General features: G+C 44.7%; 2 protein-coding genes and 1 long non-coding RNA gene across 4 annotated transcripts; all 3 read left to right on the top strand.

Moving 5' to 3' along the window:
* The first annotated feature begins 20,960 nt into the window (after positions 1-20,960).
* LOC143768740 (uncharacterized) lies at positions 20,961-21,963 on the top strand. Its single transcript, XR_013214004.1, has 3 exons — positions 20,961-21,016; positions 21,270-21,403; positions 21,914-21,963. It is a non-coding gene; the product is annotated as an uncharacterized LOC143768740 (long non-coding RNA).
* Positions 21,964-43,550: 21,587 nt separating this feature from the next.
* On the top strand, positions 43,551-66,966 carry LOC143767805 (uncharacterized). Its single transcript, XM_077256326.1, has 13 exons — positions 43,551-43,571; positions 46,159-46,331; positions 50,668-50,721; positions 54,334-54,384; positions 55,233-55,450; positions 55,921-55,974; positions 56,443-56,496; positions 57,912-58,154; positions 58,419-58,502; positions 59,115-59,177; positions 62,345-62,602; positions 64,299-64,379; positions 66,732-66,966. The coding sequence occupies exons 1-13, from the start codon at positions 43,551-43,553 to the stop codon at positions 66,812-66,814; spliced, it is 1,437 nt and encodes a 478-aa protein (XP_077112441.1). The 3' UTR covers positions 66,815-66,966.
* Positions 66,967-78,229: 11,263 nt separating this feature from the next.
* Positions 78,230-120,356, top strand: LOC143770508 (uncharacterized). Of its 2 annotated transcripts, XM_077260184.1 has the most exons (14): positions 78,231-78,300; positions 81,431-81,470; positions 81,984-82,201; positions 82,535-82,574; positions 82,660-82,751; positions 82,867-82,906; positions 83,001-83,104; positions 83,306-83,345; positions 83,895-84,118; positions 90,494-90,532; positions 94,298-94,423; positions 117,030-117,155; positions 118,347-118,422; positions 119,537-120,356. In XM_077260184.1, the coding sequence occupies exons 1-14, from the start codon at positions 78,297-78,299 to the stop codon at positions 119,613-119,615; spliced, it is 1,248 nt and encodes a 415-aa protein (XP_077116299.1). In that variant the 5' UTR covers positions 78,231-78,296; the 3' UTR covers positions 119,616-120,356. The 2 variants fall into 2 exon arrangements, with proteins under 2 accessions (XP_077116300.1, XP_077116299.1); XM_077260185.1 differs by lacking the exon at positions 94,298-94,423 and having other exon boundaries at positions 78,230-78,300.
* The last annotated feature ends 23,823 nt before the right edge of the window (positions 120,357-144,179 follow it).

The following is a 144,179-nucleotide window of genomic DNA, read 5'->3' as shown; positions in this document are numbered from 1 at the left end:
ATCCGCCTTAACATTCTTAGAACCCGGCAGGTAGGACACCACAAAATTAAACCGAGAGAAAAACAACGACCAGCGCGCCTGTCTAGGATTCAGGCGTCTGGCGGATTCAAGATAAATTAGATTTTTGTGGTCAGTCAATACCACCACCTGATGTCTAGCCCCCTCAAGCCAATGACGCCACTCCTCAAAAGCCCACTTCATGGCCAAAAGCTCCCGATTCCCAACATCATAATTCCGCTCGGCGGGCGAAAATTTACGCGAGAAAAAAGCACAAGGTCTCATCACGGAGCAATCGGAACTTCTCTGCGACAAAACCGCCCCAGCTCCGATTTCAGAAGCGTCGACCTCAACCTGAAAAGGAAGAGCAACATCAGGCTGACGCAACACAGGGGCGGAAGAAAAGCGGCGCTTAAGCTCCCGAAAGGCCTCCACAGCAGCAGGGGACCAATCAGCAACATCAGCACCCTTCTTAGTCAAATCAGTCAATGGCTTAACAACATCAGAAAAACCAGCAATAAATCGACGATAAAAGTTAGCAAAGCCCAAAAATTTCTGAAGACTCTTAAGAGAAGAGGGTTGCGTCCAATCACAAATAGCCTGAACCTTGACAGGATCCATCTCGATGGAAGAGGGGGAAAAAATATATCCCAAAAAGGAAATCTTTTGAACCCCAAAAACACACTTAGAACCCTTCACACACAAGGAATTAGACCGCAAAACCTGAAAAACCCTCCTGACCTGCTGGACATGAGAGTCCCAGTCATCCGAAAAAATCAAAATATCATCCAGATACACAATCATAAATTTATCCAAATAATCACGGAAAATGTCATGCATAAAGGACTGAAAGACTGAAGGGGCATTTGAAAGACCAAAAGGCATCACCAAATACTCAAAGTGGCCCTCGGGCGTATTAAATGCGGTTTTCCACTCATCCCCCTGCTTAATTCGCACCAAATTATACGCCCCACGGAGATCTATCTTAGAGAACCACTTGGCCCCCTTTATGCGAGCAAACAAATCAGTCAGCAGTGGCAACGGATATTGATATTTAACCGTGATTTTATTCAAAAGCCGATAATCAATGTACGGCCTCAAAGAGCCATCTTTCTTAGCCACAAAGAAAAAACCGGCTCCTAAGGGAGATGACGAAGGACGAATATGTCCCTTTTCCAAGGACTCCTTTATATATTCTCGCATAGCAGCATGCTCAGGCACAGACAGATTAAATAAACGACCCTTAGGGTATTTACTACCCGGAATCAAATCTATGGCACAATCGCACTCCCGGTGCGGAGGTAATGAACCAAGCTTAGGTTCTTCAAAAACGTCACAATATTCAGTCAAGAATTCAGGAATCTCAGAGGGAATAGATGATGAAATGGAAACCACAGGTACGTCCCCATGCGTCCCCTTACATCCCCAGCTTAACACAGACATAGCTTTCCAATCAAGGACTGGGTTATGAGATTGCAGCCATGGCAATCCAAGCACCAACACATCATGTAGGTTATACAGCACAAGAAAGCGAATAATCTCCTGGTGATCCGGATTAATCCGCATAGTTACTTGTGTCCAGTATTGTGGTTTATTGCTAGCCAATGGGGTGGAGTCAATCCCCTTCAGGGGTATAGGAGTTTCAAGAGGCTCCAAATCATACCCACAGCGTTTGGCAAAGGACCAATCCATAAGACTCAAAGCGGCGCCAGAGTCGACATAGGCGCCCGCGGTAATAGATGATAAAGAACAAATCAGGGTCACAGAAAGAATAAACTTAGACTGTAAAGTGCCAATTGAAACAGACTTATCAAGCTTCTTAGTACGCTTAGAGCATGCTGATATAACATGAGTTGAATCACCGCAATAGAAGCACAACCCATTTTTTCGTCTGAAATTCTGCCGTTCACTTCTGGACAGAATTCTATCACATTGCATATTCTCTGGCGTCTTCTCAGTAGATACCGCCAAATGGTGCACAGGTTTGCGCTCCCGCAGACGCCTATCGATCTGGATAGCCATTGTCATGGACTCATTCAGACCCGCAGGCACAGGGAACCCCACCATAACATCCTTAATGGCATCAGAGAGACCCTCTCTGAAATTCGCCGCCAGGGCGCACTCATTCCACTGAGTAAGCACAGCCCATTTACGGAATTTCTGGCAGTATACTTCAGCTTCGTCTTGCCCCTGAGATAGGGACATCAAGGCCTTTTCCGCCTGAAGTTCTAACTGAGGTTCCTCATAAAGCAACCCCAAGGCCAGAAAAAACGCATCCACATTGAGCAACGCAGGATCCCCTGGAGCCAATGCAAAAGCCCAATCCTGAGGGTCGCCCCGGAGCAAGGAAATCACAATCCTGACCTGCTGAGCAGGATCTCCAGCAGAGCGAGATTTCAGGGACAAAAACAACTTGCAATTATTTTTGAAATTTTGAAAGCAAGATCTATTCCCCGAGAAAAATTCAGGCAAAGGAATTCTAGGTTCAGATATAGGAACATGAACAACAAAATCTTGTAAGTTTTGAACTTTCGTGGTGAGATTATTCAAACCTGCAGCTAAACTCTGAATATCCATTTTAAACAGGTGAACACAGAGCCATTCCAGGATTAGAAGGAGAGAGAGAGAGAAAGGCTGCAATATAGGCAGACTTGCAAGAGATTCAATTACAAGCACACTCAGAACTGAGGAAAAAAAAAAAAAAATCTTCAGCAGACTTCTCTTTTCTCTCCTTTCTCTGTTAATTAATTTAACCCTTTTTTTTGGCCGGTCAAACTGTTATGGTTCTCAATGGCAAGAGAACATAGCCCCAGCAAACATAAGAACTAGCTCTTGGAAGGATGGAAACTAAACTGACCATGAACTAAACCTGCCGCACAACTAACAGCAGCCGGGTAGCGTAGCCTGCGTTTTATCCCTAGACGCCCAGCGCCGGCCGGAGGACTAACTAATCCTGGCAGAGGGAAATATAGTCCTGGCTCACCTCTAGAGAAATTTCCCCGAAAGGCAGACAGAGGCCCCCACAAATATTGGCGGTGATTTTAGATGAAATGACAAACGCAGTATGAAAATAGGTTTAGCAAAATTGAGGTCCGCTTACTAGATAGCAGGAAGACAGAAAGGGCACTTTCATGGTCAGCTTAAAACCCTAACAAAACACCATCCTGAAATTACTTTAAGACTCTAGTATTAACTCATAACATCAGAGTGGCAATTTCAGATCACAAGAGCTTTCCAGACACAGAAACAAAACTACAGCTGTGAACTGGAACAAAATGCAAAAACAAACAAGGACTAAAGTCCAACTTAGCTGGGAGTTGTCTAGCAGCAGGAACATGCACAGAAAGGCTTCTGATTACAATGTTGACCGGCATGGAAGTGACAGAGGAGCAAGGCTAAATAGCGACTCCCACATCCTGATGGAAACAGGTGAACAGAGAGGATGATGCACACCAGTTCAATTCCACCAGTGGCCACAGGGGGAGCCCAAAATCCAATTTCACAACACTTGTCTAAGTTTTTTGTGAGATTGTTATGCCAAGGTTGCCTATTGGTTCGTCGCACTTTGCCATGCATGAGAGGGGCGACTGAGTCTATGGCTGATGTGAGAGTGGAGTTATAGAACACGGTGGCGCTGTCCATGTCGTGGAGTGAAGATATGGAGGACAGGGGTAGGAGAGAGTCTGAGAGTCTGTGAATGTCTAGATGTGCGAGGTTTCTGCGTGGATGTAGTAATGGCTGGACATGGGGGGCAGGTGAGGAGGACAAGAATGAGAAGGAGAGTAGATGGTGGTCAGATAGGGGGAAGGGAGAGGTTGCGAGATTAGATAAGGAAGCGAGGCGGGTGAAGAGGAGGTCTAGTGTATGTCCGTCTGTGTGGGTGGCTGTGGGGGACCACTGGGTGAGTCCAAAGGATGAAGCAAGGGCCAGGAGCTTGGAGGCTGCTGGCTGGCGGGTGTCAGTAGGGATATTAAAGTCACCCATGATGATGGTGGGGATGTCAGCGGAGAGAAAGTGAAGGAGCCAGGTGGAGAATTGGTCGATGAAGGCAGTGGCTGAGCCTGTCTGTGCAGAGAAGAGAAAATCTATTCGATGTTGAGTTTGTCTTGCATCACATCACGCGGTATAGCAAAGCCAATCAGAAGTCGAGGCAGCGATTGCACCCACCACTTTGTGATGAATCTGGATCAGTAGAGGACGTCACAGTTGAGGCATAGAGAAAAGCAGAATCTCTCAAAAAAGTCAAAAGACACTGAAGAAACGGTACAGACAGTGTGACAGCACAACAGTGAAGATTAGTATGTGAGGAACAGGATGTTGATTATTTGCCACCAACTACAAGATACCAATAGCCATGTATGTGAAAGTTGCTTTGACATTATTAAGGCTGTGTTCGCAGCACAGTACTACATCTGTATACAGTCCTATGTGACCTCAGAGTGTTACACACGTCTTTACAAGGCAAATAAAGATTTTTATTACATTCGATTTGCCGCCATTGACATTTTTGGGAAAGAGTGGAGACTTTGAAATTCAAAAGTTTTGTTTCATCTCTAAATATATGCACTTATATTTATATTTATTCACGTTTTCAGCAGTTAGGAAAATCTGTAAAAACGCACAAATATATTGGGATCAGCCAATCAAGTATAAAAGGAAAAAATTTTTTTAATGAGATTATTGCATTGCTTAGTCAATTGCTTTCAGATTGATTTACACTGAGTCTATTAAGATCATCATAGACTGGAACATAATAAATCAACTCATATCGAGCGATACAAGATTTCATAAGAGTGTTGGTGCGAATATCGTTGAGGTTTTCAGTGAACTCCACTTGTTCAGTTGCAGTTGTTCTGTGATCTCCACTTACTGACTGGAAATCAGACTTTGTGGCTTTTTGCATTTACACGTCATCATCAATCCAGAATTACAGAAAAATGATCACACGGAGATAAGTGATAAGTGTGACCACGGAGATAAGTGTGACCACAGAACAACAATGAGGCTGCCATAAACCATAGCAATAACCACTAACCACTGGAAATGAATCTGACTCATTTTCTTATTTCTTATTTGCCCTGAGTGAGTTTGGTCTTAGAGTTGCCAAACGTCTCTAAGATTCCACTTGGAACATGTTCGTTTCTTTGTATAAAACAGATACTTCCCCCTCTGAGATCAGACATGTCAGTTTCAGCATTGTGTCATGTAAATGTGACTATGATACATTGCAAAAGAAAATCAAGAGTAGTTTATATCCATATAAAAATATAAAATCTTAAGCTAAAAAGATCAAAAGTATAAAGAAAAAACATTAAAGTGAATCCAGATGATAGAAACAATGGAAGGATATTTGATAAACAGTAACATAAATACCAACCTGAACAATGATAGTAAGGTTATGTTCACATGCATTTTTGCAGTGTTTTTTTCCGCAGGCAAAACATGTTCTTTTTGGCAGTAAAGAAGCTGCTTACAAAAAGTTTTTTTTCGTGTGTGGATTATGTGTGTCATTTGAATAAAGTTAGTTTTATATTCCAAAAATGCTGCAAAAAATGTTGCAATTTTGGCAGGGTTTTGGCACTCTTTCATTGCTTTCTTTTAGTGAAAAAAAGCTGAAAAACGCAGAAAGAAAGAAGTGACACGCTGCTTATTTAAAAAACATTGCAGTTTTCCAGTTCAGTCAGAAAAAAACAAGCATGTGTATGAGATTTCTGAGCTCTCAGAGCTTATCCCGGTACTGTAAAAATCAGCTTTTAATTTGCATTAAAAAATGCTGAAAAAAAATGCTAAAATACCATAAACTTGTGAATACGGCCTAATACAAAAGAACCGGACAAGATGATAAAAGTAACGTTCTTAGATAGAATAAACAATTAATGTACAATCCATGAAACAGGAAAGTAACCCTACGGGCAAAGAATAGGTGCCAAGTGTAATACAGGGGGTGAATCCACTGTGACCTACGCACGTTTCACAAGATTAGCTTCATCAGGGGCTCTCTGAGAGTTCATCTGTATGCTCTCAATCAACTTCCACTTTTCATTCTCTTGGGTTTTTGTTTTTTTGCAGAGACTTAGCGAAAACAAACAGCAGTTTTACATTTTAAATATTTTTATAAGATCATAATAAAATGATAATAATTTTATTTCTATAGAAATAAATAGATAAATTATAATAATATTAATTTTAATATTAATTAATAATAATAAGTAATATTAATTTTGATATTAATATTATAATAATATTATAGTTTGGGCTCTAACGGATGCACAATTCTGATGATGTATCCAAATTTTAATATTTTTAACATAAGTTGGTGTTTTTAATGGAAAAATAATTGCGTTGAGGCACCAGGTGGTATCTGATTGGATATTAGATAACTATTAGAAGCTGAACTGTTCGAACCATGTGCGATATTGTGGTACTACTGCACTTAGGAAGAGCCGTGGGGTCCGTTACTAATGAGAGAGGATGGTGATTGTGTTATATGCATATTTAGAGGGTACTTGGGAGCAGTTCCATAGCAGGTAGTTACTTTGTGGTCATGGGGACCTCAGGGGGCACTGGAACCAGTAGAAGAGAGCAGCTGGTACAACCCCAAGTTCCTCAGGGGCGGGACATACTAAAAGAAGTGGGAGCTTCATTGGAGACTCAAAGTAGCACTGGGTGCAACTCATTGTATAGGGAGAAAGATGACAATGTGTGATGTTAGGAGCCGCAGCTCATGAATATTGAGGACTCGGCAAGTGCGGAATGAGGAGAAGTCCTAAGTTAATGAGCGCAGGAGGCAAAAAAAATAGCAGCTTTATCAAAACGGCATGAAATCCAGTAAGTATCAGAGATGAGATGGAAATATACTGGAAATCACATGAGCAGGAGAAGGAATTGGGGATTCTGGTTACAAGAAAGCTGCACTCAATGTCAGGCAGCAGCTGCAAAAGCAAGTAAGATTTTTAGGTGCAAAAATGTATTATTTATTACCCCTCTATAAATGTATTGTAATCCAATCTATAAATCACTTGTAAGGCCACATCTTGAGTACAGGATCCAGTTTTGGGCTCCAGATTTTATAGTGGAGTCTGTCTGTGATTTCTTGATAAGATGTCGAAAAATGTGAAAAGTCAAGTTGTCAAGCGTGTTTGTATCTTATGGCCAGGGGGCGGAGCTTGAAGCACAATGCTCAAGTAAAACAGATCTTCTTAGACAATAATACTTAAGGTCATCAGCCGCAGGTTGGGAGCACTGGTACATGCAAAGTGTCACTTCCTCAGACACTCACCCACTGACGGCTGGAGAAGCAGCTCTGCGGTGCGGCTCATGATCATACCCTGACCACCCTGTATTAAAGGGACCAGGTTATAACAACTGTGCTGATCACATTAAAGGAGACGTCTTACATAAAGAAGAGATTGTGATTGGCCAAGAAGGCGGCAGCCGGATAAGGAGCCCTCCATTACAGGTGGCACAGGCGGGGTCTCCATCCTCCCAGGGGGATGAATCAGGCAGGTAAGGGCTTTGATTTCTTATGTCTTTCTTTAATTACTCATTATTTCATTTCTTTCTATTTCACTATTAATGTTGCAGTAAGGACGTGATACATTGTTGCTTTTCAGTCACATGTTGCAATTTTGCCTGAAATAAAGGTTTTGTTTACTTTCCTGTAACCAAGACAAGTTTGATTTGGCCCAAGTTTTAGTGATCTCTGTGTTTAGAAGTCGCTGTTGTGGTGGCTGCGGGGAGCTGTAGTCCAGACACCTTCCCCTCCACGCTCACTATGTCTAGCAATGACAAGGAAGGACTATAGATCCCAGCATTCATGTGTCCAGTCAGTTGTGTAGAGCAGGTGGTAGAATATGGACAGGACACCGAGACCGGTCGGTCACTGTATCATGAATAAGCCGGGGTTTGGTGGCCACGGTTGATGGACAACCTCAGAGGCAAATGAGCTATTGGTTTCAGCATGTCCTGATGCCCTTTTAGATCTAGTTAGGGCACATAGTTTGGGAGTAGAGGTTTGGAGGGCCATCTTATGCTGCGTTACCACCGTGACTCATTGGGTGGACTTCCTGGGGGCCATCATGAAGCGTAACTATAGTGGGAGCATGAGATTAAAGGGCTGTGATCAGATGATTTTGCATTGAGGTTCCTAAGCTTCACATTTCGCTCCTGTTGTCAGCATAAGCACAGGACAGAAAGTGCTAGAGCATGTATATGCAGGGCCGGACTGGCCAACAGGAGAGCAGGAGAATCCTCCGTTGGGCCGCCATGCAGAAATGCACTCTCTATCCATATGAGAAGCACTGTATGTGTGTAATGGTCAGTCCTGCATTCTCAGCCTCAACCCTGCCCATCGAAAAGATCACATGGACCCAATTGTGCCCCTGAAACTCCAAATGTTTCTCCATTTTCAATAACGGCACTGCCACCAGCATGAAAATTAGATCTTTGCAGGTCATCCTTGTCCTGTTCTGGCACCTGCTGGACACACATGAAAAATCAGGGTCCGACCTCTCATGATGAGTCTGGTTCTGTGACTCATCCTACTGGGGAAAGTTAGGACGACGCCATTAGAGACCTGCATGCATCTTCCATTTTAGGAATCTCATCACTTTTTATGTATCTATTTTTGGTTATTATTGCATTATTTTATAATAATTATTATATCATTATTATGGTAGAACTTTTTTGATATTTTACTTTATCAGTCCTGGAGGCTTCAGTCATCACATACAGTACAGTGAGCGGAGGCTGTGAGCACACCCGGCCTTGCACTGTTGTACTGCACAGCCGGCTGTCAATCAGCGTGCCGGGGCTCCTAGTATTGTTTATGGCATGATTGTGGATTTGTCCCTAATTCTATCTGCAGAGAATCTGCAGGTATCCACAGGGAAACTTGAGGATCTTGATGGAGGCTTTCCTTCTCATGTACAGCACCATGGAATTAATGGTGCTATATAAATAAATAATAATAATAAATAATAATAATGTGGAAACAAATTCAAAACTCTCTTTATTTTTGTCTTTAGATCAAAAGTTTCAAAACTTTTAAAAAGTTTCAAAGACGCTTTTTTTTTTTTTTTTTTTTTTACAAAAATTTGGACCCAAATTTTTGTAGCAATTTAATTTGCACAAATCAATTCATTCTTTTTAGGTCCAAGAATTAATTTAAAAAAATAATAACAAAAAAAAAGTCAAATTGGAGTCAATCTGGCAAATTGGATTTTGTCAGATTCTCTTATTTCTTGAGAGAAAGTCACCACAGAAGGAAAGAAAGCACTGAGACCGGCACGGTAACCCTGCTAGGGACCTAAGAAACTGGCAGCCGAAATCAGTATTCCTGTTATTTAATTTTTTTTTTTTTTTAATTTTCACTTTTTTACAATTGCAAATTTTGATGCAGACCTGCAGATAATCTGCAGCAAAATCTGCAAATATTGTGTTTTATTATGGATTTAATTGCTTTATATATTCACATGCTGGGGACGGGTCCCAGTTCTCCCAGTGCTGGTTCTGCTCTGCTGCGGTGTGTGATATAAGGCAGCGTATAGCACCATATGCAGTAGTAATGTACAGATACATGGAGTATTATGTGATCTGTCATTCTGTTCTTTATGGCAGACGTCTTTGTGACCAGTTTGGCTGTGATCACTATCTGGTTTTCACGCTTCACTATCAGAAGGTAAATACAGAAATCATCCATATATGTGTTATTATGTATCAACTTTCAGAGTGAAATGATTAGCTATAAATTTATAGTTTTCATATAAGAAGAGTTTCAGTGGTTCTGTTTCTATGACAACACTTCCTTCAACTGTATTTCTGCTCCTATTTATCCCCAGGGCTTCTAGAGCCTCATAACAAGAATTTAGAATCTTTTAGTACTGATACATTGTTGCAATCTCCTATGCATTCTGTTTATTTACTGATTTTCCAACTATCAATATTTGCAGTTCTCGCGAAGACGACGTCGTGGCAGAAGTGTTCAATGTATAAGGAGGATGAAGACTTCTCAAATCAACGTCTTATCATTAGAAACGTGGCTGACAGAATAGAGTGTCCTATAAATAATATCACAACATTTCCATTCCTCAAAAATTGCTCGGAATATTTCTTTTATGCAAAAAATAAAACCTATCTTGAAGTGTTAACTAAGGACCTGGGACAGATAAGGTTCCTGCTGGCGTATGGAAAAGGCAAGATAGGAGATGACCTGGAAGCAACTTGTGGAGGTGGGACAACCAAATCTGATGCGAGCAGCACAGAGTATTTTAGGAGAAAAATATTATGATTGAGAAGAACGTCACATACTGATAGTTACAACATGGAAAATCCATGATCTCAGCAGCGCAGAGTATTTCAGATGAAGAGTGTGCTGAACCAGTAAAATGTCTTGTAATGGAAAGTGTTACCAGCAGTACAGAGTATTTCAGATGAAGAGTGTGCCGATCTAGTGAGATGTCTTGTAATGGAAAGAGCGTTACCAGCAGTACAGAGTATTTCAGATGAGGAGTGTGCTGATCTAGTGAGATGTCTTGTAATGGAAAGAGTGTTACCAGCAGTACAGAGTATTTCAGATGAGGAGTGTGCTGATCCAGTGAGATGTCTTGTAATGGAAAGAGCGTTACCAGCAGTGCAAAGTATTTCAGATGAGGAGTGTGCTGATCTAGTGAGATGTCTTGTAATGGAAAGAGCGTTACCAGCAGTACAGAGTATTTCAGATGAGGAGTGTGCTGATCTAGTGAGATGTATTGTAATTGAAAGAGTGTTACCAGCAGTACAGAGTATTTCAGATGAGGAGTGTGCTGATCCAGTGAGATGTCTTGTAATGGAAAGAGCGTTACCAGCAGTGCAAAGTATTTCAGATGAGGAGTGTGCTGATCTAGTGAGATGTCTTGTAATGGAAAGAGTGTTACCAGCAGTGCAGAGTATTTCAGATGAGGGGTGTGCTGATCTAGTGAGATGTTTTGTAATAGAAAGAGCGTTACCAGCAGTACAGAGTATTTCAGGAGAGGAGATTGCTAATCTAGTGTAAGGTCAAAAAGTTAGACCCCAATTCAATTTGTATTTTCCTCATTTTTCTGTAGTAATTACGTTACTTTAGTATTTGCACTTTATTCTCTCTCTATGTTTTGCACCACTTTTTAAGATGTTTTTCTTTTTTAAGTCTTTCATTTAGTTTTCCATATCCAGATGTTTTAAAGAGATTCACAAAATGCGACTTTTACAAAATGTCGCTTTTCTTTTTCGTCTCACTCCAGTCCCTGCCTAGAGTACGGTTTCTGGAGGAAACTTCAATTTGGCGCATTTTTGAGACTTTTTAAAAGTTTTGAAAACTTTTAATCTAAAAGTTGTAAAACTGGTCAAAGAAAAAAATAAAAAGGGTTTTGAATTTTGTGTCAAATTGAGGACCCATGTGCGCCATTTTCACATGCACACAAAAAAAAGTAAATGGATATTGTAAGACAAAATAAAATAAAAGTGACTTCAATAAATCACAAATGATGAATTGGGCCCTGAGAGTTAAGGGTCCTTTCCCAGTATATAGTAGGTGTAATAATAATATCAGCAAGTACCTCCAATTAGAAACATAGTATAGTTCTTCTAATTAGCTATGTGGCTTAGCCCATTTGTAGGGCATTACAGTAGCTTATGTACTTATGGTTATGACTAGAGATGGGTGGACATCTGGATGTTTGGGTCCGGCGGGTTCGGCAGAACAGTTGCAAAAAGTTCACGTAAGGGTACCAGAACAGTACCCAGACCCGAACCCGGACCCCATTCACTTGAATGAGCATCTCGAACATCCAGTGTTTGCCACGCTGTCATGTGCATGACAGTACAGCAAATACTGCTTCTGATCGGCGATGAAATCATCGCTGCCGGTCAGAGAGCTGTGGTTTCCACGATGTCAAAAGACAGCATAAGCGCTCAGCTGTGATCGGAGGTATAAAGTTTACATCCGGTCACTGGTGTAAGTGAATGGGACATCATCCGACACCTGCTGCCGCTAACAACAGCAAGAGCAGGAGAGGCTGATGGGTGAGAAAAACTCTCAAGCTGCTAGCGAGGATCTCACCGAGGTCACTGCAGTTCAGCCCGGCTGGAAACGCAGCCTCAGTGACCGGAGGTAACCTCTATGACGTTACTGCCGATCACTGGCGCTGCACTCACAGCTGCTCATTCACCAGTGGTTGTCAGCCTGGACGGTCGCATCTTGGCACCGTCCAAGTTGACCACGGTTTTCCCCCAAACATGGATTACGGCGTGGGACAGAACGACGGACAGGTGAGGTATACTGTTGTTTTTTTTATTTTAGTTCTATTACAGAAGAACGAGGGCTTCGGTGGAATTAGGCGTTAGGTGAGTATAATTGTGTTTGTAATTTTTAAATAAAAATAGAAAAGTGTTTTTTGTTTTATTTCTAATAAAAGACTTTATTCTGGCTGTGTCTTTATTTACCATATAACTATAGGATTAGTAATGGATAGGTGTCTTATAGACGCTTCTCCATTACTAAGCCGTGGGCATGATGTCACCTGACAATAGAAAGGTGACATCAACCCCAGAAATATGAACCCCACTTGCCACCGCTACAGGGCAAGTGGGAAGATCCGGGCAAAGCATCAGAACTGGCACATCTAAAACAAGTTCCTTTTCTGGGTGGCTGCGGGCTGCTATTTTTAGGCTGGGGGGCCAAAATCTATGGCCTCTTACTAGCCTGAGAATACCAGCCCCCACCTATCTGCTTTAACAAGGCTGGTTGTCAAAAATGGGGGGACCCCACGTCGTTTTTTTAAAATTATTTATTTAAATAATTAAAAAATGCAGCGGGATCCCTCTATTCTTGATAACCAGCCTTGCTGAAGCTGACAGCTGAGGGTTGCAGCCCCCCAGCTATAAGTTTTGCCTGGCTGGTTATTAAAAATACAGGAGAAATCACGCCGTTTTTTTAAATTATTAATTTACAGTGCAAGAGCGGCTGATGAATACTCCTATCGGCCACTCCTGCCCTCACGGCAGAAGGTGTTGGATGATGGGATCAGTAGTCCCATGCGCTGATACCAGTGATCGGAGGTAAACTTTATACCTCTGATCACAGCTGAGTGCTCAAGCTGTCTTTTGACAGCGTGGGATGTTATGATCCGGTGACTTTGGAGCCGCATGAAACTTTCTCTGGAGTAGGTGGAAACTGTACTGACCGCAAACCCTGAACTAACACCGCAGCTAGAAGTAGCCGTGGGGTGTGCCTAACAAACCCTAGACACCTCGACACAGCCGGAGGACTAAATACCCCTGTAAATAGAAATAGGAATACTACCTTTCCTCAGAGCAGAACCCCAAAGGATAGGCAGCCCCCCACAAATATTGACTGTGAGTAGGAGAGGAAAGACACACGCAGGCAGAAAACAGAATTCAGCAAAAGAGGCCACTCTAGCTAAATAGGGAAAGATAGGCCAGAATACTAAGCGGTAAGTATTAAAACCCCTCCAAAAATATCCACAGCAGATAATACAAAAAGTTCCACAATCTAACTAAAGACATGGAATGTATATCTGCAACTCCTGAGAATCCAACAAGACTGAAAAAATACTGACACAATCTAAGCTGGACAAAAAAACAATGAATAGAACTGAATTATTAAGCACACAGCATGTGTGCCACAAAAACAAACTAGACACTTATCTTTGCTGATTTGGCAGCAAGGCAGAAGGAACCAACAAGGACCAATTCCTCCCAAAACCATGGACAACTGGCAAGGACTAATGAATCCAGCATGCCTAAATACCCCAGTCAGAACTGCAATCAGCAGATACACCTGACCAGGGCTGCAACCCAGGGACAACTGAATTACCACCTACAACCACCGGAGGGAGCCCAAAAGCAGAATTCACAACAGTACCCCCCCCTTGAGGAGGGGTCACCGAACCCTCACCAGAGCCCCCAGGCCAATCAGGACGAGCCAGATGAAAAGCATGAACCAAATCAGCAGCATGGACATCAGAGGCAAAAACCCAAGAATTATCCTCCTGGCCATAACCCTTCCATTTGACAAGATACTGAAGCCTCCGCCTCGAAAAACGAGAATCCAAAATCTTCTCAACCACATACTCCAACTCCCCATCAACCAACACAGGGGCCGGAGGATCAACAGGGAACAACGGGTACCAGATATTTCCGCAATAAAGATCTATGGAAGACATTATGGATAGCAAAAGAGGCCGGAAGCGCCAATCGAAAAGACACCGGATTAATAATCCCAGAAATCCTATAAGGACCAAAAAACCGAGGCTTAAACTTAGGAGAAGAAACGTTCATAGGAACATGACGGGAAGACAACCAGACCAGATCCCCAACCCAAAGCCGTGAACCAACACACCGACTACGGTTAGCAAAACGTTGAGCCTCCTCCTGAGACAACACCAAATTGTCTACCACATGAGCCCAAATCTGCTGCAACCTGTCAACCACAGAATCCACACCAGGACAGTCAGAAGGCTCAACCTGCCCAGAAGAAAAACGAGGATGAAAACCAAAATTACAAAAAGAAGGCGAAACCAAAGTAGCCGAACTAGCCCGATTATTAAGGGCAAACTCGGCCAATGGCAAAAAGGCCAACAAATCATCCTGATCAGCAGACACAGAGCATCTCAAATAAGTCTCCAAGGTCTGATTAGTTCGCTCGGTTTGGCCATTTGTCTGAGGATGAAATGCAGAGGAAAAAGATAAATCAATGCCCAGCCTAGCACAAAAGGCCCGCCAAAACTTAGAAACAAACTGGGAACCTCTGTCAGACACAATATTCTCCGGAATACCATGCAAACAAACCACATGCTGAAAAAACAACGAAACCAAATCTGAAGAGGAAGGCAATTTAGGCAAAGGCACCAACTGAACCATCTTAGAGAACCGGTCACAAACAACCCAGATTACCGACATCCTCTGGGAAACCGGAAGATCAGAAATAAAATCCATAGAAATATGCGTCCAGGGCCTCTCAGGGACCGGCAATGGCAAAAGCAAGCCACTAGCACGGGAACAACAAGGCTTGGCCCGCGCACAAGTCCCACAGGACTGCACAAAAGAACGCACATCACGTAATAATGAAGGCCACCAAAAGGACCTACCAACCAAGTCTCTGGTACCAAAAATACCAGGATGACCAGCCAACACAGAACTGTGAATCTCAGAAATCACTCTACTAGTCCATCTGTCAGGAACAAACAGTTTCCCCACTGGACAGCGGTCAGGTCTGTCAGCCTGAAATTCCTGATGAACCCGTCGTAAATCAGGGGAAATGGCAGAAAGAACCACCCCTTCTTTCAGAATGCCGACCGGTTCAAGAACCTCAGGAGAATCAGGCAAAAAACTCCTAGAAAGGGCATCAGCCTTAATATTCTTAGAACCCAGAAGATACGAGACCACAAAATCAAAACGGGAAAAAAACAAGGACCATCGAGCCTGTCTAGGATTCAGCCGTTTGGCAGACTCGAGGTAAATCAGACTCTTATGATCGGTCAAGACCACAATACGGTGCTTAGCTCCCTCAAGCCAATGTCACCACTCCTCAAACGCCCACTTCATAGCCAACAACTCCCGATTGCCGACATCATAATTGCGTTCAGCAGGCGAAAATTTACGGGAAAAGAAGGCACACGGTTTCATCAAGGAACCACCAGGATCCCTCTGAGACAAAACGGCCCTTGCCCCAATCTCAGAAGCATCAATCTCAACCTGAAACGGAAGAGAAACATCCGGTTGACGCAACACCGGAGCAGAAGTAAATCGACGTTTAAGCTCCTGAAAGGCAGAAACAGCCGCAGAGGACCAATTCACCACATCAGCGCCTTTCTTCGTCAAATCGGTCAAGGGTTTAACCATGCTGGAAAAGTTAGCAATGAAACGGCGATAAAAATTTGCAAAACCCCAAAATTTCTGAAGGCTCTTTACGGACGTGGGTTGAATCCAATCATGAATGGCCTGAACCTTAACTGGATCCATCTCAATAGATGAAGGAGAAAAAATAAAACCCAAAAAAGAAACCTTCTGCACCCCAAGAGACACTTTGCCCTTTCTCCAAAGACTCCTTAACATAACTCCGCATAATGGTATGTTCAGGCACAGACAGGTTGAAGAGTCGGCCCTTAGGAAACTTACAGCCTGGAATCAAATCAATCGCACAATCACAGTCCCTGTGCGGTGGAAGAGAACTGGACTTGGGCTCATCGAATACATCCTGAAAATCAGACAAAAACTCTGGAATTTCGGAAGAAGAAGAAGAGGAGATGGACATTAAAGGAACATCATTATGAACACTGTTATGACCCCAATGGCAGAGGATCTCAGAGGTTACAACAAAGTCTGCAAACACAAAATACCAGCTCATAGGGAAGTGGTAACTAGGCTGACTAGGCTATACCTGATCCTAGCACAACAACTAGCAGTAGCCGGGGAACGTACCTACGTTGATTCTAGACGTCTCGCGCCAGCCGGAGAACTAACTAACCCTATAAGGGAAAATAAGACCTTTCTTGCCTCCAGAGAAAAGACCCCAAAGATGGATACAAGCCCCCAACAAATAATAATGGTGAGGTAAGAAGAAAAGACAAACGTAAGAATGAACTAGGTTTTAGCAAAGAGAGGCCCACTGACTAATAGCAGAATATAGGAAGATGACTTATACGGTCAGCAAAAAACCCTATCAAAATATCCACGCTGAATACTCAAGAACCCCCAAACCGACTAACGGTATGGGGGGAGAATATCAGCCCCCTAGAGCTTCCAGCAATATCAGGAATCACATTTTGTACAAGCTGGACAATAATAAGAACAATGCAAATAACCAAAAATAAGGAAGCAGGACTTAGCTTATCTTGCAAAGAACCAGGACCAGCAGACAACAGCAAACAGAAATGAACTGATTACAACGATGCCAGGCACCAGACTGAGAATCCAGGAAGTTTAAATAGCAACACCCCTGGCCTAACGAACCAGGTGGGTACCAAGCTGGGGAAAGACAATCCCAGTGCCATACCACTAGTGACCACAAGAGGGAGCCAAGAAGTATAGTTCACAACAGAACCCCCTGACAACCCCAACTAGTCACAGATATAGACTTACAATCCAACACAGGATTATGTACGTGCAACCATGGAAAACCCAGCACGATGGCATCATGTAAATTATGCAACACCAGAAATCGACAATCTTCCTGATGGGCTGGCGCCATGCGCATGGTCACCTGTGTCCAAAACTGGGGCTTATTTTTAGCCAAAGGTGTAGCATCAATGCCCCTTAAAGGAATAAGGTTCTGCAAAGGCTGCAAGGGAAAACCACAACTCCTGGCAAACTCAAAGTCCATTAAGTTCAAAGCGGCTCCTGAATCCACAAACGCCATGACAGAAAATGATGACAATGAGCAGATCAAGGACACAGATAACAGAAATTTAGGTTGTACAGTACTGATGGTAAATGAACTAGCGATCCTCTTTGTCCGCTTAGGGCAGACTGAAATAACATGAGAAGCATCGCCACAATAATAACACAACCTATTCTGACGTCTGAATCCCTGTCGTTCTGTTCTAGACAGAATCCTATCACACTGCATTGGCTCAGGACTCTGCTCTGAGGACAACGCCACAGCGCGCACAGTTCTGTGCTCCCGCAAACGCTGATCAATCTGAATGGCCAGAGACATAGAATCACTCAGACCGACAGGCGTGGGAAACCCCACCATAACATCTTTAACGGATTCAGAAAGACCCTTTCTGAAAATTGCCGCCAAAGCATCATCATTCCATTTAGTCAACACAGACCATTTTCTAAATTTCTGACAATACAATTCTGCCGCCTCTTGACCCTGAGACAGGGCCAACAAGGTCTTCTCTGCTTGATCCACAGAATTAGGTTCATCATATAATAGTCCTAAAGCCTTAAAAAAGGAATCTACATTAAGCAAAGCCGGATTCCCAGATTCCAGGGAAAATGCCCAATCCTGTGGATCGCCACGCAGCAGGGAAATAACGATTTTAACCTGCTGAATGGAATCACCAGAGGATCGAGGTCTCAAAGCAAAAAACAGTTTACAGTTGTTTTTAAAACTCAAAAATTTGGACCTGTCACCAAAAAACAAATCAGGAGTAGAAATCTTCGGCTCTAAAACAGGAGTCTGAACAATATAATCAGAAATTCCCTGTACCATAGCAGCAAGCTGGTCTACTCGAGAAGCTAATTCCTGAACATCCATGCTAAACCAAGACTCCTCAGCCACCCAGAGAAAAAGAGGGAAGAAAAGGCAAAGCAAACTGCAGAAAAAAAATGACTCAACACCTTTCTTCCCTTCTTCTGAGATGCATTTAACTCATTGTTGGCCAGTTGTACTGTTATGATCCGGTGACTTTGGAGCCGCATGAAACTTTCTCTGGAGTAGGTGGAAACTGTACTGACCGCAAACCCTGAACTAACACCGCAACTAGAAGTAGCCGTGGGGTGTGCCTAACAAACCCTAGATACCTCGACACAGCCGGAGGACTAAATACCCCTATAGATAGAAATAGGAATACTACCTTGCCTCAGAGCAGAACCCCAAAGGATAGGCAGCCCCCCACAAATATTGACTGTGAGTAGGAGAGGAAAGACACACGCAGGCAGAAAACAGAATTCAGCAAAAGAGGCCACTCTAGCTAAATAGGGAAAGATAGGACAGAATACTAAGCGGTCAGTATTAAAACCCTTCCAAAAATATCCACAGCAGATAATACAAAAAGTTCCACAATCAAATTAAAGACATGGAATGTATATCTGCAACTCCTGAGAATCCAACAAGACTGAGAAAATACTGACACAATCTAAGCTGGACAAAAAAACAATGAATAGAACTGAATTATTAAGCACACAACATGTGTGCCACAAAAACAAACCAGACACTTATCTTTGCTGATTTGGCAGCAAGGCAGAAGGAACCAACAAGTACAAATTCCTCCAAACACCATGGACAACTGGCAAGGACTAATGAATCCTGCACGCCTAAATACCCCAGTCAGAACTGCAATCAGCAGATACACCTGACCAGGGCTGCAACCCAGGGACAACTGCATTACCACCTACAACCACCGGAGGGAGCCCAAAAGCAGAATTCACAACAGTGGGAGCCGCGGCTCTCTGACCGGCTGGGATGATTTCACCGTTGATCAGAAGCTGTGTTTGCCATGCTGCCATGCACATGACAGCGCGACAATCACCTGGTGTTCGGGCAGCTGAACCCGAACAGTAACACAGACTTTCTGATGAAGTCCGTGTTCAGTGTCCGTGCCCGCAAAGTAGGTGTTCGGTACGGACGCCAAACTTTACTGTTCGGGTTCATCCATCTCTAGTTATGACCAGTGACACCAACAACTAACTGTCACTATATGATTGGATGATTGGTTGTAACCATGGATATCTAAGCTACTGCAATGCCCTGCACATGGGCTAAACGACATAGCAAATCAGAAAAACTATACTACATATTTAATTGGAGTTAATTGCTAATATTATAATTATTATACTCATTACATATTTGGATAGGATCCAGCAGATGTGACTACCCCTTTACGAAGTGAAAGAAGTATTTCAGTATAGGATTGTTCTGATCCTGTGGGAGGTAGGGATGTTACTGAGGACGAGACTTTTTGGATACCTTTACTGTAATATGTTGCTCTCAAAACTGCATCTATTAACACTATTTGTTCTTCAGAGCGGGTGACTGACAAATCAGTGATGGAAAAGATATCTGAATGCAAAAAGTCTTCTGACAGCTCAGTGGACATGAAAGAGACTGAGAACAAGAGTAATTCCATGGCTGAAAACAAGAAGACTCAGATCGTGAAGATTACAGTCGAAATTTTACTTTGGAGTCGCTCTTCCAATATTATTCTAGTTGCTGTACAGATTCCATCAAAAAATTAAGAGGTAATTTACACATTTTACATAAAGTCGAATTCCTAATCAAAGCCGCACAACCTAATGTCAACTTGTTACTAAGTATCCACAATAAAGATTCAAGGGAAGGAAGAAGGATTACACTGAAAATAGACCAAAGCCGAGTGTCAAGAAAAGAGTAAGTGTGCACTCTCACATCTGGTGGATCATGCGGGCAAAACAAAACACAATGTTAATTTTCACAATTTTGCCGCAGTTTTGATAAAAAAAAGCCTCTCAACTGTTACCCTAACTACAAATGGCTACCAGTTGAATGAGTAGGAAGTAACAGTATCAAAAAGTTGTTTGGAAGATTAAAGTTCTATTTGCAATGATGAGGATGTCATCCTGGCAGAGGGTAAGGTCATTTCAATCTCTGCTCCTGCCATCTGCCCCTTCCCTTCTAGACCTCTCAAAAAACACCAGGGCAAAGTGACCAATTAGAGCTTAGCTTTACCTGGTTAAAAAGTATCAAAAAGTTACATAACCCCAGAATCATGTTCCCCAAAATCTTCCCTACTTTTACAGCCAAATTACAGTATCGTAGCATCCTTTAAATTTTTTATTGAGGCGCCTCTGAAAGTCACCAACTCTACTGCTGATATGAAAAGCAGGAGGGCTGCGTACGTTGGCAGTGACGAGGACATTCGTCAGCACTGGTGCATACATGTTATGTTATATCATGTAGTGCAGAAGGTGGTGGACTTGCATAATAGAAGCAAAAGTGTTTCAGTTTTTTATCAGCCACAAACTATTTTTGCAGCACGAGATTATCAAAGCTTTCAAACCAACAGATTTATATTTGTATTTCTAGTCACTGTTCAAAAGTCGTTCTGACCATTTCTGGCCATTATTGGACCTGTATTCTGCATTTTTTCACTAGTTTTCTCCTCTGTATACTGTGTCTCTAATTTTCAGCTGTCTCTAAGCTAGTGAGAATAGACTGGTTGATCTGATGTTGATTCTTGATCTCCTTTCTCTATGTAGAACATATTCAGAAGCAGCAACATGGAGGACATTATACTGCAGCACTGAGCAGAGTAGCTGTGAATCCATCATCAGAGTAAGATAACACACTTAGTTCCCTCTCCATAGATTTTAATAGGCAGCTGTAATCTGACAGATGGAGTGTTAAATTAGGAATGCCTGGAGGGTGAGGCAGTCTTTTATTTATATGGAGAAGTCCATAGTGTCCTGGGCACAATAGTGAATGGTAATTTCCAAAGGTAATAAATTGAGAACAGGAAGACTCACAGGGGCAGTTTTTTTTCTTTTCATAAGCATTGATCATTAAACTTTTTTCATTGCTTTGACAGATCGGTTTACTTGTCTGGGAAGAAAAGATAACAACAATGGCTGTGAATCAATCCCTCCCTTTAGAAGATCCTCCCAATAATCCCATCAGGAACACCATCTACTGATCGGATGGATATTCTTCTCAGCTAATGAAGTAGAACACTGTCTTTAATTACCACCATATTTATTATGAGTTTTAGAAACTTTTTGCACCTTGTCATACAAAAGAGCATGACTTCGCTGAAAATAGACAGAGACAGCTGGAGAGATTCATCTAGAGGTTCACGCGTTTTAATGAATTCAAAAGAAAAACAAAAGGAAACATGGCACCCCTGGCTTGTAGGTGCCCAAATAGGCATCTACTGACTCTCCAGTCACCCCTTTCAATTTTCTTAGTAAAGATCCTAACACCGTAAGTGAATGATACAAGATTTTTCCTATTAGATATTAAATCCTTTTTAAAACTTATTTCAGAACTAGGATATATCAATAATGAGACCCTCTTAGGTTTGTTTGATATCAGCAGTCTGTATTCTTGTATTCTGCACACCAAGGTGTTGGCATCTGTCAAGAATCTATTCACAACATCTCAACATGACTCTGCAGTTATTTATGAATGTATTTATATACCTTGGTTTTTACTGAAAACTTTTTCCTCTTTCAGGACACATTTTATCTTCATATAGAAGGAACCGCAATGGGCTCAAATTTAACCCCTCATTTGAAAAATGTGAATAAATGCTAATGGTGCACTGGGTGGTCATCTCTGAGACCACTATATAACAGCATAATGAGGTTCCCTTGTCCTGATCTCTATGCTGCACTCCAGTAAGAAGTATACGTGTACATCTATTACACATCTATCATTATTCCTCTGAACAAATCCTTCACATCAGCTGTCTAGTCCAAGCACTGTGATATGATCATCGTCCAAGTTATACGGCAATCTGACTGCGCACCTCAGGATAAGGTCCGGTAATGAGTATTTTGTTATATGCGCTTTTATTGTGTTTTTGCTGTAGAAAAGCACAAAAGCATTTTCCACTTGCATTCAATCTGCAAATAAAATCTGCAAATAAAATAAATATTTACTGCAAGAAAAACTGATGTGTTTAAATTTCGGCAAAGTAAAAAAAAGAAGACCGTTAAGGATAAAAGAGAAAATGCACGATTTCCTCTCAAGGTACCCCCAAAATGGGCCTCCAACCCATATGTATCCCCCACATTTAGCCTGCACCCACATATGTACCACTTCATGTGGTCTATACCCCCACATATAGCTTACCCATATGTACCACTTCATACAGCCTGCAAACCCCATATGTTCCCCCACATATAGCCAGCATTCCCTATATGTACCGCTTTATATAGCCTAGTCCCCTATCAAGAACAGCCTACTCTCCATGTTCACAGGCTCTACCAATGAGCCACAGCTTATAATAGTATACATAAGAGTATTTGGTAATCTTGACCTCTACTGCTGTCAACCAGACCCAGAAACAGAATATACATATCCATAGAGATACATTGGGTACATAACAATATATTTCTATTGTCCCTGTATACTGAAGTGAAGAAAATGATTTTTTTTGTTCCTATAAAAGTAGTAAAAATAGTAATGACCAATTGTAAAATATCATTGCTTTTCCTGAGTCTCCCCAGCATTTGAACCCACAATTTCAACATTACAGGTAAGAACCTAAGATATTGAGCAACCATCTCTGATGATGTCACTAGTAGGCGGATTACATAGAGATACATTGTACAGGGCAAAGTATTGCTATGTATTTGTATCCTAGACATGAATAAGATTTTTTCATCCTATAAAATCGCTAAAAAATACTAATGAAAAACACTTGATAATGAAAAAAATAATGTCATATTTATTATTTAAAAAGAAAATGCATTAAAAATCACAAATCTGCAAATAACACTGACATATTTGTGTCCCTGTAATGTTTCTTTTAGGCATTTTCCCCCCTATTTGATGCAATTTTGGTGCAGATATAAAGCAGAGTTTTTAACACTTTTTGAATATTACAGAAAAACATTGATTCTGTGTTAAAACATGCAAGTGTTTTTTTCAGAAGAAGCTTATAGGGAAAAATTGCACCAAAACCGCAGAGTTCAGCAGCGTCTTTGGACGCACAAAGAGAGGAGATTCATGGAATCTCATCTACTTTGCTTGGAAATTTAACCCTTGTTCACATGTTGTGTAAATATTTTCTGCTGCTTTTTTTTTTGCACAAAAATTCTGCTGTTTAATTACCAAGAAAAATGGATGTAATTTCCTGAGAACTGCGCTCACTGCGGTCTAAAGACGCCGCTGAACTCTGCGGTTTTTGTGAATTTTTTTCTCTTTGGAGGCTTCTATGTGGAGCCTAAAAAAAATGCATGTAAAAAACTGTAGAGAGTTTATTAAGTGCAGAATCAAAGCTTTTCTGTACTATAAAAAACACATTGAAAACACAGCTTCATATCTGCACCAAAAATGCATCAAATAAGGGGGAGAAGATTGTTATTGTGTAGTTTAGTGCGGATCCTGCAGAAAACAAAAAACACAGTATTTCTGCAGTGTGTGAACACGGCCTTACAGACAAAAGAAGCTGGAGGTCGTATAGTGACGCTACATAAAGATGAGAAAGTTCTGGCGGCTTTGGCTATGAATGAAGGAATGAAAAATAATCCCCAGGTCCCAACTAGAGATGAGCAGGACACAGAGGACGTCGCTGCAGGCCTGGGGAATCAAAAGCCGCACTGGGGAGGCTGGAGGGTTAGAGATCCGCAGCCTCCCGTCAAGCTGCCAGGTACCACTGACCTGGACAATGGACCATAGACCAGAGGATCGTCTCTAGTCCCAACCATCACGGATACAATGGACAGTCCCGGTTTGGGTTCTACGCCCTGCAGTTTCATGTGGACAACTCCTCCTGTCAGAGGAGAAAGAAATAGTAAATGAGCGTGGATTGGGGTGTGGCCAGGGACATGGCCAAAATTTGCCAGGGTGCGCTACACATAATCTGTCGATCTTTCCATTCTTCAAAAGTTGTGAGGTGTGTACCTTGCACCTCCCATATACCTTGCACCCACCATATAGCGTGCACCCCCATGTACCTCCATATATAGCCTGCACTCCCATATGGACCCTGCACCCCTCACGTTCCTTGCACCCCCATATGTACCCCCACATACTGTATATCCTGCACCACTATATGTACCCCCACATATAGCCTGCACCCCATATGTATCCTGCACCTCCATTTGTACCCTGCAGCCCTATATCTATCCTGCTCCCCAAATATACCCCACATATAGCCTGCACCCCATATGTATCCTGCACCTCCATTTGCACCCTGCGGCCCTATATCTATCCTGCACCCCCAAATATACCCCACATATATCCTGCACCCCCATATGTATCCTGCAGCCCCATATGTATCCAACACCTCCATTTGTACCCTGCCGCCCCATATACCCCACATATAGCCTGCACACCATATGTACCCTGCAGCCCCACATATAGCCTGCACCACTCTATGTGCTCTGCGCCTTACGTACCATGACTCACAGCCTGCGATCCCATGATGTACCCCTGTTCCCTAATTACCAGTCACCAGCGCCTCTTCCTGCCTGGAATCACTTGTAATCTGAAGCATGGCTCCACCCATAAGTCACATGACAGCACCACAGGTCCTTCACCTCTATGATTTTTCTTCTTCAATCAAGGCACTGAGATGATCGGTGCTCCTCTGCCCACACACCCACCCCAAAACAAAAAATACAATTTTCCTCCCCAGTCCAACAGAGGTAAGAAAAAGATGGCGATTTAAAAAATATATTTTTTATAATCCTCCGTCATGGTGGTGGCGCCGCCATAGGCAAGCTGCCGCCCTAGGCACCTGTCCTCGAGTGCTTGTGGCAAATACGGCCCTGATGATAGGGTTTCACACGTGGTCAAAATTGTTGGCACCCCTCGTTTAATGACAGAAAAAAAACACAATGGGCACAGAAATAACTTGAATCTCACAAAAGTAATAATAGATAAAAGATCTAAGTAAATGAACAAATGAAAGTCAGACATTGCTTGTCAACCATGCTTCCACAGAATGAAAAAATAAAAAATAAACCTCATGAAATCGGCCTGAACAGAAATGATGGTACCCCCCGTAACTTAATATTTTGTTGCACAACCTTTTGAGGCGATCACTGCAATCAAACGATTCCTGTAGCTATCAATGAGACTTCTGCTCCTCTCGACAGGTATTTTGGCCGCTGATCAAGAGCAAACTGCTCCTGTTGTCTCATGTGTGAAGGTTGCCTTCTCCAGAAGGAATGTTCCAGCTTTTTCCAAAGATGCTCAAAAGGATTTTGGTCAGGGCTCCTAGAAGGCCACTTCAGAAAAGTCCAATGTATTCCTCTTAGCCATTCTTGGGTGTTTTTAGCTGTGTGTTTTGGGTCATTATCCTGTTGCAAGACCCATGACCTGCGACTGAGGCCAAGCTTTCTGACACTGGGAAGCACATTTCTCTCTAGAATCCTTTGATAGGCTTGAGATTTGATTGTACCCTGCACAGATTCTAGACACCCTGTGCCAGATGCAGCAAAGCAGCCCCAGAACATAACAGAGCCTCCTCCATGTTTCACAGTAGGGACAGTGGTCCTTTCTTGATATGCTTCTTGTTTCTGTCTGTGAACATAGAGCTGATGTGCCTTGCCAAAAAGTTCAATTTTTGTCTCAAGTGTCCATAGGACATTCTCTCAGAAGCTTTGTGGCTTGTCAATATGTAATTTGGCGAATTCCAGTCTGGCTTTTTTATGATTTTCTTTTTCAACAATGGTGTCCTCCTTGGTCTTCTCCCATGAAGTCCACTTTGGCTCAGACAATGAAGGATGGTTGGATCTGACACGGAAGTTCCTTGAGCTTGAAGTTCACCTTTAATCTGTTTAGAAGTTTTTCTGGCCTCTCTTGTTACCATTTGTATTATCCGTCTCTTTGATTTGTCATCAATGTTCCTCCTGCGGCCACGTCCAGGGAGGTTGGCTACAGTCGAATGGGTCTTACATTTCTGAATAATATGTGCAGCTGTAATCACAGGAACATCAAGCTGCTTGGAGAAGGTCTTATAACTTTTACCTTTAACATCTTTGTCTATAATTTTCTTTCTAATCTCCTGAGACTACTCTTTCCTTCGCTTCCTCTGGTCCATGCTGAGTGTGATGCACACCATGTCACCAAACAGCACAGTGAGGATCTGTAGCCCTATATATAGGCCACTCACTGATTCCAGGATTGTAGACACCTGTGATACGGTTAGTGGACACACCGTGATTTAACATGTCCCTTTTGTCACATTATTTTCAGAGGTCCCATCATTTCTGTCCAGACCTATTTCATGAGTTTTATTTTATTTTTTTAAATTCTGTGGAAGCATGGCTGAAAAGCAATATCTGACTTTCATTTGTTTATTTTCATAGATCTTTTATTGATTATTACTTTTGACCACGTGCATAGTTATCAACCAGCACAAAAAATGGCCACTGCACAGTGATAACACAATATTTCCATACTTTTATTAAACAAAACGAACTATACAAAGACCAATATTACCAAAAATATTAGCGATGGCCAAATTTCCTGAAATTAGTATTGGGAAAAAATGTTCAAAATCGAATAGCAGCTTTGGTTAATTCGAAAAAAATATTGATTATGCACTGCGTTCTCACCAGACCACAAAGCATAATAAACAAAAAAGACAGGAAAGATTATAAAAATGTAAAAAGATTGGAGTTGCCTCTCCTAGGCCTGCCATACACTTTTCCTGCCACCACAACTTCCCCTAGGCCTGCACCACGCCTCTCCTGCCACTACAACTCCCCCAAGGCCTGTATCATTCCTATCCTACCACCACAACTTCCTCTAGGCCTGCACCATGAATATCCTGCCACTACAACTTCCTGTAGGCCTGCACCATGCCTATCCTGCCACCACAACTTCCTCTAGGCCTGCGCCACGCCTATCCTGTCATCACAACTTCCCCTAGGACTGCACCACACCTATCCTGCCACAACTCCCCCTAGGCCTGTATCATTCCTATCCTGCCACTACAACTCCCCCTAGGCCTGCACCACACCTATCCTGCCACCACAAGTCCCCCTAGGCCTGCACCACACCTATCCTGCCACCACAAGTCCCCCTAGGCCTGCACCACACCTATCCTGCCACCACAAGTCCCCCTAGGCCTGCACCACACCTATCCTGCCACCACAATTCCCCCTAGGCCTGCACCACACCTATCCTGCAACCACAAGTCCCCCTAGGCCTGCACCACACCTATCCTGCCACCACAAGTCCCCCTAGGCCTGCACCACACCTATCCTGCCACCACAAGTCCCCCTAGGCCTGCATCACGCCTATCCTGCCACCACAACTCCCCTTAGGCCTGCATAATGCCTATGCTGCCACTACAACTCACCTAGGCGTGCACAACACCTATCCTGGCACCACAATTTCCTCTAGGCCTGCACCACACCTATCCTGCCACCATAACTTCCTCTAGGTCTGCACCACGCCTATCCTGCCACCACAATTTCCTCTAGGCCTGCACCATGCCTATCCTGCCACTACAACTCCCCCTAGGCCTGCACGCCTATCCTGCCACCACAATTTCCTCTAGGCCTGCACCATGCCTATCCTGCCACTACAACTCCCCCTAGGCCTGCACGCCTATCCTGCCACCACAATTTTCTCTAGGCCTGCACCATGCCTATCCTGCCACTACAACTCCCTCTAGGCCTGCCCTACACTTATCCTGCCACTGAAGCTCCCTTTAGGCTGCCCTGCACCATTATAATAAATTCCATCTAGCTAACTGTTGAAAATAAATATCAAATATATATAAAATGTAACAATTAAAATGTAAACATTATAAGAAAAGAGTGGCTGTTCTAGAGCTATGGAAGCCTGGAGGAGTTAGGTCATGTAAAGTATAGGGGTATTTTCTTAATGCAGTTTATATTAAGTGATCACTAGGAGTCACTGTGTTGACTTCTCCCATACCCTAACCAATGTTCAAACTGTTATGAAGTGTTTTTGCCCCTAGATGACATCAGATGGCAGATAAAAGAGATTATTCCAATGAAAAATACTTGGCATTGTACTAAATTTGGAAGATATGGATAGGGGATAATTTACAGTTTACTGGGGCTCTCACCACTGGGACCCCCACTGATCCCAAGAAGAGGGGCTCTGAAGAGCCCTGGTCTTTGGTATCAGTGATGTCACAGCAGTCAGACGCCAAGTGATCAGAAACTTGTCACCCCTTCTATGGATAGCGGATAACTTCCAAAACTCGGTTCTATCCTATTAGGCCATACAGACTTACTAATTATAATTTGAGCATCCAGTAGATTTTTTTGAGAATTTTGAACATATTGTATTCATGTTCAGAGACAATATCAGTGGATCCTAATAGTTATTTTCAATTCTTCAGCTTCCATGACCGAAAATATCAAAACAATTTACCATATAGTAATTTCAAACTGTAACAATGGTGGGTGTGGACCCACAGGGCCACTGGCCAGGCTTCCCCTGGAGGAACACAATGTGACTACCTGGTCTTCACTAGAACCTCCATTGGTGAGGTGTTGTGAGTTCCGTTCTCGAATTCCCTCCTGTGGTCATGAATGGTACTTCGGCGAGTTCTGTCTGTGAACTCCCTCTGGTGGCTGTGAGTGGAGCTACTAGCCATTGAGGTGCTTTCCTCACCTGCTCCTCATTTGTTGCTAGACTGGCTTCTCTATTTAACTCCACTCAGATCGTTAGTGTATGCCAGCTGTCGATGTCTTAGCATTGGTTCAGATCTCTCTGGGACCTTTCTGAGGACCTGTCTATTCCAGCAGAAGCTAAGTTCCTGCTAGTTTATTTGTTGCTTATTGTTTTCTTGTTAAGTTTTGGTCCAGCTTGTTACCATGATATTGCCTTGCTAGCTGGAAGCTCTGGGGGTGCAGAGTGGCACCACCGCACCGTGAGTCGGTGCGGGGGTCTTTTTGCACACTCTGTGTGGTTATTTGTAGTTTTTTGTGTTGACCGCAAAGATCCCTTTTCTATCCTCAATCTGTTTAGTTAGACTGGCCTCCTTTGCTGAAACCTATTTCATTCCTGCGTTTGTGTATTCCTCTTAACTCACAGTCAATACTTGTGGGGGGCTGCCTATACCTTTGGGGAATTTCTCTGAGGCAAGGTGAGGCTTTGTTTCCCTCTTTAGGGGTAGTTAGCTCTTAGGCTGTGAAGAGGCATCTAGGCAGAGTCAGGCACGCTCCACGGCTATTTCTAGTGGTTGTGATAGGAGTAGGGTTTGCGGTAAGCAGAGTTTCCACTCCCCCAGAGCTAGTCCCGATTCTGTGTATAACTATCAGGTGCACCTAACCACCAGGTCCATAACAGTACAGCTGGCCCACAAAGTGTTAATGCATCTCAATAGAGGGAAAAGAGAAGTTCTGAGACCATTTTTTTTTTTTCTGCAGTGTGTTTTGTCTCTCTTTTCCCCTTAACCTCTGGGTGGTTCAGAACTCAGGTGCAGATATGGACATTCAAGGTCTGTCCTCTAGTGTGGATCAACTCACTGCAAGGGTACAAAGCATTCAAAATTATGTAGTTCAGAATCCGATGTTAGAGCCTAGAATACCAATTCCTGATTTGTTTTCTGGGGATAGATCTAAGTTTCTGAATTTCAAAAATAATTGTAAACTGTTTCTTGCTGTGAAACCCCACTCTTCTGGTGACCCCATTCAGCAAGTAAAAATCATTATTTCTTTGTTGCGTGGCGACCCTCAAGACTGGGAATTCTCCCTGGCGCCAGGAGATCCTGCATTGTGTAATGTAGATGCGTTTTTTCTGGCGCTGGGATTACTTTATGATGAACCGAATTCTGTGGACCAGGCAGAGAAAATTTTGCTGGCATTGTGTCAGGGTCAGGATGAAGCGGAGGTTTATTGCCAGAAGTTCAGAAAGTGGTCTGTGCTTACTCAATGGAATGAGTGTGCCCTGGCAGCAATTTTCAGAAAGGGTCTTTCTGAAGCCCTTAAGGATGTTATGGTGGGGTTCCCCACGCCTGCTGGTCTGAATGAATCAATGTCCTTGGCCATACAGATCGATCGGCGCTTACGTGAGCGCAAAACTGTGCATCATTTGGCGGTATCCTCTGAGCAGAGGCCTGAGCCTATGCAATGTGATAGGACTTTGACGAGAGCTGAACGGCAAGAACACAGACGTCAGAATGGGCTGTGTTTTTACTGTGGTGAATCCACTCATGCTATCTCTGATTGTCCTAAGCGCACTAAGCGGTTCGCTAGGTCGGTCACCATTGGTACTGTACAGCCTAAATTTCTTTTGTCCGTTACTCTGATTTGCTCTTTGTCGTCCTACTCTGTTATGGCATTTGTGGATTCAGGCGCTGCCCTGAATTTGATGGACTTGGAGTTTGCCAGGCGCTGTGGTTTTTTCTTGGAGCCATTGCAGTATCCTATTCCTTTGAGGGGAATTGATGCTACGCCTTTGGCCAGGAATAAGCCTCAGTACTGGACCCAGTTGACCATGTGCATGGCTCCTGCACATCAGGAGGATATTCGCTTTTTGGTGTTGCATAATCTGCATGATGTGGTCGTGTTGGGTTTGCCATGGCTACAGGTCCATAATCCAGTATTGGATTGGAAATCATGTCTGTGTCCAGTTGGGGTTGTCAAGGGGTACATGGGGATGTTCCACCGCTGTCAATTTCTTCTTCCACTCCTTCTGAAGTCCCTGAATTTTTGTCGGATTACCGGGATGTATTTGATGAGCCCAAGTCCAGTGCCCTACCTCCTCATAGGGATTGTGATTGTGCTATTAATTTGATTCCTGGTAGCAAATTCCCTAAGGGACGACTTTTCAATTTGTCTGTGCCAGAACACGCCGCTATGCGGAGTTATATAAAGGAGTCCTTGGAGAAAGGGCATATTCGCCCGTCGTCGTCACCATTGGGGGCAGGGTTCTTTTTTGTGGCCAAGAAGGATGGTTCTCTGAGACCTTGTATAGATTACCGCCTTCTCAATAAAATCACGGTCAAATTTCAGTACCCTTTGCCTCTACTGTCTGATTTGTTTGCTCGGATTAAGGGGGCTAGTTGGTTCACCAAGATAGATCTTCGAGGGGCGTATAATCTGGTGCGTATTAAACAGGGCGATGAATGGAAGACAGCATTTAATACGCCCGAGGGCCATTTTGAGTACTTGGTAATGCCATTCGGGCTTTCTAATGCCCCCTCTGTGTTTCAGTCCTTTATGCATGACATCTTCCGAAAGTATCTGGATAGATTCATGATTGTGTATTTGGATGATATTTTGGTCTTTTCGGATGATTGGGAGTCTCATGTGAAGCAGGTCAGAATGGTGTTCCAGGTCCTTCGTGCTAATGCCTTGTTCGTGAAGGGATCTAAATGTCTTTTTGGAGTTCAGAAGGTTTCCTTTTTGGGCTTCATTTTTTCCCCTTCTACTATCGAGATGGACCCTGTTAAAGTTCAGGCCATTTTTGATTGGACTCAGCCTACATCTGTGAAGAGTCTTCAGAAATTCCTGGGCTTTGCTAATTTTTACCGTCGCTTCATCGCTAATTTTTCTAGTGTTGTTAAACCGTTGACTGATTTGACCAAGAAGGGTGCTGATGTGGTGAAATGGTCCTCTGCGGCCGTTGAAGCTTTTCAGGAGTTGAAACGTCGTTTCTCTTCGGCTCCTGTGTTGTGTCAGCCAGATGTTTCGCTCCCTTTTCAGGTCGAGGTTGATGCTTCTGAGATTGGAGCAGGGGCTGTTCTGTCTCAGAGAAGTTCTGATGGCTCTGTAATGAAGCCATGAGCTTTCTTTTCTAGAAAGTTTTCGCCTGCTGAGCGTAATTATGATGTTGGCAATCGGGAGTTGTTGGCTATGAAGTGGGCATTCGAGGAGTGGCAACATTGGCTGGAAGGAGCCAAGCATCGCGTGGTGGTCTTGACGGATCACAAGAATCTGACTTATCTCGAGTCTGCCCAGCGGTTGAATCCTAGACAGGCTCGTTGGTCGCTGTTTTTCTCCCGTTTCGATTTTGTGGTTTCGTACCTTCCGGGTTCTAAGAATGTGAAGGCTGATGCCCTTTCAAGGAGTTTTGTGCCTGATTCTCCTGGAGTTCCTGAGCCGGCTGGTATTCTTAGAGAAGGGGTACTTCTGTCTGTCATCTCTCCTGATTTGCGGCGAGTGCTGCAGGAGTTCCAGGCTGATAGACCTGACCGTTGTCCAGCGGAGAAACTGTTTGTCCCTGATAAATGGACTAGTAGAGTTATCTCTGAGGTTCATTGTTCGGTGTTGGCTGGTCATCCTGGGATTTTTGGTACCAGAGATTTGGTGGCTAGGTCCTTTTGGTGGCCTTCTTTGTCGCGGGATGTGCGTTCTTTTGTGAAGTCTTGTGGGACTTGTGCTCGGGCTAAGCCCTGCTGTTCTCGTGCCAGTGGGTTACTTTTGCCCTTGCCGGTCCCGAAAAGGCCCTGGACACATGTTTCCATGGATTTTATTTCAGATCTCCCTGTTTCTCAAAGGATGTCGGTCATCTGGGTGGTTTGTGATCGTTTCTCTAAAATGGTCCATTTGGTACCCTTGCCTAAGTTGCCTTCCTCCTCTGATTTGGTTCCATTATTTTTCCAGCATGTGGTTCGTTTGCATGGCATTCCGGAGAACATCGTGTCAGACAGAGGTTCCCAGTTTGTTTCAAGGTTTTGGCGGTCATTTTGTGCTAAGATGGGCATTGATTTGTCTTTTTCTTCGGCCTTCCATCCTCAGACAAATGGCCAAACCGAACGAACCAATCAGACTTTGGAAACATATCTGAGATGCTTTGTTTCTGCGGATCAGGATGATTGGGTGACCTTCTTGCCATTGGCTGAGTTCACCCTTAATAATCGGGCCAGTTCGGCTACTTTGGTTTCGCCTTATTTTTGTAATTCTGGTTTTCATCTTCGTTTTTCTTCAGGGCAGGTTGAGCCTTCGGACTGTCCTGGTGTGGATTCTGTGGTGGACAGGTTGCAACAGATTTGGACTCATGTGGTGGACAATTTGACTTTGTCCCAGGAGAAGGCTCAACGTTTCGCTAACCGCCGTCGCCGGGTTGGTCCCCGACTTCGTGTTCGGGACTTGGTTTGGTTGTCGTCTCGTCATGTTCCTATGAAGGTTTCTTCTCCTAAGTTTAAGCCTCGTTTCATTGGTCCTTATAAGATTTCTGAAATTCTCAATCCTGTGTCATTTCGTTTGGCCCTTCCTGCTTCTTTTGCCATCCATAATGTGTTCCATAGGTCATTGCTGCGGAGATATATGGCGCCTATGGTTCCCTCCGTTGATCCTCCTGCTCCGGTGCTGGTCGAGGGGGAGTTGGAGTATGTGGTGGAGAAGATTTTGGATTCTCGTATTTCGAGACGGAAACTTCAGTACTTGGTCAAATGGAAGGACTATGGTCAGGAGGATAATTCCTGGGTTGTTGCCTCTGATGTCCATGCTGCCGATTTAGTTTGTGCCTTTCATTTGGCTCGTCCTGATCGGCCTGGGGGCTCTGGTGAGGGTTCGGTGACCCCTCCTCAAGGGGGGGTACTGTTGTGAGTTCCGTTCTCGAACTCCCTCCTGTGGTCATGAATGGTAGTTTGGCGAGTTCTGTCTGTGAACTCCCTCTGGTGGCTGTGAGTGGAGCTACTAGCCATTGAGGTGCTTTCCTCACCTGCTCCTCATTTGTTGCTAGACTGGCTTCTCTATTTAACTCCACTCAGATCGTTAGTGTATGCCAGCTGTCGATGTCTTAGCATTGGTTCAGATCTCTCTGGGACCTTTCTGAGGACCTGTCTATTCCAGCAGAAGCTAAGTTCCTGCTAGTTTATTTGTTGCTCATTGTTTTCTTGTTAAGTTTTGGTCCAGCTTGTTACCATGATATTGCCTTGCTAGCTGGAAGCTCTGGGGGTGCAGAGTGGCACCACCGCACCGTGAGTCGGTGCGGGGGTCTTTTTGCACACTCTGTGTGGTTATTTGTAGTTTTTTGTGTTGACCGCAAAGATCCCTTTTCTATCCTCAATCTGTTTAGTTAGACTGGCCTCCTTTGCTGAAACCTATTTCATTCCTGCGTTTGTGTATTCCTCTTAACTCACAGTCAATACTTGTGGGGGGCTGCCTATACCTTTGGGGAATTTCTCTGAGGCAAGGTGAGGCTTTGTTTCCCTCTTTAGGGGTAGTTAGCTCTTAGGCTGTAAAGAGGCATCTAGGCAGAGTCAGGCACGCTCCACGGCTATTTCTAGTGGTTGTGATAGGAGTAGGGTTTGCGGTCAGCAGAGTTTCCACTTCCCCAGAGCTAGTCCCAATTCTGTGTATAACTATCAGGTCATTCCGGGTGCACCTAACCACCAGGTCCATAACAGTGAGGATAGTCTTGGCCCGTTGGGTAGTCACCAGGTGTCACTCTAAGGCAGTCCTGGGACCTGCAACGGCTTACGAGAGGGTCAAAGGCACAAATACGAAGAACAGATGGCAAAGGCAGAGACATGGTCAGACATTCAGAGGCCAAGGTTGAGTAGCCCAGGTTCAAAATACAAATCCAGGGTCAGGAGCAGAGAGCACAGACTAATTGAGTAAACAAGCCGGGTCGAAAACAGGAGAGTAAACAATAAGGCACCTTGACAGAGAATTAAGGACCTAAGTTAAGGCAAGGTGTGGAGAGAGCAGCTGCCTAATATACCATCTGCTGTAAGGGGATAGGTCAGGGAAGCAAAGCTCTGAAGGACAAGTAGTTTTAAATTCCTGCAGAGTCTGGCCATGCCTCTCTATAGCTGGGTGGAGACTGCCCAGCAACAGGAGAATATGGAAGTGTTGCAGTAGGCAGTTCAGAGAGGACTGACACTGGGAGTTGCAGAGCGGTGCACACAGTGAGTAGGATGGCACTTACAAACCATGTGAATCACCGCTATGACACAAACATATTAGAAAGAACTGTAAAAAAAAAACCTGCATTCTGAAAATGTCCTATACTTCTACATGACCTGACCCCTCCTGGCTTCCATAGCTCTGAAGCAGCCATTCTTTTCTTATAATGGTTACATTTTAATTGTTACATTTTAACTATGTTTAATGTTTATATTCATTTTTTCTGTAGAAGACATTTTTTACAAAGCTCGGAGAGATTCTATAGCAACATTAGACTGAACCTAATCTCTGCATTTCAAAGGCGGATTTAAATGTATCCATTCATATACGGTACTTTATGCATTTTATATAATATATTAATTTTACTTTTTTTATCATTTATACATTAATTTTGTAATATATTTGTTCTTATTTCAGCTTTTTTATGCACCTATTAGCCCACGCCGTCATACCGGTAGCGATACCAACAAATTCATTTTTTTAACCAAGTCTTGTCTTTTTTGCATGGGGTTGTGACGCCCGGAAGACCGAGATACCCAGCACCAGATCAATGAGGTCTGTCTCTTAAGGGGGATGTCACTAGTGGCTTGACCCGGTGCTGTGGCCTCAGGCGATGCACAGTGTAAGGGATATCATGAAGGAACAGACACTTACTTGGTCAGCAGCAGGTCTTCTCAGCCGGAGATGGTAGTGCAGTCTTGCTATTTTAACATTTGTATTTTGTGTCAATAACTATTTTTGTGGCAAATACCCCTAGGGGCGCCACATTTCCCCTTAGTTAAGAACAGTACTCCGGGACTGTGGGACGATAACATTTTGAAATAACAATTGATATATACAGAGTCTTAAAAATGTTACAAAAACCACTCAAAGAAACAAAAAAAAAATGGAATTCTGTAAAAAGTCACTTCAAATAGCGTCCATTAATACAGTTCTATCCTTGAAGGCACTAGGAAGCAAAATTCACAAAGCAGTCTTTCCGGAGCTTTGATTTAGTGTTTCCAGGCTGATAAAAAGTTCAAGAATATGCAAGAAGTTCATACAGGTAAGTCTCTGTAGGTACTGGGCTTAAACGTTACAGAACAATAACAATGACTATAGTCTTATAGTTGGTAATCTGCATACCTGGCCGGTAATTGACCCCAGGTACTACGCTGGGATCTACGTAATAGCGGTGTCTCTTTATGTGGTGTACTACTGTCTACTGCGGATATAGTATCTGCCCTCTCTGCTAAAGATAATTCCCCCACTATGGGGTTGGCAAGTCCACCGTGAATGGGATCACTCTGATCAGGAATCTGTTCTTCCTGACCTGGAACCTCTTGTAGTACGGGGTCAGCCTCTTCCTGTCTTGGGACTTCTAATATTGGATTCGGTGTTGGATAAAAGGCCACCATGGGAACCACTACTGCACCATGGTATGTTAGTAGAGTTTGGGGAAAGTCTCCTATACAGGTGTGATACATTTCCTCCTCTTTTTCCTTTACTGGTTGAACCTGTATAGGTTGAATAACTTCTGATTCTGGCTGGACAACTTCTGGCTCTTTCAACGTTTCCGGACATAATTTAAGATTGTCTCTTGACACTAGTACAGATGTTAAACCTCCGTTTTTGCTAATGAGACACATTTTAGGATTATCCATTCTTGTTGGTAAAACTGTGTAGGGTACGGCTTCCCATTGATTATCCAGTTTATTGGTTTGACGATTCCTCTTGAGTACTTGGTCACCCGGTGTTAATGGAGTTGCTAGAGCATTTTGGTTGAAAGTTCGCTCTTGTCTATCTCTGGTTTGCTGGAGGCTTCTTTCCACACTCTCTTGCACTTGGCGATACTGCTTTTGCCGTATGACATCCCAATTGGAGTCTTGAACTTCTGCGTCTGGTTTCAGTATTCCCATTTCTAGATCGATTGGTAATTGGCCGGGTCTTGCACGCATAAGATAAGCTGGGGTACAGTTGGTAGAGCTCACCGGGACATGATTATACAGATCCACCAAGTCAGGCAATTTCTCTGGCCATTGATTCCTTTCCGTTTCAGGTAAAGTCTTTAGTAGGTCTATCACAATATGGTTCATCTTCTCACATAAGCCGTTTGTTTGCGGATGATAGGCCGTCGTCCGGATCTTTTTGCAACCATACATATTACAGAATTCTCTGAAGATCTCTGATTCAAAGGCTGTACCCTGGTCAGTGAGAACCTGTTCCGGATATCCATGGGGTCTACAAAAGTACGTTTGGAATGCTTTGGCTGCTGTTTTTGCAGTCAGATCTTTTACAGGTACTACTACCAAGAAGCGCGAATAATGGTCCACGATGGTCAAGGCATAGACGTAACCGGACCGGCTCGGTGTCAACTTCACGTGGTCCATGGCTACCAGTTCGAGTGGTTGTTTGGTGATTATGGGCTGCAGTGGTGCTCTTTGGCTCTTTTGATCGTTCCTTCTGAGGTTGCACGGGCCACAGTTTCTACACCACTGTTCGATTGATTTTCTCATCCCGACCCAATAAAATCTCTCTCTCAGAAGTACTTCTAGCTTTTTCCAACCAAAGTGACCAGCACCATTGTGGTAAGCCTCGAGGATCATCCTCACATCTTGTTTAGGCACGATAATCTGCCAGACCAATTCATGTGTTTTCGGATTGGTGTATCTTCTACAGAGTTTCCCTTGATACAGGAACATTTTGCCTCTCTCTTTCCAGAGTTGATGCGTCTCTTCTGGGGCATCCTCATCGGGATATGCACTTTGCTCCATCAATAGTTCCTTCACTATCTTCACAGCCGGATTGCTATCTTGGGTGTCAGCCCATCTATGGTGTGCTAACGGATTAAAATTAACTTCTTGTTGTTTCTGATAGGTCTTTGACTGATGAGGTTTTACCTTGGGCTGATGAAAGGCTGGTAGTTCAATTTCTTCAAGCTCCCCTGTTTCTTCTTCTACATCTCTCAAGTGTGGCATTCGGGATAGGGCATCGGCATTTCCATTCTTGCGACCTGCTCGATACTTGATCACGAAGTTGTAATTAGATAACCAGGCTATCCATCGCTGTTCTAACGCACCTAATTTAGCCGTGTCTAGGTGAGTCAATGGATTGTTGTCAGTATAGACAATAAATTCTGCACCGGTCAAATAGTGTTTGAAACGTTCAGTCACAGCCCAAACTACTGCCAGTAGCTCCAATTTGAAGGAACTATAATTTTCAAAATTTCTTTCAGTAGGCCGGAGTTTTCTACTTGCAAAGGCGATGACTTTCTCCCGACCTTCTTGCTTTTGTGACAGCACCGCTCCCAATCCCACATTACTGGCATCGGTGTAGAGGATGAAAGGTTGATGGTAATCCGGGTACGCCAGAACTTCTTCTCCGGTTAGTGCCTTCTTTAGTTGTTAAAAGGAGTCTTCTCTTTCGTCGTTCCACTGAAAAGGAGGGTTTCGGTTTGAAGGTTTCTTCGTCTGCCCTATCAAAGTATCTTGCAAGGGCGCTGCCAATTTGGTAAATCCTTTTATAAATCTACGATAGTAATCCACTAATCCCAAGAATTGCCTCACTTCTTTTGCGTTGGTAGGTCTTGGCCAATCCCTTATGGCAGTTATTTTCTCGGGATCCGGTGCTACTCCCTCCGAACTCACGATGTGCCCTAAGTATTGTACCTTTGGCTTGAGAAGGTGACATTTGGATGGTTTGATTTTCATACCATACTTGGATAAGGCTTCGAACACCTCTGCCAGGTCTGTTAAGTGCTGTTCGTAAGTCTTTGAGTAGACGATCACATCATCTAGGTACAGGAGGACGGTCTCGAAGTTCTTGTGTCCGAGGCAAAATTCCATCAGTCGCTGGAAAGTACCGGATGCGTTGCAGAGTCCGAACGGCATGCGATTAAATTCGCTTAAACCCATTGGTGTGGTGAATGCCGTTTTTTCTTTATCTCTCTCAGCCACAGGGACTTGCCAATACCCGCTTGTTAAGTCTAAGGTGGAAAAATAATTAGCAGATTTCAAAGCAGTCAAGGACTCTTCTATCCTAGGCAAGGGATAGGCGTCTTTATGGGTGATGTTATTAATCCGCCGGTAGTCTACGCACATTCTCATGGTTCCGTCCTTTTTTTTGACAATCACCAGAGGGGCCGCCCAAGGGCTACAACTATCTCTTATTACCCCGGCCTGTTTCATCTCTCTCAGCATGTCCTTCGCGCATTGATAGTGAGCGGGCGGTATGGGCCTATATCTTTCTTTTATCGGGGGATGGTCACCGGTGGGGATTGTATGTTCCACCCCTTCTATCCGTCCGAAGTCCAATGGGTGTTTACTGAAGACCTGTTCATATTCCGTCACTAATCTATATACCCCTTGTCTTTGATGGGTAGGTGTTGAATCTACACCCACGTCTAGCTGTTGGCACCAATCCTCCGATTCTCCATCTGAGCCGTTATTTTCCACCTGACAGGTCGATTCTAAAGGCTCAATGGTTGTGATGGCATTGTTGTCAACAGTATATAACTTTGCCACTGTAGCGTACCTTGGCAAAGTGACCTCTTCCTCTCCACAGTTCAAAAGTCGTACCGGCACCCGTCCCCGGTGTACCTCGACCACCCCTCGTGCCGTGAGTATAGTGGGTCTGCTGTCGGTGTATGATGGTTCTATTAAGGCTTGATAGTCTCGTCCTTTAGTACCAATAGCCACTCTACACCATACCAGCATTTCTGTTTTTGGTGGGATTACAATAGACGTTGGATCACTCACCCTCACACTGCCGATTTCTCCACCTGCATCTTCTATCTGTTGCCTTAACATTAATACTTTTATTTCCCTCCGGAGAACTCTCTGCTGGCAGGATCGGGCGGTTTCAGCAATTTGTTGTAAGACAGAAATAACTTCGGAAAAGCAGTTCTCTAACACATTCATTCCTATCAATACAGTTGGTTCACAGTTCTGTCGGTCAACATCAACGACAATTATACCCTGTTTCTTCAATTCTGCTTTACCAATCTTTATGGTCATCTCCCTGAATCCTAGTTTCGGTACCAACTTACCATTACTGGCCCATATATTTAGTTCAACATCAGAGGGTCCTTTATCAATATCTACCTCAGCCCAGTACCTCTTATAAAGGATATATGGTATAGATGAAATCTGGGAGCCTGTATCCAGCAAAGCGTTGAGGGGAATTCCGTCCAGCACGATAGGGATGATAGGTCGTCCTCCGATGTACCTGTCGTGCCAGGGTGTTGGGCCTTGAAAATTCATTCCTGCGAAGCGGCCCGCATTCCCAGGGGATTCTCGTTTAAATCACAATTTCGTGCGAAGTGGCCTGGCTGCTGGCAACGGCGGCAAATGGGCTGTCCATCCGGTTGGTAGTGGTCACGGGGTCGTCCTCTCCATGTCGGGTATCTCCGGGACCTCATCCATGGAACATCCTCTCTACGGTTTGCCAACTCCATCTTGGGTTCTCTCATCTCCTGCATGGTTTTAGCCATTGAAGCAACAACATCAGTTAAAGAGTCAAGCTTTTGCTGAAGAGCCTCATTATTAATGGGCCCCAGGGACTTCGCACTGACACCGGACGTAGCTGATGTCACTGGCATTCCCCGTTGCTGAAGTGCATCTGCCATGGGTTGTGTGAGATCCTGATCCCGAGGTGCCTCTGCCAGCTGGAGACGTATAGCACTCTCCTTTAATTGGGCAAATGTCAATTCAGGGTTCTTAAAAACAAGCATACTCACATGCCCCCGGTGAGAAGGCGTGTAGAGTCCCTCAATAAATTGATCTCTTAGCAGTTTATCGGCTCCTGTGTTAAAAATGGGTTCAGCCAGTGTAAGTGATTTAAGGGCTTCCTGCAGGTTTAAGGCAAAATCTCTCACGCCCTCATTAGCTTTTTGTTTGCAATTAAAGAATCGTACTTTAGCTTTGCTGCTGGCAGTGGTTTCAAATGTAGCTTTTAATCCAGCAAATATGCGTTCAACAGTACCTTTTAGATCAGTTGCCCATGCCGTGACCTCTCGCTTAGCATGGCCACTTAACTGCATCATCAGGAGACTAACACGCTGAGCTTCACCCACGGGGAACATATCAAAATGAGCCAGCATCTTTTCCCTGAAACCGTCAAGGGTATTAGGTTCACCTTCATACATTGGAAGCCACAGGCCACCCGGGGTAAATGGCATTAACACCGGCATGATGGGCACCACTCCTTGCACTGCTGCGCTGCCAGGCTCTCTATCGATGCTCTGTCTTTCAGTTGCATTAGCGTCGCCGGATGCTGCGGCATCTCCGTGCTGCGACATACTGTACCCCCTTAGTTAATCCAGACCCCTCCGGTCCCAGCTTCCGTCTAGATAATGTAGATTCGTTCCTCTGTGCAGCAGGATGACAATGACACTCCCCCTGCTGCCTCTAACTGCCGCACGCTCTGTGATGGTGGATTTTGAAGTTTTTCAGTTAGACTGGGGCTTGGGTAATGATGTAGCTCGATTAACAGTTTTGTGCCTAACGGTTATGAGATGATTACTTCAGGGGATGGCAGCCATTTTTACCCCATTATAACCAATGGAGAAAAGTCACTTTCAATAGTTTTCAATGGGGAACGGGATTTTCTTTAACAAAGTCAATTTCCAAGATTTTTCATCCAAATTTTCACAGTTTCAGACTCCAATTACGGCACACAATACCCGGTGTACGGGCTGGCTCAATCCTGTTCGTGACGCCAGTTGTGACGCCTGGAAGACCGAGGTACCCAGCACCAGATCAATGAGGTCTGTCTCTTAAGGGGGATGTCACTAGTGGCTTGACCCGGTGCTGTAGCCTCAGGCGATGCACAGTGTAAGGGATATCATGAAGGAACAGACACTTACTTGGTCAGCAGCAGGTCTTCTCAGCTGTGATGGCCCCGATCCTGGATCGATGGCTATTGTCCAAATGAAAGACTGAGGCGTTGAAACGTTTAACCAATTTACTTCAACAAAAAGGGATTTGCCACCAATACTGTCACCGGAGTCTGTATAAGAACCCTGAATTACTTTGACCCTGTCAGGATTTCCACCTCTTATTATGCGCAGTTTCTGTATGGTCCTGCTGCTGTTTGTGAACTGGCTGCCGACCCAATCTGTCTCTTCTGTGCTCTGGTTCGACGGGCAACCCGAGTCCCTTTTTGTCGGCTTACCCCCTCTGGGAATACTGCTGAACTCTGTGTCTGTTGCTGCGTCTTACCCTGGTGAAGCTGATATCACCTCCCTTCCGGTTGCTGTATTATATATAATGAATATAGCCACGGATCCGGTATCCGTCTCTGCGCCTATTCTGGGTAGAGGTTATTACTACCCGGTTCTCACAATGTCCTTTTTCTCTATTCCTCTTTTCCTACTATGGGTATTACAGACCTATAATCCGTCATAGGGCTGTTAGGAGCTCAGTTATACGACCTCACACTTTCAGCTCCTCAACCCAACTGCCAATCTTTTTCTCAAACCAGAATAGATCAAGGGGAGTCTCTGGAGCTCCCCCTTCTGGCCGGAGATGGTAGTGCAGTCTTGCTATTTTAACATTTGTATTTTGTGTCAATAACTATTTTTGTGGCAAATACCCCTAGGGGCGCCACAGGTTCATTGCTCAATGAAGGTTCCTGTTCATAAATTGGTTTCTATTGTGATCGCTGATGTGTACAAATTAAAGTATCACTTTATCAACATTACGACTGCAATAGAGCATCATTTATCCACCAGGTGACAGCGCTTTCTAAAACTCCAACTTTTACTCACCTCTAGATTAGCTATTACATGGTAGCTGGTGTACACAGTTCTTCTTCACGAAAGTATCACCATCCCTTGTACCGTATGCCAATCCAGTGCTTCCAGTCATGGACTGATGCTGTAGAGTCACATCAAGCTGTCCACATCTTATACCCCTTTTGTGACTTGACTGACACAGTGAGAGCAAGGATCATCATCACAAGGCCTGTCCTTCAGGGACGTCAGTCATACCAAACAAGAGGTGGACAGGTACTTGATCCGTCAGCGTTTCCACCTCCTCGAATGGAAAGACTGATTTAGCACAATTACACTTATAAAGAGACATATTTCAGGTAATGGTGGCAATTTTGGGACAATTTTCTTTTTGCCAGATTCCTTTTAAGCCCCGTCCCTTTGGTTATTGTTGACTTTGGCCATTTTCCACCCAAAAAATGGAAACAATTCACAAATAATGTAACCTCTGTGCTCTCTACTGAATCTCTACAAAATTGTTTATTTAGGGAAAACTCTGAAAATCCCGCAGACTGAAAACGTTTGTCATTCATTTCCAGGGTTAGAGTTTGTTACTTTGTGGTAGGAGAAGACTAATTTTCATTACATTTTTGCAAACATGACAATCTCTCCATCTGTGGTAAGTAAATCTACCAGGACAGACTCTCAGTATCAGAATATTTCACCTTTCAGTAGTTGTTCGGTGAACACATTTAGTGTTTTGTTTCAGTATCTTTTTCCACCCATGAGAATTTGGCGTCATATCATGCATGAAAAGCATTTTTTCACTTTTCTTGGAATCAGAAATACAATGATTCAATACATTTTTGTGCATAGATTACAACTACCACCACAATTTGCATACACAGATGTTGCCATTCTTATAGAAAGATATCACCATGCAGAAAGTCAACAAAAACTAGGAAATCTGTATAGTTACATCTCAAGATCCACATTATGGAATATCTTTCTGCATCATGATACCTTTGTCTTTGACCAGACCACTTCATCACCTCTCTTTTGTACCTGACTACTTCCTCACCATCTCTCCTATGGACTAGACCACTCCTTCACTAACTCTCCCATGGCCAAGACCACTTCTTCACCAAATTTCCTATGGACCAGACCGCTTCTTCATCAACTCTCATATGGACCTGACCACTTCCTCACCACTTTTCCTTTCGTCAAGACCACTTCTTCACCAGCTTTCCTATGGAACAGGCCAACTCTCCCATGGACCAGACCATTTCTTCACCAGCTCTCCTATGGACTAGACTTCTTTTTCACCACCTTTTCTTTGCTCCAGACCACTTCTTCCCCAGCTTTCCTATGGACCAGACCACTCCTTCACCAGCTCTCTCATAAAACAGATCATGTCTTCATCAGCTCCCCTATGGAGAAGACCACTTCTTCACCAACTCTCCCATGGACCAGACCACTTCTTCACCAAATTTCCTATGGACCAGACCTTTTCTTCATCAGCTCTCCTATGGACCTGACCACTTCCTTACCACCTTTCCTTTTGTCAAGACCACTTCTTCATCAGCTTTAGTATGGAACAGGCCAACTCTCCCATGGACCAGAGCACTTCTTCATCAGCTCTCCTATGGACTAGAAGTCTTTTTCACCTCTTCTTTGCTCCAGACGACTTCACCAGCTCTCCTATGGAATAGACCTCTTTTTCACAACCTTTTCTTTGCTCCAGACCACTCCTTCACCAGCTTTCCAATGGACCAGACTAACTCTCCAAAGGACCAGAGCACTTCTTCACCAGCTCTCCTATGGACTAGACCTCTTTTTCCCCACCAATTTACTTGGACCAGACCACTCCTTCACCAGATCTCACATGAACCAGACCAAGTCTTCATCAGCTCTCCTATGGACCAGACCACCTTTCATCAGTATTCCCCTAAGCTGTGCAATCTTCAAAGAAAAAAAGATCAAACAACTAACTATTGAGGTCAACACCCCACTAGAAATTAATTCACTGCCTATTTTGAGGCCTGATGGCACATAGCAAGGTGAGATACTAGAGTTATGGACCATCCTGATTGGGTCACCTTGTCGCGGTTGGATGGCTTCAGGCTCTTTTGATCAAAATTATGTCAACTAAAGCCCCCGTCTCACATAGCGAGATCGCTAGCGATATCGCTGCTGAGTCACAAGTTTTGTGACGCAACAGCGACCTCAGTAGCGATCTCGCTATGTGTGACACGTACCAGCGATCAGGCCCCTGCTGTGAGATCGCTGGTCGTGTCGGAATGGCCTGGACCTTTTTTTGGTCGTTGAGGTCCCGCTGACATCGCTGAATCGGTGTGTGTGACACCGATCCAGCGATGTCTTCACTGGTAACCAGGGTAAACATCGGGTTACTAAGCGCAGGGCCGCGCTTAGTAACCCGATGTTTACCCTGGTTACCAGCGTAAATGTAAAAAAAAACAAACAGTACATACTCGCCATCTGATGTCCGTCAGGTCCCTTGCCGTCCGCTTCCTGCTCTGACTGAGATCCGGCCGTACAGCGAGAGCGCAGCACAGCAGTGACGTCACCGCTGCGCTCTCGCTGTACGGCGGCTCAGTCAGAGCAGGAAGCAGACGGCAAGGGACCTGACGGACATCAGAAGGCGAGTATGTACTGTTTGTTTTTTTTTACATTTACGCTGGTAACCAGGGTAAACATCGGGTTACTAAGCGCGGCCCTGCGCTTAGTAACCCGATGTTTACCCTGGTTACCCGGGTGCTGCAGGGGGACTTCGGCATCGTTGAAGACAGTTTCAACGATGCCGAAGTCGTTCCCCTGATCGTTGGTCGCTGGAGAGAGCTGTCTGTGTGACAGCTCCCCAGCGACCACACAGCGACTTACCAACGATCACGGCCAGGTCGTATCGCTGGTCGTGATCGTTGGTAAATCGCTATGTGAGACGGGGCCTTAAGTTCCCTGTTATACCTGTGCTACTACTGATTACTAACTTACTGGAGGGTATCTATTCATTCTTTTTATTCTAGATTTTAACCACATGTCTGCCGGGCTCGGTGTTATACGGGCACTTCTGGCTCTATTTTGTGGCTCTGTATGAAGGTATTATGTGAACACAATATGGTAACTGAAAAACCCAAACTGTCTTCAAAGACCTAAAAAAATAATTTCCATGCAGACGACATCTAGCCCAGTGCTCGGCGAGTCACATTCAGCTTTAAGAATGGGATATGATCTTTCGTATGTTACAGCTGAGAGAGAAGTCTGATAAGTTCCTGTGGGCGTTTCACCTCAAAGTCCTCCCAAATCAGGAAGCTAAAAAAGAAAGTACAAGGCGACGCTATCAGAATATCAGACAGAAGAGCCTCCTGACAAGTGAAGAAGTGACAGCGGAGGTCGCACAGATCCCTGGACACCAGTGGCTGTAAGTCTTCTGCTCACCTGTCCGTCAGTCTGCAGTGTATTGGTATGAGGCGTTCTGCTACATATGTGGTCACACGTCCTCACACTTCAAAGGCGTTGTCCCTGTCAAAATGGCGCAGCTCTAGGCCTAGACGGTGGAGTTTTGGAACTATAAGGGACTCTGAGATTAATCCACGATCGATAGATAGATAGATAGATAGATAGATAGATAGATAGAAATAGATAGATGGATAGATAGTAACATAGTTATTAAGGTTGAAGGAAGACTTTAAGTCCATCTAGTTCAACCCATAGCCTAGCATGCCCTAACATGTTGATCCAGGGGAAGGCAAAAAAAACCCATGTGGTAAGAGTAAGCTCCATCATGGGGAAAAAAATTCCTTCCCGACCCCACATACGGCAATCAGACTAGTTCCCTGGATCAACGCCCTATCAAGGAATCTAATATATATACCCTGTAATATTATACTTTTCCAGAAGGGTATCCAGTCCCCTCTTAAATTGAAGCAATGAGTCACTCATTACAACATCATACGGCAGAGAGTTCCACAGTCTCACTGCTCTTACAGTAAAGAATCCGCGTCTGGTATTATGCTTAACCCCTTCCCGACATGTGACGGGATAGTACGTCACATGTCGGGACCCCCGCTTTGATGTGCGCTCCGGCGGTGAGCGCACATCAAAGTCGCGACATGTCAGCTGTTTTTTACAGCTGACATGTGCGCGCAATAGCGGCGGGTGAAATCGCGATCACCCGCCGCTATTAACTAGTTAAATGCCGCTGTCAAACTCAGACAGCGGCATTTAACTACCGCATCCGGCCGTGCGGCCGGATATGAGCGCATCGCCGACCCCCGTCACATGATCGGGGGTCGGCGATGCGTCAGGAAGGTAACCATAGAGGTCCTGGAGACCTCTATGGTTACTGATCGCCGGTGGCTGTGAGCGTCCCCCTGTGGTCGGCGCTCACAGCACACCTGCATTTTAGCTACATAACAGCGATCTGATGATCGCTGTTATGTAGCAGAGGCGATCGTGCTGTGCCTGCTTCTAGCCTCCCATGGAGGCTATAGAAGCATGGTAAAAGTTAAAAAAAAAAGTAAAAAAAAATGTGAAAAAAATAAAAAAAATATAAAAGTTTAAATCACCCCCCTTTCGCCCCAATCAAAATAAATCAATAAAAAAAAAACCCAACCTACACATATTTGGTATCGCCGCGTTCAGAATCGCCCGATCTATCAATAAAAAAAAAGCATTAACCTGATCGCTAAACGGCGTAATGAAAAAAAAAATCGAAACGCCAGATTTACGTTTTTTTGGTCGCCACGACATTGCATTAAAATGCAATAACGGACGATCAAAAGAACGTATCTGCACCAAAATGCTATCATTAAAAATGCCAGCTCGGCACGCAAAAAATAAGCCCTCACCCGACCCCAGATCACGAAAAATGGAGACGCTACGGGTATCGGAAAATGGCGCAATTTTATTTATTTATTTTTTTGCAAAGTTTGGAATTTTTTTTCACCACTTAGGTAAAAAACAACCTAGTCATGTTAGGTGTCTATGAACTCGTAATGACCTGGAGAATCACAATGGCAGGTCAGTTTTAGCATTTAGTGAACCTAGCAAAAAAGCCAAACAAAAAACAAGTGTGGGATTGCACTTTTTTTGCAATTTCACCGCACTTGGAATTTTTTTCCCTTTTTCTAGTACACGACATGGTAAAACCAATGATGTCGTTCAAAAGTACAACTCGTCCCGCAAAAAATAAGCCCTCACATGGCCAAATTGACGGAAAAATAAAAAAGTTATGGCTCTGGGAAGGAGGGGAGTGAAAAACGAATACGGAAAAACGGAAAATCCCACGGTCATGAAGGGGTTAAACCTTTTTTCCTCCAGACGTAGAGGATGCCCCCTTGTCCCAGATAGATGGATAGATAAATAATAAGTAGATAATAGATAGATAATAGATATATGATAGATGGATGATAATAGATAGATAATAGATAAATAATAGATAGATAGATAGATAGATAGATAGATAGATAGATAGATAGATAATAGATAGATAATAGAATGATAGATAATAGATAGATAATAGAATGATAGATAATAGGTAGATAATAGATTTTGTTCCCATTAAAGTAATTATACTCCTATGTCCCCACTAAAGTAAGAATATCCAAGTGTGCCACCAAAAAATAATAATGCTCCCAAAAAAATAATGCCCCCACACAGCATAAATTATACTTGACAGTGATTGGCTGCAGCGGGGATGTGCACTGCAGCTGAGGTATCACTACTGAATTCAAAACACATATATTGGAGCAATGGTGGAGGGCTGGAACTGAACATGGGGAGAGTAATATCTGTGTTGTTTTTTTGAGGGGGGATTACAAGATTTGTTAAAGTGGAAAACCCCTTTAAAATTGTGGAACTATGCAAAAATTACCTAATGGACCAACGCCATTAAGGGTTCTCACCAAAATAAACACTAAAATCCTATAAACATGGAAGCACATGAGCCGTAAGTAAAAAAAGGAGCACCCCAACGTGCATTTCGCGTACAGCTTCTGGGTGCTCGTTTGGCTGCAATACAAGTCTGTGTTTACCCTTGTACACTGGTATTTCCAGCTTTTGTGCTATGCTGCTCACAATTGAGCCTATCCTTTATACATCTAAGGCTTACTTTAGAAACAATTTTTTCAATGAATGATTCACTTACGCAATTGTGTTTCCTATTCTGTCCCAGTGGCTATTCGCCTGTAGCCCATATGCCATATTAATTTCTCTCTTTTGCAGGCACCTGCTTGGGAGATATATTGTCATGATCCAGTCCGGGGTTTGTTTCTGATTATTCTCTCCATGGGATGGTCATGTGGGGGTTAATCTTCCCTGCCTCGTTTTGGTTTCTGGCTATTTCAGTCCGCTGTTACCTGCTAGCAGTGTCAGTTATAGTTCCGGTCTCTGGCTTGAGCAGTTGACCCTGTTACACCCTGATTTATCCTCTGCCCGTTTACTTAGGTCCCGTTCCTGTGTTCCCCTGTGACTTCACTCGTTGTTGTACTCGCTCTCCGTATTGTGATCCCTTGGTATTTGACTCGGCTTGTTCTCTGACCCATTTTACTGTCTTGCATTTCTGGCTTTCCTGCTCCCGATTGGCTCTGACTTCTTTGGCTGGTTTCCGACTACGCGTATTGCTGTGACCTCTGGTACTTCATTCCCTCTCTGTTGCTGACCCGGCCTTGTCTGACTACTCTTTCGCCACCTAGTGGCTCCTGCCTGCTGCTCTGTGATTTCAGTGTGAGTGTACCCGTTTGCCTTCACCAGCACCCCCTGGTGGAGGTTGTGTGCTACTGCACTGCAGCAGGCATTATATATATATTTTTATATATTATACATTCTCCAACAGAGAACTCTTCATGTCATTTCCTTTCATATAATTTTTGCGGTAGGGCTTTTAACCCACCATATACTTGTATTTGTGACCGATATACATTTATTTCTACATTGCGGCTGTCAGACTCATCACCATTTAGTCATTAACGTCAGTTGTACTTTATGATTTTTGCCTGATTTTGATATTCGCCTTTTTATGTTTTTATACATATTCTATATGACTTGATTATTGTAATAAAGAATTGAAGTTTTTTACTTACAGCTCATATACAAAAAGTAACACTACGGAAGCAAACGAAAAGGCACGAACTCAGTGATGATGCAAGTTTTGTTCCCTGCACACTACTTTGTGCTGAACTTTGCAGCCCAGAATATGACATTTGCCCTATAGAAACACTGCGGGTGTTTGCTGTCTTGTCGCTATGCTGTCAGGGATTTTCTGGTTTCCACCTTCTATTAATAACACACACTATGAGTAATCAGTGAAGATTTAATTCTATAGTGAAATGACTGCCCTGGGTAATGCATACTGTATATTTTCCTCATCTTGGTTAGTGCGTTGTCCGCAGGGCACTGTGTGTTTGAAATAGTTTAAAGTCCACTAACATTTTTTTTTTATTTTTATCAAGGGTTCAGGATGCTACTTTTTCATGCTCTATACTGCAGCTCTGCTCCATTAGGACACACCTATAATTAGTAAACTCCTGAGGTCCATCTAGTGGTGGCAGCAGGAAGTCAAGAAGTTACTTTTATAATTTTATTCTCCACCTATCTAATGAAATTATGATAAAAGCTGTAGACTCGTAGGTATACTCTGAAGGTGTAATGCTCTTTGAGATGCCATGATAGAATATCTATAATATCTAGAATTCAGATGATGAGAAAAGAACTGGGGAGGTTTAGTAATTTTATCTTTTACTCTATTTTCTCAGCAGATATTCTGCAGACATGGCCATAATTGCTGATGATTCTCCTTCCAAGGAAAAAGAGTAAGTGGTCAGAAAGGAGATAGGAAAGTGATCATCGCACTGAAGATATCGCTATAAGACCTGGACATACACTATAAGGAGAACAACATTGATACATTTCTTTAACAAAGAACAGTCTTCTTCTTCAGCCTCATCGCCCCCAATGTATAACATATAACATTCAGCCCCTCGCTGCTGGTCCAAAACTTCCGGCTCCTCAACCCCAATACATAATTTTCATTTTACACCTCGCCCCCAATGTATAACTTCGGGCCCCTAGCCTCAGGTGTATAACTTCTGGCCCTACCCCCTGGTGTATAACTTCCGATCCCTCGCCCCAGCTGTATAACTTTTGTCCCTTTCCCCCAATTTATAATTTCCGGTCTCTCACCCCAGTGTATAACTTCTGGCCCCTCGCCTCAGGTGTATAACTTCCGGCCCCTCACCTCAGGTGTATAACTTCTGGCCCTACCTCTTGGTGTATAACTTCCAGTCCCTCGCCCCTGGTGTATAACTTCCGGTCCCTCGCCCCTGGTGTATAACTTCCCGTCCCTCGCCCCTGGTGTATAACTTCCGGTCCCTCGCCTCAGGTGTATAATTTCTGGTCTCTTACCCCAGTGTATAACTTCTGGCCCCTCGCCTCAGGTGTATAACTTCTGGCCCCTCAGCCCTTTTGTATAACTTCTGGCCCGTCGCCACAGGTGTATAACTTCTGGCCCTTCGCCCCAGCTGTATAACTTCTGTCCCTTTCCTCCGGTGTATAAATTCCGGTCTCTCACCCCAGTGTATAACTTCTGGCCCCTCGCCTCAGGTGTCTAAATTCTGGCCCTTCCCCCTGGTGTATAACTTCGGCCCCCCACCATGCCATTTGCCTTTATCATGTGACAGAGTGGCCGGTGGTGCAGAGTTCCTGATACCAGCGCAATCCTGTAATAAGAGCCACTGGGGTATTATGCCCATTCATGACTTTTCTTCCCTCCTGAATCTGCCACCATTACCTATGAGTGATATTATTGAGAAGTCGAAGGAACCGCAGCAACTCAGCCATGAAGTGGGACCCCGTAATGCTACAGAGCGGGGGCCGAGTGTGAAGGAGCAGAAAAGTCACCACCGTCCTGCTGACCCCATAACTGCAGAGTCCAGATCTCCTCTGGTATAAACACTGTGCCACCCTTCATGGCTGAGCAGCTGCATGCAGCCGTACATCACCAAGCACAATGACGAGCGTCGGATGGAGTGGTGTAAAGCCGCCACCGCTGGGCTCTGGAGGAGACGTGTTCTGTGCAGTGACGGATCACACTTCTCTATCTGCGTCTGATGGAGGAGTCTGGGTTTGGTGATTCCAGGAGGACGTTCCCCCTGACTGCATTGTGCCCCCTGTACAAATGATGGAGGAGGATAATGCTATGGGCTGTTATCAGTGGGCGGCTGCGGACCCTTAGCTCCAGTCAGGGCCAGTTTTAGGCAAAGTGGGGCTAACATATTGTACATCACACAGAAGCATTTCGGTTGTATTTACCTGCGCTGATCTCAGGCCACTAACTGAGTTTGATCGACAATATTGAAATTGTTCAATGCTTGTTTCCCAGCCTATTTCCACAGTCTGAGAAAGAATGATGGGGACAGAATGATCACTAATAGATCACTAACAGATCACCATACAGTATCATGTTATCAGCAGAAAATCTACAGTTTACACCGGCGATGTGCTGCTGAGAACAAGGATTTCTGTTCCGGCATAAACAATCCAATTATTCGATGAATAGGCAGCATTTTGCTTGTTTAGTATAATACACTCCATAGTCCTTCATATAATATAATGTGCCCCATAGTCCTCCATATAGTATAATGCACTCAGTCCTCCATATAGTATTATACACTTCCCATAGTCCTCCATATAGTATAATACACTCTTCATAGTCCTCCATATAGTATAATACACTCCTCATAGTCCTCCATATAGTATAATACACTCCTCATAGTCCTCCATATATTAAAATACACTGCTCAGTCCACCACATAGTATAATACACTCTTCATAGTGCTACATATAGTATAATGCACCACCTTAGTCATCCATGTAGTACAATTCTCTTCCCATAGTATAATGCACCCCATAGTTCTTCGTATAGTATAATGTATTCTCCATAGTCCTCGATACAGTATAATGCAGCCCACATATAGTATAATGCAGCCACCCCATAGAGCATAATGCAGCTACCCAACAGAGTATAATGGTAAATGCAACCACCCCACAGAGTATAATGTGACCCCCATAGAATATAATGCAGCCCCCCTCATATAGTATAATGTAGCCCCATTAAAGTATGATGCAATCACCCCTCATAGAATATAAATATAATACAGCCCCCCATAGAATATAATGCAGCCCCCCTCATATAGTATAATGTAGCCCACTCAGAGTACGATGCAATCACCCCTCATAGAATATAAATATAATACAGCCCCCATAGAATATAATGTAGCCCCATCAAAGAGTATGATGCAATTCTCCCTCATAAAATCTAATACAGCCCCCCATAGAATATAATGTAGCCCCCCATAGAATATAACATAGCCCACCTCCCCATAGTATATAATGTAGCCCCACATAGAATATAATGTACCCCATAGTATATAACACAGCTTTCCCCATAGAATATAATGTATAATGTACCCCCCATAGTATATAACACAGCCACATAGTATATAACACAGCTTCCCCCATAGAATATAATATACCCCTGATAGTATATAACACAGCCTCCCCCATAGAATATAACATACCCCCCAAATAGTATATAACACAGCCTACCTCATGGAATATAATATACCCCCACAGAATATAATATACCCCCATAGTATATAACACAGCCTCCCCAATAGAATAGAATATACCCCCCAATAGTATATAACACAGCCTCCCCCATAGAATATAATATACCCCATAGTATATAGCACAGCCCGCATAGTATATAACACAGCCTCATATTATATAGCACAGCCCACATAGTATATAGCACAGCCCTCATAGTATATAACACAGCCCTCATAGTATATAGCACAGCTCGCACAGCATATAGCGCAGACCGCATAGTATATAAACACAGCCCGCATAGTATATAAACACAGCCCGCATAGTATATAGCACAGCCCTCATAGTATATAGCACAGTCTGCACAGTATATAGCACAGCTGATGGGGAATCTTAATCTTCAGCACAAGACATTGTGGACAACTGTAGCTTCAGCTTTGTGAGAGTAGTTTGAGAAGACCCTTATCTGCTCCTCATGACTGTGCCCAGTGCACAAGCCCCATACAGATATGGGGGGACATGAGCGGCCGCAGAGTCTGGACCTCAGCCCCATCCAACACCTAAAATGGAGATTGTGAGCCCGGACCCCCCAACAACAGGGTCTGACCTCACAAATAATCCTGTGGATGAAGGTACAAAAATTCCCACAAATGCCTCCAAAATCTTGTAGAATTGGTTGGGCATGTAGCTAGCATTTTTTGGAAGCAGTGTCTTGCCTTACATTTGTATATGATACATGTGGTTATTATTGTATAAGGAGCGATGGTTCTCACTATATACTTTATATACTTTGTGTTTCACTTGTTTTTCCTCCACAGAAGTTCTGTAGACATCACTGTGACTGCGAATGAGCCACCTGCCAATGAGGGGTAAGGGAACATCTCCAATAGGTAATATCTTCTATCTGTCAAAACCAGAAACCACTTAAATATATGAAAACATTTCTAACTTTCCAGGGCCTTCTTTGAGCATTTATTAAAGTTGGTAACCAGGTTGAAGGAGCCCCCTTTTCAGGACCCTGGTCTATTAAAACAGTAGAGAAGTTTCTCCTATTTTTCTGAGGACCTGGCATGTCATTACTCTAAATGAGCACAGTGTAATACTTTATTTCACCTGCGGGGGTGCTGCAGGGATATTCAGCACTTGCTGGTAAATTTCCAGTGTAATACTTTATTCTACCTGCGGGGGTGCTGCAGGGATATTCAGCACTTGCTGGTAAATTTCCAGTGTAATACTTTATTCTACCTGCGGGGGTGCTGCAGGCATATTCAGCACTTGCTGGTAAATTTCCAGATTTCAGTCGATCACTGGGGTGAAATCAGCTGATCATCATGCACAAAAAAAAACGATTGTCCAAAGGAGACAACCCATTTAGGATCCATTATGGGATAAGTTGTAGACTGGACCTAGATGAGGTTGTAGAGATCAAATATCTTGACTTTTCTCAGACACTTGATTTCAGATAGATACAGGATGCTGAGTGGCGTAAAGTGTGTACAGAAGAGAAAACAAGAAGTCATCAATGAGAAATACTCAGATTGGGGTATCGACACGAGTCAGGACCACACGGGTCAGAATTAGGTTCTTGGCTCCATCTTTCATAGTGGTGGTGGCTCCATCTTTCATAGTCGTGGTGTCCCATAACCGATGAAGTCGCGACTTCCTGAAATGTCATGCAGATAATGAGGATTCTATCTTGTGTTGCCATTTTTTGAAGGTTTTGCACAGACGAAATCCTAAACGTCAGTCAGCAACCTTGCACCATTGAGCAGGATCCCGACAAGGAACCTTTACCACCCCTAGAAATAACCTCAGAGCCAGAGGCCTCTGGTCTACTGCCGGTTGAAACAAAGGTGAAGAAGAAGAGGCAGAGGAAAAGGAAAAGCAAAAAGATAAAGGCAGTGGTGCTCGTCAAGGGTCCACGTCCAAGACCAGGTAAGCTCTTCAGGCAAAATCCAACTCAAAAATTGGAGAAAGCCAAAGTAGATGAGACCTGGGTGAAGCAGAAGACATTTGACCCAATGTTGTTTATTGGTAGAACATTGTGGAGCCCAGCCATTCATTATATACCACAATGGTGTCATCTACAGATCCCTATGAGAATGATGGTGGTGCTGGTTGGAGTGGGACTTATTGAATTTCCCACTTTGGGGCTGGTTTGTACCCTTGAGCTGGATGTTTGAGGAACCCATAAATGGTTTAATGTCTTTGATGTCCCTGAAACAATTGCCTTTTTTGCACCCCTGATAATTGGATCCTGTGTTTGCCCGATTTTCTGACGTGAGCTATGGGTCATTTCCTGATGCCGCCTTCAAATCATTGGATCATCGTTGAAAATCATGTGGATATATGAGATTTTTACTACTGATTCTCTTCTCTTCATAATTGGTATTTTTTCACTATAGGTAGCTTGTCTGGAAAATTTCATCTTACGTTGCCTAAAAAAGCCGTCAGAAACGGTAAGTCATCAAAGAATTTCAGCCTTTGGCCACCGTTCTGCAGAGTTTAATGGGTAGCTGGGCTTTCCTTCAGGCAAAGGTTTAATTATTTGACCTGTCCCTGGATCCAAATATCATGGTGAAGGCTGGTGTTTGCTATTGTCACCACCTCCCTATGGCACATGACTCGCCAGTCACCATGTGGCTACACCACACATTAACGGCACTGTCCCAGAGATCCCCACTGTCTGTGCCGTATGGTAACTAGAACCAAGACCACCAGCTTCTGTCGTCAGTGGTCATCAACACTCCTACAGTACAGTACAGTTTTTATATTTTTGGTTGACTCTCCAAATCGAGGTGCGGGTAGATGATCCTATAATATATTGCTGTAAAGGGTCGGGGTCAAATGTAACAAGAGGATTGTGCTCAAGATGAAGATCTGTCCAGTCCGAGCCATAGTTACTAATCAGCGTTCCTTATTTGCAGGATTTTTCTTCATTGCCCTCTGCTCCGTTCTTAGATACCAGCTGGCTCAGTCTGGTAAGTACCGCATATGTTTTAGAGTCTCTTTTCTGTTGCTTACTTCTCTGCTCGTTCGTCACACCCATAAAACTCAGTCATGACCACTTCTTTTTTAACTCAATGGTGCAGGAGGTGGCCAAGAATTGGCATGTAGGGGATCATTGGAAAGTATTTTGGTTTGACTGCTGCACATCTGTACATATTTTCTCTACTATATTCAGTTAGACTGGCACACTTTTTTAGATGTCATTCAGGACAAGCTAAATTAATTTACTAAAAGGGCTCTGAAACTGCAGACTGCGCTCAGAATACTAATGTGCAACTCCAGCAGCAGCTCTCCTGGTCACCTGCAGCGCTTCTTCCCTACAGAAAGCTCTTCCCCCTCTAGAGACTTTTCTCCTCTCCAAAAGTTTTCTTCCTGTCCAGCTTCTATACAGAAGCTCTTCTTCCACCAGAAATTGATCTCTTGTCCAGCAGATCTTCTGTCCCTGCAACTTTCCTAACCGAAGCTGTTCTCCCACCGGCCTCTCTTTCCTACAGCAGCTTTATTCTCTGTCAAAGCTCTTCCACCTCCAGCAACTCCTATCATGTCCTGCAGCTTCCTTCTGCAGCAGCTCTTTCCCCCAACTCCGCTCATGTCCTGCAGCTTCCTTCTGCAGCAGCTCTCTTCCCCCGCAGCGTCTCTCATGTCCAGCATCTTCCTTCCACTGCAGCTCTCTTCCCCACAATGTCTCTCCTGTCCAGCAGCATTTTTCTCCAGCAGCTCTCTTCCCCACAACTGCTATCCTGTCCTGCAACCCCCTTATCCAGCAGTTCTCTTCATAAGTTATCTCCTATCCTGCAACTCCCTTCTCCAGTAGCTCTCTTCCCACAACCTCTCTCGTCCAGCAGCTTTCTTCTGCAGCAGCTCTCTTCCCCACATCTCTCATGTCCAGCAGCTTCCTTCTGCAGAAGCTCTCTTCCCCACAACATCGCTCATATCCAGCAGCTTCCTTCCGTACAGCTCTCTTTGCCATGTGCAGCATCTTCCTTCTGCAGCAGCTCTCTTCCCCATCTCTCATGTCCAGCAGCTTCCTTCTGCAGCAGCTCTCTTCCCCGTCTCTCATGTCCAGCAGCTTCCTTCTGCAGCAGCTCTCTTCCCCATCTCTCATGTCCAGCAGCTTCCTTCTGCAGCAGCTCTCTTCCCCACAACTTCTCTCATGTCCAGCAGCTTCCTTCTGCAGCAGCTCTCTTCCCCACAACATCTCATGTCCAGCAGCTTCCTTCTCTTCTCATTTTGCAGCTCTTCTTTCATCTACAATCTCTTATCCAGGACGCCTCTTTTGTCTCTATTCCATCTAACTCTTGCTATTTCAGAATTTTCCATGTGTTTATTACAATGGTTGATTTCAATTCAATGACTAATATATTTGCTCTTTACTTTCCTCCGTCAGCGATCATTTGTACACAGTCTGTTCCAGTGCCGAATTGTCCCTTAACTCTCATCCATAATGATCAGAGGTACACTTTCCAAAACCCGACATTATGTCCAGAAAATATCCACATCTCTGATTCCTGCGCTGCTTGTTTTGAAGAAACATCTCTCCTTAAGATTATCTGTAACAGTGCTGCCGATATAGAGATTTGGGGCGAACCGAGAACACGACATATGACCTTCATAAAAATAACCTCTGAAGGTAAAACTGTTACTTTGTGGGAACAATAAAAACTTATTTTTTGTTATTGTGTCAGAAATTCTGGGAAAACGTTGTGACAAGTAAATAGCTCCTACCACATCTCTCTAAAAAGGGTAGTCATCTGGATTTTGTAGATCAGGCAGTGTAAAATCTGCCATGGTGGTGGCCATTTTATGACCACCAAGATTTCCCAGTATTAGGGTATAAAAAATAAACACATTTTTTACCTAATTAATGTTAAAAAAAAATATTTATTTTTTTTAGCGACAGGTTGCAACTACTTTGTGAACAGTCTGAAACTCCGGAGGAAGAGATCCACAGAACGGAGTCTTGGCGCTGATCTGAAAGGTGAAGATCTCTGTAGATTTGCTATAACTTTATTGTCTGAGAGTTTTCCCATCATAGTATTTTCATATAATTATTATTTAATGGCCTTCGGCTCCATCTCGAGCCATGGCAATTTGATGGATGAACGATCTGTAAGTGGTGACACATTACTAGCATCTACCGTTACTGATCGGGTCAGGACCATGGAGGAGCCTTGGAATGAAAGGGTTTGAGCGTTCTCTTCTGGGTCATCTGTCTGTAAAATAACACAACACCATCCACAAGACTGGAGCTGTGCTAAGGATGACGGGAGTGCACGGAGAAAAGATGAAGGCGCCCCAACCCCTCCATTCTGAGAGTCATGGACGGAAGGATGGAAATTGTACATTCAATCAATACATGAGATGTCGCAGTTACCAACATGAGGGCGGCACGCTGTGGGGATGTGAGCGGTATCTGTAGGTCCTCAGCTCTCATTCACATTACTAATGCTCCAGTGTATCCCAGCTGTCCCACTGCCTCCATCTGTGCCATAGACACCATACAACATGGGAACAACCTGACCACACTGAGAAAAGACAATGTAACTCACACGTTATTTATCCAATGCAACATTGTATCATTTACTCCCAGGAAATAGAGAGAGATCCGTGGGGGAGAAAAAAGGGAACCTGATACCTGATACATATGATGATGGTACGCACGGATCTATTATCTGTCTATCATCTATCTATTATTTATCTATTATCTATCATCTATCTATTATCTATCTATTATCTATCATCTATCTTTTATCTATCATCTATCTATTATCTATCTATCTATCTATTATCTATCTTTATCTATCTTTTATCTATCATCTATCTATTATCTATCTATCTATCTATCATCTATCTATCTATCTATCTATCTATCTATCTATCTATCTATCTATCTATTATCTATCTATTATCTATCTTTATCTATCTTTTATCTATCATCTATCTATTATCTATCTATCTATCATCTATCTATCTATCTATCTATCTATCTATTATCTATCTATTATCTATCTTTTATCTATCATCTATCTATCTATTATCTATCTATCTTTTATCTATCATCTACCTATCTATCATCTATCTATCTATTATCTATTATACACTCACCGGCCACTTTATTAGGTACACCATGCTAGTAACGGGTTGGACCCCCTTTTGCCTTCAGAACTGCCTCAATTCTTCGTGGCATAGATTCAACAAGGTGCTGGAAGCATTCCTCAGAGATTTTGGTCCATATTGACATGATGGCATCACACAGTTGCTGCAGATTTGTCGGCTGCACATCCCAAAGATGCTCCATACAAGGCAGGATGGATCCATGCTTTCATGTTGTTTACGCCAAATTCTGACCCTACCATCCGAATGTCGCAGCAGAAATCGAGACTCATCAGACCAAGCAACGTTTTTCCAATCTTCTACTGTCCAATTTCGATGAGCTTGTACAAATTGTAGCCTCAGTTTCCTGTTCTTAGCTGAAAGGAGTGGTACCCGGTGTGGTCTTCTGCTGCTGTAGCCCATCTGCCTCAAAGTTCGACGCACTGTGCGTTCAGAGATGCTCTTAGGCCTACCTTGGTTGTAACGGGTGGCGATTTGAGTCACTGTTGCCTTTCTATCAGCTCGAACCAGTCTGCCCATTCTCCTCTGACCTCTGGCATCAACAAGGCATTTCTGCCCACAGAACTGCCGCTCACTGGATTTTTTTTCTTTTTCGGACCATTCTCTGTAAACCCTAGAGATGGTTGTGCGTGAAAATCCCAGTAGATCAGCAGTTTCTGAAATACTCAGACCAGCCCTTCTGGCACCAACAACCATGCCACGTTCAAAGGCACTCAAATCACCTTTCTTCCCCATACTGATGCTCGGTTTGAACTGCAGGAGATTGTCTTGACCATGTCTACATGCCTAAATGCACTGAGTTGCCGCCATGTGATTGGCTGATTAGAAATTAAGTGTTAACAAGAAGTTGGACAGGTGTACCTAATAAAGTGGCCAGTGAGTGTATATCTATTATATATCTTTTATCTATCTTTTATCTATTATCTATCTATCTATCTATCTATCTATCTATCTATCTATCTATCTATCTATCTATCATCTATCTATCTATTATCTATCTATTATCTATCTTTTATCTATTATCTATTATCTATCTTTTATCTATCTATTATCTATATATCTATTATCTATCTTTCTATCATCGATTTATTATCTATCTATTATTTGTCTGTTATCTATCATTCATTTATCTATATAGTTATTATCTATTACAGTTGTGCGCAAAAGTTTACATACCCCGGCAGATTATTTGCTTTCTTGGCTTTTTTCTGAGAATATGAATGATAACCAAAACTTTTTCTCCACTCATAGTTCGTGGTTGGGTGAAGCCATTTATTGTCAAACTACTGTGTTTTCTCTTTTTAAGTCATAATGACTACACATTGATTTTGGTGTTATCATTCATATTCTCTGAAAAAAGGCCAAGAAAGCAAAAATTCTGCCGGGGTATGTAAACTTTTGAACACAACTGTATCTATCTATCTATCTATCTATCTATCTATCTATCTATCTATCTATCTATCTATCTATCTATCTATCTATCTATCTATCTATCATCTATCTATCATTCACCTATTATCTATCTATTATCTATCTATTATCTGTGTATTCTCATTTTTATATATACTGTAAGAAGGCAGGACGGGAGGTAAGAACCTGGAGGGCAGATCTGTGTTACTGAGATGGTGTATTTTTTTACTGGATTTTAGGGACACGATTTAGAAGTGACCAAAAGATCCTTTTGAGAATGGTCGTTCTTATATTCCAGTCTGGGTCTTACTTGCCTAATAAAATGCACCTGGTCTAGATCAGGTAGGAGTATTGTGCTGAGGCTGGAGAAAGACAGAGCTGGTGGATAGTCTGTACTGCTGCCTGAGAGGTTCCTGTAATACCAAGTTCATGAGATTGTTTGATTTACTTTCGATCATCCAGAGAGAGGACTGTTTGGCAATTTATTTGTGCTAAAGAAAGGATTGTTAGGTTATTTGTGCTGAAGAAAGGATTGTTTGGTTATTTGTGCTAAAGAAAGGATTGTTTGGTTATTTGTGCTGAAGAAAGGACTGTTTAGTTATTTATTTGTGCTGAAGAAAGGACTTTTTGGTGCCTGTGCATGCCCAAGTGACTACCAGGGAGCACAAACCCCTACAATACACATTCGATTTCTGTGACTACATCAGACACTTCTTCAGTAACTGAACCATCTGCTACATCTTGCCGAGTTAATGTCTTTATTTGTTCTTTAGGGTGTTGTACAATTGGCCCACGCATTTAATTAAGTATCTACATTATAAACTCTTAATAAATCATCAACCAGTGTCATCCACAAGTGTGCTAAGCTTTATCTTGGCACTAAACACATGTTCCTGGGGCAGGAGTTTTTTGGCTCTGCCCTCTGCCCTTATTGACTTATGATTGGCTTTTTTTGAGCTTGAAATTGCTCCTGACTGGAAACAATAGATCATATTAATCTGCAAAGGTAGAAAGATTTTAGGATAAAGGATTTTTTTTAACCATATAAATGTAACCACCTTTTGGGGACCTGAGTTATTGGGGACTCCTCTTTCTGCTCTTTTCTTCTTCGTCTCATTTTTTTTATCCACTATTTGCCATTTTGATCGGCACAACAAGATCAAGGACCCCCAATTCTGTAGTCCGAATTCCCCTTTAAGTGCATTCCACCCAAAACAGAAACCTACGGGAGGGCTCTGTCTCTATTACTACACCATACATGACTACGTATAACTTCTGCTCTTCTTTTTCTTGTAGAAGTCTGTACTATTACCGTCCCGGTCACTGATTTCCCAATTGTCATCAGGGAAGATGTCCATTCCGACTCTCTTAATGAAGCCACATTTTGTCCCGAGAGTGTTGAAGTCTTGAAGAATTACTACTACGCTTGTTTTAAAAACTTGACGTTGCTGAAAATTTCCTACAGAAAAAATAGAAATGAAGATCTTGAATCTTTTTGGGTTGAACATGGGAAAGGACGAGGCACGAGTGATCTTGTGGATATGAATTCTGCAGGTATGAGATGGACATCAAGGTGGGTCGTACTAAATAGGCTCAGTAGACCAGGTCTTCAGGCATTGACAGGTCCAAAGGTCCTTTAACAAGGACCAGACATAGGGGAGAAAGAGATGGACAGTGGTGCTAACCGTTTTCATGATGGACTCAAGATGAGATGGTTCATTGCAAGTCAGGACTTCCAGATTGCCCCAAGTAACCCTAATCTCAGGCAGGAGAAGGTCCATAACTTACTATATGGGCATCCAATAAGCCTTGTAAAATTGGGCACTGAAAAAGAAGGTGCAAAAGTAATTCTCATTATGGGCACCTCAGGAAGACCTAAGGTTTTAGTCATGAATGAGGTACAACAGAAGAAGGTGTCCATTTTTATCCATCCATGCCAAGTTCTTCTGCCCGTTGGTTAGCATACTGAAAGGCACATTAGTTCTTACGGACTTTATTGGAAGCCATAAAGTGTCCTTAAAACAGTTCATAAAGCGACAGGTCTCATAGATTGTTCCAAATCTTCCCAATTGGAGGAAAAAGTCCATAATCTATCGAACGATATATAAAAAGGTTCCTGAGTGCAGATTGTGTTTGTATCCAACACCCAACAAGTCATGCCAAACAAGTCATTCCAAACAAGCCAAGAGGTCATCACAGCTAAATAGGGTGCAAAGCTGTTTCTCGTGATGAATCAATATAGGCAGTGTTACGTTTTCCACGGTATGTAGGCTTGAACAAGAACCTCTGAGAAAGTTCTTATTTTGACAACAACTTGGCAATTTTAATGAATGAGACAACCCCTTTATTAGGTTGCTAGCAGGTATGAAGGACCAGATCTCCCTCCATGCCGACTGCTTGTGTCCATTGATTGAACCACATGTGGTCTAAAGAAATAGCTTATTTTCCTTCTGAAGATCTGTCAAGTCCTAGGGAATCTTAGTCAAAACTGGGCAAAATAGCTCTCCTCCAGAAGAAAACTTCCCCAACAGTCCCGATACATTGACGACTACCCTGTAACTCAATCGAAAGGCAACCTCTCATGTCCAATAGCACCACTGTCCTTCAGATATAAAGTTAATGTGCAGGTTAATAGTGCTCTGTAGTTGCCTAGCCTCAGTGCTGACAGTGTGGCACCTGGGAGAAAATGAATTTAATTTCTTCCAGGAGCCGCCAGCTTTCAGTCACAGAGGCGCAGCTACAGGTTCTGCTTACAGCACAGAGAACGGTGGCTCTAAGCATGCCCCGACACTGACAGACAGCCGTTTCTGCACCATGAGCTCAGTCAGTCAGTGCCAGGGCGTGCTTGCAGTCACCACTCTCTGTTCTATAAGCGGTGACTGTAGCCACACCTCTATGACTGAAAGCCGTCAGCTCCTGAAAAAAAGCAAAGCTCATTTTCTCCCAGGTGCCGCACTTTCAGTTCAGCAGCTACGCACCTTAATAAAGCTACTAACCTGCAGATTAACCCCATATCTGCAGGTAAATAACTTATCCCACCTGACAGGTTCACATTTAAGACCCCTTAAAAATGACTTTGGCTTCCAGTCAAAGATTTCTCCAATTGTTCAACTGTTTTTGTCTGGATTATCCAATATATTGGTGTATTCTCGAGGTCTAGAGAACTTCTAGGAATTAATACTGTCCCTGCCACCAAGAAGTCTCAATATCCGAACTCATAGTCTAATGAGAATTATTTTTATCATTGCAGTGTGTCACAAAGTCGCACCGGATGTGAGCCATATACAAAGTCGCCAGTCTGATGGTGGCACATCTACCGAGAACACTGCCGGTGAGGACACCACTGGGATGGCTTGTGGGATTTAATATTAAAATATAGAATTTCCAACCCAACGATCCCCACCTTTCCTGTCCTGATGTTTTGCTGGTTGCCCACCAATCTTTGTACTTCCTGCTTAGCCAAAATCTGGACTACGCAAGAAGTGGAGATCGGTGGGGACCCGGGAAATGTGAGCACTGGAAGGGTATGGAAATTGGGAATTAGAGGAGTTTCTCTTTACTATTTTATGCTTTCTGAATGTTATTTATCTATTTTTTTTAAAGTGGTTGGACAACTCTTTAATATTAATTTTTAAACTACAGGTAGCAAAGGATGATCGTTTCAGTACATCGGTATACTCGTAATTCCAATTGTCTTTTTTGCTGCCATTTTTGTGTTTGCGGTAAGTAATACATCCTTTGTAGCAGAAATGGGAACTACGGTACATAAGCTGCTATATATTAAAGTCACTACTTTATTTTTATAAATGTATTTTGGACATCATTTTGTGGCACCGTAGTGGCTTCGGTCATCCATCATGTGCGGACCTGAGCTCAGTAGCATCATGGTCACCGGTAAGCACATCGCAGTCCGTGCTCGGGTCGTGAATGTGTTACGCTGACCATTATTAATAAACATCAGTATTATTGATCCTCCTGAAGGACTCTGCAGCTTTCCTGTCCAAACATTGTCAGCTACTATAGAAGAATGTGACCAGACCTTTCCATTAGTCTGTACAGGAGGCTGGAGGACAGGTCCGGTGTTCTGTATGTCCCCGAAGAACAGTTGGCTTATTGGAGGAAAATCAACAGACTAATTTCAGCACAGTGCCAATCAGCTGCTCAAAAGCCATCAGGATAGTGTTTCATATTTGAGGATTATTCCCATTTGGGACATTTATGGCTTATTGTTAGGATGAGTATATGAGAGTCCCACTGCTGTGACCACATCAATCTTGAAAAGATCCATCTTGCAACTTTTGACGATCCCGCAGAGGTAGAAAGAACCGTGCACCAAGAGCTCATTCTCAAGATAGATGTGGTTTCCCAGCCTTGGGATATCTTATGAATTTGCCCGAATGGGACAACTCCTTGGACAGAGATATGATCTTAAGCTATATAGAGTATTGATTTACAAATACTGTGTCCTAAAGTTGGAAAACTACAAACAAAATGGACTTGGAGAACTTTTTTTTAAACTGAAAAATATCTGAAACATACAAGGCTCATCTGTGGGACCCTCAACTTTTGGTACCGTCACACTTAGCAACGCTGCAGCGATACAGACAACGATGCCGATCGCTGCAGCGTCGCTGCGTGGTCGCTGGAGAGCTGTCACACAGACCGCTCTCCAGCGACCAACGATGCCGAAGTCCCCGGGTAACCAGGGTAAACATCGGGTTGCTAAGCGCAGAGCCGCGCTTAGTAACCCGATGTTTACCCTGGTTACCAGCGTAAAATGTAAAAAAAACAAACAGTACATACTCACATTCGCGTCCCCCAGCGTCTGCTTCCTGCACTGACTGAGCGCCGGCCCTAACAGCAGAGCGGTGACGTCACCGCTGTGCTGTACTTTCACTTTACGGCCCTGCGCTTAGCAACCCGATGTTTACCCTGGTTACTAGTGTAAAACATCGCTGGTATCGTTGCTTTTGGTGTCAAACACGACGATACACGCCGGTCTGACGACCAAATAAAGTTCTGAACTTTCTTCAACGACCAGCGATATCACAGCAGGATCCTGATCGCTGCTGCCTATCACACTCAACGATATCGCTATCCAGGATGCTGCAACGTCACGAATCGCTAGCGATATCGTTTAGTGTGAAGGTACCGCAGTGGAGGTACCAAGACCACTGGGCATCAATTTATGGCAGTTGTAGACCATAATGGAGAGGGGGACAACACTGTCCAAGCTGTGTGATTGGTGTTCTGGGAAGGAAAGTGTTACATAGCGTACTAATGAGCAGCTCTACAGACTTGCAGGGTTTGGAGCTTCGTACCTTTATAATCCCCGGATCGCACACCATAGAGGACCAGTGGTGGCACATCGGGAGCATCATTGCGCTCATGAAGATGGAGAATCAAGTATACTTTCTGCACGGAAGTCAAATGGAATCTGAAAGGTCATAGTGAGAAGAGATGTGATACATCTACGAGACCATTGCCCGGATCCTGATATGGAGACCTATGTGGATTTCTCCCTCCATTAAACATTGATGTTCGTCAACTGTGTTACTGCGTTGCGAGGAGTCATCACAATGGCCAACTTATAACCGTATCTCATAAATTTTCAGAATTTTGCAATATTCGAGGTTCTAATTCTAATGCAAGAATAATGTGATGTCCTATTTTTGTATTGCAGTGACCTCCGCAGGGAATTCCCAGACGGACCTCCGCCGGTCCAACGTTCTGGTCATCGAACAATGTCTCATCTTTATTTCATAGTTTTGCTTTATATTATTAGCTATTGTAGTACTGATGCCAAGCGTCTCACTCCTAGAATATTTATCATGTCTAGTTTTCCAAAGTATCTCAAGATAAATCCAACCCAACCACATAGACCTGGAATACGTGGTGGACATCTGGCATCTTCTGGTGACTGACGCGTGAATATATGAAGGTGTCTGGTGATAGAAGGTTCTCTCTGCTGCAGAAAATACTACCTCTCAGACTTGTTTTAGGTTTTTTGAAGAAGACTAGATATATTTATCGTATAAAAACAATTTTTGGTGAAAAGGATCATAGATGGAGAAATAACTTGGACATAGAAAGCTGCTGATTGGCTGCTCACTATCATTTTTGGAGTCCACCTTTAAAAGTGGAATATAGCAAAGGGAGGATACAAATAGGCAGTCCATCATGGGGATAGATTAAGCCACCCTGGTAGATGTTTCCCCTGTAGACCCCTTTGATGATCCTTAGTTCAAGACCCCACATACGGAGTAAAGTCCTACAAAGGGTCTACCAATACAACATTAAGCATTAACCCCACTATGGAGCCTACAGCAGGAGAATGGGCTTCATTTATGGTATTTTTGCTTTTGCCACTAACAGGTTCACAAAACTTGGGCAAACAGGACATATGTCTATGGAGGAGCTGGTGCCACGGGTGGGGTAGACATCACTGGCACAACTCAGTGCAAATAGTGCATGGCATAGCTTCAGCTTGTATTAACAAAAATGGATTTATATGAATTAGTTTTTTTCCTGTGAGCTTTCTCCTCTTTGTGTGGTTTGTGGAAAGCCACTCGAAGTTCTGTAAATGTGAGAAAACTTGATATTATGTATATTATCATATAAAATTAACAACCCATGTATTATCTTGCTATCCGCTTTATTGGCATTAACACATTGATACATTACACGGACGGACTATTGTTTCTAAAGGGAATTGTGTAATACCTTATTTCCCCCGTGGTGGCGCTGCAGGGAATTTTAACACTTGCTGCCCGGATCCCTCATATATCACAATTGTTCATTGTGGTCCCAACCTGCGATCATGTTATTTTGCAAGAATCCTTCCATCAAAAAAAGTGAAAGATCGGAGCATTTCCTGTACAGAAATGAAGAATTCTACATTGTTTTCTTGTGTATCGATCTTTAATTAAAAAAAAATCCATGTGCATGCTAATTTCTTATTCTTTTAAAAAAAAGTCTTGCAACTTTTTAAACTTTTGGGTCCGATTTATTATAGCATTTGTGCTTTTTTTTGTTAGGGGTTTTTTTTTTTTTTTTAGCCCGTTTTTCATTTGCATCTTATTCTAATTTTAATTTCACCACGTTTCCATTATTAAGAATTTGGCACAAAAAAAACCCTTAAATGAATATCATAAGACAAAAAGAAAAGGGACTTAAAAAATGTTAATAGTGAATCGGGGGCCTTAATTTTCCTGATTTTTCAACATTTTATTATTGCTTACACTGATACGATGTATCACTCATTATCATTAAAGCTAATGGAGTTTTAACTTCTTATATTAAACAGGAGTGATTCTATTCACTGACAGCAAGCAGAGAATGTAACCAAGGTTTATCATATATCATTATATTTTGCAATGTAAATGTCTGATTGGTTCAATATACAAAAATCTCGATTAAATTTGCATTTTATCAGGAAACATTTAGGCTGGGGTCACACTTGGCGTAAGACAATACGCCACATATTATACGTCCGTACTACGGCCGTAATACGGAGAAATGTCCCCAAAATATTGATCCGTAGTCAGGGTGTTTCAGCGTATTTTGCGCATGGCATCCTCCGTATGTAATCTGTATGGCATCCGTACTGCGAGATTTTCGCGCAGGCTTGCAAAACCGACATCTAATGGATTTATGTGCTCAAATGTTAGGGAAAACATATATACAGTATATATATATATATATATATGTCATTGAGACACATATATATATATTCTGTATTTAGATTTCATTCAGCGCGATATCTGTGAAAAGCCGGTAATTCAATTGCCGGCTTTTCATTTCTCCTGCACAAACCCGACATGATATGAGACATGATTACATACAGTAAACCATCTCATATCCCCATTTTTTTTTCCATATTCCACACTACTAATGTTAGTAGTGTGTATGTGCAAAATTTCAGCGCTGTAGCTGCTGAAATAAAGGGTTAAATGGCGGAAAAAATTGGCGTGGGCTCCGGTGCAATTTTCTCCGCCAGAGTGGTAAAGCCAGTGACTGAGGGCAGATATTAATAGCCAGGAGAGGGTCCATGGTTATTGGCCCCCCCCCCGTGGCTAAAAACATCTGCCCCCAGCCACCCTAGAAAAGGCACATCTGGAAGATGCGCCTATTCTGGCACTTGGCCACTCTCTTCTCACTCCCTGTAGCGGTGGGATATGGGGTAATGAAGGGTTAATGCCACCTTGCTATTGTAAGGTGACATTAAGACAGATTAATAATGGAGAGGCGTCAATTATGACACCTATCCATTATTAATCCAATTGTTTGAAAGGGTTAAAAAACACACACACACATGATTTAAAAGTATTTTAATGAAATAAACACAGCGGTTGTTGTAATAATTTATTGCTCTCTCAATCCATTTCCAGGCCCTCGCTTGGCAAAATAATAAACGCACAAGATACATACCTTCTGATGTCAGATCACGTCCAACGAGGTAATCCATCTGAAGGGGTTAACTAATATTACAGGCACGAGCTGCGATAAACCACTCGCTCGTGCCTGTAATCCCCCGGGTGCTGAAAGGAAAGCTGGATCTGTACTTACATTGAGTCGCGGTGAGGCGCCCTCTGGTGGATGTTCTCATGAACTGCAGCCTGGGAACTTTTTCCCACGCTCCAGGTCATATGAGGACATCCAGCAGGGGGCGCATCACCGCGACTGAAGGAAATGTAGGTCAATGACCTACATTTCATTCATTCGCCGGGGAATTACAGGCACGAGCGAGTGCATTAGCAGGGCTCGTGCCTGTAAAATAATTAACCCCTTCAGATGGATTACATCGTGGGAAGTGATCTGACATCAGAAGGTATGTATCTTGTGCGTTTATTATTTTGCCAAGCGAGGGCCTGGAAATGGATTGAGAGAACAATAAATTATTAAAACAACCGCTGTGTTTATTTCATTAAAATACTTTAAAATCATGTGTGTGTGTGTTTTTTAACCCTTTCAAACAATTGGATTAATAATGGATAGGTGTCATAATTGACGCCTCTCCATTATTAATCTGGCTTAATGTCACCTTACAATAGCAAGGTGGCATTAACCCTTCATTGCCCCATATCCCACCGCTACAGGGAGTGGGAAGAGAGTGGCCAAGTGCCAGAATAGGCGCATCTTCCAGATGTGCCTTTTCTGGGGTGGCTGGGGGCAGATGTTTTTAGCCACGGGGGGGCCAATAACCATGGAACCTCTCCTGGCTATTAATATCTGCCCTCAGTCACTGGCTTTACCATTCTGGCGGAGAAAATTGCGCGGGAGCCCACGCCAATTTTTTCCGCCATTTAACCCTTTATTTCAGCAGCTACAGCGCTGAAATTTTGCACATACACACTACTAACATTTGTAGTGTGGAATATGCAAAAAAAAAGGGGATATGAGATGGTTTACTGTATGTAAACCATGTCTCATATCCTGTCGGGTTTGTGCAGGAGAAATGAAAAGCCGGCAATTGAATTACCGACTTTTCACTAACACCGCTGCGTATTTCTCGCAAGTCACACTGCTGGTCCGTGTGGAATCCGTATTTTTCTCGCCCCCATAGACTTTCATTGGCGATTTTTTTGCGCAATACGCTGACAAACGCAGCATGCTGCGATTTTGTACGGCTGTAGAAAGCCGTATAATACTGAACCGTAATATACGGCTAATAGGAGCAGCCCCATTGAGAATAATTGTGCCGTATGTTATGCGAGTTTTACGGACGTAGTTTCTGCGCTCTTACGTCCGTAAAACTCGCATGTGTGACCCCGGCCTTACTGTGTGTGGGGTTTTTGTGGTTTATATTAGGGGTAAGCAGTAGATAGACAATTAATATCTTCAAGCATGGATTACTTGGTCCAAGGGCCACATTGCCATATTGAACCAATCCCAAGTGCCACAAAAAAATGTAAATTCGTAATTACATGAATACATCACCAGAACCACTGTCAGTACATTAATACATCTCCAGTACATTAACACAAAACCAGAACCAAGTTTTGAGTATTTGAGGAGGATTTGGAGGGTTTCTGCTAAAAAGAAATTAGTATGAATGCATGCTAACAAACTGAGCTTTGGTAGCAGAAAATTGCCCAATCCTCCTCATCTCAAATCTCTAAGTTTTGAGAATTTTTAACTTTTAATGTAGACATGAAGCATGTTATGGATGGTTACATGTGTACAAGATCAGAAGCACAGTCAGCACAGGAGTGTGGCACCAAAACCACCATTAGTTCATGAATGCAGTGCCAGATCCACCATCAGTACATGAATGCAGAGCAAGAACCACCGCCAGTACATGATTGCAGAGCCAGAACCACTGCCAGTATATGAGTGTGACACTAGAACCATCAATAGTTCATGAATGCAGTGCCAGAATCATCATCAGTATATGAATGCAGTGCAGAACCACCATCAATACATGAATGCAGCACCAGAACCACTATCAGTACATCTATACAGCACCAAGCTTAGTACAGCGATCAATTGCAATGTCAGGTCAGCCCCATATACATCTGTATCACATGAACCTACAATTCCCAGTATTTCCTTTACACAGGTAAGTAGATGCTGGGAGTTGCTGTTACTAGCCATTATCAGACTATGAACCATACAGGAATCACAGCACTGATGAGACATAAGCAGTATCACAAACATTTACATCTGGGTACCTTATAGGTGACACCTGTTCTGTTTGAAGTCCTTTTTTCTTCTCCATTTTGTCCATTTTTTTATGAGATGTTATGCCCAAAGCTTGTTTTTGCTGACTTTTTCTTTTCTGTCTTCAGCAGCACATCCAGACACGGTGCTCTAAAAAATAAAAGCATACAGCCCCATAAATATATATATCTCCTATGTTCCGTCCTTAAATAATTGCCCCTCATTGTACTTCCTGCACAAAATATCCCCCTCTGTACTGCACCTCTCTATAATATCTACAACACTAGGGCTGGGACTGAGACCACTGCATCCCCTCTAACCTAACCCTGCTTTACTCATCTTCACAACTTCATCCCTAACCTGTCTGGTGGGCTCCTTGGTTTTCATGATGCTGCTTGATCCCAAATGTTGTCACACAAACCTCTGAGGCTTTCAGCTGTAGTTATACTGAGAACATATTTCACACAGGTGGGCTCAATTTAGTAGTTATGTGACTATCCCCATTTCTATGGTAGTAGGATGTAATAGAAAATAACCAATAAGACAAACAACAAAAAAACAAAGTCGTATTTTATATCATTTACATATTTGATGATTAGTTGCCGAAAACGTGATCTATTCTTTTCCTCCAACCCCCCCAACGAACCTATCCATTACAGTAAATGGCTGCCCACTCTCCCCAGTCCCACAAGCTCGCTGCCTCGGGGTAATCCTTGACGCTGATCTCTCCTTCAAACCACATATCCAAGCCCTTTCCACTTCCTGCCGACTTCAACTCAAAAATATTTCACGAATCTGTACATTCCTCAACCAAGAATCTGCAAAAACCCTAGTCCATGCCCTCATCATCTCTCGCCTTGACTACTGCAACCTCCTGCTCTGTGGCCTCCCCTCTAACACTCTCGCACCCCTCCAATCTATTCTTAACTCAGCTGCCCGACTAATCCACCTGTCCCCCCGCTATTCTCTGGCCTCTCCCCTCTGTCAATCCCTTCACTGTCTCTCCATTGCCCAGAGACTCCAGTACAAAACCCTAACCATGACGTACAAAGCCATCCACAACCTGTCTCCTCCTTACATCTGTGACCTTGTCTCCTGGTACTTTCCTACACGCAACCTCCGATCCTCACAAGATCTCCTTCTCTACTCCCCTCTTATCTCCTCTTCCCACAATCTTATACAAGATTTCTCTCGCGTATCACCCCTACTCTGGAACATTCTACCACAACACATCAGACTCTCGCCTACCATCCAAACCTTCAAAAAGAGCCTGAAGACCCACCTCTTCCGACAAGCCTACAACCTGCACTAACCACCGAACCGCTGCATGATCAGCTCTACCCTCACGTACTGTATCCTCACCCATCCCTTGTAGATTGTGAGCCTTCGTGGGCAGGGTCCTCTCTCCTCCTGTACCAGTTATGACTTGTATTGTTTAAGATTATTGTACTTGTTTAAATATGTATACCCCTCCTTACATGTAAAGCGCCATGGAATAAATGGTGCTATAACAATAAATAATAATAATAATTCTTAAATCCATAAAACTTCCCTAAAATATATGTTTTTGGATATATTCAGTTGGGTCATTTCTCCACCGGCATTCACTTGTGTAATATTGTGATTATCCCTGTGATAGGGACCATATTGTATTCTTGGTGCTGTGCTCACTCATTGATACTTCTCCCTGTTTTTTCTGGGAATTTTGAAGTGTGTATTATTGTACTAATAAAGTTTTCATTACTTTTATACACTTTTTTGGCCTATTTGCTTCCCTTCGTTGTTTTGGTATATTATTGATATTGGAAGTGCGTATTACTTCTGTACGTCTCTATTTGGGTAAGGATAATTATATATATAATAAATATAAATATACATATACACAGGCTATGTGCACACGTTGCGGATTTGACTGTGGAATTTTCTGTGCAGATTCTGCATTTCTTGGCAGAAAATGCAGGTCAAAATCTGAGCGCTTTTTTTGCAGATTTTGTGCGTTTTTCTTCCAGATTTGCTGTGGATTTTGTGCGGATTTCATGCATTTTTTACCCCTGACGATTTCTATTACGGAATGGGTGCAGAAATGCTGCAGATCCTTAGGCTCTTTTTAGCTTTGTGAGTTAATAATGTGGGCATACAGGTTGTATACAGCTGAAATTAGTCATAGAGTCATGCCACCTGAATTTGGCCTTGTTCAGTAAAAATCATCTTTTCTATCTTCGATCTTCCAGGCTATGGGGCGTACGCTGCTCGAAAGATAAGACTGCCTCTGGTCTTCTTATATAAGATTATTGATTTAGCTGCTGCCTGCAATGATACAGGTTTTGGATTTGATTGCTAGAGATACCAAATCTGCGGAAGAGAAAATTAGATTTTTGTAACTGTTTTCATTATTTTTAGCAATGTTATAGGAAGAAAACAAATGTAACTTTTATTCTTCGTCTGGAATACAGGTACATAGAAATGAACTGTTGTGTACAGATGTAGCTCTATATACCGGTATAATCTGCCTGTGGGCTCAGAGCCTGAATTTCAGCTTTATAAATGAAACACTTTATTATACTATTCAGGGCAGGCCATGGCTCACTTCTTTAACTACTGTCTGCAATGATACACATTGTGGGTTCAATTCCCGAGAAGACCAGATCTCAAGAGAAGAGAATTGATTGATTAATTAATATAAGTGTGCAGAGCAGAGATGCTGGCTCTGCCCCTGATGATGAGGAGCTAAAGAGCGATGTATAGAGAAGACAGTGAGTGGAGATCGGGACAAAGCCCTGACGTAGCGGGACTGACCCCTCAAATCAGGACCGTCCTGCAGAATCTGGGACAGTTGGGAGCTACGGATTTAATACACACACACACATATACCACAACCCCTTTTTATACCAGACCAATGCCCAAACCCCATAACCTCCCTATCCAGCATCACTGAAGGGGGGCTTAATTGTCTCCTCTCCAAATTGCACCTCACCACCTGTGTGCTCAACCCCATCCCATCCCACCTCCCCCCCAACCTCACCACCACACTTATCCCATCCCTAACCCACCTCTTCAACCTATCACTAACTTCTGGCACCTTCCCTTCTGCTTTCAAACATGCCACAATCACGCCTATCCTTAAAAAGCCAACCCTCGACCCAACTGCTATTTCCAGCTATTGCCCAATATCGCTGCTCCCATTCTCTTCCAAACTCCTGGAGCAACACGTCCACGCTGAACTTTCCTCCCACCTCCCATCTAACTTGCTCTTTGACAATCTACAATCTGGTTTCCGCCCCCATTACTCAACTGAGACAGCCCTGACCAAAATCACTAATGACCTACTTACCGCCAAAGCTAACAGACAATACTCTGTACTCCTCCTTCTAGACCTGTCCTCTGCTTTCCACACAGTTGGCCACTGCTTCCTACTACAGATTACAGATCATCTCCTCCTTTGTCATCAAAGACCTCACCCTATCCTGGATCTCCTCATACCTTTCCAACTGCACATTCAGCATCTCTCACTCCCACACTACCTCCACATCCCACCCTCTCTCTGTTGGAGTCCCCCAAGGCTCTGTTCTAGGACCCCTACTCTTCTCAATCTATACACTTGGCCTGGGACAACTCATAAAGTCCCATGGATTCCAGTACCACCTTTAGGCTGATGACACTCAGATCTACCTTTCTGGCCCATCAACCGGCACCTGTGCTATAAATACATATTTAAAAAGAAAAATGGCATAGGTTCCTCTGTATTTTTGATAACCAGCTTTATCATGGCTAGTTATGAAAAACAGAAGGTTCCCAAGGACAATTTTTAAAATCATTTAAACAAATAATTAAAAAAAAATACATGTGTTCCCGCCATTTTTGACAACCAGCCAAACTAAAGCAGACAGCTGTAGACTGGTATTCTTAGGCTGGTAAGGGGCCATGGATACTGGATAGATGCACCAATTCTGGCACTTTGCCCGACTCTTCCCACTTGCCCTGTGGCAGTGGCAAGTGAGATTAATATTTGTGGGGTTGATTTCACCTTTGTATTGTCAGGTGACATCAAGCCCATAGGTTAGTAATGGAGAGGTGTCTATAAGACAGCTATACATTACTAATCCTATAGTTACATGGTACATATCTTTTATTATTTATTATTATTAATCAGAATAAAGTTCTTTATTTGAAAGCAACATCCACGGTCCCTTACCAGCCTGAGAATACCAGTCCAAAGCTGTCTGCTTCAGGTTTGCTGGTTATCAAAATGAGGGGCACAAATGTCATTTACAAAAAAAAAAAAAAAATACATCAGGTCTCATCCTCCAGTCACCTCCAAAGCTGCACTCACTATTCTGCAATTACATTGTTTCTTCTCCTCCAGTCACCTCTAGAGCTGCAGTTACAATATGCATATATAACTTCATAACACTATAAATTCTCTATTGAATCTATCCTTATTTTTCATTGTTTAGCATTATGTTGAGGGCGTGGCATGGAATTGTTGGATATTAAAGGGGTGTTATATATTAACCCCTTAACGACCGCTGATGCGCCTTTTAACGGCGGCAATTAATGGACCTTATTCCTCAGCGCTACTTTTTAACAGAAAAATAATTGTATAGTGCCCCCCAGCGTCGAAAAATCTTTGGGGTCATGGATGCCGGGGGTAGCTAAGACCCTGGAGAACATGATTTGGGTCGGTTTTTACCATCCCCAATCATGTGATCGCCGTTATTCACCGAATAACAGTGGTAAAAAAAAAAGTCAGATTTTCCATTCTGATATGATCTAGCATCTCATAGGAGAGAGAAATGGGGTCCCCTAAGCCACCCCAGTACCTCCGCCATCCATGGACCCCTCTGCTCCATCCTCTGACCGTCCGCATCATCTTCCTGTGAGAAAATGGTGGGCACACGCGCAGTGCACCCGCTGAGATTTGCCGGCCGGTACCCAGAAATAATAGGAGATTTTTCCTATTGGTTCATTTTGATCACTGTTATAGACCCTATCACAGTGCTAAACATAAAAAATAGTAAATCAAATCACCCTTTGTCACCCCCTTAGATAAAAATAATCAAATTAATTTTTTTTTACTTTTTTTTCCATTCTTTGTAGTTAGGGAGAGGGTTGGGGTTGGGGCTAGAGTTGGGGTTACAGCTGTGTTTGGGCTTGTGTTAAGGTTAGGGTTGGGGCTAGGGTTAAGGTTGTGTTGTGGTTAGGGTTGGGTTGGGGCTAGGGTTAAGGTTGTGTTGGGGTTAGGGTTGGGGTTACGGTGATGTTGGGGTTACAGTGGTGTTGGGGCTTGGGTTAGAGCTGTGGTTAGGCTTGTGTTAGGATTAGGAAAGGGGCTAGGGTTGTTATGTTGGGGTTAGTTTTTGGGTTGGGGTTATGATTGTGTTGGGGTTACGGTGGTGTTAGAGTTAGGCTTGTTTTGGGGTTAGGGTTGGGATTAGGGTTAGGCATGTATTGGGGATAGGGTTGGGATTAGGGTTGAATTGAGGCTTTCCACTGTTTAGATACATCAGGGGGTCTCCAAACGCGACATCGTGCCCGCCATTGATTCCAGCCAATTTTGCATTCAAAAAGTCAAACGGTGCTCCCTCCCTTCTGAGCCCTGCCATGCACCCAAACAGTAGCTTTCCCCCACATATGGGGTATCGGCGTATTCAGGAGAAATTGCACAACAAATTTTGTGGACCATTTTCCACTGATACCCTTGTGAAAATAAAAAAGTGTTTGCCTAAAGTAATTTTTTTTGTGAAAAAATTAACTGTTCATTTTTTCCTTCCACATTGCTTTAGTTCTCGTGAAGCACCTGAAGGGTGGTTTTGAGCACCTTGAGGGGTGCAGTTTTTAGAATGGTGTAAATTTTTGCTATTTTCTATCATATTGACCCCCCCCAAAGTCACTTCAAATACGATGTGGTCCCTAAAAAAAATGTTTTTGTAAATTTTGTTGTAAAAATGAGAAATCGCTGGTCAACTTTTAACCCTTATAACTTCCTAGCAAAAAAAAAAATGTTTCCAAAATTGTGCTGATGTAAAGTAGACGTGTGGGTAATGTTATTTATTTACTATGTTGTGTTACAACACTCTCTGATTTAAGGGTACAAAAATTAAAAAAATTAAATTAAAATTTTTGCTAAGTTTCCGTGTTTTCATAAATAAACGCGAGTCTTATCGAAGACATTTTACCACTAACATGAAGTACAACATGTCACAAAAAAGCAAACTCAGAATCACCAGGATCCGTTGAAACGTTCCAGATCTATAACCCCATAAAGTGACAGTGGTCAGAATTGTAAAAATTGGCTCGGTCATTAAGGAGTTAAAGGAGCTTTCTTTATGTCTGGAAAAATTCCGAGCTGTTTATTGTTTGTGGTTTTGGAATTTTGCCATTGCTTCTGACGATTAGCACAGAGACATAATGTGAAAGCAGATGAGCGGCTCTCTGCAGCGGTGGCCTGTTGTCCGCACTCCTCAGGACCTACCCAGTCACGTGCGGTGCTGTCATGTCACCAGCCGTATATAACCTGTGGAATGCTGCACCTTCCCTCTTCTGATCATCAGCCGGCGCCACTTCTGGAAGGACGAGGAGTGCAGCGATGGGTAAGAACTCCATCAACTCATTGTTACACGCACTGACACCTATTCTTACTGTTGCAAGTTGGATTCTGGAGTTGGACACAACTTTCTAAGTTCCTTCCATGTGACCAATGGACTCTCTTGTAAATACGTTGCTTCCTCAAATCTTCCGGTGATGCCCGGTCGTTACTCCACAGACCTCCTGTAAAGTCTCTGCCCAAGATCCTGACTCTGAAGTCTGATATAATATCACAATTATGTGACTTTTCATGTTGTGCGAGCACTTGGAGCATTCTCCGAAGATCAACGCTTCTGTGCAGCTGCGCTCCCATCCTGCCTGACATTTCTCCTTCCAGGGTATATAAATACAGTGGGGAAAATAAGTATTTTTATACACTGCTGATTTTGCAAGTATTCCCAACTACAAAGAATGGAGAGGTCTGTGATTTTTATCGTAGGTACACTTCACCTGTGAGAGACAGAATCTAACAATAAAAAACTGAAAATCACATTGTAGGATTTTTACATAATTAATTTGCATTTTATTGCATGAAATCAGTATTTGATCACCAACAATTCTGGCTCTCACAGACCTGTTAGTTTTTCCTTAAGAAGCCTCCTGCTCTGCACTCATTACCTGTATTAATTGCACCTGTTTGAAATCATTACCTGTATAAATGACACCTGTCCACACATGCCAAGACCAAATTACACGCCAACCACTCCACCACGGCCAAGACCAAAGAGCTGTCTAAGGACACCGTTTGTGTCTGTTTCTTCATGTGACCCAAGGCAAACTGGAAGATGTAAAATCAGGGTTGTTGGGCCATATCATCACTTCCAGGACTCCTGGTTCTTCTTTACAGTGATGATAGCTCTTAAAGACATTGGCTTAATGTTTGGGGTTGCTATTTATGCTGCAGAATAAATTTGGACACAATCAAGTATCTCCCTACATCACCAGAACCACCATAAGTGCATTAGTTCATCACCAGGACCATTATCAGTACATACATCACCCAAACCACTACATCACAAGAACCACTATCCCATCAGTGCATGAATACAACACAAAAACCATCATCAGTACATGTTTACATCACCGAAATCATCATCAGTTCATGGATACAACACCAGAACCATCATCAATACAGGAATACATGGTCAGTGCCACCAATAGTACAGAATTAGATAACCATAACCCGCAACCACAGGAATACCTCACTAGAACCAGCATCATTATGTGGCTACAGTTCTATAACCAACATTAGTACATGAACACATCTCCAGAACCTTCATCAGTGCATCAACTTATTGCCAAAAACAGCATCAGTACATGTATACAGCAGAAGCTTTGCTCAGTGAACATTTGCAAAGTCAGCTCGCCCCATATACAATTGCATAGCAAGAACCTTCAATTACCAGTATGTCCTTAACCATCATTAAAAGATGCTGGGAGTTGTTGGCCCTGTAATGCCCCATTTTTTAGAGATTTAGAGGGACAAAATCATAACAATCATAACCATACACCAAAAACAACACCAGTCTTATTAATACCAAGATAATAGATGCAAAATTAGAAAACCAAAAAACCAATGTGGCTGCCATTTGTTACTCTAGGGATATTCTCTCAAATTAAAAGGTTATCATTAACGTCAGACATGAACATGAAGCTAAACTATCAGGGGTGCTATGTCTTACCCTAGTAAGGTGCTGCTGTAACCCTACCTTAGAGCGAATGTTGGCACCATGACACTCCTGCGCATATGGCGCTCCCACTCACTGACGACTAATAATAATATTGCGTGATTAATTCTACTTATTATCAGTAGAACCTATTAGGGACAGGAGAGGAAGTCGCCAGTGTGTAGGGGCGCTATATGTGCCATCTCTATGTTCCCTGCATGACTATTCAAACCAACACTAGAACCTTTCGGAGTTGAACATGGGTGGCTGTATTTACTCTGAATTATGCTGTGGTTTATAGAGCAAGGATTGACTGTCAAGCTCCCTTTAAATATTTATATATGTCTGAGGATCATACATAGGTCTGAGGATCATATATAGGTCTGAGGATCATACATAGGTCTGAGGATATTACATAGGTCTGAGGAACATACATAGGTCTGAGGATCATATATAGGTCTGAGGATCATACATAGGTCTGAGGATCATACATAGGTCTGAGGATCATACATAGGTCTGAGGATCATACATAGGTCTGAGGATCATACATAGGTCTGAGAATCATACATATATAGCAAATACTCAGCACTCAACTTAACGTAAGACAGGTGATTTAATGGTGTAAACAAAATAACAAACGTTTCGGTCCTACATCCGGACCTTCATCAGTCACAGTTGATAAATGTGAGGGAGCGAGTGGACCCACAGAATTGCTGATTGTGGAATGAGATCACACTTGTGTGTGAGCGCTGCCTGTATGTGGGCGGTATAGCCCCAAATGAAGCGATATACCTTAAAATATCAGGACATGAGTGCCATGCCTGTGTGGGACACTGAATCCACCGCTAGTCCATGCCTGAGGATCATACATAGGTCTGAGGATCATACTAGGCCTGAGGACCATACTTAGACCTGAGGATCATACATCGGCCTGAGGATCATATATAGGCCTGAGGATCATATATAGGCCTGAGGATCATACATAGGTCTGAGGATCATACATAGGTCTGAGGATCATATATAGGTCTGAGGATCATACATAGTCTGAGGATCATACATAGGTCTGAGGATCATACAAGGCCTGATGATCATACATAGACCTGAGGATCATACATCGGCCTGAGGATCATACATAGGCCTGAGGATCATACATAGGTCTGAGGATCATATATAGGTCTGAGGATCATATATAGGTCTGAGGATCATACATACAGTAGTCTGAGGATCATACATAGGTCTGAGGATCATATATATGTGTGAGAATGAACTGCTTGATCAAGAACCCTGTGGTATATGTACACAAGGGATCACGGTGCAGGTAGAGCAGACTGTGCATCTCTGGAGTCCAGTATACTGATGGACGGCGGGCGCGTTTTGATGTTTTTCACATCTGATCTGTTAGGATGTCTGCTGAACTCTGATGCTGTCACTTCATACATTCACTTTTTTCATGTGTTTTTGTTGACAGAAATGGAGGATTTTGTTCGTTTATCCAAGAAAGGAGAAGGGTAAGTAAGAGAAGAAGTTCAGTGTTAGTCCTTCATTCATCCCTTTTCTCTTCTCCTTACCTCCATCCTTTATACCTTTCCTCTTCTCGTCCGTCTTCTCTTTATCAAACTTATTTTTCTGTTTTTCCTCTCTTATTTTCTAATATTTGCTCTTCTCTTTTTCTCCTTTTTCTTACATCTGTTCCTCTCATTCCTCACATCCGCTCCATCTTCTTTTCTCTTTTCTTCCAGGTTAATCTTTCACTTCTTATTTATTTTCTCTTCTCTTCTCTTCAATTGAATTAATTCAGTATTTGTTAATCTTCTTCTGTAACTTCTTTTATAACCTCTTTCACTTCAAGCAGGAAAATTATTTTTGTTTGTATTTTATAAAGAAATGTTCTTTAAAGAAGTGTTACATGCAGCATTTCAGTAACCTGGATCATAATGCTTAGTCTAACATACCTTCACTAACAATAACTGGAAACATATCTTGTACAATTCCACCACCTTGTTAAAATCGTACTTTTACAGGGTCTCCATAGGCATAACGATAAAAATCCAAATATGCAACATTGCTCCGGATGAAGTGAGAAATCCATCGTCCTTCAAAGCAATTTTGACAAATCCACCTGGTCCTCAGACAGCAAAAAATAAGAAAAAAAACAAGAAGAAGAGAAGAACAAAGAAGCTTGTGATAGAACAATCTACAGAGCAAGTGAAGGTCATCAAGGACCCATCTACTGAGACAGGTTAGTGTCATAAAGCCATGATTTCCCTTCACTGCCACCCATGCCAAGTCACAGACATGTATATCTATAAAAGGTATATACTGAGAAGATAATAATAATTATTAATAAATAATAATAATAATATTAATAATAATAATACTAATAATAATAATAATAAAAAGAGAGGTCCTTGGGCCTGTAGATACTCACCATTGACCTGAGTGAATTTTTGAACATGTAGTCAAATCTGGATTCTGATATTTTTCGTGTGATCTATGTTTGAAGTACTTTGATATTTTTCTCTTCACACATTCTCCTTTTCATTTACACTTTCTATTGTGTTTTTATTGACAGAAATAGTTATTCCTGTTCCTTTATCTACTGAAGAAGAAGGGTAAGTGTGAAGGAGAACCAGGGTAACTACTTCTCTTCTCTCGTCTCCTCTCCAATCCTTTTATTTCTCTATTCTTCTCTTCTAGGACAAAGGAGGCATCTACTGGGAAAGTGGAGGCTACAATGGACCAAAATAATGAGCACGTGGTGGTCATCAAGGACCCACTTACTAAGAAAGGCAAGTGTCCTCCAGCATTGTGATGATTTTCTCTTCTGATCTAGGATAGAAGCACTTTCATGTTTTTCCAACATACTATGTCCACTTTGTTAGACTTTTGTATTATTCTTGACAGAAGTGGTCGTTCCTGCTCGTTTATCTATTGAAGAAGAAGGGTAAGTGTGAAGGATGATTATTGTCAGTGCTTCTTTTTCTCTCTTCTCCTCAACAAACTTCGTTTTTCTGCTCCTTTCTTTTCCTCTTTTTCAGGTCAGAGAAGTTTGTTATGGAACCATCTACTGAGCATGTGGAGATCACAATGGACCAAAATTATGAGAAAGTGGATGTCATCAAGGACCCACCTCCTAAGACAGGTTAGTTTCTTTAGGTCAAGAGGATTTCCCCTCTGTGCCACCTATGACGTCTGACAGATGGGCCAAGTGACTTACCCTTCTGAGGAGGTGGTGAAGATGTCTAAAATCTGGGGTCTAATCTGATCTCATTACTTGACCACTGTTGAAAAATTTCAATCTCCAGGATCATTCGATTGTAAAACCGAGTTGTTGTTTTTTCAGAAATAGATGTTCCGGTTTGTTTATCTATTGAAGAAAAAGGGTAAGAAAGGGTGTGAAAGATTTGATATTTTCTCTCTTTCTCCCTTTCTTCTAATCCTCCTTTATCTTTTCAGTTCTCTTCCATTTCTTCCTCTTTTCTTGTCAATTTTCCCATTTTTCTTCTCCTGTATTTTCCATCTGTTCTTTCTTTATCTCTTCGCACTTTTCTTCAACAATCATCTCCTACTTTAAAATAAAAAGTGGCATGTCACATCTTTGCTTATTTTTTTAGCATCTTATTTTCTAGTAAACTGTCCCTTTCCTGGTGACAATCCTTATGGTCACTGCATTGGATGACTTTAGGAGTTGATAACCTTCCTCTGTAACTTGTGTTAAACATTTCTACACCCTCTTTGCCTTCACATGAGAGAATGATGTTTCTTTATTTGGTAGGAAAAAGTCATTTGAGATTAGTATTACATTTGATATTTTGGTATCCTATCCTATAATACTCACCCTGCTCTGTCCATAACTTCATTGACCTTTCCAAAATTAAGTCGAACCTGTCTTGTAAAGAATCACAACCCTGTATTACACTGTGTTCTTACAGAGTCTTCATAGACATAAAGATTAAGGGCATCCAACACTTCAACTTTACTAATCCTCCAGTAAATAATCCATCACCCTCTAAGGAAATCTCAACAAATCCAGTTGGCCATCATTCATCAAAAAAGAAGAAGAGAAGGACAAAGAGGGTTGCGATGAAACCATCTACTGGGCAATTGGAGGCCAAATTGGATAAAAATTATCGTCGACTGAATGTCATCAAGAAAGGTTAGTTTCTTCAAGTCATGAGGTTTTCTCCTTTGGCTTCCTATGACGTGATACATGGCCAACTAACTTACTCTTCTGAGGTGGTGTCCAAAACCTGGTGTCTGATCTGATGTTTTTCCTTGACAACCACAGAATAATTCAATAACTGACCGAGCTCAGTCCAGTAGTGATGAGTGAGCGTGCTCGTCACTACTCGTCACTCGCTCGAGCATCAGCGTGCTTGGGATACTCATTAGTCAGCAAGTTTTTTTTAATGCTCAAGCAGGAGCTTGAGTCCCCGCCCCACATGTTTAGCGATTTTTAGACCGCCAATGAACATGAGGGGATTGCCTGATTCACCCACATTTATATTTCATTTAAGTACAACAGCTTTTCTTAGGGATAATGATAAATAATAGTAATACTGACATTAGCAGGACTTAGGCAGAGATTGTGCTGAAGGGATCGAGTAGGACAGGATAGGGTGAATGGCACATCCTTTATGCTGCAACTCATACCAAACCCTTCTCAGTGCTAATAATATTCCTTTTGCTCTTAATCCTGCAAATTGTTCTAGCAGGGAAATATTGAATACCATTTATACTGTGCCAGTTGTGTGTCAAAAGCATACAGCCAGACTTGGTTGGAGCTCAATAAAATTGCTATATTGATACTTCAGTCTCATACGTCCATCTCAATTGGGCAAATTTGCCTGTCTGTTATGATCCTGGTGGTAAGGACAACCAAACTGACCTGATAAGTAAACCAGAATATCGGACTAGCTCTGGGGATGTGGGAACTTTACTGACCGCAACCCTGATCCTATCCACACACACTAAAGGCAGCTGTGGAGCGTTTCCTAAAAACCTAGACGCCTCTTCACAGCCTGAGAAACTAGCTACCCCTAGAGAGAAAGCAAAGCCTTACTTGCCTCAGAGAAACCCCAAAGTTTAGACAGCCCCCCACAAATAATAACGGTGAGTGAAGGGGAAAACACAAACGTAGAAATGAAACAGGTTTTAGCAAATGAGGCCCGCTAATACTAAATAGTCAGAAGATAGCAAGGAATCTGTGCGGTCAGTACAAAATGCTATCAAAAATTATCCACGCAGAGAATACAAGAACCCCCACACCGACTCACGATGTGAGGGGCGCTCTCTGCACCCCAGAGCTTCCAGCAAGCAAGAAAATCACATATAAGCAAGCTGGACTGAACTCATCATATAGTGAGAAACATTTTCAGGGAAACAATGAGCAAACATGAACAAGCAAGACTTAGCTTCTCCAGGAGGAGACAGGTCACAAGGGAAGTCCAAGAGAGATCAAACCAGTACTGAATACAACGACAGCTGGCCACAAGTAAAGGTCCAGGTGGAGTTAAATAGGAGCCAGAGTGGCAGAAAACCAGGCAGCTGGAACCCAGATACAGATCAGCCGTATCGCTAAAGGCCACCAGAGGTAGCCCAAGAACAGAACTCACACAGTACCACTCATGACCACAGGAGGGAGCCCGGAAACGGAATTCACAACACCTGTCATTGTAATACAGCATTTTTTGAGCTGTGAAATTTTATACTGCATTCATCATGCTAAAAAAAATAAACCTTTTGTTAAAAACATCCCATTGCTATATTTATACTGCAGTCTGATACATCCATCTCAATTGGGCAAATTTTGCTGGCAGTGTAAAACTGCAATTTTTTCCAGCAGTGGCATTTTATACAGCATCTATCATGCTAGAGTTGGGCCTCAAACCCAACCCCCCCCCCAAAAAAAAAAAATTGTTTGTTAAAAAAAATTGAATTGCTGTATTTATACTGCGGTCTTATACATCCATCTGAAGTGAGCATATTTTGCTGGCTTTGTAATACTGTCTGCAACATTTCTCAACAAGGATATACCATACATAATTAAAAATGGTTAGGTTGCTGCATTTGAGCGGGGAAGTGGACATGATGCTGATCGTGAGCTCAGAGGCCTAGGACGTGAGTAAGGTGAAACTATGCCTGTTGCGGGAGCACAACAAACACATAAATCATGTCAACCTGACTTCCAGTACCACTTTTTAGGGGTGCGTGGAACACCACTCTTAAAGCCAGACCAGTGTTAAAAAGTTGTTGGATGCATAGCAGATAATGCTTCCAGTCACTTTGCCAGCACCACCCTGTCTTCCACACGGTCCAGGCTCAGTAGCCATAATTCTGGACCACATAATCCTCACCCTGATCCTCCTTCCTCCCACTATGCCGAGTGCCCTGAGACAAGTGATCCCACACTTGCACACTCTGAAGAGCGGCTCACATTTCAATTTATAGATTCTGACCACTCACCCTGCCTGCTCTAACCGGGACATGAGGAGATTGCATGTAGCAATGCCCAAATATTTGCGCAGCCATACTTACAAGAAGGCAATGATGGGAAAATGCAATTATTGTCACAATAGCTCGATGATGATGAGACAATTGTCAGCAAGTAGTGTTGTTACATCAGCAAGTCAGTAGGAGTATCAGGGTGAAGAAGTGGAAGACGAGGTGGTGGACGATGAAGTCACCGACCCATCCTTGAAAGGTGACATTCAGAGCGAGGACAGCAGAGCACAGGGCGAGTGATCCGTAGCACCACAACAGGCAGGAAGAGGCAGTGGGGAGGCCAGATATACAATGGAGGGAATGTTTAGGCTTGCGGAGATGGAAGCTTCTTGCAACCTCATACATGCTATACATAGGATTTCAAAGTACCATTTTTTTACTGTTCATTGGTGGTTTATGGCTACTCTTTTTGGGTCTTTTGTTTGGGTATCTATGGTTTGAAGTACTCCGCCACTTTATTGTCTATGATATACCAAAGGGGGACACTATACGCTAGTCATAATCCTTTCTCTGTAGCATCTGTATGTAAGAGGTAGTTCTGGGAGACTTTACGCTACTAGAGCTGGAATTACCACTTCTGAACTCTCCAGCGCTTTTTTTCCATCTATTTTTGGGTGGTTCTTGAAGTATGTTTGGGATCATTGTCCCGCTGGAAGACCTATGACCTACTAATATGCAAATCCAGCTTTCTGATCCCAGGCACTGCATTGCAACCCAAAATGCTGTGGAAATCTTCACATTGCAAGGCACCCAGGACCAGAGGCAGCAAAACAACCCAAAAATATATTTGAACCTCCACTATATTTGACTGTAGGTACTGTGTTCATTTATTTGTAGTCCTCATTCCATTTATAGTAAACAGTAGAATGATGTGCTTTACCAAAAAACTATCTTGGTCTCATCTATCCGAAAGACACCTGCTGGCCCTCTTACAATAGAAAGGGTCGGCTGATGGCCCTCTATAAATAGTGATGGCCAGCTGATGGACGTGGGAAAAAAAATATAGTGACTTTCTATTTGTCTGATCATGTCTCACACACCACATGGCCAGATAAGGTAGTAAAATGATAAAATTGCATTTCCTGGTGAATGTTTTTTTCAGTATTGAAAACAAACATGCAAAAATGCAGCAAAAATACTACGTGTGAACATAGCCCAAGGTGTGGAGGAACATTCAGGTTCTTCAAAGTAGCCACCATTTGCTTTGATGAGTGCTTTGCACACTCTTGGCATTCCCTTGATGAGCTTCAAGAGGTAGTCACCGGAAATGGTTTTCACTTCACAGGTGTGCCCTGTCAGGTTTAATAAGTGAGATTTCTTGCCTTATAAATGGTGTTGGGACCATCAGTTGTGTTGTGCAGAAGTCTGGTGGATACACAGCTGATAGTCCTACTGAATAGACTGTTAGAATTTGTATTATGGCAAGAAAAAAGCAGTTAAGTAAAGAAAAATGAGTGGCCATCATTACTTTAAGAAATGAAGGTCAGTCAGTCTGAAAAATTGGGAAAACTTTGAAAGTGTCCCCAAGTGCAGTGGAAAAAAACATCAAGCGCTACAAAGAAACTGGCTCACATGAGGACCACCCCAGGAAAGGAAGACCAAGAGTCACCTCTGCTTCTGAGGATAAGTTTATCCGAGTCACCAGCCTCAGAAATCGCAGGTTAACAGCAGCTCAGATTAGAGACCAGGTCAATGCCACACAGAGTTCTAGCAGCAGACACATCTCTACAGCAACTTTTAAGAGGAGACTTTGTGCAGCAGGCCTTCATGGTAAAATAGCTGCTAGGAAACAACTGCTAAGGACAGGCAACAAGCAGAAGAAACTTGTTTGGGCTAAAGAACACAAGGAATGGACATTAGACCTGTGGAAATCTGTGCTTTGGTCTGATGAGTCCAAATTTGAGATCTTTGGTTCCAACCACTGTGTCTTTGTGCGACGCAGAAAAGGTGAACGAATGGACTTTACATGCCTGGTTCCCACCGTGAAGCATGGAGGAGGAGGTGTGATGGTGTGGAGGTGCTTTGCTGGTGACACTGTTGGGGATTTATTCACAATTGAAGGCATACTGAACCAGCATGGCTACCACAGCATCTTGCAGCGGCATGCTATTCCATCCGGTTTGCTTTTAGTTGGACCATCATTTATTTTTCAACAGGACAATGACCCCAAACACACCTCCAGGCTGTGTGAGGCCTATTTGACCAAGAAGGAGAGTGATGGGGTGCTACGCCAGATGACCTGGCCTACACAGTCACCACACCTGAACCCAATCGAGATGGTTTGGGGTGAGCTGGACCCCAGAGTGAAGGCAAAAGGGCCAACAAGTGCTAAGCATTTCTGGGAACTCCTTCAAGATTGTTGGAAGACCATTCCCGTTGACTACCTCTTGAAGCTCATCAAGAGTATGCCAAGAGTGTGCAAAGCAGTCATCAAAGCAAAAGGTGGCTACTTTGAAAAACCTAGAGTATAAGACATAATTTCAGTTGTTTCACACTTTTTTGTTAAGTATATAATTCCACATGTGTTAATTCATAGTTTTGATGCCTTCAGTGTGAATGTACAATTTTCACAGACATGAAAATACAGAAAAATCTTTAAATGAGAAGGTGTGTCCAAATTTTTGGACTGTACTGTATGATATGTGATACATGACCCAACTTGTTTCCTCTTCTTCGTGGTGGCAATGTCCTATATCTGGAGTCTAATTTATTATTCCTTATCCACTTTTGAGCAGTTTTCAACTCCAGAATCCTTCAATAGTTGACCGCGTTAAGTCCATTTACCAACCCATAATGGTGACGTACAGCCAGCTTTACTCTTATCGGTCATAGATTGGCTTAAATATATCATTGTTGGGCTGCATGAGAAGACATAAGTCAGTTTAAAAAAAGTCAAAATAGAAAGAAATCCCAAAACAAACAGGATACATTTTGGGGATCCTCATGATATATAATTAAATATCTCCATTATGTTAAATGATATCTGAGAAATCATGAATGAAGGCAATGAATTGCTGTACGGCAATGGAACTCACCCTTTTCAAAGAAATATTAACGATGGGCTTTAAAAAATATTGACCCCTTTATTGATTAAAACTTAATTAGGTGTTCTGTTAATGACTCATCTATGTATAGAGTAGCCAATATAAAGGTTTCACGCTCCAACATTTAGACCTTTACATCCCACAAATCCTGGATCCTTTCACCATTTACTATCCGCACTCTTCCATCGAATACAATATTGTTTCTGAAACTTCTGTCTCCGGCGAATATCAAAAGAGTAAAATTAATTGTAAATTAATAAGTCTTTACAGAATGTACTTATTCCTTATAGGTAAGTGAAGTTTTTAGACCCTTATTGTTGTCAAAATATACTGTATATAATGAAGTAAAACAAATGTCCTCTGAAGGACAGTTCCATTTTTCATCATCGCAGTTCCAAACATTAGATTAAATGCTGTACACAGTCCACACATGGGAATCCGCAATACTTAATGTCCATGGAATCTTCATTTTCACACAAAAAGAAGACGATGGTAAATAAAATAGTAATAGTGGAAACCATGGATCCAAAAAATTAAAATTGTAGCATTCTGTGCTCAGTCTTGTGAAGGGACCAAAATCAAGCTCAGAAAATGCCCAGAAATTTTCTACAAGTTTAATTTTCATCGAATCAATCCACTCGTCTCCAGTAGGATGTTTTACTCAATACTCACTTGCCTAGAGTTGTGACTATTAAACTCCGCACTTTGGATGCCCACTTATTTTTTGGTGGTACTCCCCACTTATTGCACTTCCCTCCGTCCAGGAATTCCGAGACCCAGAAGTAAGTGAGAGCGACTGTGATTTTGCCTTTTGCTCCCGGGCTCTATCTATAATAGATACATATCTCCTACAATAAATGTAGTCATCGATGTATCTCTTCTCATGACTGGAGGAGTCTGGTGGAGGACGGGCTAAAGCCGAGGTCGCAAACTGCATCAGGATAACGACATTTTACTAATAATTATATATTTCCTTATTCTAGGCCTTCTTGTTCTCATTCTTCTGATGTATCACTATTTTGGTAAGTTTATTACGTCTGTTTTTCTTCGATAATTTTTGATGACAAGTGATCATAGTGATAATTACTGAAGTTACCAGCATTAACCCTTTATTAACAAGCGTTATTTTACTGTCCATGACTGGTGTTGAGGTGCTGAATAAATCTTACCAGTGACCAGACCAGTGTTGATGGCTAAGGCTGTGATGGGGTGTGCGACAGAGCATGAAGGGACACCAGACCGATGATCAATCCAACAGGATTTATTGATACAGGGAACATAGAACATAAAATATCAATAGCTTCTCTTAGAGTCCACAGTGAGTCCACACCAAGAGGGGAACAGTTCCAGGGGCACCACCCGGTAATCCGACGCCAGGGAAAAGACCCAAATAATCCTGGGAGGAGTTCAATGGATCCAACAGATGAGGGACATAACGCCATTCCACGTGGCAGCTGTTAACCCTCCACACACGGGCACCAACATCTCGTCTCAGCATAAGATCCTAGCCCCTGGCCTGTCAACACCCAACTTCATGGGCCATACCATGTGTCTATTGTTCTGTGTCCTGAGATCCACCCCTCCATGGGAAAGGGCTCCCACTGACTTTTTACTATGTGGCTAACTTAAGAAGTTCCCACAAGCTGCAAGCTTGTATTGGATAAAGGTACCGTTACACTAAATGACTTACCAACGATCACGACCAGCGATACGACCTGGCCGTGATCGTTGGTAAGTCGTTGTGTGGTCGCTGGGGAGCTGTCACACAGACTGCTCTCTCCAGCGACCAACGGTCAGGGGAACAACTTCGGCATCGTTGAAACTGTCTTCAACGATGCCGAAGTCCCCCTGCAGCACCCGGGTAACCAGGGTAAACATCGGGTTACTAAGTGCAGGGCCACGCTTAGTAACCCGATATTTACCCTGGTTACCATTGTAAAAGTAAAAAAAAAACAGTACATACTCACATTCTGATGTCTGTCACGTCCCCCGCCGGCGTCCACAGGGTTAAAACTGCTTTCGGCAGGAGCGCTGCTAATATGCACACACTGCTGCCGAGAGCTTCCCTCCACTGAATGTGTGAGCGCCGGCAGTAACAGCGGTGACGTCACCACTATGCTCTGCTTTACGGCCAGTGCTGACAGTCAGTGCAGGGAAGCTCTCGGCAGCAGCGCTAGCAAGCGCTCCTGCCGAAAGCAGTTTTAACCCTGTGGACGCCGGCGGGGGACGTGACTGACATCAGAATGTGAGTATGTAGTGTTTTTTTTTTTTACTTTTACACTTGTAACCAGGGTAAATATCGGGTTACTAAGCGCGGCCCTGCGCTTAGTAACCCGATGTTTACCCTGGTTACAAGTGTAAAACATTGCTGGCATCGTTGCTTTTGCTGTCAAACACAACGATACACGCCGATCTGACGACCAAATAAAGGTCCGGACTTCTAGCTCCAACCAGCGATATCACAGCAGGATCCAGATCGCTGCTGCATGTCAAACACAACGAGATCGCTATCCAGGACACTGCAACGTCACGGATCGCTGTCGTTCTCGTTGTAAAGTCGCTCAGTGTGACGGTACCTTAAGTCCTATGCTGTGAGCACAAAGACAGACTCCCCCCACTGGTTGTTGACTCAGACCTGATTACATTGCAGTCCAGGGACACAAGCCAGGGGAGGAACACGCTGTTACAAAGGCCTCATTCAGACGTCTGTTTTTCACGTTCAATTTTAGCCATGTTTTTCACAGATAGCATTTGTACCAGTAATAATCTGTGGGGCTATTTCCATTTGCATGAACATTGTGGAGATGGGTCTGATTTTGATCCGAGGGTTGAGTTAAAATCGACAATGCAAGTCAATGAGTCTGGGAAAAAAAATTGGACCGCACCCAGATGTCATCCGAGTGCTGTCTGATTTTTACAGACTGTCAAAAAGAAGATGGAGAAACTTTTTATTTAAAAATATATATAATTCTAATAAAAAAAATATATCAGCAGTTTCTTAATAGTAAAATATTACTGCTGATAGAAATCATCCATGCAAAGTGGCAGAGCAGAGGTGAGCACTGCAGAGGAGGCAGAGCAGAGGTGAGCAGTGCGGAGGCGGCAGAGCAGGAAATCAGTGCAGAGGAGGCAGAGCACAGGTGAGGAGTGCAGAGGAGGCAGAGCACAGGTGAGCAGTGCAGAGGAGGCAGAGCAGAGGTGAGCAATGGCAGAGGAGGCAGAGCAAAGGTGAGCAGTGCTGAGGAGGAAGAGCGGAGGTGATCAATGGCAGAGCAGAAGCAAGTAGTGCTGAACAGGCAGAGCAGAGGTGAGCAGTGCTGAAGAGGCAGAAAAGAGGTGAGCAGTGCTGAGGAGGAGCAGAGATGAGCAGTGCTGAGGAAACAGAGCCGAGATGAGCAGTGCAGAGGAGGCATAAAAGAGGTGAGCAGGGCTGAGGAGGCAGAACAGAGATGAGCAGTGCAAAGGAGGCAGAGCAGAGGTGAACAGTGCAGAGGAGGCAGAGCAGAGGTGAGCAGTGCAGAGGAGGGGGAGCCGAGGTAAGCAGTGCAGAGGTGGTGGAGCAGAGGTGAGCAGTGCGGAGGCGGCAGAGCAGGTGAGCAGTGCAGAGGAGGCAGAGCACAGGTGAGCAGTGCAGAGGAGGCAGAGTACAGGTGAGCAGTGCAGAGGAGGCAGAGCAGAGGTGAGCAATGGCAGAGGAGGCAGAGCAAAGGTGAGCAGTGCTGAGGAGGAAGAGCTGAGGTGATCACTGGCAGAGCAGAAGCAAGCAGTGCTGAAGAGGCAGAGCAGAGGTGAGCAGTGCTGAAGAGGCAGAAAAGAGGTGAGCAGTGCTGAGGAGGAGGAGCAGAGATGAGCAGTGCTGAGGAAGCAGAGCCGAGATGAGCAGTGCTGAGGAGGCATAAAAGAGGTGAGCAGGGCTGAAGAGGCAGAACAGAGATGAGCAGTGCAAAGGAGGCAGAGCAGAGGTGAACAGTGCAGAGGAGGCAGAGCAGAGGTGAGCAGTGCAGAGGAGGGGGAGCAGAGGTGAGCAGTGCAGAGGTGGTGGAGCAGAGGTGAGCAGTGCAGAGGAGGTGGAGCAGAGCTGAGCAGTGCAGAGGAGGCAGAGCAAAGGTGAGCAGTGCAGAGGAGGGGGAGCAGAGGTGAGCAGTGCAGAGGAGGTGGAGCAGAGGTGAGTGTTACAGACACCGCTTCCCTGCGTCGCCGCCGCTCCTCCACTGCTGTTGCAGACGCCGCTTCCCTGCGTCGTCGCCGCTCCTCCGCTGCTGTGCCTGGGGTCCGCCGCTCTCACCTCTCAGTCCCGAGGTCCACTTCCGGTCCTGCGCTCTCTGCCCATCCTGCTCCTGTGTCTGTGAGCGCCGTTCCCTCCCTGGTTGCAGCGCGTCCCCGGCAATCCACTTCCGGGTCCGCTCGCGTCTGTGCTCCTCCAGCGCTTCCGGTGTCCAGGCTCTCTGCAGGTATGCTGTCTTTGCGCAGGCGCTCTGGGTTTCCCAAGGGGCGCAGGCGCATCTTCCCTGTTACCACTTCCTGGGATCATTAGGTCAGCCTCCCGGGTAACCAATCCCGTTCCTGCCTCTACTATAAGAGGTAGGCTCTCCTGCTGCCTGGTGCCTGATTGTTTTAGCCTTTGCTATTGCGTCCGGCCCTTCCACTTCCTCCTCAGCTTTCTCTCCCCGTTTGCGTCTTTGCTTACGCTTCCCGTCTGTTCCTGCTCCTTGGTTTCCTATCTTGCTACTGCTGGTTACCCTGCTCTTGTTGCTTACTTTCCCTTTTGTTTTGTCTTCTCCCCTCAGCCTTACTCCGTTCCGGTCTTGCAGTTCTCCAGTCTAGCCCACGGATAACCCATACCTTCCTCCAGCTTCCAGCTTCTTCGTTTACCCTTCCTCCTGGAGCCGTCCCTCCTGGTATCTTCACCGTGAGTAAGTGACCTCTGGGCTTGCCCCTTACGGTCCCTGTATAAGGGTCGTGTTTCACCCTAGGTTCGCTCGCCCAGGGGTAGGGCTCCCCACGGTCCAGAGGGTCCACTCTAGTTTCCACTCTGTTCAGTACAATCAGGCCATGGACCCCGCAGGTACCCCTTTTTCGGCCCAGAAGGAGTTAGCCCATTTGCGTGATAATCAGCAGCGCATAATGGCCTTTATGAAGTCTATGGAGTCACGCTTAACCTCTATACAGACCGCTGACCCTGTCAATGCCGCCCAATTGGCTAGCCTCCAACAGGAGCTTTCTCAGCAGCGGGATACCCAGGCCCGCATGCTGAGCTATATGGCTTCTATTGTTGATCGCCTGTTTAATTTACAGTCCGCTCCTGCTGCGGCTGCGCTGACATCCTCTCTTGATTCCAGTCCGTTGCCTTCCTCTCATCCTCCTCCTCGCTTGGGCAAACCTCCCAGGTACGCCGGCGACCCCAAGCTCTGTCGGGGGTTTCTGAATCAATGCCGTCTCCATTTCGAGCTTCTACCCCAGCAGTACCCCTCGGATCGGGCGAGAGTGGCGTTTATTGTGTCCCACTTGGAGGGAGGGTTAATCCCTTGTGGGAGTGTGACGATCCCGTAGTCTGCCACTTAGAGGATTTTCTTGGGACCTTTCGTAAAGTTTTTGATGAGCCCGGACGTTTAGCTTCTACTACTGAGTCTCTCTTTAATTTACATCAAGGATCCTCCTCTGTCGGACAATATGCCATCCACTTCCGTACCCTGGCTTCAGAGCTGGGGTGGAACAATGAGGCTCTTGTCGGAGCTTTCTGGCGGGGCTTGTCTAGCCGGATTAAGGACGAACTTGCCGGTCGTGACACTCCAACTACTCTAGAGGATCTTATTTCTCTCGCCACCCGGATAGACCTCCGTTTTCAGGAGCATTCTCGTGAGTCTGCTCGAGAGAGGAGATCTAATCCTATCACATCTACTTTCCGTCAGTCCAGCAGTCCTCGTTGCCCCATCTCTGTTTCGTCTTCGTTGCCTACACCTGAACCCATGCAAGTGGATCGTGTAAAATTGGCTGAACAACGTCGTAAAGAGAGGCGTACTCAGGGCCTCTGCTTTTATTGTGGCAGTGCCGCTCACTTGCTTTGCAGCTGTCCTGACAGACTGGAAAACTCTTTTGCCTAGGACAGGTAAGAGAGGCCTCCCTAGGTGCCCGTGTTTCCTCTCAACCTTTGACTCTTTCTGTTCTTTTTGTTTCCAACCAGTGTCGGTCTTCCGAAGTTGCGTATGTGGATTCAGGCGCGGCAGGCAATTTTATCAGTCTTGAAGCGGCTTGGAGGCTTTGCTTTCCAGTATTCTCTTTGGACCCTCCTCGCCTTATTGCTTCTGTGGATGGAAGACCTTTACAGGAGGCAATTTCTTTTGTTACTGAGGAGGTGGAGTTACAAATTGGGGCTCTTCATCATGAGAAGATCGCTTTTTATGTTTTGCCTAATCTCTCTCATGCCGTTTTGCTTGGTCTTCCCTGGCTTCGAGTTCATCATGAACCAACTCTGAATTGGCGTACAGGACACGTGCTTCACTGGGGTCCTTCGTGTCATGATCGTTGTCTACGTTCAGTATGTCCTGTATCCTCTTCTCAGCCTACTGGAGTTTCTGTTGGTTTGCCTTCACTTTACTGGTCATATGCTGACGTTTTCGACAAGAAGGAGGCTGAAAATCTTCCTCCCCATCGTTCTTACGATTGTCCGGTGGATCTCCTTCCCGGTTGTTCTCCACCCAGAGGAAGAATTTATCCGCTCTCGGCAGCTGAGACCAAGTCCATGTCTGAGTATATGCAGCGCCCCAGAGTCCTGGTCTTTGCAGTACTGTGGCTCCGCCACTAAGGGGAGCTATGGCACGTCTGACACCAATACATTTCACAGCTGGGCCCCCGGGGGGAGCTAAGGGTTCTATTCACTAGGCCACTCCCCACCATAGTGGGTAAACTGGGGGTCAGGCAGGAAGTTAGATCAGAAGCTGACTGGGTTGGAACCAGGCAACACCTTGTGGCAGAGGGTGTTGTGGGGGAAGATACAGTAGTGTCTCTGTCAGGGGTGGGATCCTGACAGAGGCTTGGCAACTTGAACAAACGTAACGGGACCGTGCCTGCTCAGGATAGCGGCGGTGCCCAAGAGAGGATCAGAAGCGAGATAGATTGTGCTGAGTGAGAAACGAGATCATAGCAATAGGAGAATACCAGTAGGAGTCGTGCTGTAAGACCAAAGCAACATCCTACTGAGGCGCACAACCGGAGGCCGGAACGCCGAGAGAGTATCATAATATCCAGCTTCAAGCAATACTCTAAACAGCGGCAGGACAGTCAGTCTAAGGCGGGCTGTCTAACTTAAATCACCTATGCAGTCTTGGGGGGCAACTTGTGGAGAGGGGCGACTCTAGGGTCCCGGAAGAGCTCCGAGCCTACCCGTCAAACGGGTGCCGTCCCAACCAGAACATCAGGGAGGGACGGAGGATTAGCAGAACATCATCTAATCGAGTTGTGAGGCAACTTAAGAAACAGACACAACAGTTGTGGGGTACTTTCCGTAAGCACAGCAGGGAAGGACCACAACACCTAGCGCTAGGGGGAAGGCGCAGATTTCCACCTGTGAAGAGAACTCTGGAGGTGCCATTGGACCGGCCGGACTTGCGCAGCCTGGTGAACCGTATTCCGGACTGAGGACCCAGAGATCTTCAGTAAAGAGGTAAAGAGACTGCAACCTGGTGTCCTCGTTATTTACCGTGACCTGCACCCCACAACTGCACCGCTACACCACCACTTATTGCACCGGACGTCCCCCACTGACAGACAGGGCCACGGACCGGGTCTAGCCACCGTGACAACCCCAGGACTGAGACCCAGAGGCCCGGTACCGGGTACCCCTCGGCCCTGCAGCGGTGTGGGGGCGCTCCATATATACAAGAGAATCTTGCTAAAGGGTTCATCCAAAAGTCTTCTTCTCCTGCTGGAGCAGGGTTCTTTTTTGTAAAAAAGGACGGTTCTTTAAGACCATGCATAGACTATCGTGGATTGAACAGCATCACGGTCAAGAATAGGTATCCTTGTTATGATCCGGTGACTTTGGAGCCGCATGAACTTTCTCTGGAGTAGGTGGAAACTGTACTGACCGCAAAACCTGAACTAACACCGCAACTAGAAGTAGCCATGGGGTGTGCCTAACAAACCCTAGACACCTCGACACAGCCGGAGGACTAAATACCCCTATAGATGGAAATAGGAATACTACCTTGCCTCAGAGCAGAACCCCAAAGGCTAGGCAGCCCCCCACGAATATTGACTGTGAGTAGGAGAGGAAAGACACACGCAGGCAGAAAACAGGATTCAGCAAAAGAGGCCACTCTAGCTAAATAGGGAAAGATAGGACAGAGTACTAAGCGGTCAGTATTAAAACCCTTCCAAAAATATCCACAGCAGATAATACAAAAAGTTCCACAATCTAACTAAAGACATGGAATGTATATCTGCACTCCAGAGAATCCAACAAGACTGAGAAAATACTGACACAATCTAAGCTGGACAAAAAAAACACTGACTAGCACAGAATTATAAAGCACACAGCATGTGTGCCACAGAAACAAAACCAGACACTTATCTTTGCTGATTTGGCAGAAGGCAGATGGAACTAAACCAGGAACAAAACCTCCCAACAACCATGGACAACTGGCAAGGACTAATGAATCCTGCACGCCTAAATACCCCAGTCAGAACTGCAATCAGCAGATACACCTGACCAGGACTGCAACTCAGGGACAACTGCATTACCACCTACAATCACCGGAGGGAGCCCGAAAGCAGAATTCACAACAGTACCCCCCCCCCTTGAGGAGGGGTCACCGAACCCTCACCAGAGCCCCCAGGCCGATCAGGACGAGCCAGATGAAAAGCATGAACCAAATCAGCAGCATGGACATCAGAGGCAAAAATCCAAGAATTATCCTCCTGGCCATAACCCTTCCATTTGACAAGATACTGAAGCCTCCGCCTCGAAAAACGAGAATCCAAAATCTTCTCAACCACATACTCCAACTCCCCATCAACCAACACAGGGGCCGAAGGATCAACAGAGGGAACAACGGGTACCACATATTTCCGCAATAAAGATCTATGGAAGACATTATGGATAGCAAAAGAGGCTAGAAGCGCCAATCGAAAAGACACCGGATTAATAATCCCAGAAATCCTATAAGGACCAATAAACCGAGGCTTAAACTTAGGAGAAGAAACCTTCATAGGAACATGACGGGAAGACAACCAGACCAGATCCCCAACCTGAAGCCGGGAACCAACACACCGACGACGGTTAGCAAAACGTTGAGCTTCCTCCTGAGACAACACCAAATTGTCCACCACATGAGCCCAAATCTGCTGCAACCTGTCAACCACCGAATCCACACCAGGACAGTCAGAAGGCTCAACCTGCCCAGAAGAAAAATGAGGATGAAAACCAAAATTACAAAAAAAAGGCAAAACCAAAGTAGCCGAACTAGCCCGATTATTAAGGGCAAACTCGGCCAATGGCAAAAAGGCCACCCAATCATCCTGATCAGCAGACACAAAGCATCTCAAATAAGTCTCCAAGGTCTGATTAGTTCGCTCGGTTTGGCCATTTGTCTGAGGATGAAATGCAGAGGAAAAAGATAAATCAATGCCCAGCCTAGCACAAAAGGCCCGCCAAAACCTAGAAACAAACTGGGAACCTCTGTCAGACACAATATTCTCCGGAATACCATGCAAACGAACCACATGCTGAAAAAACAACGAAACTAAATCTGAAGAGGATGGCAATTTAGGCAAAGGCACCAAATGAACCATCTTAGAAAACCGGTCACAAACAACCCAGATAACCGACATCCTCTGGGAAACCGGAAGATCAGAAATAAAATCCATAGAAAAATGCATCCAGGGCCTCTCAGGGACCGGCAATGGCAAAAGCAACCCACTAGCACGGGAACAACAAGGCTTGGCCCGCGCACAAGTCCCACAGGACTGCACAAAAGAACGCACATCACGTGATAAAGAAGCCCACCAAAAGGACCTACCAACCAAGTCTCTGGTACCAAAAATACCAGGATGACCAGCCAACACAGAACAGTGAACCTCAGAAATCACTCTACTAGTCCATCTGTCAGGAACAAACAGTTTCCCCACTGGACAACGATCAGGTCTGTCAGCCTGAAATTCCTGAAGAACCCGTCGTAAATCAGGGGAAATAGCAGAAAGAACCACCCCTTCTTTCAGAATGCCAACCGGTTCAAGGACCTCAGGAGAATCAGGCAAAAAACTCCTAGAAAGGGCATCAGCCTTAATATTCTTGGAACCCGGAAGATACGAGACCACAAAATCAAAACGGGAAAAAAACAAGGACCATCGAGCCTGTCTAGGATTCAGCCGCTTGGCAGACTCGAGGTAAATCAAATTCTTATGATCGGTCAAGACCACAATACGGTGCTTAGCTCCCTCAAGCCAATGTCGCCACTCCTCAAATGCCCACTTCATAGCCAACAACTCCCGATTGCCGACATCATAATTGCATTCAGCAGGCGAAAATTTACGGGAAAAGAATGCACACGGTTTCGTCAAGGAACCAACATGATCCCTCTGGGACAAAACGGCCCCTGCGTCAATCTCAGAAGCGTCAATCTCAACCTGAAACGGAATAGAAACATCCGGTTGGCGCAACACCGGAGCTGAAGTAAATCGACGTTTAAGCTCCTGAAAGGCAGAAACAGCCACAGAGGACCAATTCGCCACATCAGCGCCTTTTTTCGTCAAATCGGTCAAGGGTTTAACCACGCTGGAAAAGTTAGCAATGAAACGGCGATAAAAATTAGCAAAACCCAAAAATTTCTGAAGGCTCTTTACGGACGTGGGTTGAATCCAATCATGAATGGCCTGAACCTTAACCGGATCCATCTCAATAGATGAAGGAGAAAAAATAAAACCCAAAAAAGAAACCTTCTGCACCCCAAAGAGACACTTAGACCCCTTCACAAACAAAGCATTGTCACGAAGGATCTGAAATACCATCCTGACCTGTTCCACATGAGACTCCCAATCATCAGAAAAAATCAAAATATCGTCCAAATATACAATCAAGAATTTATCAATATAAGTCCGGAAGATATCATGCATGAAAGATTGAAAAACAGATGGAGCATTAGTGAGCCTGAACGGCATCACAAGGTATTCGAAATGGCCTTCGGGCGTATTGAACGCAGTTTTCCATTCATCACCCTGCTTAATACGAACAAAATTATACGCCCACCGAAGGTCAATCTTCGTAAACCAACTAGCTCCCTTAATCCTAGCCAACAAATCGGAAAGCCAAGGTAAAGGGTATTGAAACTTGACCGTGATCTTATTCAAGAGGCGATAATCAATACAGGGTCTCAATGTTGTGAATTTACTTTTTGCTCCCTCTAGTGGTTACTAGTTTTTTGACTCTGGTTTTTCTGTCATTCCTTTTATCCGCACCTGGGTCGTTAGTTAAGGGTGTTGCTATTTAAGCTCCCTGGACCTTCAGTTCAATGCCTGGCAACGTAGTTATCAGAGCTAGTCTGCTGTGCTCTTGTCTACTGATCCTGGTTCCAGTTATATCAGCTAAGTCCGCTTTTTGCTTTTTGCTATTTTGTTTTGGTTTTGTATTTTTGTCCAGCTTGTTCCAAATATATATCCTGACCTTTGCTGGAAGCTCTAGGGGGCTGGTGTTCTCCCCCCGCACCGTTAGACGGTTCGGGGGTTCTTGAATTTCCAGTGTGGATTTTGATAGGGTTTTTGTTGACCATATAAGTTACCTTTCTTTATTCTGCTATCAGTTAGCGGGCCTCTCTGTGCTAAACCTGGTTCATTTCTGTGTTTGTCATTTCCTCTTACCTCACCGTTATTATTTGTGGGGGGCTTCTATCCAGCTTTGGGGTCCCCTTCTCTGGAGGCAAGAAAGGTCTTTTGTTTTCCTCTACTAGGGGTAGCTAGATTCTCCGGCTGGAGCGTGTCATCTAGAATCAACGTAGGAATGATCCCCGGCTACTTCTAGTGTTGGCGTTAGGAGTAGATTTATGGTCAACCCAGCTACCACTGCCCTATGAGCTGGATTTTTGTATTCTGCAGACTTCCACGTTCCTCTGAGACCCTCGCCATTGGGGTCATAACAGTTTGCCAGGCCAGTATTAAATGTTTAATGCATTGCAGAAGAGGGATTATAAGAAAGAAGATTCTGAGTTTTTTTTTTTTTTTTTTCTTCTTCCCCTTTACCTCAGAGTGGCTATGCTTGCTGCAGACATGAATGTCCAGACCTTGATTACAAGTGTGGACCAGCTGGCTACTCGTGTGCAGGGCATACAAGACTATGTTATCAGTAATCCTAGGTCAGAACCTAAAATACCGATTCCTGAACTGTTTTCCGGAGACAGATTTATGTTTAGGAATTTTGTGAATAATTGTAAATTGTTTTTGTCCCTGAGACCCTGTTCATCTGGAGACTCTGCTCAGCAAGTAAAAATTGTTATTTCGTTCTTACGGGGCGACCCTCAGGATTGGGCTTTTTCGCTGGCGCCAGGAGATCCGGCATTGGCTGATATTAATGCGTTTTTTCTGGCGCTCGGTTTACTTTATGAGGAACCCAATCTTGAGATTCAGGCAGAAAAGGCCTTGCTGGCTATGTCTCAGGGGCAGGACGAGGCTGAAGTGTACTGCCAAAAATTTCGGAAATGGTCCGTGCTGACACATTGGAACGAGTGTGCACTGGCCGCTAATTTTAGAAATGGCCTTTCTGAAGCCATTAAGAATGTTATGGTGGGTTTTCCCATTCCCACAGGTCTGAATGATACTATGGCACTGGCTATTCAAATTGACCGGCGGTTGCGGGAGCGCAAAACCGCAAATTCCCTCATGGTGTTGTCTGAACAGACACCTAATTCGGTGCAATGTGATAGAAAAATCGCAAATTCCCTCATGGTGTTGTCTGAACAGACACCTGATTTAATGCAATGTGATAGAATCCTGACTAGAAATGAGCGGAAAATTCATAGACGCCGGAATGGCTTGTGCTACTACTGTGGTGATTCTACACATATTATCTCAGCATGCTCTAAACGTATAGCTAAGGTTGTTAGTCCTGTCACCGTTGGTAATTTGCAACCTAAATTTATTCTGTCTGTAACTTTGATTTGCTCACTGTCGTCTTTTCCTGTCATGGCGTTTGTAGATTCAGGTGCTGCCCTGAGTCTTATGGATCTGTCATTTGCTAAGCACTGTGGTTTTACTCTTGAACCATTAGAAAATCCTATTCCTCTTAGGGGTATTGATGCTACGCCATTGGCAGCAAATAAACCGCAGTATTGGACACAGGTTACCATGTGCATGACTCCTGAACACCGCGAGGTGATACGTTTCCTGGTTTTACATAAAATGCATGATTTGGTTGTTTTAGGGCTGCCATGGTTACAGACCCATAATCCAGTCCTGGACTGGAAGGCTATGTCAGTCTCAAGTTGGGGCTGTCGTGGTATTCATGGGGATTCCCTGCCTGTGTCTATTGCTTCTTCTACGCCTTCGGAAGTTCCGGAGTATTTGTCTGATTATCAGGATGTCTTCAGTGAGTCTGAGTCCAGTGCACTGCCTCCTCATAGGGACTGTGACTGTGCTATAGATTTGATCCCAGGCAGTAAATTTCCTAAGGGAAGACTGTTTAATCTGTCGGTACCTGAACATACCGCTATGCGTTCATATATCAAGGAGTCTCTAGAGAAAGGACATATTCGTCCGTCTTCTTCCCCTCTTGGTGCGGGATTCTTTTTTGTGGCAAAAAAGGACGGATCTTTGAGACCTTGTATTGATTATCGGCTTTTAAATAAGATCACTGTCAAATTTCAGTATCCTTTACCGCTGTTGTCTGACTTGTTTGCCCGGATTAAAGGTGCCAAGTGGTTCACCAAGATAGATCTTCGTGGTGCGTACAACCTTGTGCGCATTAAGCAAGGTGATGAATGGAAAACCGCATTCAATACGCCCGAAGGTCATTTTGAGTACTTGGTGATGCCTTTTGGGCTCTCCAATGCGCCTTCAGTTTTTCAGTCCTTTATGCATGACATTTTCCGGAAGTATCTGGATAAATTTTTGATTGTTTATCTGGATGATATTTTGGTTTTTTCTGATAATTGGGATTCGCATGTGGAGCAGGTCAGGTTGGTCTTTAAAATTTTGCGTGAAAATTCTTTGTTTGTCAAGGGCTCAAAGTGTCTCTTTGGTGTACAGAAGGTTCCCTTTTTGGGGTTCATTTTTTCCCCTTCTGCTGTGGAGATGGACCCAGTCAAGGTCCGAGCTATTCTTGATTGGACTCAGCCCTCGTCAGTTAAGAGTCTACAGAAGTTCTTGGGTTTCGCTAACTTCTACCGTCGTTTTATCGCTAATTTTTCTAGCATTGTGAAACCTTTGACGGATATGACCAAGAAGGGCTCCGATGTAGCTAACTGGGCTCCTGCTGCCGTGGAGGCTTTCCAGGAGTTGAAACGCCGGTTTACTTCGGCGCCTGTTTTGTGCCAGCCCGATGTCTCACTTCCCTTTCAGGTTGAGGTGGATGCTTCAGAGATTGGAGCAGGGGCCGTTTTGTCGCAGAGAGGCCCTGGTTGCTCTGTTATGAAACCTTGTGCCTTTTTCTCTAGGAAGTTTTCGCCTGCCGAGCGAAATTATGATGTGGGCAATCGGGAGTTGTTGGCCATGAAATGGGCATTTGAGGAGTGGCGTCATTGGCTCGAGGGTGCTAAGCATCGTGTGGTGGTCTTGACTGATCACAAAAATCTGATGTATCTCGAGTCTGCTAAACGCCTTAATCCGAGACAGGCCCGCTGGTCATTGTTTTTCTCCCGCTCTGATTTTGTTGTCTCGTATTTACCAGGTTCAAAGAATGTGAAGGCCGATGCTCTTTCTAGGAGCTTTGTGCCTGATGCTCCTGGAGTCGCTGATCCTGTTGGTATTCTTAAAGATGGAGTTATCTTGTCAGCTATTTCTCCGGATCTGCGACGTGTGTTGCAGAGATTTCAGGCTGATAGGCCTGAGTCTTGTCCACCTGACAGACTGTTTGTCCCGGATAAGTGGACCAGCAGAGTCATTTCCGAGGTTCATTCCTCGGTGTTGGCAGGTCACCCGGGAATTTTTGGCACCAGAGATCTGGTGGCCAGGTCCTTTTGGTGGCCTTCCTTGTCAAGGGATGTGCGGTCATTTGTGCAGTCCTGTGGGACTTGTGCTCGAGCTAAGCCTTGCTGTTCTCGTGCCAGCGGTTTGCTCTTGCCCTTGCCTGTCCCGAAGAGACCTTGGACACATATCTCCATGGATTTCATTTCTGATCTTCCGCTATCCCAGGGCATGTCCGTTATCTGGGTGATATGTGATCGCTTCTCAAAGATGGTCCATTTGGTTCCTTTGCCTAAGCTGCCTTCCTCTTCCGATCTGGTTCCTGTGTTTTTCCAGAACGTGGTTCGTTTGCACGGCATCCCTGAGAATATTGTGTCAGACAGAGGATCCCAGTTCGTTTCCAGATTCTGGCGATCCTTTTGTAGTAGGATGGGCATTGATTTGTCGTTTTCGTCTGCTTTCCATCCTCAGACTAATGGACAGACGGAGCGAACCAATCAGACTTTGGAGGCTTATTTGAGGTGTTTTGTCTCTGCTGATCAGGACGATTGGGTGACATTCTTGCCGTTGGCTGAGTTTGCCCTTAATAATCGGGCTAGTTCCGCCACCTTGGTTTCGCCTTTTTTCTGCAACTCTGGTTTCCATCCTCGCTTTTCTTCGGGTCATGTGGAGCCTTCTGACTGTCCTGGGGTGGATTCTGTGGTGGATAGGTTGCAGCGGATCTGGAATCATGTGGTGGACAACTTGAAGTTGTCACAGGAGAGGGCTCAGCGCTTTGCCAACCGCCGCCGCGGTGTGGGTCCCCGACTACGCGTTGGGGATTTGGTATGGCTTTCTTCCCGCTTTGTTCCTATGAAGGTCTCCTCTCCCAAATTTAAACCTCGTTTTATTGGGCCTTACAAGATATTGGAAATCCTTAATCCTGTATCTTTTCGTCTGGATCTTCCTGTGTCGTTTGCTATTCACAATGTATTTCATAGGTCCTTGTTGCGGCGGTACATTGTGCCTATAGTTCCTTCTGCTGAGCCTCCTGCTCCGGTGTTGGTTGAGGGCGAGTTGGAGTACGTGGTGGAGAAGATCTTGGATTCTCGCCTCTCCAGGCGGAGGCTTCAGTACCTGGTCAAGTGGAAGGGCTATGGTCAGGAGGATAATTCCTGGGTGGTCGCCTCTGATGTTCATGCGGCCGATTTAGTTCGTGCCTTTCATGCCGCTCATCCTGATCGCCCTGGTGGTCGTGGTGAGGGTTCGGTGACCCCTCACTAAGGGGGGGGTACTGTTGTGAATTTACTTTTTGCTCCCTCTAGTGGTTACTAGTTTTTTGACTCTGGTTTTTCTGTCATTCCTTTTATCCGCACCTGGGTCGTTAGTTAAGGGTGTTGCTATTTAAGCTCCCTGGACCTTCAGTTCAATGCCTGGCAACGTAGTTATCAGAGCTAGTCTGCTGTGCTCTTGTCTACTGATCCTGGTTCCAGTTATATCAGCTAAGTCCGCTTTTTGCTTTTTGCTATTTTGTTTTGGTTTTGTATTTTTGTCCAGCTTGTTCCAAATATATATCCTGACCTTTGCTGGAAGCTCTAGGGGGCTGGTGTTCTCCCCCCGCACCGTTAGACGGTTCGGGGGTTCTTGAATTTCCAGTGTGGATTTTGATAGGGTTTTTGTTGACCATATAAGTTACCTTTCTTTATTCTGCTATCAGTTAGCGGGCCTCTCTGTGCTAAACCTGGTTCATTTCTGTGTTTGTCATTTCCTCTTACCTCACCGTTATTATTTGTGGGGGGCTTCTATCCAGCTTTGGGGTCCCCTTCTCTGGAGGCAAGAAAGGTCTTTTGTTTTCCTCTACTAGGGGTAGCTAGATTCTCCGGCTGGAGCGTGTCATCTAGAATCAACGTAGGAATGATCCCCGGCTACTTCTAGTGTTGGCGTTAGGAGTAGATTTATGGTCAACCCAGCTACCACTGCCCTATGAGCTGGATTTTTGTATTCTGCAGACTTCCACGTTCCTCTGAGACCCTCGCCATTGGGGTCATAACACTCAAGGAGCCATCCTTCTTAGCAACAAAAAAAAATCCCGCTCCCATCAGTGAAGAAGATGGCCGAATATGCCCTTTCTCCAAAGACTCCTTAACATAACTCCGCATAGCGGTATGTTCAGGCACAGACTGATTGAAGAGTCGGCCCTTAGGAAACTTACAGCCTGGAATCAAATCAATAGCACAATCACAGTCCCTGTGCGGTGGAAGAGAACTGGACTTGGGCTCATCGAATACATCCTGAAAATCAGACAAAAACTCTGGAATTTCGGAAGAGGAAGAAGAGGAGATGGACATTAAAGGAACATCATTATGAACCCCCTGACAACCCCAACTAGTCACAGATATAGACTTCCAATCCAACACAGGATTATGTACCTGCAACCACGGAAAACCCAACACGATAGCATCATGTAAATTATGCAATACCAGAAATCGACAATCTTCCTGATGGGCTGGCGCCATGCGCATGGTCACCTGTGTCCATAACTGGGGCTTATTTTTAGCCAAAGGTGTAGCATCAATGCCCCTTAAAGGAATAAAGTTCTGCAAGGGCTGCAAGGGGAAACCACAACGCCTGGCAAACTCAAGGTCCATTAAGTTCAAAGCGGCGCCTGAATCCACAAACGCCAAGACAGAAAATGATGACAATGAGCAGATCAAGGACACCAATAACAGAAATTTAGGTTGTACAGTACTGATGGTAAATGAACTAGCGATCCTCTTTGTCCGTTTAGGGCAGACTGAAATGACATGAGAAGTGTTGCCACAATAATAACACAACCTATTCTGACATCTGAGTCCTTGTCGTTCTGTCCTAGACAGAATCCTATCACACTGCATTGGCTCAGGACTCTGCTCTGAGGACAACGCCACAGCGCGCAAAGTTCTGCGCTCCCGCAAGCACCTATCAATCTGAATGGCCAAAGACATAGAATCACTCAGACCGACAGGCGTGGGAAACCCACCATAACATCTTTAATGGATTCAGAAAGACCCTTTCTGAAAATTGCAGCCAAAGCATCATCATTCCATTTAGTCAACACAGACCATTTTCTAAATTTCTGACAATACAATTCTGCCGCCTCTTGACCCTGAGATAGGGCCAACAAGGTCTTCTCCGCTTGATCCACAGAATTAGGTTCATCATATAATAGTCCTAAAGCCTGAAAAAAGGAATCTACATTAAGCAAAACCGGATTCCCAGATTCCAGGGAAAATGCCCAATCCTGTGGATCACCACGAAGTAGGGAAATGACGATTTTAACCTGCTGAATAGAATCCCCAGAGGATCGAGGTCTCAAAGCAAAAAACAGTTTACAGTTGTTTTTAAAACTTAAAAATTTGGACCTGTCTCCAAAAAATAAATCAGGAGTAGGAATCTTCGGCTCTAAAACAGGAGTCTGAACAATATAATCAGAAATTCCCTGTACCCTAGCAGCAAGCTGGTCTACACGAGAAGCTAATTCCTGAACATCCATGCTAACACAAGACTCCTTAGCCACCCAGAGAAAAAGAGGGAAGAAGAGGCAAAGAAAACTGCAGAAAAAAAAATGACTCAACACCTTTCTTCCCTTCTTCTGAGATGCATTTAACTCATAGTGGGCCAGTTGTACTGTTATGATCCGGTGACTTTGGAGCCGCATGAACTTTCTCTGGAGTAGGTGGAAACTGTACTGACCGCAAAACGTGAACTAACACCGCAACTAGAAGTAGCCGTGGGGTGTGCCTAACAAACCCTAGACACCTCGACACAGCCGGAGGACTAAATACCCCTATAGATGGAAATAGGAATACTACCTTGCCTCAGAGCAGAACCCCAAAGGATAGGCAGCCCCCCACGAATATTGACTGTGAGTAGGAGAGGAAAGACACACGCAGGCAGAAAACAGGATTCAGCAAAAGAGGCCACTCTAGCTAAATAGGGAAAGATAGGACAGAGTACTAAGCGGTCAGTATTAAAACCCTTCCAAAAATATCCACAGCAGATAATACAAAAAGTTCCACAATCTAACTAAAGACATGGAATGTATATCTGTACTCCAGAGAATCCAACAAGACTGAGAAAATACTGACACAATCTAAGCTGGAGAAAAAAAACACTGAATAGCACAGAATTATAAAGCACATAGCATGTGTGCCACAGAAACAAAACCAGACACTTATCTTTGCTGATTTGGCAGAAGGCAGATGGAACTAAACAAGGACCAAAACCTCCCAACAACCATGGACAACTGGCAAGGACTAATGAATCCTGCACGCCTAAATACCCCAGTCAGAACTGCAATCAGCAGATACACCTGACCAGGACTGCAACTCAGAGACAACTGCATTACCACCTACAACCACCGGAGGGAGCCCGAAAGCAGAATTCACAACATATCCTCTGCCTCTTATTCCGGAGCTCTTCGACCGCCTTCGAGGTGCTCGTATTTTCACTAAGCTTGATTTGCGAGCCGCTTACAATTTAGTCCAGATCCGCTCAGGCGACGAGTGGAAGACCGCCTTTAACACCCGGGATGGACATTACGAGTATTTAGTTATGCCTTTCGGCCTTTGCAATGCTCCCGCGGTTTTCCAAGAGCTCGTCAACAATGTGTTCCGAGATCTTCTCTACTCATGTGTTCTGGTTTACTTGGATGACATCCTTGTTTTTTCTCCTGATCTCCCATCACATCGTAGGAGTGTTCGCGAAGTCCTGCAATGCCTAAGAGATAACCACCTGTATGCCAAGTTTGAAAAATGTGTGTTCGAGCAAACTTCCTTGCCATTCCTTGGATACATCATCTCGGATTCTGGTCTTAAAATGGATCCTGAAAAGGTGAATGCCATCGTTAACTGGCCGCGGCCCTGCAGAGTGAAAGCCATCCAACGGCTCATCGGATTCGCCAATTACTACAGGCAATTCATTCCGCATTTTTCTTCCGTGATCCTTCCTCTTTCTTCTCTAACTCGTAAAAGTTCCTGCTCCTAGGAGTGGACCCCGGAGGCAGAAGAGTCCTTTGCTCTACTTAAAATGTCTTTTTCCACCGCCCCTGTCTTGCATCACCCGGAGGTGAACAAGCCATTTATTTTAGAAGTGGACACCTCTTCTACGGGTGCTTGAGCTGTGCTTTCACAAAAGACTTCTGAAGGTCGAACGGTTCCATGCGGCTTCTTCTCTAAAGCCTTTTCGACTTCTGGACGGAACTATACCATTGGTGATTGAGAGTTGTTGGCCATCAAGTTGGCTTTAGAGGAATGGAGGTATCTGCTAGAGGGGTCTGTTCATCCTTTTGTAATCTTCTCCGATCATAAGAATCTTGCATACCTACAGACTGCACAGAGATTAAACCCACGTCAAGCCAGATGGTCATTATTTTTTGCCCGCTTTGAATTTGAACTACGCTTTCGGCCCGGCAATAGGAACATAAAGGCTGACGCTCTGTCTAGGTCATTCCAATCGTCGGATACTGTGGAGGAGCCTGCTTACATCATTGATCCAACTAAAATCATAACCGTTGCTCCCTTACAGATGTTCCGTTCTCCACTGGGTAAGACTCTTGTCTCTGACAATGACACTGGGAGGGTGTTATCTTGGGGTCATTCTTCCAAATTGGCTGGTCATGCAGGGACCAAGAAGACTTTCCTTCTCATCTCTCGGTATTATTGGTGGCCTACGTTACGTCAGGATGTAAAAGAATTCGTAGCATCTTGTCGCTCCTGTGCCAGAAACAAAGTACCTAGACGACTACCGCTTGGAAATCTGCTTCCTCTTCCAGTTCAGTCTGCGCCATGGCAACATATCACCATGGACTTCATTACCGATCTACCCAGCCCTTCCGCATGTACAGTCATCCTCGTTGTGGTGGACAGATTCTGTAAGATGGCTCACTTTATTCCGCTGCCCCGTTTACCTTCTGCTCCTGAGTTGGCAAACATTTTTATCCAAAACATCTTCAAATTCCATGGCTTACCTCAGCACATCGTGTCGGACAGAGGGGTACAATTTACTTCCCGCTTTTGGAGAGCTTTGTGCAAACTTTTAAAGGTGTCCCTGGACTTTTCTTCTGCATATCACCCTCAAACAAACGGTCAAGCGGAACGAACTAACCAGACTTTGGCTGTCTATATACGGCATTTCTCTAATGCTCACCATAATGACTGGGCCAATTTGCTTCTGCAGCGCCCCAGAGTCCTGGTCGTTGCAGTATTGTGGCTCCGCCGCTATGGGGAGCTATGGTACGTCTGATGGCACTGAAGGAGTTCATCTGACCAGGTATCACAGACACCAAGACATTTCACAGCCGGGCCTCCAGGGGGAGCTAAGGGTTCTATTCATTTGGCCACTCCTCACATACTGGTAAAACTGGGGGTCAGGCAGGAAGTTAGGACAGAAAGCTGACTGGGTTGGAACCAGGCAACACCTTGTGGCAGAGGGTGTTGTGGGGGAAGATTCGGTAGGGCCCCTGTCAGGGGTGGGATCCTGACAGAGGCTTGGCAACTGGACAGAAGGTTACGGGACCGTGCCTGCGCAGTATAGCGGCGGTGCCCTAAGAAAGGATTAGAACCGAGATAGATTGTGCTGAGTGAGAAACGAGATCAAAGCAACAAGGAGAATACCAGTAGGAGTCGTGCTGAAAGACCGAGGCAACATCCTACTGAGGCGCAACAACCGGTGGCCGGAACGCCGAAGGAAGTATTTCTTTATACAGCTTCAGGCAATACTTCGAACCAACGGCAGGACAGTCAGTCTCAGGCGGGCTGTCTCACCTAAATCACCTATGCAGTCTTGGGGGGCAACTTGTGGAGAGGGGCGACTCTAGGGTCCCGGAAGAGCTCCGAGCCTACCCATCAAACGGGTGCCGTCCTAACTGTAACATCAGGGAGGGACGGAGGACTAGCAGAACATCATCTAATCGTGTTGTGAGGGAACTTAAGAAACAGACACAACAGTTGTGGGGACTTTCCGTAAGCACAGCAGGGGAGGACCACAACACATAGCGCTAGAAGGAAGGCACAGATTTCCACCTGCAAAGAGAACTCTGGAGGTGCCATTGGACCGGCCGGACTTGCGCAGCCTGGTTATCTGGATTCCGGACTGAGGATCCAGAGATCTTCAGTAAAGAGGTAAAGAGACTGCAACCTGTGTCCTCGTTATTTACTGCACCGCACCACTACAGCCTCACCACCACCATCATCTATCCATATCTATCATCTCTGTACTGTGCGCCCCTCGGCAGGGTCACGGACCGGGCCTAGCCACCGTGACAACCCCAGAGCAGAGACTCAGAGGCCCGGTACCGGGTACCCCTCGGCCCTGCGGCAGTGGGGGCGCCGCACTTCCTTGGGCGGAGTTTGCCTATAACAACCATTCCAGTGAGGCCTCTGCAAGAACTCCGTTTTTCATTGTTTTTGGACAACATCCTGGTGTGCCCCTACCAGTTTCTCCTGCCTCTGGTGTTCCAGCAGCTGACTCTGTAGCTCTCGAGTTTTCTACGATCTGGGACGAGGTCAAAGAGACGCTCAAACAAGCATCTTCAAGAATGAAAGGACAAGCTGACAAGAGGCGTTTAGATTCTCCTCCTTTCTCTCCTGGTGATAAGGTCTGGCTTTCTTCAAGATTCATCAGACTCAAGATTCCTTCCTACAAGCTTGGTCCACGTTTCATTGGTCCTTTCGAGATTCTGCGTTGAGTCAACGATGTCGCTTACAAGCTGAGATTGCCTGCCTCGCTTCATATACCCAATACATTTCATGTCTCTCTTCTCAAACCGGCTGTCTTTAATCGCTTTCATCCCCCTTCTTGTATCTCTTCTCAACCAGTCAGCACTGACAACGTCTTTGAGGTGAGGGATATTTTGGCTGTCAAGAAAATTCGGGGAAAAGATATTTTCTTGGTCGATTGGAAGGGTTTTGGTCCTGAAGAGAGGTCCTGGGAGCCTTTGGAGAACATCGATGCTCCTCGTATTCTTAACAGATTTTTTGCTGCTTTACGTAGGGGGAGTTGTAAGGAGGGGGGTACTGTTACAGACGCCACTTCCCTGCGTCGCCGCCGCTCCTCCGCTGCTGTTACAGACGCTGCTTCCCTGCGTCGCCGCCGCTCCTCCGCTGCTGTGCCTGGGGTCCGCCGCTCTCACCTCTCAGTCCCGAGGTCCACTTCCAGTCCTGCGCTCTCCGCCCGTCCTACTCCTGTGTCTGTGAGCGCCGTTCCCTCCCTGGTTGCAGCGCGTCCCTGGCAATCCACTTCTGGGTCCGCGCGCGTCTGTGCTCCTCCAGCGCTTCCGGTGTCCAGGCTCTCTGCAGGTATGCTGTCTTTGCGCAGGCGCTCTGGGTTTCCCAAGGGGCGCAGGCGCATCTTCCCTGTTACCACTTCCTGGGATCATTAGGTCAGCCTCCCGGGTAACCAATCCCGTTCCTGCCTCTACTATAAGAGGTAGGCTCTCCTGCTGCCTGGTGCCTGATTGTTTTAGCCTTTGCTATTGCGTCCGGCCCTTCCGCTTCCTCCTCAGCTTTCTCTCCCCGTTTGCGTCTTCGCTTACGCTTCCCATCTGTTCCTGCTCCTTGGTTTCCTATCATGCTACTGCTGGTTACCCTGCTCTCAGGGCCGGACTGGCCATCGGGCACTTCTGGCAAATGCCAGAAGGGCCGGTGCCAGTAGTGGGCCGCTCGATCCGCCTCCCCCCGCCCCCGCCGTCGCATTCAACTAGACGCCGGTACAGTTGAATTCAATGATGGAGGAGAGCGTCTACAGACGCTCCTCTCCCATCATTTCCCGCTCTGCCTCTGACACTGCGGGTGCGCGATGACGTCATATCATCGCGCACCTGCTGTGTCCCGGGCAGACTGCACGCTGCTGAGACAGAGACAGGAGCAGGAAGGCGGAAGCAACGCTGGCAAGAGGAGAGGTGAGGAGAGTTTTTTTTTTTTCTGGACTGTGGGGCCATTCTCGGAGGAGGTGAGGGGAGGGGGTGGAGGAAGAGAAGAGATGTGGGCTGTGCTCTGTGCTGTATACTACTGTGCTATATATAGTACTCTGTGGCTGTGCTCTGTGCTGTATACTACTGTGCTATATATAGTACTCTGTGGCTGTGCTCTGTGCTGTATACTACTGTGCTATATATAGTACTCTGTGGCTGTGCTCTGTGCTGTATACTACTGTGCTATATATAGTACTCTGTGGCTGTGTTCTGTGCTGTATACTACTGTGGGCTGTATATAGTTCTCTGTGGGCTGTGCTCTGTGCTGTATACCACTGTGGGCTGTATATAGTTCTCTGTGGGCTGTGCTCTGTGCTGTATACTACTGTGGGCTATATATAGTTCTCTGTGGGCTGTGCTCTGTGCTGTATACTACTGTGCTATATATAGTACTCTGGCTGTGCTCTGTGCTGTATACTACTGTGGGCTGTATATAGTTCTCTGTGGGCTGTGCTCTGTGCTGTATACTACTGTGGGCTGTATATAGTTCTCTGTGGGCTGTGCTCTGTGCTGTATACTACTGTGGGCTGTATATAGTTCTCTGTGGGCTGTGCTCTGTGCTGTATACCACTGTGGGCTGTATATAGTTCTCTGTGGGCTGTGCTGTATACTACTGTGGGCTGTATATAGTTCTCTGTGGGCTGTGCTCTGTGCTGTATACCACTGTGGGCTGTATATAGTTCTCTGTGGGCTGTGCTCTGTGCTGTATACTACTGTGGGCTGTATATAGTTCTCTGTGGGCTGTGCTCTGTGCTGTATACTACTGTGGGCTGTATATAGTTCTCTGTGGGCTGTGCTCTGTGCTGTATACCACTGTGGGCTGTATATAGTTCTCTGTGGGCTGTGCTCTGTGCTGTATACCACTGTGGGCTGTATATAGTTCTCTGTGGGCTGTGCTCTGTGCTGTATACCACTGTGGGCTGTATATAGTTCTCTGTGGGCTGTGCTCTGTGCTGTATACTACTGTGGGCTGTATATAGTTCTCTGTGGGCTGTGCTCTGTGCTGTATACTACTGTGGGCTGTATATAGTTCTCTGTGGGCTGTGCTCTGTGCTGTATACTACTGTGGGCTGTATATAGTTCTCTGTGGGCTGTGCTCTGTGCTGTATATAGTTCTCTGTGGGCTGTGCTCTGTGCTGTATACTACTGTGGGCTGTATATAGTTCTCTGTGGGCTGTGCTCTGTGCTGTATACTACTGTGGGCTGTATATAGTTCTCTGTGGGCTGTGCTCTGTGCTGTATACCACTGTGGGCTGTATATAGTTCTCTGTGGGCTGTGTTCTGTGCTGTATACTACTGTGTGCTATGTGCTATATATAGTACACTGTGGGCTGTGCTGTATGTAGTACTCTCTGGGCTGTGCTGTATATAGTACTCTGGGCTGTGCTATATATAGTACTCTGTGGGCTGTGTTGTATATATTGCTCTGTGGGCTGTGCTGTATATAGTACTCTGTGGGCTGTGCTGTATATAGTACTCTGTGGGCTGTGCTGTATATAGTACTCTGTGGGCTGTGCTGTATATAGTACTCTGTGGGCTGTGCTGTATATAGTACTCTGTGGGCTGTGCTGTATGTAGTACACTGTGGGCTGTGCTGTATGTAGTACACTGTGGGCTGTGCTGTATGTAGTACTCTGTGGGCTGTGCTTTATATAGTACTCTGGGCTGTGCTGTATATAGTACTCTGGGCTGTGCTGTATATACTTCTCTGTGGGCTGTGCTGTATATACTTCTCTGGGCTGTGCTGTATATACTTCTCTGGGCTGTGCTGTATATACTTCTCTGTGGGCTGTGCTGTATATACTTCTCTGTGGGCTGTGCTGTATATACTCTGTGGGCTGTGCTGTATATACTTCTCTGTGGGCTGTGCTGTATATACTTCTCTGTGGGCTGTGCTGTATATACTTCTCTGTGGGCTGTGCTGTATATACTTCTCTGTGGGCTGTGCTGTATATAGTTCTCTGTGGGCTGTGCTGTATATAGTTCTCTGTGGGCTGTGCTGTATATAGTTCTCTGTGGGCTGTGCTGTATATAGTTCTCTGTGGGCTGTGCTGTATATAGTTCTCTGTGGGCTGTGCTGTATATATTACTCTGTGGGCTGTGCTGTATATATTACTCTGTGGGCTGTGCTGTATATATTACTTTGTGGGCTGTGCTGTATATATTACTTTGTGGGCTGTGCTGTATATATTACTCTGTGGGCTGTGCTGTATACTACTGTGTGGACTGTGCTGTATACTTCTACGTGGGCTGTGCTGTATACTACTGTGTGGGCTGTGCTGTATACTACTGTGTGGTCTGTGCTGAATACTGCTCTGTGGGCTGTTATCTACTACACGGGCTGTGCTATAGTATGCAGGCTGTGCTGTATACTATGCGGTTTGTGCTATATAATATGCGGGCTTTGCTATATACTATGGGGAGTATATTATATTCTATACTATGGGGGGCTGCATTATATTCTATGGGGGGCTACATTATATATTATGGGGAGGTGGGCTGTATTATATTCTATGGGGGTTACATACTCTGGGGTGGCTGCATTATACTCTGGGGTGGCTGCATTATACTCTGTGGTTGGTGTATTATACTCTGGGGTGGCTGCATTATACTATATGTGGGCTGCATGATACTGTATCGAGGACTATGGGGAATACGTTATACTATATGAAGAACTATGGGGTGCATTATACTATGGGAAGTGAATTGTACTACATGGATGACTGTGGCGGTGCATTATACTATATGGAGCACTATGAGGATTGTATTATGCTATATGGAGGACTATGAGGAGTGTATTATACTATGTTGAGGACTGAGCAGTGTATTTTAATATATGGAGGACTATAGGGAGTGTATTATACTATATGGAGGACTATGGAGCACATTATAATATATGGAGGACTATGGGGTGTATTTTACTAAACAAGTAAAATGCTGCATATTCAGATTGTTTTTGCTGGAACAAAAAGCCTTGTTGTCAGCAGCACATTGCCAGTGTAAACTGTAGATGTGCTGCTGAAAACATGATACTGTATGGTGATCTGTTAGTGATCTATTAGTGATCGTTCTGTCCCATCATTATTCCTCAGCTGGTGGAAAGAGGCCGGGAAACAAGCGTTGAACAACTTCCGTATTGTCGATCAAACTCATTTAGCGGCCTGAACTCAGCGCACGTAAATACAACAGAAAGGCTTCTGTGTGATGTGGAATATGTTAGCTTTTGGGGCCCCATTTTAAACTTTGCCTAGGGCCCCACTTTGCCTAAAACCGGCCCTGCCTACAAGTGTACAAAGATATTATACAGTCACCATGTGACAAGTGGGCCTGTGTAACTTCAAATGCCAGGGCTGAATTTTAGTCCCAGTCCGGCCCTGCCTGCTCTTGTTGCTTACTTTCCCTTTTGTTTTGTTTTCTCCCCTCAGCCTTACTCCGTTCCAGTCTTCCAGTTCTCCAGTCTAGCCCACGGATAAACCATACCTTCCTCCAGCTTCCAGCTTCTTCGTTCAGCCTTCCTCCTGGAGCCGTCCCTCCTGGTATCTTCACCGTGGGTAAGTGACCTCTGGGCTTGCCCCTTACGGTCCCTGTATAGGGGTCGTGTTTCACCCTAGGTTCGCTCCCCCAGGGGTAGAGCTCCCCACGGTCCAGAGGGTCCACTCTAGTTTCCACTCTGTTCGGTATAGTGAGCAGTGCAGAGGAGGCAGAGCAGATGTGAGCAGTGCAGAGGAGGGGGAGCAGAGGTGAGCAGTGCAGAGGAGGCGGAGCAGAGGTGAGCAGTGCAGAGGAGGCGGAGCAGAGGTGAGCAGTGCAGAGGAGGCAGAGCAAAGGTGAGCAGTGCAGAGGAGGGGGAGCAGAGGTGAGCAGTGCAGAGGAGGTGGAGCAGAGGTGAGCAGTGCAGAGGAGGCGGAGCAGAGGTGAGCAGTGCAGAGGAGGCGGAGCAGAGGTGAGCAGTGCAGAGGAGGCGGAGCAGAGATGAGCAGTGCAGAGGAAGTTGAGCAGAGGTGAGCAGTGCAGAGGAAGCGGAGCAGAGGTGAGCAGTGCAGAGGAGGCAAAGCAGAAGTGAGCAGTGCAGAGGAGGCTGAGCAGAGGTGAGCAGTGCTGAGGAGGCAGAGCAGAGGTGAGGAGGCAGAGCAGAGATGAGCAGTGCAGATGCGGCAGAGTAGAGGTTAACAGTGCAGAAGAGGCGGAGGAGAGGAGGCAGAGCAGAGGTGAGCAGTGCAAAGGAGGCAGAGCAGAGGTGAGCAGTGCAAAGGAGGCGGCAGAGCAGAGGTTAACAGTGCAGAGAAGGCGGAGGAGAGGAGGCAGAGCAGAGGTGAGCAGTGCAAAGGAGGCAGAGCAGAGGTGAGCAGTGCAGAGGTGGCAGAGAGCAGGTGAACAGTGCAGAGGAGGCAGAGGAGAGGAGGCAGAGCAGAGGTGAGCAGTGCTGCTCTCTTGAACTCTGCTAGAGCCAAAGAGTTACAAATAATTGCTTGTGCTTATCGCTCTTCCTCTTGCTGAGTGCTGCATTGTCCAGTGTTATCTGCAGCTCCATAATTGGCAATTGTCTCTTGGAATCTGCTGAGGTGAACATTGCGCTCCCGACCTCTGCTGCTGCCATGGAGCCACAGGTAACACTAGACTGTGACAAACAATGTGTAAGTGTTTTGTACCACATTTGAGCTTGATCTTAAAATTGATATAAACAAACTGCAATATCATATAATAATATCTAGATGACTATTTTTTTATTTTTTTTTTTGCAGAAATACCTGTTTTTGAAATGATTGCTGCCATAGTTCATGCATTGGATACTTTTAATAAAACTGAAAAAAGATTCCAGTAAGTATAGCAGTAAAATTCTTACAACGCTCATTCACCGGACCACTTACACTGCAGGATTATCAATTAGACTATATAGGATTGGGGGACACACTGAATAATTTATATGCACCTGTATATATACATAGAAATGTAATTCTTGTGGACCAGGACGATCGGTCTGTGATGTCCTCCATCGGGTTGGCACAGATCTGTTTTCAGCGGCATACAACACGGTAGAAATCCTAAACCAGTCGCTAACACCAGTGTACGGGCTGCCACAGCTCCTCATGACTTAAGGTACCTTCACACTAAACGATATCGCTAGCGATCCGTGACGTTGCAGCGTCCTGGCTAGTGATATCGTTTAGTTTGACAGGCAGCAGCGATCAGGATCCTGCTGTGATATCGCTGGTCATTGGACAAAGTTCAGAACTTTATTTGGTCGTCAGACCGGCGTGTATCGTCGTGTTTAACACCAAAAGCAACGATACCAGCGATGTTTTACACTGGTAACCAGGGTAAACATCGGGTTACTAAGCACAGGGCCGCGCTTAGTAACCCGATGTTTACCCTGGTTACCAGTGTAAAATGTAAAAAAACAAACACTACATACTCACCTGCGCGTCCCCCGCCGTCCGCTTCCCACACTGACTGAGCGCCGGAAAGTGAAAGTACAGCACAGCGGTGACGTCACCGCTCTGCTGTTAGGGCCGGCGCTCAGTCAGTGAAGGAAGCGGACGCCGGGGGACGCGAATGTAAGTATGTACTGTTTGTTTTTTTTACATTTTACGCTGGTAACCAGGGTAAACATCTGGTTACTAAGCGCGGCCCTGCGCTTAGCAACCCGATGTTTACCCTGGTTACCCGGGGACCTCGGCATCGTTGGCCGCTGGAGAGCGGTCTGTGTGACAGCTCCCCAGCGATCAAACAGCGACGCTGCAGCGATCGGCATCGTTGTCTCTATCGCTGCAGCGTCGCTTAATGTGAAGGTACCTTTAGACGAGCCGTGATGTCACACTTCTACCACGCTTCCGATGAATTAGGTCGTTAGTTTGTTCGTCTGGAGCTTTTCATTATGTGCATTGTTCCAGAGCAGGACAACAGCTCATATTCTTTTTTCTCTTTTTTTTAGAGCTCTAAAGAAAATCTACAAATTCTTCAAAGACATTCTCTTTCGAAAGAAGGATGGAGGAACCATCGCATCCGTCTAAGGAACAGAACGACGTCACAGTATCTTTGCAACTTTTACAACTGTTGATCCATCAATTATTTCCAATTAACTCTATGACCAAAAAATGGCTGCCCCAAATATACGAAGCTAAGTTTAGCATCATGTAAACCTCGTCCTGGGAAATTTTCTCCTATCCTGATGAGAATCATAGTTATACATGGTCACATGATGAAAATTACTACTCCAAAGGCTCAATGATCACTTCTACAACTATCTGGAGCTTTTGGCCGCTGTATAACAAATGGTCAACTCCGTAAATTGTTCATGGCACGTTCCCTGAGTTTTTCCAGCAAGATGGTGCACCACCACATTATCGGTGTCAGGTCCAAACATTCCTACATGAACAGTTTCCTAGAAAGTGGATTGGTCGTCGTGGGCCAGTTGAACGGCCACCAAGTTCTCCCGATCTGACCCCCTTAGACTTTTATCTTTGGGGTCATCTGAAGGCAATTGTCTATGCTGTGGAGATACTAGATGTGCAGCATCTTAAACAACGGATACTGGAAGCCTGTGCTCGCATTTCTTCTGCGGTGTTGCTATGAGTGTGTCCAGAGTAGGAGAGAGGATTGCATTGACAATCCAACACAATGGGCAGCACTTTGAACACATTTTATAAGTGGTCATAAACGTGTAAATAACTCATGAAAGAATAAAGTTACATTAAAACCAAGCACACCAATGTTTTTTTTTTAAATTCTCAATAAGCTTGATGTGTCACATGACCCTCTTCCCATTGGAAAAAAAAAGTTGGATCCAACATGGCAGACTTCAAAATGGCCGCCATGGTCACCACCCATCTTGAAAAGTTTCCCCCCTCCCATATACTAATGTGCCACAAACCGGAAGTTGATATCACCAACCATTCCCATTTTATTTAGGAGTATCCATATAAATGGCCCACCCTGTATATATTTGTGCTTTTTTTTTTTTTTTACACAAACTCACACAGAATGCCCATACACCCTAATATTCACAAAAAACAGGATGATGATAAATAAAATAGTAGCCATGGATTTCTTTTTAAAAAAAATTGTTTGCCAAGTTCTGCACAGTGACACATCTAGACTCCGATGGGCCCCGATGCAAAATTTGGACCCGCATCCATGACCTGCATTTTGATCAGATGTACGGGCCCTTGTAGCATTCTAGATCCTATATAGACATACAAGTTGCCAACTTTTAAATATACATATTTTGTATAGTTATTTATTCAGGACTTCTTACCAGATGCGATACTCGAAAGAAAATGCCACGATAATTCTTGTAAAAAAAAACGTAGTGGTTTATTGGCTTGTCTTCCAAAAAGAATCAATGCAGCAAAATATGGAACATGTGGTTAGTTCATTAAATTGGTTGCGTTTTTTTTTCCATCATCCTGCGTAGAAGTTTTATCAGCTGCCTGTCCATGAGTGTCTGTCCAAGTTACAGTAAGCATGTGTCAGCTTGTCAAGTGTAGAATACTGTCTGTAGAGTCTTGTGCTTGGGTGCGAGGAGACACAGAAGACCCAGGCTTGTTTAAGTAGTTCTTGTATTACTTCATGCAAGTAAGGGTTAACTCAGTTGCAGGAGACAAGACTAGAGATGAGCCACCTCCCTAGTGTTCGGTTCGGTCCTTCGAACAGGGAGATTTTCGACGATCTGTTCGTCGAACGTTCGACGAACACGGTCGAACCCCATTGAAACCAATGGCAGGCAAATACAAACACATACAAACACATGGAAAACACATAGAAAACACCTTTAAAGGTGTCCAAAAGCTGACAAACTGATCAGAAGACACAACAAACACATGGAAAAGTCACAAGTACATATAGTCATGCGAAAAGAAAAGAGGTGGAGGAGTAAAAGGAGGAGGAGACACAGATATAGGCATGTCATGCCCTTCTAAAATCAAGAAAGGCTGGAGTAAAAATCTAAACTCACTCTACCAACACCCAGACGTCTTGACAAAAAAAATGAAAAAAGAAATATCTTTAGGTAGAATGGCGGCGGGTCCATTCAGAACACTTTCCTTAGAAGACATAGTGGTACCCCCGGTGGGAGTAGTGCCAAAAAATGAACCCAATACATTCAGACTAATCCACCATTTGTCATATCCAAGGGGCAGGTCAGTAAACGACAACATCGACGCGGAACCAAGTACAGTACTATGTACTGTACCTCCTTTGACGAGGCAATCAGGCGGGTCAAGAAGTTGGTAAGGGGCACCCTAATGGCCAAAACAGACATTGAGGGGGTGTTCCGGTTACTACCTGTGCCTCCAAATAGTGTCCTCCCATTGGGCTGCTTCTGTAAAGGAGCATACTACATAGATTGCTGTTTGCCCATGGGGTGCTCCATATCCTGCTCACTATTTGAGGCGTTTAGTTGCTTCCTCGAATGTGTCATCATGGACGTTTGTAAGGCGGCACATATTATCCATTACCTCGACGACTTCTTATGCCGGGGCCCAAAAGATTTGCCACAGTGTGAAAACACGCAGTAGTCCACCTGGACAAGGACAGAGCTGGAGGGAGAGTGGACACCCCAGAGCCGAGGGGTTAGATTGAGAAAGAAAGAAGGCGGTGTAGCTTGCTTCATGGGTGGGGTACTCTGCTGAGTAGCAGAAATTGCTAGTAGGCCCAAAAGGATTTCCTGGGCCAGATGCCGTTACAAAATAGTAGTTAGGTAAACAGGCGATGTAGCTTGCTTCATGGGTGGGGTACGCTGCTGAGTAGCACTAAATTCTACTAGGCCCAAAAGGATTTCCTGGGCTAGATGCCGTTACAAAATAGTAGTTAGGTAAACAGGTGGTGTAGCTTTCTTCATGGGTGGGGTACGCTGCAGAGTAGCACTAAATTCTACTAGGCCCAAAAGGATTTCCTGGGCTAGATGCCGTTAAAAAATAGTACTTAGGTAAACAGGCGGTGTAGCTTGCTTCATGAGTGGGGTACGCTGCTGAGTAGCACCAAATTCTACTAGGCCCAAAAGGATTTCCTGGGCCAGGTGCCATTAAAAAATAGTACATAGGTAAACAGGCGGTGTAGCTTGCTTCATGGGTGGGGTACTGTGCTGAGTAGCACAAAATGCTATTAGGTACAAAATGATTTCCTGGGCTAGATGCAGTTAAAAATTAGTAATTAGATCAACAGGCGGTGTAGCTTGCTTCATGGGTGGGGTACGCTGCTGAGTAGCACCAAATTCTACTAGGCCCTAAAGGATTTCCCGGGCTAGATGCCGTTATAAAATAGTAGTTAGGTAAACAGGCGGTGTAGCTTGCTTTATGGGTGGGGTACGCTGCTGAGTAGCACCAAATTGTACTAGGCCCAAAAGGATTTCCTGGGCTAGATGCCGTTAAAAAATAGTACTTATGTAAATAGGCGGTGTAGCTTGCTTCATGGGTGGGGTACGCTGCTGAGTAGCACCAAATTCTACTAGGCCCAAAAGGATTTCCTGAGCCTGATGCTGTTAAAAAATAGTAGGTAAACAGGCGGTGTAGCTTGCTTCATGGGTGGGGTACTGTGCTGATTAGCACAAGATGCTATAAGGTACAAAACGATTTCCTGGGCTAGATGCAGTTAAAAATTAGCAATTAGATCAACAGGCGGTGAAGCTTGCTTCATGGGTGAGGTACGCTGCTGAGTAGCACTAAATTCTACTAGGCCTAAAAGGATTTCCTGGGCTAGATGCCATTACAAAGTAGTAGTAAGGTAAACAGGCGGTGTAGCTTGCTTCATGGGTGGGGTACGCTGCTGAGTAGCACTGAATTCTACTAGGCCCAAAAGGATTTTCTGGGCCAGATGCCATTAAAAATAGTACTTAGGTAAACAGGTGGTGGGTGGCTGGGCTACTCTGCTGACTAGCAGACACTGAAGCTTTGGAGCAGACCTCTGAATCCCAGGCGATAGTATGAGTAAACAACTCTGCGGACAACCCCACCCACCTGGAATTGACGATGGCAACGTCATGTAAAACTCAGCAAGGGGACTAAATAAAAGAGTCTCCATTTTTTCAAAAAATTCGGCCACAGACACCACTTAAGTGGCATCAATTTCACCAGAGTTTTTTAAAATGGTTGGTGAGGTGATTTTCAAAAATCATCAAGCTTTTAGTCTCCCCAAGATGACACAGGGGTAGAAAAGTCCTTGCGGATCCAGGATTTGTTCATCTTGATGAACGTTAGTCTGTCTACATTGTCACTGGACAGCCGCGTGCGCTTATCTGTCAGCACACCACCAGCAGCGCTGAACACACGTTCAGAGAGAACGCTGGCTGCAGGGCACGACAAGATCTCCATGGCGTGAGTGGCGAGCTCAGGCCATTTCTCAAGATTGAAAGCCCAAAATGAGCAAGGATCCAGTTCCACAGTCATGGCATCGATGTTAACTTGGAGATACTCTTGTACCATCCTCTCTAGGCGTTGGCTGTGCGTCAGACTTCTTGTCTCCTGTGGCCTTGCAAAGGATGGTCTAAAAAAATCTTGAAACGATTGGAAAAAATTGCTGTTACCACCAGATACGATGTTACTGTTACGGTTAGAGTGATGACTCGATAGTCCCACGGTTGGCAAGTTAGAACTCAGAGATTGACTACGTGCACCACCGGTGTTTTGGGGAAAAGCAGATGTTAGACTCTGCAACAGTCTCTGCTGATATTCCTGCATGTGTGAATCCCTTTCTATGGCAGGAATTATTTAGCCAAATTTGCTTTTGTACCAGGGATCTAAGAGTGTGGCAACCCAGTAGTCGGCATTCCTTCGGATTCTGACAATCCGAGGGTCATGTTGCAGGTAGTGCAGCAAGAAGGCACTCATGTGTCTTGCACATCCAGGAGGACCAAGTCCTTGTTGTCTTGGTGGTGGCGAGGTGAGAATTATGCTTCCTTTGTCCGCCCTCTCCCCCCAACCTCGCACAACAGAAATTTGATCAAGGTCTCCCTCATCTGATGAGTCTTCCATGCCCAGCACCAGTTCGTCCTCCACTTCTTCCTCGGCTTCTGCACCTTCCTCAACAGTTTGGCTGCTACCATGCGCCCTCGGTAATCCCTCTCCCCCAGCCTCCAATGCCAGCCGCCTTGGTGCTGCCAACCTTCTTGACCTTGGAGATATGATCCCTTCCGCATACGACTCTGTTGTGAATTTACCTTTTTGGCTCCCTCTAGTGGTTACTAGTGATTTGACTCTGGGAATGTCTGCCATCCCTTGTATGCTCACCTGGGTCGTTAGGTCAGGGGTGTTGCTATATAAGCTCCCTGGACCTTCAGTTCAATGCCTGGCAACGTTGTAATCAGAGCTAATCTGTTGTGCTCTTGTCTACTGATCCTGGTTCCTGCTAGATTAAGCTAAGTCTGCTTTCTTGCTTTTTGCTATTTGTTTTTGTTTGCATTTTTGTCCAGCTTGTACATAATCTGTATCCTTACCTTGCTGGAAGCTCTAGGGAGGCTGGAGTTCTCCCCCCAGGCCGTTAGACAGTTCGGGGGTTCTTGAATTTCCAGTGTGGATTTTTGATAGGGTTTTTGTTGACCATATAAGTTATCTTACTACATTCTGCTATTAGTAAGTGGGCCTCTCTTTGCTAAACCTAGTTCATCTCTGTGTTTGTCATTTCCTCTTACCTCACCGTTATTATTTGTGGGGGGCTTGTATCCAACTTTTGGGGTCTATTCTCTGGAGGCAAGAGAGGTCTTTGTTTTCCTCTTCTAGGGGTAGTTAGTCCTCCGGCTGGCGCGAGACATCTAGCGACCAACGTAGGCATGTTCCCCGGCTACTTCTAGTGTTGGCGTTAGGAGTAGATATATGGTCAACCCAGTTACCACTGCCCTATGAGCTGGATTTTTTGGTACTTCGCAGACTTACTTGTTCCTCTGAGACCCTCGCCATTGGGGTCATAACAGTTTGCCAGGCCAGTATTAAATGTTAAATGCATTGCAGAAGCGGGATTATTAGAAAGAAAATTCTGAGTTTTTTTTTCTCTTTCTCATTTTTTTTCCTTTTCCCCTTTACCTCTGAGTGGCTTGTGTTTGCTGCAGACATGAATGTCCAGACCTTGATTACAGGTGTGGACCAGCTTACTGCTCGTGTGCAGGGCATACAAGATTATGTTATCAGAAATCCTATGTCAGAACCTAAGATACCGATTCCTGAACTGTTTTCCGGAGACCGATTTAAATTTAGAAATTTCAGGAATAATTGTAAATTGTTTTTGTCCCTGAGACCCTGTTCATCTGGAGACTCCGCTCAGCAAGTGAAAATTGTTATTTCTTTTTTACGGGGCGACCCTCAGGATTGGGCCTTCTCGCTGGCGCCAGGAGATCCGGCATTGGCTGATATTGATGCGTTTTTTCTGGCGCTCGGTTTGCTTTATGAGGAACCCAATCTTGAGATTCAGGCAGAAAAAGCCTTGCTGGCTATGTCTCAGGGCCAGGACGAGGCTGAAGTGTATTGCCAAAAATTTAGGAAATGGTCCGTGCTGACCCAGTGGAACGAGTGTGCATTGGCTGCAAATTTCAGAAATGGCCTTTCTGAAGCCATTAAGAATGTGATGGTGGGTTTTCCCATTCCCACAGGTCTGAATGATTCCATGGCCCTGGCAATTCAAATCGACCGGCGGTTGCGGGAGCGCAAAACCGCAAATTCCCTCATGGTGTTGTCTGAACAGGCACCTGATTTAATGCAATGTAATAGAATCCTGACTAGAAATGAGCGGAAAATTCATAGACGCCAGAATGGCTTGTGTTACTACTGTGGTGATTCTACACATGTTATCTCAGCATGCTCTAAACGTCTTACTAGGGTTGTTAGTCCTGTCGCCATTGGTAATTTGCAACCTAAATTTATTCTATCTGTAACTTTGATTTGCTCACTGTCATCGTATCCTGTCATGGCGTTTGTAGACTCAGGTGCTGCCCTGAGTCTGATGGATCTGTCATTTGCCAAGCGCTGCGGTTTTGTTCTGGAGCCATTAGAAAATCCTATCCCTCTTAGGGGTATTGATGCTACGCCTTTGGCAAAAAATAAACCGCAGTTTTGGACACAGGTTACCATGTGCATGACTCCCGAACATCGGGAGGTGATACGTTTTCTTGTTCTGCATAAGATGCATGATTTGGTTGTTTTGGGTTTGCCATGGTTACAGACCCATAATCCAGTCTTGGACTGGAAGGCAATGTCGGTGTCAAGTTGGGGCTGCCATGGAATTCATGGAGATTCCCTGCCCTTGTCTATTGCTTCTTCTACGCCCTCGGAAGTTCCGGCGTATTTGTCTGATTATCAGGATGTCTTCAGCGAGTCTAAGTCCAGTGCACTGCCTCCTCATAGGGAATGTGACTGTGCAATAGATTTGATTCCTGGCAGTAAGTTTCCTAAGGGGAGACTGTTTAATTTGTCGATACCTGAACATACCGCGATGCGTTCATATATCAAGGAGTCTCTTGAGAAGGGGCATATCCGTCCTTCTTCTTCCCCTCTTGGTGCGGGATTCTTTTTTGTAGCCAAAAAGGACGGATCTTTGAGGCCTTGTATTGACTATCGGCTTTTAAACAAGATCACTGTCAAATTTCAGTATCCTTTGCCGCTGTTGTCAGACTTGTTTGCCCGGATTAAAGGTGCCAAGTGGTTCACCAAGATAGACCTTCGTGGTGCGTACAACCTTGTGCGCATTAAGCAAGGCGATGAATGGAAAACCGCATTCAATACGCCCGAAGGTCATTTTGAGTACTTGGTGATGCCATTTGGGCTCTCTAATGCACCTTCAGTTTTTCAGTCCTTCATGCATGACATTTTCCGGAAGTATCTGGATAAATTTTTGATTGTTTATCTGGATGATATTCTGGTTTTTTCTGATGATTGGGACTCGCATGTGGAGCAGGTCAGGATGGTTTTTAAGATTTTGCGTGAAAATTCTTTGTTTGTTAAAGGCTCAAAGTGTCTCTTTGGTGTACAGAGGGTTCCCTTTTTGGGGTTCATTTTTTCCCCTTCTGCTGTGGAGATGGACCCAGTCAAGGTCCGAGCTATTCATGATTGGACTCAACCCTCGTCAGTTAAGAGTCTTCAGAAGTTCTTGGGTTTTGCTAACTTCTACCGTCGTTTTATCGCAAATTTTTCTAGCGTTGTTAAACCATTGACGGATATGACCAAGAAAGGCTCTGATGTAGCTAACTGGGCTCCTGCTGCCGTGGAGGCTTTCCAGGAGTTGAAACGCCGGTTTACTTCGGCGCCTGTTTTGTGCCAACCTGACACCTCACTTCCCTTTCAGGTGGAGGTGGATGCTTCGGAGATTGGGGCAGGGGCCGTTTTGTCACAGAGAGGCCCTGGTTGCTCTACTATGAGACCTTGTGCCTTTTTCTCCAGGAAGTTTTCGCCGGCAGAGCGAAATTATGATGTGGGCAATCGGGAGTTGTTGGCCATGAAGTGGGCATTTGAGGAGTGGCGTCATTGGCTCGAGGGTGCTAAGCATCGTGTGGTGGTCTTGACTGATCACAAAAATCTGATGTATCTCGAGTCTGCTAAACGCCTGAATCCTAGACAGGCCCGCTGGTCATTGTTTTTCTCCAGTTTTGACTTTGTGGTCTCGTATTTACCAGGTTCTAAGAATGTGAAGGCCGATGCTCTGTCTAGGAGCTTTGTGCCTGATGCTCCTGGAGTCGCTGAACCTGTGGGTATTCTTAAGGAAGGAGTTATCTTGTCAGCTATTTCTCCTGATCTGCGGCGTGTGTTGCAGAGATTTCAGGCTGGTAGGCCTGACTCTTGTCCATCTGACAGATTGTTTGTGCCTGCTAAATGGACCAGCAGAGTCATTTCCGAGGTTCATTCCTCAGTGTTGGCAGGGCACCCGGGAATTTTTGGCACCAGAGATCTGGTGGCCAGGTCCTTTTGGTGGCCTTCCTTGTCAAGGGATGTGCGGTCATTTGTGCAGTCCTGTGGAACTTGTGCTCGAGCTAAGCCTTGCTGTTCTCGTGCCAGCGGGTTGCTCTTGCCCTTGCCTGTCCCGAAGAGACCTTGGACACACATCTCTATGGATTTCATTTCTGATCTTCCAGTGTCTCAGGGCATGTCTGTCATCTGGGTGATATGTGATCGTTTCTCCAAGATGGTCCATTTGGTTCCTTTGCCTAAGCTGCCCTCCTCTTCTGATCTGGTTCCTGTGTTCTTCCAGAACGTGGTTCGTTTGCACGGCATTCCTGAGAATATTGTGTCGGACAGAGGATCCCAGTTTGTTTCCAGGTTCTGGCGATCCTTTTGTGGTAGGATGGGCATTGATTTGTCGTTTTCGTCCGCTTTTCATCCCCAGACTAACGGACAAACGGAGCGAACTAATCAGACTCTGGAGGCTTATTTGAGGTGTTTTGTCTCTTCTGATCAGGATGATTGGGTGACCTTCTTGCCGTTGGCTGAATTTGCCCTTAATAATCGGGCTAGTTCCGCCACCTTGGTTTTGCCATTTTTCTGCAACTCTGGTTTCCATCCTCGTTTTTCCTCGGGACATGTGGAGCCTTCTGACTGTCCTGGGGTGGATTCTGTGGTGGATAGGTTGCAGCGGATCTGGAGTCATGTGGTGGACAACTTGAAGTTGTCACAGGAGAAGGCTCAGCGTTTTGCCAACCGCCGCCGCGGTGTGGGTCCCCGACTTCGCGTTGGGGATTTGGTATGGCTGTCTTCTCGATTTGTTCCTATGAAGGTCTCCTCTCCCAAATTTAAGCCTCGCTTCATTGGTCCTTACAAGATATTGGAAATCCTTAATCCTGTATCCTTTCGCCTGGATCTTCCGGTGTCGTTTGCCATTCACAACGTATTTCATAGGTCCTTGTTGCGGCGGTACGTTGTGCCTGTGGTCCCTTCTGCGGAGCCTCCTGCTCCGGTGTTGGTTGAGGGCGAGTTGGAGTACGTGGTGGAGAAGATCTTAGATTCTCGTCTCTCCAGGCGGAGGCTTCAGTACCTGGTCAAGTGGAAGGGCTATGGTCAGGAGGATAATTCCTGGGTGGTCGCCTCTGATGTGCATGCGGCCGATTTGGTTCGTGCCTTTCACACCGCTCATCCTGATCGCCCTAGTGGTCTTGGTGAGGGTTCGGTGACCCCTCACTAAGGGGGGGGTACTGTTGTGAATTTACCTTTTTGGCTCCCTCTAGTGGTTACTAGTGATTTGACTCTGGGAATGTCTGTCATCCCTTGTATGCTCACCTGGGTCGTTAGGTCAGGGGTGTTGCTATATAAGCTCCCTGGACCTTCAGTTCAATGCCTGGCAACGTTGTAATCAGAGCTAATCTGTTGTGCTCTTGTCTACTGATCCTGGTTCCTGCTAGATTAAGCTAAGTCTGCTTTCTTGCTTTTTGCTATTTGTTTTTGTTTGCATTTTTGTCCAGCTTGTACATAATCTGTATCCTTACCTTGCTGGAAGCTCTAGGGAGGCTGGAGTTCTCCCCCCAGGCCGTTAGACAGTTCGGGGGTTCTTGAATTTCCAGTGTGGATTTTTGATAGGGTTTTTGTTGACCATATAAGTTATCTTACTACATTCTGCTATTAGTAAGTGGGCCTCTCTTTGCTAAACCTAGTTCATCTCTGTGTTTGTCATTTCCTCTTACCTCACCGTTATTATTTGTGGGGGGCTTGTATCCAACTTTTGGGGTCTATTCTCTGGAGGCAAGAGAGGTCTTTGTTTTCCTCTTCTAGGGGTAGTTAGTCCTCCGGCTGGCGCGAGACATCTAGCGACCAACGTAGGCATGTTCCCCGGCTACTTCTAGTGTTGGCGTTAGGAGTAGATATATGGTCAACCCAGTTACCACTGCCCTATGAGCTGGATTTTTTGGTACTTCGCAGACTTACTTGTTCCTCTGAGACCCTCGCCATTGGGGTCATAACACGACTTCTCCTGTTCCTCCTCCTCCTCTTGTTCCACCCCCTGACTCCGGACACTGTGTAAGGTGTGCTCCAGCATGTAAATCACCGGAATGTTCATGCTGATAATGGCATCGTCAGCACTAAACATCTTCGTTGCTATTTCAAAACTGTGCAGAAGGGTGCATAGGTCCCTGATCTGAGACCACTCCTGCAGCATGATTTGCCCCACCTCCTGATCTCGTTGTCCCAGGCTATACGTCATAACGTATTGCACCAGGGCTCGTCGGTGCTGCCACAGTCGCTGCAACATGTGCAGAGTTGAATTCCACCATGTGGGCACATCGCATTTCAGCTGGTGAACTGGCAGGCCCAACGACTTCTGTAGAGATGCAAGTTGTCGAGCTGCGGGATGCGAACTGCGGAAGTGAGCACACAGCAACCGTGCCCTCTGCAGAAGCCCATCTAGTCCGGGATAGTGGGATAAAAATTGCTGGACAACCAGGTTCAAAACCTGAGCCATACAAGGCACGTGTGTGACATTGCCCCAGCGAAGGGCCACACCCAGGTTTGCAGCATTGTGTAATACAGCTTTCCCTGGCTGCAGGTTGAGTGGAGACAACCATTGATGGAACTCGGTCTTCAGAGCTGACCACAACTCCTCAGCTGTGTGACTCACATATCCCAGACATTTCAATGTAAACACTGCCTGATGCCGTTGAGCCCTGGTGACAGTATAGTGAGGAGGTGTGCAGGATTCCTTCTGCACAGTTACCAGACAGGCTTTGGGTGCAGGTGGAGGACCGAGAGGAGGTTGAGGAGGCAGAAGCAGTGGAAGAACTTCTAGATGCAGAGGATTGACGAGCAACTCATGGGGACAACAAGACTTGGACAGCAGCCCCTTCTCCTGATGTCGCTGTAGTTACCCAGTGCCCAGTCACCGACATGTAACACCCCTGTCCATGTCTACTCGTCCAAGTATCTGTGGTGAAATTCACCCTGTCACACACAGAGTTTCTCAAGGAAGCGGTGATGTTGTGTGCGACATGCTGGTGTAGCGCAGGCACAGCTTTCTTTGAGAAGTAGTGGCGACTGGACATCTGGTACTGGGGCACTGCGACGGACATAAGGTCTCGAAAATCCTCTGTGTCCACCAGGCAGAAAGGCAGCATTTCTGTAGCCAACAGCTTGCAGATGGATAAATTCAACCTCTTAGCTTTGTCATGGCTAGGAGGAAATGGTCTTTTACTTGTCTGTTGTGAATTCTGCTTTCGGGCTCCCTCCGGTTGTTGGTAGGTGGTAATGCAGTTGTCCCTGAGTTGCAGTCCTGGTCAGGTGTATCTGCTGATTGCAGTTCTGACTGGGGTATTTAGGCGTGCAGGATTCATTAGTCCTTGCCAGTTGTCCATGGTTGTTGGGAGGTTTTGGTCCTGGTTTAGTTCCATCTGCCTTCTGCCAAATCAGCAAAGATAAGTGTCTGGTTTTGTTTCTGTGGCACACATGCTGTGTGCTTACTAATTCTGTGCTATTCAGTGTTTTTTTGTCCAGCTTAGATTGTGTCAGTATTTTCTCAGTCTTGTTGGATTCTCTGGAGTGCAGATATACATTCCATGTCTTTAGTTAGATTGTGGAACTTTTTGTATTATCTGCTGTGGATATTTTTGGAAGGGTTTTAATACTGACCGCTTAGTACTCTGTCCTATCTTTCCCTATTTAGCTAGAGTGGCCTCTTTTGCTGAATCCTGTTTTCTGCCTGCGTGTGTCTTTCCTCTCCTACTCACAGTCAATATTCGTGGGGGGCTGCCTATCCTTTGGGGTTCTGCTCTGAGGCAAGATAGCATTCCTATTTCCATCTATAGGGGTATTTAGTCCTCCGGCTGTGTCGAGGTGTCTAGGGTTTGTTAGGCACACCCCACGGCTACTTCTAGTTGCGGTGTTAGTTCAGGTTTTGCGGTCAGTACAGTTTCCACCTACTCCAGAGAAAGTTCATGCGGTTCCAAAGTCACCGGATCATAACAGTACAACTGGCCCACTATGAGTTAAATGCATCTCAGAAGAAGGGAAGAAAGGTGTTGAGTCATTTTTTTTTCTGCAGTTTGCTTTGCCTCTTCTTCCCTCTTTTTCTCTGGGTGGCTAAGGAGTCTTGTGTTAGCATGGATGTTCAGGAATTAGCTTCTCGTGTAGACCAGCTTGCTGCTAGGGTACAGGGAATTTCTGATTATATTGTTCAGACTCCTGTTTTAGAGCCGAAGATTCCTACTCCTGATTTATTTTTTGGTGACAGGTCCAAATTTTTGAGTTTTAAAAACAACTGTAAACTGTTTTTTGCTTTGAGACCTCGATCCTCTGGGGATTCTATTCAGCAGGTTAAAATCGTCATTTCCCTGCTGCGTGGTGATCCACAGGATTGGGCATTTTCCCTGGAATCTGGGAATCCGGCTTTGCTTAATGTAGATTCCTTTTTTCAGGCTTTACGACTATTATATGATGAACCTAATTCTGTGGATCAAGCGGAGAAGACCTTGTTGGCCCTATCTCAGGGTCAAGAGGCGGCAGAATTGTATTGTCAGAAATTTAGAAAATGGTCTGTGTTGACTAAATGGAATGATGATGCTTTGGTTGCAATTTTCAGAAAGGGTCTTTCTGAATCCGTTAAAGATGTTATGGTGGGGTTTCCCACGCCTGTCGGTCTGAGTGATTCTATGTCTTTGGCCATTCAGATTGATCGGCGCTTGTGGGAGCACAGAACTGTGCGCACTGTGGCGTTGTCCTCAGAGCAGAGTCCTGAGCCAATGCAGTGTGATAGGATTCTGTCTAGGACAGAACGACAAGGACTCAGACGTCAGAATAGGTTGTGTTATTATTGTGGCGACGCTTCTCATGTCATTTCAGTCTGCCCTAAACGGACAAAGAGGATCGCTAGTTCATTTACCATCAGTACTGTACAACCTAAATTTCTGTTATCGGTGTCCTTGATCTGCTCATTGTCATCATTTTCTGTCTTGGCGTTTGTGGATTCAGGTGCCGCTTTGAACTTAGTGGACCTTGAGTTTGCCAGGCGTTGTGGTTTCCCCTTGCAGCCCTTGCAGAACCTTATTCCTTTAAGGGGCATTGATTGACCTTTGGCTAAAAATAAGCCCCAGTTTTGGACACAGGTGGCCATGCGCATGGCGCCAGCCCATCAGGAAGATTGTCGATTTCTGGTATTGCATAATTTACATGATGCTATCGTGTTGGGTTTTCCGTGGTTGCAGGTACATAATCCTGTGTTGGATTGGAAGTCTATGTCTGTGACTAGTTGGGGTTGTCATGGGGTTCATAATGATGTTGCAGCGCCCCAGAGTCCTGGTCGTTGCAGTACTGTGGCTCCGCCACTATGGGGAGCTACGGTGCGCCCGATGGCACTGAAGGAGTTCATCTGATCAGGTATCACAGACACCAATACATTTCACCGCAGGGCCTCCGGGGGGAGCTAAGGGTTCTATTCATTAGGCCACTCCCCACCATAGTGGGTAAACTGGGGGTCAGGCAGGAAGTTAGATCAGAAAGCTGACTGGATTGGACGAAGCAACACTCAGTGGCAGAGGGTGTTGTGGAGGAAGAGACAGTAGGGTCTCTGCCAGGGGTGGGATCCTGGCAGAGGCTTGGCATTGGAAAGAACGTAACGGGACCGTGCCTGCTCAGAATAGCGGCGGTGCCCTAAGAAAGGACTAGAAGCGAGATAGATTGTGCTGAGTGAGAAACGAGATCAAGCGATAGGAGAATTCCAGTAGGGGTCGTGCTGTAAGACCGAAGCAACACCCTACTGAGGCGCACTACCGGTGGCCGGAACGCCGAGGGAGTATTATAACATTCAGCTTCATGCAATACTCTAAACAGCGGCAGGACAGTCAGTTTAAGGCGGGCTGTCTAACACATATCACCTATGAAGTCTTGGGAGGCAATTGCGGGAGAGGGGCGTCTCTAGGGTCCCGGAAGAACTCCAGGCCTACCCGACAAACGGGTGCCGTTCTAACCGTAACATCAGGGAGGGACGGACGATTAGAAGAACATCATTTAATCGAGTTGTGAGGGAACTTAAGAAACAGACACAACAGTTGTGGGGTACTTTCCGTAAGCACAGCAGGGGAGGACTACAACACATAGCGCTAAGAAGGAAGGCACCGATTTCCACCTGTGAAGAGAACTCTGGAAGTGCCATTGGACCGGCCGGACTTGCGCAGCCTGGTGAACCGTATTCTGGACTGAGGACTCAGAGATCTCCAGTAAAGAGGTAAAGAGACTGCAACCTGGTGTCCTCGTTATTTACCGCGACCTGCACCCCACAACTGCACCATTACAACACCACTTATTGCACCGGACGTCCCCCACTGACAGACAGGGCCACGGACCGGGTCTAGCCACCGTGACAACCCCAGGACTGAGACCTAGAGGCCCGGCTCCGGGTACCCCTCGGCCCTGCGGCGGTGTGGGGCGCTCCAATGTTCCTTTAATGTCCATCTCCTCTTCTTCCTCTTCCGAAATTCCAGAGTTTTTGTCTGATTTTCAGGATGTATTCGATGAGCCCAAGTCCAGTTCTCTTCCACCGCACAGGGACTGTGATTGTGCTATTGATTTGATTCCAGGCTGTAAGTTTCCTAAGGGCCGACTCTTCAATCTGTCTGTGCCTGAACATATCGCTATGCGGAGTTATGTTAAGGAGTCTTTGGAAAAAGGGCATATTCGGCCATCTTCTTCACCGATGGGAGCGGGATTTTATTTTGTTGCTAAGAAGGATGGCTCCTTAAGACCCTGTATTGATTATCGCCTCTTGAATAAGATCACGGTCAAGTTTCAATACCCTTTACCTTTGCTTTCCGATTTGTTTGCTAGGATTAAGGGGGCTAGTTGGTTTACGAAGATTGACCTTCAGGGGGCGTATAATCTTGTTCGTATTAAGCAGGGTGATGAATGGAAAACTGCGTTCAATACGCCCGAAGGCCATTTCGAATACCTTGTGATGCCGTTCGGGCTCACTAATGCTCCATCTGTTTTTCAATCTTTCATGCATGATATCTTCCGGACTTATATTGATAAATTCTTGATTGTATATTTGGACGATATTTTGATTTTTTCTGATGATTGGGAGTCTCATGTGGAACAGGTCAGGATGGTATTTCAGATCCTTCGTGACAATGCTTTGTTTGTGAAGGGGTCTAAGTGTCTCTTTGGGGTGCAGAAGGTTTCTTTTTTGGGTTTTATTTTTTCTCCTTCATCTATTGAGATGGATCCGGTTAAGGTTCAGGCCATTCATGATTGGATTCAACCCACGTCCGTAAAGAGCCTTCAGAAATTTTTGGGTTTTGCAAATTTTTATCGCCGTTTCATTGCTAACTTTTCCAGCGTGGTTAAACCCTTGACCGATTTGACGAAAAAAGGCGCTGATGTGTCGAATTGGTCCTCTGCAGCTGTTTCTGCCTTTCAGGAGCTTAAACGTCGATTTACTTCTGTTCCGGTGTTGCGCCAACCGGATGTTTCTCTTCCGTTTCAGGTTGAGATTGACGCTTCTGAGATTGGCGCAGGGGCCGTTTTGTCCCAGAGGGATCATGTTGGTTCCGTGACGAAACCGTGTGCATTCTTTTCCCGTAAATTTTCGCCTGCTGAACGCAATTATGATGTCGGCAATCGGGAGTTGTTGTGCTATGAAGTGGGCATTTGAGGAGTGGCGACATTGGCTTGAGGGAGCTAAGCACCGTATTGTGGTCTTGACCGATCATAAGAATTTGATTTACCTCGAGTCTGCCAAGCGGCTGAATCCTAGACAGGCTCGATGGTCCTTGTTTTTTTCCCATTTGATTTTGTGGTCTCGTATCTTCCGGGTTCCAAGAATATTAAGGCTGATGCCCTTTCTAGGAGTTTTTTGCCTGATTCTCCTGAGGTCCTTGAACCGGTCGGCATTCTGAAAGAAGGGGTGGTTCTTTCTGCTATTTCCCCTGATTTACGACGGGTTCTTCAGGAATTTCAGGCTGACAGACCTGATCGTTGTCCAGTGGGGAAACTGTTTGTTCCTGACAGATGGACTAGTAGAGTGATTTCTGAGGTTCACTGTTCTGTGTTGGCTGTTCATCCTGGTATTTTTGGTACCAGAGACTTGGTTGGTAGGTCCTTTTGGTGGGCTTCTTTATCACGTGATGTGCGTTCTTTTGTGCAGTCCTGTGGGACTTGTGCGCGGGCCAAGCCTTGTTGTTCCCGTGCTAGTGGGTTGCTTTTGCCATTGCCAGTCCCTGAGAGGCCCTGGACGCATATTTCTATGGATTTTATTTCTGATCTTCCGGTTTCCCAGAGGATGTCGGTTATCTGGGTTGTTTGTGACCGGTTTTCTAAGATGGTTCATTTAGTGCCTTTGCCTAAATTGCCTTCCTCTTCAGATTTAGTTTCGTTGTTTGTTTGTTTTTTCAGCATGTGGTTCGTTTGCATGGTATTCCGGAGTATATTGTGTCTGACAGAGGTTCCCAGTTTGTTTCTAGGTTTTGGCGGGCCTTTTGTGCTAGGATGGGCATTGATTTATCTTTTTCCTCTGCATTTCATCCTCAGACAAATGGCCAAACCGAGCGAACTAATCAGACCTTGGAGACTTATTTGAGATGCTTTGTGTCTGCTGATCAGGATGATTGGGTGGCCTTTTTGCCATTGGCCGAGTTTGCCCTTAATAATCGGGCTAGTTCGGCTACTTTGGTTTCGCCTTTTTTTTGTAATTTTGGTTTTTATCCTCGTTTTTCTTCTGGGCAGGTTGAGCCTTCTGACTGTCCTGGTGTGGATTCGGTGGTTGACAGGTTGCAGCAGATTTGGGCTCATGTGGTGGACAATTTGGTGTTGTCTCAGGAGGAGGCTCAACGTTTTGCTAACCGTCGTCGGTGTGTTGGTTCCCGGCTTCAGGTTGGGGATCTGGTCTGGTTGTCTTCCCGTCATGTTCCTATGAAGGTTTCTTCTCCTAAGTTTAAGCCTCGGTTTATTGGTCCTTATAGGATTTCTGGGATTATTAATCGGGTGTCTTTTCGATTGGCGCTTCCTGCCTCTTTTGCTATCCATAATGTCTTCCATAGATCTTTATTGCGGAAATATGTGGTACCCGTTTTTCCCTCTGTTGATCCTCCGGCCCCTGTGTTGGTTGATGGGGAGTTGGAGTATGTGGTTGAGAAGATTTTGGATTCTCGTTTTTCGAGGCGGAGGCTTCAGTATCTTGTCAAATGGAAGGGTTATGGCCAGGAGGATAATTCTTGGGTTTTTGCCTCTGATGTCCATGCTGCTGATTTGGTTCATGCTTTTCATCTGGCTCGTCCTGATCGGCCTGGGGGCTCTGGTGAGGGTTCGGTGACCCCTCCTCAAGGGGGGGTACTGTTGTGAATTCTGCTTTCGGGCTCCCTCCGGTGGTTGTAGGTGGTAATGCAGTTGTCCCTGAGTTGCAGTCCTGGTCAGGTGTATCTGCTGATTGCAGTTCTGACTGGGGTATTTAGGCGTGCAGAATTCATTAGTCCTTGCCAGTTGTCCATGGTTGTTGGGAGGTTTTGGTCCTGGTTTAGTTCCATCTGCCTTCTGCCAAATCAGCAAAGATAAGTGTCTGGTTTTGTTTCTGTGGCACACATGCTGTGTGCTTTATAATTCTGTGCTATTCAGTGTTTTTTTTGTCCAGCTTAGATTGTGTCAGTATTTTCTCAGTCTTGTTGGATTCTCTGGAGTGCAGATATACATTCCATGTCTTTAGTTAGATTGTGGAACTTTTTGTATTATCTGCTGTGGATATTTTTGGAAGGGTTTTAATACTGACCGCTTAGTACTCTGTCCTATCTTTCCCTATTTAGCCAGAGTGGCCTCTTTTGCTGAATCCTGTTTTCTGCCTGCGTGTGTCTTTCCTCTCCTACTCACAGTCAATATTCGTGGGGGGCTGCCTATCCTTTGGGTTTCTGCTCTGAGGCAAGGTAGTATTCCTATTTTCATCTATAGGGGTATTTAGTCCTCCGGCTGTGTCGAGGTGTCTAGGGTTTGTTAGGCACACCCCACGGCTACTTCTAGTTGCGGTGTTAGTTCAGGTTTTGCGGTCAGTACAGTTTCCACCTACTCCAGAGAAAGTTCATGCAGCTCCAAAGTCACCGGATCATAACACTTGTCCACATCTGAGGGACTGTGGGCTGGCTGCCGTGCTTAGATGGAGTTGAGTAGGGTGTCCCCGGCAAACTGCTGGTCTGTGAGGAAGGTGCAGGTGGAGATGTTATGTTGCCTTGATCAAAATGTGGTGTCGATGTCAGAGAGCGCTCAACACCAGCAGGTGTTTCCACTTGCAAATATCCTGACGACCTGCCAATCACACTGGCTGTTGCGGGTAAAGAGGTAGAAGGTCTGCATCCAAAACCAAGTGCGACTGCTGTCCCCACAGTCACAGAGAATGAAGAGGATGTGGACACACTTGATGGGGCAGACGGTGGTTGACCCGGCCCACTAGGCCGCATTGTAGCACAGTGAGCTTCCCACTGCAACTTATGCCTCATATCCATGTGACGGTTCATGCAGGAAGTACTCAAGCTAGTGATTTTTTGGCCTCTACTGAGATTTTGTTGACAAATCTTACAGATAACATGAGTTGGGTCATCCTTTGCAATGTCAAAAAATGCCCAGGCTATGCAAGGCTTGAAGAGCCACCACAACTTCTGGTCTGAGGCACAGTTGGGGTGGAGGATGCAGTGCTTCCAGTACTCCGTCTCTGTCCAGGAAGGCGCACTGTTACCTCGTCGTCAGACTCGTCACTAGCATCCTCCTCCACCTCCTCTGCTGACCTCATGGACTGGCAGACTGGGGGTTGACAGTAAGTGGGGTCTACAACCTCGTCATCATCATCCTGTGTGTTCTCACACCCGTCGTCCTCAGAGCCAACCTCTTCCTGCCCCAACCGAAAAGTCAAGTTTTCGATACAATCAGGTATCTCAGTCTCATCATCTTCCTCATTGTCTCCACCAACAGGAGTTACAGTTTGGGAACGAGGGTCTACATTATGCTCAGAACCTTCTTCATCTGGGCCTGGATCCGACTCACAAAGATTCTGGACATCAGTGCAGATCATTTCCTCGTCTGGATTCACAGAATCTCTGGAGCAGACCTCTGATTCCCAGGCTATAGTATGCGTAAACAGCTCTACAGACTCAACCATGTGTGTTACCCCATGCTCAGACGGGCAGCTGGAGACTTGGGAGCTGTGAGGAAGCAAGTGCGATTGGGGTAACAACTCTGAGGACTGGAGTAGTTGTAATGTTGAAGTTGACATGGAGGAGAGCCCACTTGAACGAGCACTTGATATCCGTTCAAGCACCTGCTGTTTTTGTGCCTCATCTGGAATTTTTGGCGATGCTTGTAGCGATGGTCGTAAGAAAGGGATCATATCAGATTGTCCACGAAAAGAAGTAGACATCTTACTTTGGCTGGAAGATGGTCTTTTTTCTGCAGATGTTACTGTTGCTTTACCACCTACCCCACGGACACAACCTTTTTTTCCCTTTCCAACACGCCTATTCCCCTTTCCACCAGCAGGCCTTTTGCCACTCATTTTAGTGCTTAACTAATTGGCAACTCTGTATCTGTAGTTGTTGGCACAACAACCGATGGATGAAAACTGTGCAGCGCTGAGTGGCCAAACTGTGGTACTAGGCCCAAAACTATTAACTGGATTAGATGCAGTGAAAATAGAGATACACAGGCGGTGTAGTTAGTTTCACAGGCGGGCTACTCTGCTGACATGCAAACACTGCTCCTAGGCCCAAAACTGTTAACTGGATTAGATGCAGTGAAAATAGAGATACACAGGCGGTTTAGTTAGTTTCACAGGCGGGCTACTCTGCTGACGTGCAGACAATGCTACTAAGCCCAAAACCCCAAAACGATTTACTGGGTTAGATGCAGTAAAAATTGAGATACACAGGCGGTGTATCTAGCTTCACAGGCGGGCTACTCAGATGACTATCAGACAATGCTACTAGCCCAAAAGGATTGGCTGAGCTAGATTACACCAAATGCTGGGACTAACACTTGCACAGCACTGGCTCAGACCTGCCTGGCAAACAGTGCTATGAACTGCTGTAACCTACCCTGAAAAGGGCTGATATTACAACTAGTCCCAACTCCCGACTCCCTAAACCTATTGTCGCGATCCAATTTTGGATTTGTGGCAGATCTCGTTTGCCTCAGTTTAAAACCTTTTTACCTTTCTGGTCATCGGGGGTAAATGCAGTTTCACACACACACACACACACACACACACACACACACACACACACACACACACACACACACACACACACACACACACACACACACACACACACACACACACACACACACCCCGGTGGCCGCTGGTGCTATTGCATTGCTGCTGGGTCAGCTGATGCTTGTGGTAACCACTCCCTCCATCCTTTAAGTAGTCACCTGACTACAGCTGACTGTCGGTGTTAATTCATTCTTCAGCGACCTAGCTGGGAGTAGGAGCTTGCTGGGAACTGCTGTTCTTCTGCTGTGTCCAGTGAATCTGGTGTTTCTTCCTGCTGTGCTGTGCCTAGCAGCATTAGGCTAAGTGTTGTTTTCCTTTACCTTGTCTGTATTTCCTTACCCCGTGTTGTATTAGTGCAGCGGTGGGACCAGTGCTCTCACCTGCCAGTTCCCTACTACTAGGGATAGGTGCAGGGCAAGTGAGGGACTAGGTTTCCTGGTCGGCGACGGGTTGAAAGAACCCGTATAGGGACGGTAGCAAGATCAGGGCACGTCTGCAGGCCAGTGCAGGAGGTGCCCATTCCCCCAGTCCCTACCGACAGGGCCCACCATAGTGATTGTGTCCCCGGTGTTCCCTTCTGTGTTGTGCTGTTCGTGACAGACCTACTGTTGAGTCGTGTTATACCGGGTCAGTCACTTTGTGACACCTATCTCTCAGAAAATTCGCTGGCAAAAAAAGACTCTTTGACTGTATAGCACCCACTGCAGCAGCGGTGCCGTCTAACATTAAGCTGCAGCAGTGAGGAAATGGTGGCGACGGGGCAAATGGCTGGTTCTTATAGGGCAAGGACTTGTGACATACACAGCCAATGACACATGCCCTTGCTTGTGTGCATCACATGCACATTGCTGTGTGTGTGTGCACTGCTGATAGGCTGAGAGACTGCACCGCCCCTCTGTAAATGCGGGAAAAAAAAAAAATGGAGATCGGCGTTATTTCAGCACAGATCTATCCCCCGCCCCCCCGCCCCCTATACACTGAAACAGTCCATTAACAATGATAAACAGTTTTAATGTGCAAATCAAGCTAGGCTTTTGGTGAACGAACAGTTATCGAACAGAGACTCGAACAGCCGAATTTTAAGCAAATTGTTCGGGTTCGCCGAACGACTCGAACACCGCCCCAAACAGCTCGAATTTGAAATTGGCGAACAGTTCGACTCGAACACCGCTCATCTCTAGACAAGACTGTCAGGAATAAACCTTAAGACCAGTGAAGACACAGAAATAGGTACAAGTCTCTCTCACTACTTCCCTTGCAAATGTTGGTGGTAAGCTGAGGGATTCCTGAGTTCACACGTGATCCAAGTATCTGAAGTAGAAGGTGGTTGGGATAATAAGTCCAAGACTTCCAGGAGCAGGTCACAGGTAGACTGCAGACATGATTCAGAAGCACTGATTGAACAGCTGAGGCTGCTTACAAAGGCAAAAGGCAGAGAACAGGGCGGAAACCTAGAACCTCCATACTGACTGAGGGCAGGACAGAAAGCAAAATGGCCGACAGGGAAAACTAGGTTCAATTTAAAATAACAGATGATATGGTAAAGAGGCTGAGAACCTTACACAGCTGCTTACCTATTAGTGTCAAAGTCCACGATATACTATTCCCATGAGCACGTGTCAGCTGCTGCTCGTAGACCCTCTGAATGGAGAGAGAGACGTATATCACATGTAATGTCAGCAAAACTTTCCAATAGAGTGAAGCAATGTGCCCAGTACAGAGTTGAGGCTGGCCTTGTGTCACTTTTGGAACAGGGGTGACGTCGTTGGTCAGCATTACAGTGTAATAAGACAGGTGTCTTATAGATGTTTCTCCATTACTAAGCCGTGGGCTTGATGTCACCAGACAATACAAAGGTGACATCAACCCCACAAATATGAACCCCGCTTACTAATCCTATGGTTGTATGGGAGCTAAAGACACGGCCAGAATAAAGTCTTTTAATTGAAAGAGTGACACAGATTCCTTCAGACAATAACCACATTTTCATTGGCTCCCGCTCAAACATTAAAAATAAATTCGACGAGTAACGAGCATCCCGAGCAACACATGAAGTGAGTGCCTAACAAACAGACAATCCCTTCCGCTGTCCGAGTTCTCTACTGTGATTTGCTGTAGTCAGTGGCGTAACTTGAAGCTCGTGGGCCCCAATGCAAAATTTCAAACAGGGTTCCCAACTGCAGGAGGTCTTTAATTCTAATAGTCTTTGCATATGGGTCAACGGAAGCTTTTGGGTCCCTCTTAGCTCCAGAGCCTGTTTGCAATTGCAACACCTGCACCTACTATAGCTACACCCTGGCTGTAGTGCCCGCCTAAAGAGAAAGAAAATCTGTGACTAGTCCTTAAGTATTAATAATTTAGCCAGTATAATATTATTTGTGAATATTCATGGATTCTTTTTTTCTGTTGGATCATGTGATCTCATGGGGAAGTCCCTGCGAATAACTTGACTACAAGTTCTATCAAGGAGATCACCATCTCAGAAACTTGAACTTTTAGTATGATGAAACTCCAAGGACTGGTTCTCTACAAAGGGAAACAGTAACTTCTATCACAACTACTGATGATGATCACACAGCTCCTGTCCCACCACCCAGTTATAATGAAGGAGGTCACAGTTCAGCCTCCTAGCCTGCGCAGTTTTGGTGTCCATTATCCGCACCTACCTCAATTAGTTACCCCAAAGCACAACTTCTTTATTCTTTGTCTTTTGTGTTATCACTTTTTCGCTGAATGTCACTGACTCCCACAGCAAGGAACACTATTTATTCTCCATTTCTGAGGTTGGATACTGCAAAAAACGTAGCAGCTGCATGATATTTGCACACATTCATTTGAAATGTAATGCACAAAAATCAGTCCGACCTCCGCTCCAATATGTAAGTAAACGATGGAACACACATGATATAAAATCCTTTTAAATATTGATATTGTTAGATTTCTTTATTATTCTCAGTCAAATAAATAGAATATTTTATTTAAAAAAAAAAAAAAAATCAAACAAAAAAGAAAATAAATATCAGCACGGCCCGCAAATGCCCAAGCCAAATTATAATAAAGAGTGCAAAATGATACATATACATATATATTTAAAAAAAAAATTATAACAGTAGAATAAAAGATGAGAAAAAGATGGCGTTTTACAGTAGGGACTAACATGGTGACAGCGGGTGATGACGGACAGATGGGTTTAACGCCTTCATCTCCAGCGTGACGCATCGGCTGGTTCACGAAGGGTTAAGAAGCAGGCACAGTAAGACAGTAGAAGCTTGCTTTGCAAGGCTGCAGCTTGTTGGTACAGTAAGTTCAGCATGCATCATATATAATTTGCGGCTACGCAGTAGCCCTACTAAATCATATGCTACTGAGGAAGTTTCTTCCGGCATCACAAGCTCCCCGTGAGGCTTCAGAGGACGACTCCAGGAGAGACTGCACTTAACCGAAAACTC

The sequence above is a fragment of the Ranitomeya variabilis genome, chromosome 4, assembly GCF_051348905.1.
Source record: "Ranitomeya variabilis isolate aRanVar5 chromosome 4, aRanVar5.hap1, whole genome shotgun sequence".
Taxonomy (NCBI): Eukaryota; Metazoa; Chordata; class Amphibia; order Anura; family Dendrobatidae; genus Ranitomeya; species Ranitomeya variabilis.
Note: the sequence above shows the minus strand (reverse complement) of the source record. Positions and strands in the feature narration are given on the sequence as shown.

What these genes read in the sequence shown, in the direction of transcription:
- LOC143770508 (XM_077260184.1), top strand. An exon ending in GGACCCATCTACTGAGACAG is followed by an intron (nt 82,202 to 82,534) that starts GTTAGTGTCATA and finishes TTTTATTGACAG; the next exon opens with AAATAGTTATTCCTGTTCCT. An exon ending in TCCTGGTATCTTCACCGTGG is followed by an intron (nt 117,156 to 118,346) that starts GTAAGTGACCTC and finishes TTTTTTTTGCAG; the next exon opens with AAATACCTGTTTTTGAAATG.
- LOC143767805 (XM_077256326.1), top strand. Translation starts at nt 43,551, where the DNA reads ATGACAATCTCTCCATCTGTG. An exon ending in GAGCCACCTGCCAATGAGGG is followed by an intron (nt 54,385 to 55,232) that starts GTAAGGGAACAT and finishes CATTTTTTGAAG; the next exon opens with GTTTTGCACAGACGAAATCC. An exon ending in ATACCAGCTGGCTCAGTCTG is followed by an intron (nt 56,497 to 57,911) that starts GTAAGTACCGCA and finishes TTCCTCCGTCAG; the next exon opens with CGATCATTTGTACACAGTCT.